Source organism: Gigantopelta aegis, chromosome 10, assembly GCF_016097555.1.
Source record: "Gigantopelta aegis isolate Gae_Host chromosome 10, Gae_host_genome, whole genome shotgun sequence".
Lineage (NCBI taxonomy): Eukaryota > Metazoa > Mollusca > Gastropoda > Neomphalida > Peltospiridae > Gigantopelta > Gigantopelta aegis.
In genome coordinates this window covers 61,918,259-62,062,437 of record NC_054708.1, presented here as the reverse complement: position 1 = coordinate 62,062,437, position 144,179 = coordinate 61,918,259, and the positions used below count along the sequence as shown (strand labels likewise).

The following is a 144,179-nucleotide window of genomic DNA, read 5'->3' as shown; positions in this document are numbered from 1 at the left end:
TTATTTTCTTAACAATGTGTTTGGTTATGTTAGGTTCCCCACCTCTTTATGCTTGGTACAATATTTATTCTAATATTTACTGCTCCTTGCTTGAAATATTATTTACTCACCTTGTGTACATTTAGACCTGCTATTATGTATGGAACATGTAGAAATTAGGGGTTTTCGGGAGCCTGTATTGGCGTATGCTACGAAACTAGCAATCCTCCTACAGACGGGGCGGGAACCATATATTGTGTTCAAGACCAGAAAAAGCACCTGGCAGCGATTCGTGGCTGCATACCATGACGACTGTCATAACTTCGTTTGTACTCTGTCTTGTGCAGAGATATGATACTGAATTTTGTAGATTCACAGCTGACATGAATGTTACGCTAGGTTCAAACAACCAACTGCCATTTGGCCAACTCGCCGATCTCACGACTTCTACGATTGTCTAGATACTAGTCTGCATTGAAAACAAGCTTTTGTAGCACACGCCTGTCATCAGCGCAGGTGTCCACTTTCGCCGGCTTCTTCGTCCATGCCCCGTTCCACGAAGCGATTTTAGCCCTAAGATTACCTTAAGCGCATAGCTACCCTATGCACTTAAGTTGATCTTAGGGTTAAAATCGCTTCGTGAAACGGGGCCCAGGACAGGAAAATGTCTAGGGTGGGTGGGAGAGGGGGGTCGCCCACGCCGGCATGTGCAAGGGAGCAAAAGCAGCCTCTTAAGTTACACACTTTCAAAAGCATATATCGCATGAGTGTGTTGCGGGTTACAAATACCTCCTTGTCCCTAAAGTCTTTAAAGGTACTGACGATAGTTCGCGAGTTACGCCCCTTTCCATAAAATTACGTTTGAATTATTAAAACAACACAAAGCACAGTAACACGTTCATTTTGTCGAAATTGATAATTTAAGCCACAAGTTGCAAATAACGTGTACTTTACCGGCGAAAAACTAATAGCTGAACATATTTTCCATTGCCAGATAACTAGGATTAGTTCCTTCAAAATGTATACTAATTATTTAAATAAAGGAAAGTAAATGATTTAGATTATTTGAAACAAGATATATTTCCACTAAGCCATGAAATCATCACAAAATCAATGTGTCGTTTGTAACCGAATACCCAAACAGATGTTATGAAGTTATAATTATGAGTACACATTTTACATGTATTTATTCATACATTTTTTTATTTCCAGGTATTAGTACGAATTTTTGCTTTCATTTCAGCTGATAAAATTGATGCACACACACAAAATCTTCTTGCGAAGAGCAAAGAGAGCGTCTCACGAGCTAATGATGTCGCGAAGATTGTCAAAGGTAATGGGTTAAATTATTATCATCAGAAATAACACCATTAAAGAGACAGACCCTAGTTTTTAAACACTAAAGCATATTTGTCACCTAGACCCTAGTTTCAACCCGTAAAAATGGTTTGGTTACTTTACAATCCTGTATCACATTTGGATACAACAGAATGAAACAAGAGTCTGTGACGCTGAAATACCCTAAAACGCGACTTCATAATCGTTACTTCTCAGACGCACGTGCCTGTTTTAAATATGAAGAATGCATTTTGTGGTGTTAGAAACACCAAGATGACCAGAAACACTTCTGTTGTACGGAAATAGAAAATCTAAACAATAAAATGTAAGTAATGTTTGATTTCAGTGATCATTAACGGCTCTAATAGTGACAAATATGCCTGAGTGTTTACAGACTAGGGTCTGTCCCTTTAAAGCAGGAACAATTATGAGATGAACGCTCATGTAATTTTGGATATTGCGACTGATTAATTATGAGATGAACGCTCATGTAATTTTGGATATTGCGACTGATTAATTATGAGATGAACGCTCATGTAATTTTGGATATTGCGACTGATTAATTATGAGATGAACGCTCATGTTATTTTGGATATTGCGACTGATTAATTATGAGATGAACGCTCATGTAATTTTGGATATTGCGACTGATTAATTATGAGATGAACGCTCATGTTATTTTGGATATCGCGACTGATTAATTATGAGATGAACGCTCATGTTATTTTGGATATTGCGACTGATTAATTATGAGATGAACGCTCATGTTATTTTGGATATCGCGACTGATTAATTATGAGATGAACGCTCATGTAATTTTGGATATCGCGACTGATTAATTATGAGATGAACGCTCATGTTATTTTGGATATCGCGACTGATTAATTATGAGATGAACGCTCATGTTATTTTGGATATCGCGACTGATTAATTATGAGATGAACGCTCATGTAATTTTGGATATTGCGACTGATTAATTATGAGATGAACGCTCATGTTATTTTGGATATTGCGACTGATTAATTATGAGATGAACGCTCATGTTATTTTGGATATCGCGACTGATTAATTATGAGATGAACGCTCATGTAATTTTGGATATCGCGACTGATTAATTATGAGATGAACGCTCATGTTATTTTGGATATTGCGACTGATTAATTATGAGATGAACGCTCATGTTATTTTGGATATTGCGACCGATTAATTATGAGATGAACGCTCGTGTAATTTTGGATATTGCGACCGATTAATGAATGCTCATGTTATTTTGGATATTGCGACTGATTAATTTTGAGAAATTCCTTTTACATTTTGCAATTATTGTCAGATTGTTTCTTGCCAAATATTGTATATTGCATTGCTACTGCTATGCTCATCGCCCGAGGTGCGTGCGTCGCAGTATCGAACCAACTCGTTCCAACCACAACTGGACAAAGGCCGTGGTATGTGTTTTCCTGTCTGTGAGAAAATGTAGCGGGTTTCTAATGGGAAAATGTAGCGGGTTTCCTTTGACTATGTGTCTGCTCTAGTGGTGTCTTTAAACAAAACAAATGTTTTTGCTATTCTCATTGCCTTGCCTAGCTTTTAAACAACTTGGGTGTACAGTTTGATATAAAAAAAAAAAACCCACACAAAACCCCAAGTATTATAACATATTGATATACAGTCTTCATTTTAAAATATAAAGGCTTTTTGTATTTTTCTGCCTTCTGCGGCTAGGTACGGTGCTGCTATTTCTTAAACTTATAATTAGAGGTTTACCATTGGCATCCGGCGCCATTCAAACGTGTTGGTCCAGCCAGTGCACCACGACTGTTATATCAAAGGCCTTGATATGTGCTGTCCTGTCTATGGTATGGTGTATATAAAAGATCCCTTGCTACTAATGAAAGCAATCTTGTGGGTTTCCTCTCTAAGACTATATGTCTGACATCTAAATGTTTGACATCCAATAGCCAATGATTAATTAATCAATGTGCTCTAATGGTTCACCAAAACAGCTTTAACCTTTAGTCGGAAACATCTTACAATAACAAGACAATCTCGTTAATGTAATGGGGTGGCGTTAAACATTCATTCATTCATTCATTCATTCATTCATTCATACATTCATTCATTCATTCTTACATTAGTTAATTCATTCATCCTTTAATGTCCTCAGACCAGACCTCCGTGGTGGCGACTATACGGAAGAACATTAACGCCGTTAACGACTACATCGTTGTTGCCAAGAACTTCACGTCGAACTACGGCCAGCCTCTTAGTGACGCCCAGACGATGGACTCCAGGGTTCGTTCTATAGCGGAGAAAATCCGGACACTGTCTAACGTAACGCGCATACGGACAGCGGAGGCTGTACTGAAGGCTCAGAAAAAGCTGGATGAGGTTAGAGGTGGAGGAGGTTCTAAGCCAGCAGGCACGGGCAATGGAAAGGGCGTTGACGAAGGAAGGGCAACAATCACACAGGCTATCGAGCTAAGTATGTCGTCACTTTGTTGACAGCGTAATTTGAGTTGTTTAATATTACAGTTGTGTCCGTAATATTCGTATCTTTATTACAGGCATGTATTGACGTTGTAATAAATGCCTCAAAATAGAATAAGTAAATTGGAATATTTTTTTGTGAATATAAAAACCGAACAGAAGAACTGTTTATTGTATAATGCACCTACAACAGAGCACATTGCGTATACAAATGTAAGTCAAAGAACAAAACGAAAAAACACGATATAGCATGGACACCCACATGGAAGGAAAAGTGAGCATCTAAACATTCAATTTACCAATCAAAATTATTACTTTCATTTTATATTTCTTGACTTTTTGTAAAGACCGATTTCATGTATACATCATTTGCCCACATACTTCCACATTCAAAAATGTTTTTGGAGGTACACATGAGTAATATATGAACTAACAGTAATAAAATTTAAACACATTATACTCTTTGGCTAGGTATTGTAATACATTATTATGAAACTTGATTCAGAAGATCGCATCTTATAAACCACACCGATTTTAAGATCTTAGTATTAATACGTTAGTGCATTCATGTTACTTGAAACCCATGTCTAGATATGAAAGTATTTTAATTGTACAAATCTAACGTTGTACAGCGACTAAAGCCAAGAAGAACATTGGTTCGATCGTGTCACTGAAGAGAGGCTCGCCCATGACGTGTGGCAGTGTGAAGCAGAGGGTGATAGAAATCCGCTCCAACATCTCGGAGTTAAGACGCAAAGTGGAAAAAGCACGACTGGTACTCTCAACTCTTCAGGTAGTCTACCTTTCCTGCTTCAAATCAATATTAAATGATGTTTTTGGTTTTGGACTTGTGGGTTTTGACAGGAAAAGGTCATTTATTAATGTATAATGCACGGCTGGTACTCTCAGCTATTCAGATAGAGTGCTATTATACTTGTTTCTAATCAATATTAGTTTATGTTGCTTTTGGTTTTGGAATTGTGGGTTTTGTCAAGAAAACGTCATTGATTAATGTGTGATATCAGGTGCATGTGCAAGATGGGGGTGGGGGGTTTAGACTATGGAGAACGAAGTTTCGAGGGGATTCGGGTCATGTTCCCCCTGGAAAACACGAAAATTAATTCGCTTAGAGCAGGGGATTATGACTCACGAACCCTCCCCCACTTTGCACACTCGTCTGAATATTTAAATGATAAAAGAAACCCACGTTTATGACTATTGCTAAGCCAACCTTTTAATTATTCAGAATCATCTGTTGATATAACTTATGAACTGGACGGTGTGTAGGCCACACACCACCATTTGTCGTGCCGTTACTTGTTGTAGTAGCTTAATATAGTCCGGTTTAGAAAACAGTTCCTCATTAAAAAATACTTCAATATTTTGATATGTGTTTTGAAATCTTTCTTTGATGATTACACATATGTTGACCTCTGTAGTAATTAAATAACCCATTGGTTTGAAGTTACTCGTTATATGTAGTACTAACTGATAACTGTGCAAATGGTATAGTGTCACTTGTAGAACTGGTGCCTGAAAAATGTTGTTAGACCTATGTTGATTTGTTTTACATGGTACTTTTCAGTTGAGAGCACTCCCTAAAATTAGTAGTCACACGACCCTCTCGACAGTGTTGTATTTTTCACAGAATATATTCTGACATAGAAATTGTATTGAACTGCATGGAGTAATTAATGGTGGTGTGTAACCTGTAGTTACTCCTATAACAAACACTTAAATATCTACAAGGTGTTTCTTTTACATTATAATAACTTAACATAAAGATCACATGATCATACATAGTGAGACAATTCTTTCGATAGCGTCATAGACAGGTGTGACCTTGATATATGCCCTCTTCAAAGGCTAAATCAATCCACTGCTTAAATATTTATTGCAATTACATTTATCGTCATATATTGATTGATATTTTTGAGAGAAATTTGATTCCACAAAAATAGTCCATATTTATTATTCTATTACCATTTCTCACCCAGAATTAACACCTTCCGTTTTATTCCAACAGAGATGTATGTTAGGCTATTCTTGTAATGTTTCTTCACAGGTTTCCATATCGAAAACAGAAGCAGGTTATATACCAGTTCCAATGAAGTCCGTCGATGACACGCCCTCTGTTGTGACGTCAATGGAAGTGTGCGTCAAACCACAGACAATGTATGGAGTTATTCTCGTTCTCGTGGGAAACAATTCGGTAACTATTTCTCAAATCAGAAATGCTAATAAGGGAGATAACACTTTTAATAGAAACACATGATTTGAACTCATATGGTTATTTCTATCAGTTTTTTCCCTTTGTTTTTTTAACACACCCCCCCCCCCCCCCCAAAAAAAAACAATAAAAAAAAACTTCTTTTGTTTAATAACACCACTGGAGCACATTGATTAATTAATCATCAGCTATTGGATGTCAAACATTTGGTAATTCTGACACGTAGTCATCAGAGGAAACCCACTACATTTTCCCTAATGCAGCAAGGGATCTTTTATACGCACCATCCCACAGACAGGATAGCACATACTACGGCCTTTGATATACCAGTCGTGGTGCAGTGGCTGGAACGAGAAATAGCCTAATGGGCCCACCAACGGGGATCGATCCCAAACCGACCTTGCATCAAGCGAGTGCTTTACCACTGGGCTACATCCTGCCTCTTTTTAAACCAACAGTGTGCATGCCTGCATATAATATAGAAAGGCACATAAATAATAATTACATTTTGTTAAACCAACAGTGTGCATGCCTGCATATAATATAGAAAGGCACATAAATAATAATTACATTTTGTTAAACCAACAGTGTGCATGCCTGCATATAATATAGAAAGGCACATAAATAATAATTACATTTTGTTAAACCAACAGTGTGCATGCCTGCATATAATATAGAAAGGCACATAAATAATAAAAAAATTTTTTTTAATAATTACGATTTTATAATGTTTTGAAAACATTTCATAAATAATAAAGCCTTATATTATGTTATATGAATGTTATATTATTTTATTGTATATATTTTTTTTTTTTGTAGATTGTATATATTGATATAAGATCAGTATTGTCAGCATTGACTAAATAAGCTAATTTATACTATGGACACAAGGCAGTAAGCAATGTTCTGAACTAAATTTGCTCTCTGTTTCAGCAATCACACGTGCTTAGTCTGTATGACGGATATGTGTATTCTTATGTATATGATGCTGGAGGATATGAACAGGGGAATATAAAAAGTACTGAGAAATTAGCCATCAATACTTGGTATTCTATCATTATGAAAAGGTAGGTAACCATTTTACTGGTGTGTGTGTGTGTGTGTGTGTGTGTGTGTGTGTGTGTGTGTCATGGGCGTCAATCCGGCTTTAAATGTGTGGGGTGGGGGGTGGGGGCGTGTTAGTGTGTGTGTTTCTTACGTCGATTTACGTCAGTAATGAGGTTCGTACAAAACTATGATAAAAGGGATGACTACTTGCCATTTTAAATAAATAATGAATACAGTAATTAAATTAGGTTTTTTTTGGTTTGTTTGTTTATTTTTTGTTTTTTGTTGTTGCTGTTGTTGTTGTTGGTGATGGTGTTGTTGCTTTTGCTAAAGGAAAAGGGGGGGGGGGTACATTTATATAGATTGTCCCCCGGCGTTGAAAAGTGGGGGGGGGGGGCGTCCCCCGTCCTCCACCGATCGACGCCCATTGTGTGTGTGTGTGTGTGTGTGTGTGTGTGTGTGTTTGAAAGTTATCTCAGACACAAATAACATATTGAAATAATTTTATTACATTTGGTAATAATTACATTTTCTTTGCGTCTATACACTTTACGGCAATATCAGGTCTCAGACCACAATTAATTACACTAAGTTTTCTCATATAGCCCCAGTGGCTGTAGCACTTTTATTAATTTCACCAGTCCATTGGCATTTCACAAGAAACCTTACTTGCCTGGGGCCAATGAACACTCAAAAGGACGACTCCTGTTGTCCAGCTCTTTTTCACGTTATATCAATGTAAACAAACACACGTGGTAAGGGCTAAGGGACCGAATCACACCCATTTCTGTGCATTTTATACAAATGTTGCATGACTTCAAGGTGCTGTGGGGGACATTATGCAGTATCCAGTGTAAACCAAGTGCACATATTCACTAACTGCATCCTCTTCCCTGTCAAACCCAGTGTAACAATTCAGCATACAAAGCAGCCCCCCAGCCATTAATCACATAACAAGAACACTATATTTTCTCGCATTCGTTTCCGTATGGGTGGATAACTCTAGTCTGATGCCTATCAGACCAAAATTGTTTTCACCATGACACTCAAACTGACATATGGCATTTAAATACATATGTCAAGTTGCATACAGGCAATAAAAAGAATATTCAATACCAAATATGGCTGTTGAAGCCTGTGAAATAGGGGACTGCAGGTGCCGCAAAAGGCGACATTCTGCCTCAAATTATTCCAAATAGTGGAATGGTAATTCTGCAATAACTTTAAAAGTTACAGACATTTTTCTGAACAACAAAAAGAAAATTGCTCCTTATTGTGTTCTCTGCCATTGAAATATAGCAGTTAGCAGGAATATGATTTTTCAAAAACAAAAATTCAACAAAGTCCATTTTAAAGAAAAGTTAAACTTTAAAACTGTAAAATTTTGGATACTGCACACAGTCAACATATGCCAATTGCAAATTAGTATTATTCGAGTGTCATTCTGGTGAGGGTAATTAGCAACTTATGTGAGAACATCTTCGCCGATTCACAAAGTTTGCGGATGATTTTTTTTGTTGTTGTTCATACCCCGATGAACGTAAAAGAAATAACAGATAATCCTTAATAAATATAACTTAGGAATGATTGACCCAGAACATATTTTAGGGAGGTGATCAAAGGCAAAATAGCACATAACCCAGTGCTGAATAGGGCACTTCAATAAAAGTAACCGGCCTCAGTGGTGTCGTGGTTAAGCCATCGGACATAAGGTTGGTAGACACACGGTTCGCAGCCCGGTACCGGCTCCCACCCAGAACGAATTTTAACGACTCAGTGGGTAGGTGTAAGATCACTACACCCTGTTCTCTCTCACTAATCACTAACCACTAACCAACTGTCCTGGACAGACAGCCCAGATAGCTGGGTGTGTGCCCAGGACAGCGTGCTTAAACACAAAAAATAAGTTGAAAAAAAGAGTTTAATATCCTATTTATTACCCCTAATCGATCTTAATTCATATCACTCATCTCGTTTCGTTGACGTTCCTGTAACGTAAGGCCTGCGTAGACGAGCGTTAAAAAACGTAGCGACGTGCGTTAAAAATCGCAGTCCGTCTAAAAACGCATGCTGCTCGTGTGCGCCTACATGCGTCGCGTTAGCGTTTACCAGTGAGAGGTTAGGGATTTCTCTGCGTATATATATATATTTTTTACCGTCATGTGACGTGTGTAATCATGTGACATGTACAGAATGGCAGCAAACATGGAAGACAATCTAATTAAAATTAGCTCCACTATTACATGTGGACCTAACAGCAGCCAGTTGGAGCTCATGTCCACCAATCAAAACATTACTTGCAGAATCATGCCAGTGATCTAAAAGTAATTTGAAAACATTCCGAATTATCCTGAGGGTATACATGTTTCGTGTGAATTACGAATGCCTTAAAACATGTTTTATTTTATAAAATAAATAATTTGTAATGTAAAACGGAAGACTGATTTAGTTGTGGGTTTTTTGGGGGTTTTTTATAAATAAATAAATAATTTTTAATTGAAGACTGATAACCCATCCCGTACGTATTGGTATGGTTCGCTGTACTACGGCTACTAAAATAGACTCGCCCGATATTTTTAGAATTTGTATGCTCCCAAATAACGTTATAAAAGGCGAAGTGTGATAGGTCAATATTTAAATTATTATTTACTGACGAAATGTTACCTGGGCATTGGAGTCTACGCAGTGTTGTTAGCAATCTGATTAAAATTAGTTCTACTGGTCTAAATAAGGCATTCGTAATTCACATGAAACATATCGTATACCCTCAGAATAATTCGGAATATTTTCAAATTATTTTCAAATCACAGGCATGACTCTGCAAGTAAGGTTTTGATTGGTAGACATGAGCTCCAACCATGGGCGTATGGGGACTCTTTGTTTTAGGGGGGTTGGAGGGGTTGATTTGCCCGAAATTTTACCCAGATAAAAACTGCTAGAATTTTCCCCACTGTTTTCCCATTGTTTTGCCCGAATTTGGGGGTGCAATTGCCCCCCCCACTCCCCCCCCCCCCCCCCCCAGGGTCGTACGCCCATGGCTCCAACTGGCTGCTGTTAGATCCACATGTAATAGCGGAGCTAATTTTAATTAGATTGCATGGAAGAGAGCTCCAGTTGTTGTTGTTGGGGGGGGGGGGTAATTTGGGGGCAAAACCGGCTTCGGAGTGGGGGGGGGGGGCTCCACAGCCGGTAGAGGCACCTTCTACTTTGATATCTCTATCCAGGAAGGCTACAGTACCTACAGAGGTGGTTCAGTGTGTGTGTGGGGGGGAGGGGGGAGGGGGTAGAGACATATCTGGCCCCTTCTGCTTTGCCGAGTCCTATCCCGGGGCGGTTCAGAGGGACCAAAGACAGAAGCTCCTCTGCCGGTGCGGTCCCTTCTGCATCGCTGCCCCTTTTAAAGGAGCTTCAGCGGTGTCAGGGCTGATCGGGGAGGGAAAACTAGCAACTCCACTACCGGTGGGAGGGGTGAGGGACCAAATCTGACAGATCCACTGCTAGGGGAGATTTGGGGAGACCAATGCCGTGTGATACTTCCTAATGTAGATGGCAAATTGAGGCTTTAGTGTAAGTTAAAATTTTATTTGCGTTTTATATTTGTTGTTTTTGGACAATTAATAATTAAATAATTGTAATTTTCAATTCATATTTCTTTTAAAAAGTCCATGAGCAAGTAAATTTTGACATTTTCTACCGGAACAAATATATCTATTTTATGACTTTAGGCCTAACGTGTTATCGATAGCATTTAATTAATAAAAAGCTAAAGATGTTGTCAAAAATTAACAAAGGTATATATAATAAATATTATATGCCATTTATATTTGTTTTTTTCACATACAATAGGGGCCTAGCCTATGTACATACTAATATATATATATATATATATATATATAATTAATTTATATTTTTCATTTACTGTTGGGTGGAGGTTGTTTCTATTTTGCTTTACAATTGTTGATAAAATATTCAGTTAAAAATTTTAAAATTGAAAGTGAAAACATGTACATTCCATGAAATGTTACATTAAAAATAAATTGCGATGCTCCAAAAAGGAGCCACATATCATGCCGTTGACTTTATTTACGTCAAAAGTAGGTTTACTGTACGAAAACTAAATATACCAGTCATTTGTAATTAACCTGGTACAGGCACGTTCTCTCCTGGTAGAGCTCTATCAACATGTCTTCGTTTTCTTGAGTCCACATGGTGTCGGTGGATGGCGCCATTTTGAACGCTTCGAAACACGATTGGTTCATCTGGCCTCAGATTACAGTTATCTTCCCATTTGGTTGTCGAAAATCCGGAAGTTTCACCGCGCAAGTAGTCTGCTGTTTGACTGTGATTATTTCATGGCAGACAGCTATGAAGTGGCAACTATTTGACTGAAGTGACAGGGGATAGCATGTAGTTTGTAAACATGTGTAACTTGTTGACATTGAAGACTTGTTTGTGGTAATTCCGGCCCATGCAAAAGTAGTGCTTTTTGTGTAAAATGGGTGTACTCCGGCCTGGTTTAGAGGGTGTGTCTGTTTAAACCAATATGCTGGGAGAAAGAGCTGGACAACAGGGGTTGTCCTTTTCAGGGTATGTGTCCCCCATGCAGGCAAAGGTACATACAAAACTTCACGGGCCTGCTGATATTAATAAAAATGTTATAGCCACTAAGGCTATATAGAAACATATAGCGAAATTAATTGTGGTCTGAGGCCATCTAACAAATCTCAACGCAACGCAGACGCAGATTGGCGCACACGGTGCGTTTTCAATCGGACCCGTCTGCGTTCATCCGTTCAATATCAAACATGTTTGATTTCTGAAAATGCATCGCAGTGTTAAAAAACGCAACGTAGCCGCAACGTAGGATAGTCGCACACGGTGCGTTTTTACTGCCTTCATCCGATTTTTGCCGGACTGCGATTTTCATCGCACGTCGCTGCGTTTTTTATCGCTCGTGTGCGCCGGCTTTAAGATTGTAGTGCGTCAATTGATGACGTCATCGTGTGACGTCAAAAGTGTTACGTCCCACTTGGCATTCTAGTCGGACGTATTACGTTGATATGTACACTCATGTCACCTTAGTTTACGCGGCACAAAAGTCTGCGCACGTTAATGACGTTACATTATGTCTTGAAACAAGTGTCGGGGTATGTTTGTAAACAAACAAACAACGTTAATTTAATTCGCAAAACAGTTGTTAAAACAACACATCTTGATTGTGAATATATGTACAAAACTGGTCGCTAGCACTTTTATTGAAAAAAAACTCTGAATTAATGCACTAAAAGTATACTTTTGCCAGCCTCGATCAACGTGTTTTTCTATCACCTGTTAACACGTGTCTGTCAACGTTGTAATGATCAACTTTGCATATCAACTTACATAAATTTACATAGAAGCTTCAATACATACCTTATTATAATTTATGAATCCATAAATGAAATAAATGTCTTATTTAATCTCTTAACGTAAACATCCAAGCATACTTTGAATTTCCCTCCGAGTGACACAATGCAAAATGGCTGCACACAGACTTTGAAGATTGCACTTACAGCATCGCCTATTTTAGCTATAGTCTGTTTCACAATTATCATTGATTGTCCTATATGTCTAACGAACACTATTTGTGCTCATTGACACAGTTAATAACAGACAATTGTTGAATAATAATCAAACATTTTTACAATGGCTCTTTTTTATATTGTCATTTTGTGTTGTCCAAACTAAGGAGCATGGAACACCATTTATATTTATCTCATTTGCACAATCTACATGGGCGTACATGGGAGGGGGGGGGGGGGGTCGATGGGTTCGACCGAACACCCCCACCCCCCGAAATCGTTTTATTTATAATTTAATATATCTGACATTGATATCTGACATTATTATATTTACTCAACATAGAAATATATGCCCAATATCTCTGCAATCTATTTTGGAACCCCCCTTTTCAAAATCCTATGTACGCCCATGATCTAAATGTTTCTGAAACAGACTATAACAGGAAGTGTTTGTTATTTAGAAAGTCGGATCCATTGTTTGTTGCTGTTTTATGTAAACATTAGGGACAGAAGTGGTTGTTTTAATGTTTGCTGCGCAGACTTATGTGCCGCCATGCAGGCCAGTAAATGCAGGGGGGTCCCACTAAAAATGCGCTCAAAAAATGTAAAAAACATTAAAATTAAAATAACTTTAGTTGTAACACGTTGATTGTTCCATTGCACTATGAAATATTTTAACTTTAAAATATAACACAAATGCTTAGGTGCGCAGACTTAGGTGCCATCAGTGTACATGTACCAAGATATTTTTAACCATATGGGTAATAAATACGTATACAGATTACGGACAAATGAAGTTTGCCCCATACTGATATTTCAGAATAGGACACGCCGTGACACTGAGTGTCATATCCGAAGACGGACAGACGACAGACACAACAGAAGCTGAATGGAACACAGTGAAATACCTTGAACCACCACCAGCCGCTATCTTTCTAGGTGGCTGGCCAGACACCGTACCTGTAAGTAAACATAATATATATTAATTAAACATTATAAAACCGAATTAGCATTTCCAACGATTTTGTTTAAAATTAAGCAAATTCAAATTAGCGAGTCTGGTACTTAACACATCCGGTTTGACATATTCTTTGTGTTAGCGTAAGCAGATATTGTTTTGTATTCCTGTTTTTATTAAGTCAATATAGTTTTCTTTTTTACTTACATTTTAGTGTAATTTATTCAGATATTATTGTAATTCTGGCCACCAGTAATAAGTAATTCAGTTTAGTATCCCTCCGGTTTCGTTGTCATAATCCATTTATCAAAACCCTTCCTGGTCAGAACCACTCCAGATTTTCTTCTTCTGTTTTTTTTTTTTTTTTGCTGAACCAAGATATTTTTATAACCTAAAAGTGAATCTAGATTAAAACCTTTCCTACTCGCCCTCCCCCCGTCAACCCTTGTTATATAAATACTTTAAAAAAAATACTTCATGTAATATGTAATGATCTAAAACAACGTTCGTCCCCTAAATATTTTGGGCTTGGTACGACCCCGATTCTAAAGTATATTATTGACACCTACAATCTCTTTCAGATGTCACAGAACATGTACGTGTGGAAAGGCTGTGTGGGTGGGGTCAGAATCAACGGTCAGTCTTTGGGACTGCTGCAGAAAGGAAGTGACGGGAAGACACCGAGACCGTGTAACTCCAGCTGGTTAGTTCAGCTTCAGTTTCGACTGAAACATTTCAATCTCAACTTCAATTAACTGATAGAAAGGTGCCAGACAGCTGTGCTAGAAAACCTGCCTAGCACCCGCCATTTTCATTGGTTAATTTGTTCTGGTCGTGTAGGAGGTAGAAAGCCTTGCTGCCAGTTGATTATGTCATTTTGTATGCAAGTGTAGTGCATGACGTCATGTAATATATATATATATATATATATATATATATATATATATATATATATATATATATACGTATATATATATATATATATATATATATATACATATACATGCATGCATGCATACATAAAATATTCAAAATAAGTAGGGGATATTCAAATATAGCACAATATAACAGAGATGTATTGATTTTTATTGCAATAATAATTAATGGTAAAACGCAAGCACTCATGTGACAATGGATTGGCATTAAATATTATAGCCACGATAGTGATGTAGATAAGAGGAGACACATAGGCAACGGGTGGTGCTTGTCAATTTGACTTGTTCAATATTTGCACTGATAACGGGTAAAAACTCCCGCGGTTCATCAATCACACACGAATCCGACGTGGCATACTCTTGATTAAACGTCCAATAACATTTGGGGGGATCCTGTCACATTCCTCTTGGAGAGCAGCGCCTAATTCAGCCAATTTGGTTGGCAGACATTGACGTTCTCGGAGACGTCGTCCGATGATGTCCCACATGTGCTCAATGGGTGAAAGGTCTTGGCTTAGGGCTGGCTACGGAAGTGTGGTGATATTCTGTTGCTGCAGATACGCAGTGATCTGTAGACTCCGGTGAGCACGGGCGTTGTCGTCCTGAAAAACAAAATCATGTCCAGCCTGACATGCGAAGGGCACAACGATCGGTGCAAGGATGTTGGCACGGTAGTACTGCGCAGTGACCATCCCATGAAAAATATGCACCTGGGTTCTGGCAGTCATGATGATGCCACACCCACACCATAACGGACCCTCCTCCACATCGGTCATGAGGACGAGCTGACGTTGGCGTAGCGTTCATTGGGACGTCGCCAGACACGCTGTCGTCGATCATGGAAGTCTGTTTTGAATCTAGACTCGTCTGAAAACATTACCCGAGCCCAACGCCTGTTAGCCCAATGTCTAAGATGTGTACACCACTGACGTCTGGCAACAATGTTCCTCGCAGTCAAATGTGGGGTAACGTAGGGTCGACATGCGTGGATGTTACTTCTATGCAGTCTGTTACGAATAGTCTGACAAGACACTGTAACGCCAGTTGTAACACGGAGTTCTTTTGCGATTTGATTGGCTGATTGACTTTGATTCCTCAACGTGTAAGTCTTAATGAAGCAATCCTGAACTGGAGTTGTGGCCCTTGACCGTCCTGAACGGGGACGATCATCCACATTTCTGGGGGTTTTTTTAAACAATATTTATTAACGTTTAACGTTTGGGACTGACCAACAGACGATGCCTATATTAAGGTCTCTCCCTACATTTCTGGTTTGTAGATATCGGGCCCACAATCGGCTAATGGTTGTGACACAATAAGTCTATGGGCCACAATACGTTGGGTGGTGCAAACCTGGAGCATGCCTACAGCCCTGAGACCTCCCTGACTTCAGACACGTCGCATTGTCGAACAGTTACACAATGTTGTAAATAATGTGACAGCAAGGTTATGATTTCGTGTGCCAGTAGCAAACAAGAAAGAATAATGCCAGTGTGCACACTACGTACACACAAACGGCGTTCAAGTTCAAAACGCACCCTTCGCACGTGCAACGTCACGTCACGTGCTTCGCGATCAAAACACTCGTTGCGTTTTTTCCTGCTCTTTGAGTGGGAACATTAACGCACATTTTGCACTTATTTTGAGTTTTATATCTCATTTCATTCTATAATTATTGATATTTGAAGTGGAACGTCCCCGACTTATTTATAACTATATATCTATGTATGTATGTATGTATGTATGTATATGTGTACACGAACATTAGAAAATAATATTCTGTTAATTTCTACATGAATGTAAAGATATTTATATGAAATAAGGCAATGGAACCACCTTTCAACATCTGTTAAAGTTACAGGACTGATTATTCACTAAATCAAAAATATAAGCACTGTAAGCACAATAACAAAAACAAAAAAAAACTAAAATCATTAAAACATAATTTGAAAGTAAGTTATAAACGTTTGAACCATGTTTTAAGACGAATTGTTTTGTTATAGTTACTTTTAATTCCAGATACCTTTTCATTCCCATTAGATTATCTCTAATGTACGCGTTATAGTCTTTGAAGTTCATGCTTATTACGTTTGGGACACATTGTTACGCTTTCATTTTTTTGTTTTCCAGTTCTCCAGCTCCTGCGACACAATCTATGGTGTTTGAAGGGAATGGGTTCCTACATTTCCCTTCAAGTGTATTAACGTTCAGACCAACACTGACGGTGTTATTCGAGTTTCAAACCCACCAGGCAAACACCTTCCTGATGAGTTTCAATGAAGAACAGCAGGTATGATTTCAGTCCATGTAGCCTACAGTATTGTCTTGTTACTGTAGACAGGGCTTCTAGAATACGGTGGACCGATGCCAGAGGCCAGTGAGTTTGTACACTCGGGCAACCAACAAATACTTTTGTTAATAGCGATGTCAAGTAATAAGATTAATTTTAGATTTAACTTACATTGGAAACAATGTTGCAGAAATTAATGAAAAATGTTTACTATGTGAACTTTTATGAAGCACAGTAGATGATGTGTCGTCTTTGATTAGTGTTTTCGTGATGGCGAACACAGGGTAATATATTTGTTTAACGATAGCTTCACACGGTTTAAGCATAGGCGTACGTGTTCCCATTTTTGTAGTGGGCTGCGATTTTTGCCCGAACTATAAACGAAAATGTCCGAATCTGGATAACAATATTTGTTCATATTAGCTGCATAACGGCTATATAGAGTTGCAAACGAATGAATGAATGAATGTTTAACGACACCCCAGCATGAAAAATAAATCGGCTATTGGGTGTCAAACTGTTGCAAACGAATAACTACACCTTTTTAAACATGGATTACAATATTGTGGGAAGAATGATGGAAAATTTAATACATGGTCAAAAGGTTTCAGGCAAGCTTATTTTTCCCTAATACCTCTAGCTTTCTTGCCCGAATTTGAGGATTTACTCCAGCCATGGCTGCAATTGCCCCTCCCCGCAAGTACATAGTTCACTGTTTCACACAACACACACTGCCACCAACTGGGTTACTCGTACTGAAAAGCTGCAAGGGATCGTTTATGTCACTTCCCCACAGACAGGACCGTACATAGCACAGCCTTTGGTGGACCACTACTTGTGGAAACAGATGCAGCGTCTTCAAAATGGTTGTTTTTGGGACAACAGTTTCTTAACTTTAACAGATTTGACAATTTTTTAATTTCAGGCGAGACATTTGTACAACTGTTTCCTTAATGTTTTTTTGTTTGTTTGTTTTGTTGTTGTTGGGGTTTTTTTGTTGGGTTTTTTTAATTATTTCATTCTAATGTGGAGGCAAATATGGAAGTTGGTTTTCGGTTGCCTCTACAGAACATTAACACATTTGACAATTTTTAAATTTCAGACCAGACATTTGTACAACAGTTTCTTTAATGTTTTTTGTTGTTGTTGTTGTTAAAATTATTTCATTCTTATTTTTCGGTTGCCTCTATAGAAGATGGTACAAATCTATTAAAAATTACTTTGTCCTGCTTGGTGTTTTATTTCAGCGGTTCTTGTCAACTATTAGACTGGAAGCAGGAACTATTGTCATAGAAATGCCATCAAGTGGAATCATTCTACGAAGCAAGAAGAACACTTATAACAATGGAATATTTCATAAATTAACAGTATGTGACTTGTTCGTTTTCGAATGTAATGTCAATGATTAATTATTTAGTACACAGGCTGAAATTAACAACACGTTTGTCACAGCTTTGTGTAAAGCATAGTGGAATTGGGGAAAATGTTTTACTGTCACAGGAATAATACAATAAAATAACATCATAAATGTTCAGAATAACATGGACAGCTGATTGTGTTTGTACAGTATACTTAATGTATACGTTTTCATACATATTATCCTTCCTTACACTATAGTTATGGTTGTCAGTAACAAAAAACGGCGGAAGTTAAAGGCATATTGTCACAGACCACTGACCTGTTTACTGGTCTAACAAAGTATTACCTGAACAAAAATAATTTTATTTGTCCCTAAATGTACTTTATTCAACCATCTTCATAACCACCATACTCCATTTATTGATGATATTTTGTACAAATAATTGAATTGTGGCAATGGTCAATAATTCAAAAACTAAAATTGCCAAGAGGGTTGACATGGATTTCACTCCATCATGGTTCAGTTACGGTGATGCAATAGCTAGATTTGGTTTCCAACAATTAAAGTAATTTTTAGTTATTATCCATTTTTAGAGAAATAAGGTCCTTAAATCCGTGATAGTATGCCTTTAGTTACAAAAAGTTAGCAAAATATTTTGTTTAATGTTTCACAGCATATTTCACTCAATGTCTTTAAACCGTTTTGCCTTTAAATTTATTTTAAATATAATTACTGATCCCTACTTTCTTTGCTATAAACAAAAGTGTCGGTTTTCGTATGATTATAAAATAAATACAAACAATAGTCATCTATATATTAGCTGTAGGGCCTCCACGAATCCAAAAAATATTGGACTCGAGTACCCGACACTTACACCAGATGATAATGAGACTAAGGAATAAAGTAAAATAGCATTATGCATCTTAATTGGAACATGGATGCCGAATCATACCATTGTATGTATTGCACTGAACACATTCAATTTGTTAACCCTCTATGTCTCACAGCCCTATAATGTAACTGGCGGCAAGCATAATGGCAAAATGACATTAAAAAAAAATTAAAATTAAATGAGAGTGCTCTTCGTTGCACGGGTACTCGAGTCCTGTGAACGAACTCTAGTCTTGTTAGACTCGACCCGGGCCCCAGTACTCGAGTACTCGTGGAGACCCTAATTAGACTAATAGTTGTCAATTTTATCAAATAAAAATACAAAGTGTATAGTGAACCTGCTGATCCGAAACGGTAACCACACGGTCAACAGGGTCATTCACACTGAGTTGATAAATTCAGCTCTGCTCAGCTGTTATGCTGTATTTGCAGATTACATACACCAACAGAGCACCACGGGCAGACGTTAATGGCGTCGAGACGTTTTCCACAGAGAGGGTGCAGCCGCGGAAAACTCAGAACGAGGCTGACGGTATATTTGTTGGCGGGAAAGCGTCTGACGCTTCATTCAAGCAGAACAAGGACCAGAGGTATACTCGGTAATATTTAATACGTTTGTTGTGAAGCTATTTAAAGGAACAATACAGTAAAATGACGGATGTAGTCAATGTTTATGTGCAATTTTTAATTCGGATTCACAATTCAAATATGTAAACTTTAAACCAGTTAACTTAACTATTATTGTTTAATCCCAATTCAACCATGTGCAGGGCCGTAGCTAGGATTTTTTGTTTGGGGGGGGGGGGGGGGGGCAACTGAGTAGTTAATAGTCTAAAACTCCTTAAACAGTTAAGAAGATAATTTTCTTTAAGTTTCTATAATGCTTTCCGGATTTGTTTGCCCCCCTGCTAGCTACGGCCCTGGGCCCATATTTTCGAAGCTCTCTTAGTGCTACGAAATAGTAAAACCATCGTAGGGTGTGACGTCACTACAGCACACGCCATAGTGACGTCATAGCTTACGATAATTTTACGATTTCGTAGGTTAAGATTGCTTCGAAAATATGGGCCCTGATGTGCAGCATTCCTGAGACATTTTGTGTCTGAAGTCCACCAGATTTCAATGGCTATACAGATATAGTTAATGGGATTCTTGTTTTTGATTACATGTAATTATCTATGTACTTATAGTTATGTCAAGAAAAATAAACATAAGTATCATTATTAATTAACCATATATAACTCCATATGCCCATACGTAACGTAACACAATCAAAATGTTTTTCTTTTCACATAATCATCAACACACATTTAATTTGGACCCAGCTTTGTTTAGTAAAGGATCTCCCCGGGAGTGGCTGTCCTCCTATAGATGAGGCACTAGATAGAGATTCATAGAATCAACCACTGTTTTTGTCAAATCCCCATTCGACTCTACATTCTGCAGAGATACGGCCCTGACCATGTATGACGGTTTTGTCGTCCAGATTTGTTGTCTTCTTTTAGTATTGACGTCATGTCAAGTCAGCCTAGTCAAATAAAGACAAGTGACATTAGTTTACTTGTTGTTTGCATTAGATTCGTAGTCACATGTTCTTACCTGTATACGTAAACAAAACATGTGTCCAGAAGTAGTATTACTATTCACGTCTATTCCAGGTGGCTCATGGGATGTGTCCAGACTCTACAACTGAACGGAAACCCGCTGTTGATGTCTGACGTCGTAACATCAACGGGCGTCTATCTGGGAAGTTGTAATTCTAATTCTGTAAGACTGCTTCTCCTTGTAAATTATAACTTCAGTAGTTTTAAGATATTCGGAACAAACGGTTCTTTGCTGTAATTCGGACTGAGGTTTCACAGCTAATTATTGAGGTGTTAGCCGTGTACACTTGTGTTCCATAACGATTAACCAGTGTCCTGAACAGGCAACCCCGACAGCTGGGATGAGTGAGTCCAGGATGGTATGGTATAAACCTTACTTGGATATTAACACACATAAAAATAAATGTATGAATATTTAGCAGGTTCCTGTATTCAGGTCTGTTTTACTAGATTGTTGTGACTCAGTAAGATTGATTTCTTATTTCTTTGGATTTTTTTATAAAAAATTTTTTAATTATTATTTGAAGTTTTTTATTTTCATTTTTGGTCATATTTTCACACAGTATATATATATTTTTATACATACATACATACACAGATCAAAATTAGTTAATATAAAATAAAACAACAAACCTCTTGCCAACACGTCATTGAACCTCACTCAGTACTAAACACTCAAAATTTCTTATACATGTATATGTGGTAATAAATACTTAGATACTGTCAGTGGTGGATGACGTAGAGTTATTTATTCAAACAACTTATGGTATACACTCCATCTTTTAATAAATTCATTATATTTGATTTTATTGGAATACATTTTTTTTCTAATATATAATAAGAATGTATATGGATTTTTAATATTTTAATATCTAGTGATTTCTTCAGAAATTTTGAACTATATATAAATTGCTTTGTCAAAAGAGCAATAATGTCAATTATGATATTGTTCGTTGAGTGGCCAAGAAGAAAACTGGTACGAGAGAAGATAACTATAATGTCTGCAGTTTCTTTTATCCATTGCTCGACGTGTTTAATTAAATTTCTATATCCTGCATTAGCGAATTCCGAGAAATTTTATCTATGGAACTCTTCCAAATATATGAATAAAAGATCTTGTTGATTGTTTTTATTATGCCATTATCTGGATTGGGGATACTGAGAATAAGGTGAACAAGTTGTTTGGTATATCACACTAAAATAATTATTTCTTTTGTGTGTATATATATATATATGGACATATAATTTGTCATTGGATATTAAAGGGGCTGTAATAAGTTTGTTGCCATTGCTAAGATGTTGCTCACTAACATATTATGTTGTTTGAATAAAATTACAAATGAAATAGTTTTCGGCATAAAATATCTGTGGCTGTATTTTAAATGTCAAGTGTCATGGGAGACCCAATTCAGGTTGAGCTCTTTACAAACATTAGGACGACTAGAAACATATTTAAAATACAGACACTGATATTATAAACAAAACACTATATTTGTTTTGTAATTTTAGTCATTAAACGATGTTATTAGTCGGAAATATCTTATTCAGGACATTCTTTTTAAGATACTGTATAGAGTTTGATTTCATATTTCTTGGTTTCTTTTCATTTCACAATACTAACTGTCCATGTATGTTCACCTTTAATTGATCGCCAGATCTGGAGAGATTGTGTGGAGTTCATGGACGGAAGTGAAGCGTTGTCATTTGAAGACGAGGCTGACGGAAGTACCATTCTGCTTTCTGTATCCAGGACTGGGCGTGGTTTACTTGTCAATTATCAAAAAGAAGAGGTCAGTACCCGCCCACTCGAGACCATGCTATAGAATCAATAAAATGGATTTTTACTTCCAAGGAAAAATTAAATACAGCATTAAAACCTATTTTAATTTGTTGTTAATGTTTATATACTAATTCTGCTTTATGTCAAACGGTTTTTGTTTGGTATTTGTTATAAAAAAGTATCCGTTTTTTTACGTGTTGGTTGTATTATAATAACCAACTGTAGCGGTAAAACGTTAGCTAAGTGAACAGTTTTCAAAACCCTTAAAGAAACTGTATACTTTATAAATACCTGTTAAGTGTCTAATTCTATTATACAGACAAAACGGGTTACTACCTTAAGGTATCAGCTTTATCTTGCAAAAGCTAGAATAGCCAGTGCTTTGAGTCGTTGTCGAGACAATAGGGTTTTATCCCGTTCCAATTAGTGCCCCACGACTGGTATATGAAATCTGCTGTTGTAGAATGTTGATAGTAATTTATGTTTTTGTTTCAGAAATTTAACATTGAAATAGAAGCAACAAATGGAAGCATAGAAATTTCTGAGAGCATTAAAAACAAGAAAGGATCCTTAAAAATTCCAGGCGACTTTTCTGGTCATTTTATTTTTTTAACGATCAAAGATAGTAGCAGGTAAGACATAAAGTTAATTTAATGTCAAGAATTCTAGACTTTTAACTACATTATATTTGTATGGAAAAGATGCTATTAAAGCTTTGGACTTTAAAGTTGTATAACAATGTGGTCCGAAGTCAAATACTAAATGATTAAAATCATGTTCGGATCGAAAAAAACAATTATATGTCCATATTTATCCAAGTGCGTCCATGGTAAATAAAATGTGTTGAGTGCATCGTTAAATAAAACATTTCCTTCATTTATTCCATGGTAGGTTTATACTGCGGTTTTATGCCAAACCGTTTATGCAAGATATAACTATATGTTTTGTTATTTTTGTTAATACCTGAGCCTAATGAAAGTAGTTGACTCAGACTGGTCACATGCGTATAGAAAACATCGTTATCTTACTGGGCGTAGCCAGAGAGGAAAAACGCAGAGGCAAACCCAGACCTGTAAAATAAATATCAGTGTCCTGGGGGAAAAAAATCTGGGAAAATTTCAGACGAGGCAAGTGCCTCATGCTCGCTACGCCATTGTCTTGTTACGCCTGGCAGTCATGTTAGTCACGTTTTTAATTTCATTTATGCCAGATTTTTCGGGGTCGTGTTAGCTCGGGTGTCCTCTAGCCCTTTTTTTTTAATATATTGTACCTGGTACAACATTTAAACATGCCAAGGATAGAGGACACTTGAGGTGGGGTGGTGTCAGTGGGGTTCTGAGAGGTGCATGTACTCTGCCAGAATATTTTTAATGATTCAGTTCAATTCAATTCAATTTATTGCATATTACTAAATAAGCTGGTGTCAGCAAACAGATAAAAAAAAACAAAAAAAACATACAACACCAACAACAATTAATAATAATAACAATATGCTCAGTGGTTATCTAATAAACTACACGCGTGTGTGTGTGTGTGTGTGTGTGTGTGTGTGTGTGTGTGTGTGTGTGTGTGTGTGTGTTGTTTTCCTTCCCTTGAGTGGCCATGTGTTAGTTTGACAATAGGGTGCATTTCAATTCTTTGTCACTGTTTAATAGTGCAGTCTCGGTGTCAGCGATGGGCAACATGGTGGATTTATCCTATGGTGGAGGAGGAGGTTGGTTGTTTGTTGACACCACCAAGGACAATTTACCGCATTCCATCACAGTAGGTGGCGGCGGTGATGACGAGGGGTCGAGGCAGTTTTATGGAGGCATTAGTCAGCTTATGATCGGAAAAAAGTAAGATCTGCTAATATTTCTATCACAAATATTTGTGTTTAAATACCACACCGATATAAAAATGCAAACAAAAACAACACAGTTATGGAAATGACTCATGCTTTAAAAAAAATTTAATAATAATAATAAATAAAAAATTAGGTATAATAAGAAATTATCCTGGAAAGATATGGTCACTGATTACGGAATACTTCATAATTTAAGACAAAAAACGAATTCATACAAATGTAACTGTATGTATTTCATCCCACCTAAAACAATAAAACCATTTTGAAAGTGCCACAACAAAGGCCAACTTGTACATGATTTATAAGGGCCTTTCAATCAAAATAACCCCACGTGTACAAAGAGGATATAACGTGTATTATATCTATAGATACTCACACACCAAATGTTCAGGTCAAACGTATGCATCATATAGTAACAACTGACATCTATTACAGCAAATGTGCAATGCTAGCTATATATATATATATATATATATATATATATATATATGTGTGTGTGTGTGTGTGTGTGTGTGTGTGTGTGTGTGTGTGTGTGTGTGTGTGTGTGTGTGTGTGTGTGTGTTTAGCATGCAGTTTCTATGAAAATGAGCTCAATACTTATAAATTTATTTAAATTTATTACACCTTTTGTTTACCTTTAACTAACATATTGCTCAACATTGTTTGCATAAATTATCAACCTTGGCAAATCCAGCTAGTTTCTAGTTGTCCTGGGCCCCGTTCCACGAAGCGATCTTAGCCCTAAGATCAGCTTAAGTGCATAGGGTAGCTATGCGCCTAAGGTAATCTTAGGGCTAAGATCGCTTCGTGGAACGGGGCCCAGGTGTACACACCTCGAAAACTAGGTGCCACATCTTTAAGTAACATCAGTCAATAATATGTGATGAATGTGTCAAATGTATAAATATGTGTACATATTGCATTAATATTTACAAATACAAATAATTCAATTATGATCTATACCAGCCAAATAAAAGTTTCTTTATTTTTCTTTAAATTATTTATTTTTGAATCTTATTTGTTCTGAAATTATTAACGTCTTGTTAATATTTTGGGATCCATTTTGACACGATTATTTTTATCATGAAAAATATATATTACTCTTCAAAAAAAGAAACGCAAAAGGGTACAAATGGGTTATAACTCCGATTTTATGTTTCTTACCGGTTCATGCTTTGTGAATATAAGGTCATTGCATGTCCCAAACACATTCCCACGGTTACATTCGATAAAACGCAGCTACTGTACAATAAAGTTCCAAAATGTGAATATTCGCAAAAACGCAGCCACGTGCAAACCATGTCACCACTGCACGTGCGTTGTCTGCACGTGCAACATGAACACCGACAGTATAAAAGTGCAGGGTGTTCGCTTGCCTGGCCTCTGTATCTGGCCGACAGTTGACAATCCAGGACATGCCACGTCTCAGTGAACCGCAGAGAAACAATGCCATCGGCCGACTAGACGCAGGCGAATCCAGAACGGCCGTTGCCAGGGCATTCCATGTGTCCCCAAGCACCATCTCCAGACTGTGGGACCGTTACCAGCAACATGGATCAACACGTGACCTCCCTAGATCCGGTCGACCACGGGTCACTACCCCCGGGCAGGACCGCTACATCCGGGTACGCCACCTTCGGGAACGATTGACTACTGCCACCTCCACAGCCGCAGCAATACCAGGTTTGCGCAGGATATCCGACCAGACCGTACGGAACCGCCTACGTGAGGTAGGAATTCGTGCCAGACGTCCAGTTCGAGGTGTCATCTTAACACCACAACACCGTCGACTCCGACTGCAGTGGTGCCAGATTCATCGACAATGGCCTCAACTGCGATGGAGACAGATGTGGTTCAGTGACGAGTCCCGATTTCTGCTCCGACGTCATGATGGAAGATGTCGCGTGTATAGGCGTCGTGGTGAACGTTATGCGGCAAACTGCGTGCAGGAAGTGGACAGATTCGGCGGGGGTAGTGTCATGGTGTGGGCAGCCATCTCACACACTGGCAGAACTGACCTGGTCCACGTGCAGGGCAACCTGAATGCACAGGGCTACATTGACCAGATCCTCCGGCCACACATCGTTCCAGTTATGGCCAACGCCAACGCAGTGTTCCAACATGACAACGCCAGGCCTCACACAGCACGTCTCACAACGGCTTTCCTACAGAACAACAACATTAATGTCCTTCCTTGGCCATCGATATCACCGGATTTGAACCCAATTGAGCATCTATGGGACGAGTTGGACCGACGCCTCCGACAGCGACAACCACAGCCCCAGACCCTGCCCGAGCTGGCAGCAGCCTTGCAGGCCGAGTGGGCCACCATCCCCCGGGACGTCATCCGTACTCTGGTTGCTTCAATGGGCAGGCGGTGCCAGGCAGTTGTCAACACACGCGGAGGCCACACCCGGTATTGACTCCAGATGACCTTGACCTTGGTGGTGTGTCCTATCACTAAGTCACAATGGACTAGAGTGAATTGTGAACAATCCTGCAACATTTGGTAATTATCGGACTCACCATTCAATAATTAAATCAATTCTCCAAATGTTACGACAATGTGGTTTTGCGTTTCTTCTTTTGAAGAGTATATTAAAATATTAACGTTTCTTTTCTTCTGGTTTTTTTTAGTATATATTCAATGTTTTACTTTATTTTTCAGGTATATAGATTTACAGGAACACATTTCATCCAACAAGTTATCCTCGTGTTCGAGACAAATTCAGTCCATGAAGAAACCTGCTACGGATGAACTTATTGTGCCATGCTAGTGTGAATGTCGATAATAACTGAGTACACTGAAAGCATTTGAAGACCGTTTACACATCTCGACAGGAACACAAAACTGAGTGGAATGATTAATTGCTCCCTAACTTAGATTATGGGGAGCCTTTTAAAATATTACCATATTGATATCAATATAAATTCACATGATAAGGGGAGCTAAAAAGGCTCTCCGTGAACTAGTTTAAGGGGGTGCTGGGTAGCGATGGTGATAGCGAGGTCAGAGGTTATAGCTCATACCAATGGTAAATTTATGTTGGATGTAGTCATATCTTTGAAGATACGAATTCGAAACAAGTGCTCTACCAACTGATCTAAACGGAACATCAGCACCATCTATTGTACGTAGGATCACTGTGTTCCAACACTACTGCTTGACACATTATCCCCATTCTATTTCAGACATGGTATACGTCTGGTTTGGTTGTGAATATTTTATTTCAGCCCATCCCACAAATATCTAACGAACCGTCGCAACATCAGCATGTAACTAGAACGTTTAATTGCTTTAACTTGTACAGGAATTGATATCATATGCTCGTTTACTTAAAATAAATTAACAGAAGTAGAATTATGTGTTTATTGATCCCATTAAGACAATTGACCTTTGTTGACGCTAATAAACAGTAACATCTGGAGCCCCAAGTTTGGACTGTGTTGTTTTAATCTGTAGTATAGCTAGCAGGAAATTAAAGAGGCAATTCCCACAGCCATCTCCCCTCCCGAGTATGATTGACGGACTTTAGACCGAATACTTCTATCTCTGTAAAGCTACATTTCTTATGTTATATTTATGTTTTAATAAACATATAATTTATAAATATATATATATTTTTTTTTTTTTAATATAAAATAGACAAATAAATAAAAAATAAATATAAAATATGAAATATGAAATATGAAATATGAAATATTTTATATATTTACTTTTTAATAAATATAAAGTAGACCAAACAAATTAAATATGAAATATTCGGTCTAGAGGGACTTGAACTGGAGCGTGTGTAAACATAATGATTAATATTGACAACGAAAGCCCCTATCTACTTAGTGAGATAGAAAATACTTCCGTTATGATTTTAATTTTAATTTTTATAAATTGTTGTTGCTTTTTGATTGTTGTTGTCTTCTGATACATTTTAATCAGCTTTTTAAAAATCTCTTCTTTACCTCTGAAGGTCAAACCGAGGTCATGCATTTTTAATTTGTTTTTGATGTGCCATTGTGAATTTCATTGTCTGTTGATTTAAATGTTTTGAAGTACATGTCCGTATTTTAATTTTGGAAGAACGGGACCTGGCTAATATCTAATATGTGAAAGTTAAATTATGTTAAAAAAAAAAGAAAAAAAAAAAAGGGACAGGTGCCAACTGCCAGTCATGCAGTGTCATAGCTGTCAGTATAATGTGTTATATATGTTCATATTTATTATTAATATTTTTTTTTTTTTTTTTTTATTTCGTTAACACGTCAGTTTTGCTTGCTTGTCATAATGAAATTAACATCAAACTATGTCTGTAATCCACTTTTGGTTTATAAAATCTTAACATTGTTATTTATGTGTTTTTTTCTGTGTGAATTTGTGAAAGCATATATTATCTTACATATAATAAATATGCCTAAAGTATAATTTATTTTGTTTTGTATTTAATGTCCTTATTATCAAGCTGTGAAACAAAATGCTACATCGAACGTAAATCTCACGCAAGGTGATCTAATGACCTATACACAGTAATTCGTCCTTCGTGGAAGAGACAGGTTAACAATATTCATCAGACCGTCCATTTCCATACATTGGCATGTTCAGCATGCCGAACGCTCGCCAACATTTTGACTGGTACCATCTTCTATCACATCACGTTCATATAACGCTAGGCCCCAAAAATAGCCTCTGGAGTGACCGCGATGATTCGCTGTTATAAACTCGCCTAGCCATATTTTTGCACAAGGTGTTGTGAAATATTTGTTATTTAGGCACGGCGGAGCAGGGATTGGGGCTGGGGGTTCTAGATCCATAATAATTCTGAATACAAAATATTATTGGTAGTAAATCTTAAGGCAACGATGAATTTTACTTGCATTTCAGGACATCTAGTTTTCCAAATTTTACGGGGGCGCATATACCCCCCCCCCCCCCCCCACCCCGAAAGTTTGCTTTGTGCACCCTCCATTTCAGTCGGCCAACTAATGTTTATTTCCTTCCGTCGTGTCTGTTAATGCCTTAAAAGGTAAATGAGATCTATATATTTACTCACCAGTATAAGATTTGTTTAACAACACCACTAGAGCACACTGATTTAATAATCATTGGCTATTGGATGTCAAATATTTGGTAATTTTGACATATAGTCTTAGATAAGAAACCCGCTACATTTTTCAATTAGTAGCAAGGGAACTTTTATATGCACATTCCACAGACAGGATAACACATACCACGGCCTTTGCTATACCAGTCGTGGTGCACTGACTGGAACGAGAAATAACCTAATGGGCCCACCGACAGGAATCGAATCTAGACCGGCTGCACATCAGGCAAGCGCTTTACCACTAGAAAAGTTTGTTTTATTTAACGACGCCACTAGAGCACATTGATTCTTTATCTTATCATCGGCTATTGGACGTCAAACATATGGTCATTCTGACACTGTTTTTAGAGGAAACCCGCTGTCGCCACATAGGCTACTCTTTTACGACAGGCAGCAAGGGATCTTTTATTTGCGCTTCCCACGGGCAGTATAGCACAAACCATGGCATATGTTGAACCAGTTATGGATCACTGGTCGGTGCAAGTGGTTTACACCAACTCATTGAGCCTTGCGGAGCACTCACTCAGGGTTTGGAGTCGGTATCTGGATTAAAAATCCCATGCCTCGACTGGGATCCGAACCAGTACCTACCAGCCTGTGGACCGATGGCCTAACCACGACGCCACCGTGGCCGGTTACCACTGGGCTACGTCCAGTCCCGTACTCACCAGTAATGATTGTAGACAATATAAAAGAAAAATTTAATGTGTAACAGAATTTGTAACATTCGTGACTATTGCATCAGTCGGTTTAATGCTCGCTTGAGGTTGGATCCATTCAACTGATTGGGGGGTTTTCTCGTTCCAAATAGTGCACCACAACTGGTCAAAGGCCGTGGTATGTGCTTTCCTGCCAGTGGGAAAGTGCATATAAAAGATCCCTTGCTGTATTTGGAAAAAATTTAGCGGGTTTCCTCTGATGACTACGTCAGAATTACCAAATGTTTAACATCCAACAGCTGTTGATTAATTAATCAATGTGCTCTAGTTAAACAAAACAAACTTTAACGTTTCGTGATTGTTCCATCAGTATATTCAGTATCGTATATCTATACAAGACAATCTAAAATACGTTATGATTTGTCTATAGGGGATATGGGGTCTGTCTTTATTTATTTATGCCATACTTAGACAAAAATGTTTAGCAATTTGGTATATGTGCCTAAATAAAAGAAAACTCGTGAAAATCAGACACTGGATTTAATTGATGATGCACCATTTGTCAGTATAAGTTACAGCTAGGAGATTTTCAATACAAAATGAAGTGTGTATCTGTGACGTCACTCAGGCACTGAATGCTGGGGGTGGTGGAATTAAAGTACAATGCAGTAGTGCCTAATTGTTAAACTCTTTTTGTCTTAGTATATTAATTAATTAATTTATTTATTTATTGGTGGGATGTTGGTAAGGGAATTTCAGCTTGTTAAGACTAAAAACAAATTGTTATGTTTTACGATACCACTAGAGCACATTGTTAAGACTTTGCCTACAGCTCCATTCTGTGACATAGGAAACATTACCTAGACTGGGTTTTTTGTTTGGTGGTTTTATTTTGGGTTTTTTTGCGTCTTACATTAAATGAATGTACAGTAGCGGATCTAGGAGGGTCCAGGGGAAACGTGATTATATTAACTGTTCTGTATAACATGAGAGATGATTCCTCACATTTGGACACCCCCCCCCCCCCCCACCCCCTCCTTTCAGAAATCCTACATCCGCGCCTGATGTATATAATGCAGAACAAATCATTGCTGCCCAGGCTCCCAGAATCTCGTGTTGTGGGGGGCGGAACGTAGCCCAATGCTACACTGGTCGCCTGATCGATCCCCATCGGTGCAACTTTTGGGCTATTTCTCGTTCCAGCCAGTCCACCACGACTGGTATATCAAAGGCCGTGATATATGTTGTTATGTCTACAGGATGGTGCATTCAAAAGATCCCTTGCTACCAATGGAAAAATGTAACGGGTTTCCTCTCTAAGACTATATGTCAGAATTACAAAACGTTTGACATCCGATAGCTGATGATTAATAAATCAATGTTCTCTAGTGTTGTCTGTTAACAAAACAAACTTTAACTTTTAACTGTATCTCGAATTGAAGAGAACCGGCCTCGGTGGCGTCGTGGTTAGCCATCGGTCTACAGGCTGGTAGGTACTGGGTTCGGATCCCAGTCGAGGCATGGGTTTTTTAATCCAGATATCGACTCCAAATCCTGAGTGAGTGCTCCGCAAGGCTTAATGGGTAGGTGTAAACCACTTGCACCGACCAGTGATCCATAACTGGTTCAACAAAGGCCATGGTTTGTGCTATCCTGCCTGTGGGAAGCGCAAATAAAAGATCCCTTGCTGCCTGTCGTAAAAGAGTAGCCTATGTGGCGACAGCGGGTTTCCTCTCAAAATCTGTGTGGTCCTTAACCATATGTCTGACGCCATATAACCGTAAATAAAATGTGTTGAGTGCGTCGTTAAATAAAACATTTCTTTCTCGTATTGAAGAGAATACACGTGATCGGGACACCACGTGTACGGGTCAAATTTCTTTTTAGGCCTACTGATTTGGCTGGCACTGACGGCTCCAGATGATTTACACTCCACCAGCATGTGGCGCACTGGCAATATACACTGGCAATGTACACTGGCAATATACACTGGTAATGTACACTGGAAATATACACTGGTAATGTACACTGGCAATGTACACTGGTAATGTACAGTGGTAATATACAGTGACAATGTACACTGGCAATGTACACTGGCAATATACACTGACAATGTACACTGGCAATGTACACTGGTAATATACACTGGTAATATACACTGGCAATGTTCACATTGAGGAGGAGGATCCTTTTTAAAAATAAATGATTGTGTTAAATGTGTTTGACCGATGAAAGCACGACACAAGACCATCTTGTCCTTCCTGCACCGCTTATAGGAGGACTGCCACTCTCCCAGAGCTGACTTTACAGAATGAAGGTTGTTCGCAATTGCACGGTTCCAATGATCTTCCCAAGTCAAAAGATATATTGGTTAATACGATGTTTAAAATGGAACATTAACATTGGTATGTGGCAAATAAAAGTACACTTGGCAGCTAAATCTGCCTTTTTATTATGCTTTATGCCAACATGGCTGGGTACCCAACAAATAAATGACATCTTTATTTGCAGTAGATAATAAGACACACTTTCGTATCACCATCCCAATCAAGGAATATTCAAGCTCCAAAATTACCAAACATTATTAACAGTACATTGATAATTTTAATAGACACAAAATGTACTGAGATTCAAATTGAATACTTTGAAATAAATGAAAGAAAACCTAAGAAACATTCGCGTTGTTGTTCAGTGTGTAGTACTTATTTTGTGGTTATCTCAATATAAGGCACCGATTAAGACTGCATTGTACAGCCAAAACCGGCTTCGGTGGCGCAGTGGTTAAGCCATCGGACATACGCGTGGTAGGTACAGGGTTCGCAGCCCAGTACCGGTGTCACATATAAGTTGCACTACCCTGGATTTGCACTCCCCAATCAAGATTATACGTAGAAAAAGCACTCCCAAGTGCGTATTATACATGTAATATGCACTACCCCAGTCTATATTATATGTATAATATGCACTCCCTCTGAATAATATGCACTCCCCCAGTTTATATTACACGTAGATTATAATAATATTTTAAACATTCACATAATTATATTTTTTAGCGTTTGTTTATGTTTGTATGGTCAGTGCATTTTGTAAAAGTTGATATAAATGTCAGTGGCGAATCTAGATGGCTATGTGAATCAGAGGCCAAAACATTCCTGGATCCCAGAATCTCTTCATCCATCCCTTGCTTCCCTTACTTCCCATTAATATGACAGGAATTATGTGGAGATAGCATTGCAAAGCTCTACATCCATTATTTATATTCTATAGCACCCATAAATTACTATAAATTATTATAATGGACACTACCCGTTCATTATTATACGTATAATCCACACTCCCCATTTAATTTTATACGTATAATCTACACTCCACATTCATAATTATGCGTATAGTATACACATAATCTACTCTACGTTCATTATTAGACATATATTCTATACAACCCATAAATTATTATACATATAATGTGCACTACCCATTTACTATTATACTTATAATCTACACCTTACATTCATTGATATACACACAAACTGTACTCCCCATTCATTATAATATGTAATATGCACCCCACATCAATTATTATTCATATAATCTACACTCCCCATTCATTATAATATGTAATATGCACTCCATATGCATTATTATACATATAATCTGCACAACACATTTATTATTATACGTATAATATACACTCCCCATTCAATATTATATGTATGATCTACATTCCCCATTCATTATAGTATGTATAATATACCCTCTCCATTCATTATTATAAGTATAATGTACACTCCCATTCATTATTATACGTATAATCTATACTCCCCTTTCATTATTAGACATATAATCTACACTGCCCATTAATTAGTATACGTGTATGTATAATCTGCATTCCCCATGTATTACTATACATGTAACATGTAATCCTTATTCATTATTAGACATATAATCTACACTCCCCATGCATTATTATACATGTAACATGTAATCCTTATTCATTATTACACATATAATCTGCACTCCCCATGGATTATTATACATGTAACATGTAATCCTTCTTCATTATTACACATATAATCTGCACTCCCCATGCATTATTATACATGTAACATGTAATCCTTCTTCATTATTACACATATAATCTGCACTCCCCATGCATTATTATACATGTAACATGTAATCCTTCTTCATTATTATACATATAATCTGCACTCCCCATGCATTATTATACATGTAACATGTAATCCTTCTTCATTATTACACATATAATCTGCACTCCCCATGCATTATTATACATGTAACATGTAATCCTTCTTCATTATTATACATATAATCTGCACTCCCCATGCATTATTATACATGTAACATGTAATCCTTCTTCATTATTATACATATAATCTGCACTCCCCATGCATTACTATACATGTAACATGTAATCCTTCTTCATTATTATACATATAATCTGCACTCCCCATGCATTACTATACATGTAACATGTAATCCTTATTCATTATTATACATATAATCTGCACTCTCCATGCATTACTATACATGTAACATGTAATCCTTATTCATTATTACACATATAATCTGCACTCCCCATGGATTACTATACATGTAACATGTAATCCTTCTTCATTATTACACATATAATCTGCACTCCCCATGCATTATTATACATGTAACATGTAATCCTTCTTCATTATTATACATATAATCTGCACTCCCCATGCATTATTATACATGTAACATGTAATCCTTATTCATTATTATACATATAATCTGCACTCCCCATGCATTACTATACATGTAACATGTAATCCTTATTCATTATTATACAATTAATCTGCACTCCCAATTAATTAGTATAGGTGTATGTATAATCTGCATTCCCCATGCATTACGATACATGTAACATGTAATCCTTATTCATTATTATACATATAATCTGCACTCCCAATTAATTAGTATAGGTGTATGTATAATCTGCATTCCCCATGCATTACGATACATGTAACATGTAATCCTTATTCATTATTATACATATAATCTGCACTCCCAATTAATTAGTATAGGTGTATGTATAATCTACACTCCCCATGCATTACGATACATGTAACATGTAATCCTTATTCATTATTAGACATATAATCTGCACTCCCCATTAAAAATTATACGGGGCCCAGTGGTAAAACGTTCGCTTGATGCGCGGTCGGTTTAGGATCGATCCCCGTCGGTGGCCCCATTGGGCTATTTCTTGTTCTTGCCAGTGGTCACCAACTGGTGTAACAAAGGCCGTGGTATATACTAGTACTATCCTGTCTGTCGGATGGTGCGTATAAAATATCCCTTGCTGCTAATCGAAAGAGTAGCCCATGAAGTTGCGACAGCGGGTTTCCTCTCTATATATCTTTGTGGTCCTTAACCATATGTCTGACGCCATACAACCGTAAATAAAATGTGTTGAGTGCGTCGTTAAGTAAGGCATTTCCTTCCTTCATTATTATACATATAATATTACTCCCCAGTGATTACTATCAATTGACAATCCTGCGAAATGAAACTTTGTGTGTTTAAATATATATAATCTGCACTCCCCATTCATTATTATACATGCAATATACATGTACACTCCCCATTCATTATTATCGATTGACAATCCTGCCAAATGACACGTTGTTCTGTTACATATACATATAAGCTGCACTCCCTATGCATTATTATATACACATAATCGACTCTACGTTCAATATTAGACAAGTATTCTATACTACCCATACATTAGTGTACATATAATGTACACTCCCCATTCACTATTATACACCTTACATGTATTGATACACACATAATCTGCACTTCCTGTTCATTATTATTCATATAATCTACACTCTCCGTTTATTATTATATGTAATATGCACTCCACATTCATTATTATACGTATAATCTACACTCCCCATTCATTATATATACACATAATCTAGACAACACTTTCCGTTTTATATGCATAGTAATGAATATGCAGTGTAGATCACATATATAGTCATATTTGTGGAATGCAGAATACATTTATATTGATGACTGCAGAGTGTAGGTTGTATGTATAATAAAAGAAAAGTGTGTAAAACATGTGTATAATAAAGAATGTGGAGTGTAGATTATATGTATAACAAACATTCTGGGAGTACTGCTAAAGCAATACACAATCTAATTAAAATTAGCTCCACTATTACATGTGGATCTAACAGCAGCCAGTTGGAGCTCATGTCCACCAATCAAAACCTTACTTGCAGAATTCTGCCAGTGATTTAAAAATAATTTGAAAACATTCCGAATTATCCTGAGGGTATACGACATGTTTCGTGTGAATTACGAATGCCTTAAAACATGTTTTATTTTATAAAATAAATAATTTGTAATGTAAAACTGAAGACTGATTTAGTTGGGGGGTTTTATAAATAAATAAATAGTTTTTAATGTAAAACTGAAGACTGATAACCCACACCGTACGCATTGGTATGGTTCGCTGTACTGCGGCCACTAAAATAGACTCGTCCGATATTTTTAGAATTTGTATGCTCCCAAATAACGTTATAAAAGGCGAAGTGTGATTGGTCAATATTTAAATTATTGTTTACAGACGAAATGTTACCTGGACATTGGGGACTACGCAGTGTTGTTAGCAATCCGATTAAAATTAGTTCTACTGGTCTAAATAAGGCATTCGTAATTCACACGAAACATGTCGTATACCCTCAGGATAATTCGGAATGTTTTCAAATTATTTTTAAATCACTGGCAGGATTCTGCAAGTAAGGTTTTGATTGGTGGGCATGAGCTACAACTGGCTGGTGTTAGATCCACATGTAATAGTGGAAATAATTTTAATTAGATTGAGCAATACATGTCTCCTACAGGGCCCAACAATATTTTGTATTTTCTACGTTCCAAGGCCATAACTCTGTTTAAAATGGGTAAATTGACATGGAAGTTAAACTTGGTCTGTAACACTACATGACAAAGCTATATACAAAATTTAATCTCAGTATCTTCAGGCATTGAAAAAAAAAGGTCCGAAAAACATATTTTCATATCTCCTAATTTCAAGGGCTATAACTCTGTAAAAACAAATGGGCAAATTGCCATAAAAGTCAAACTTGATATGTAATATTACATCATAAAGCTATACACAACACTACAATCTAATTAAAATTAGCTCCACTATTACATGTGGATCTAACACCAGCCAGTTGGAGCTCATGTCCACCAATCAAAACCTTACTTACAGAATCCTGCCAGTGATTTAAAAATAATTTGAAAACATTCCGAATTATCCTGAGGGTATACGATATGTTTCATGTGAATTACGAATGCCTTATTTAGACCAGTAGAACTAATTTTAATCGGATTGCTAACAACACTGCGTAGTCCCCAATGTCCAGGTAACATTTCGTCTATAAAAAATAATTTAAATATTGACCAATCACACTTCGCCTTTTATAACGTTATTTGGGAGCATACACATTCTAAAAATATCGGGCGAGTCTATTTTAGTGGCCGCAGTACAGCGAACCATACCAATACGTACGGGGTGGGTTATCAGTCTTCAATTTTACATGAAAAATTATTTATTTATTTATAAAAAAATAAAAAATAAATCAGTCTTCAGTTTTACATTACAAATTATTTATTTTATAAAATAAAACATGTTTTAAGGCATTCGTAATTCACACGAAACATGTCGTATACCCTCAGGATAATTCGGAATGTTTTCAAATTATTTTTAAATCACTGGCAGGATTCTGCAAGTAAGGTTTTGATTGGTGGACATGAGCTCCAACTGGCTGCTGTTAGGTCCACATGTAATAGTGGAGCTAATTTTAATTAGATTGTCTTCCATGTTTGCTGCCATTCTGTACATGTCACATGATTACACACGTCACATGACGGTAAAAAATAAATTTTACAGTTTTAAAGTTTAACTTTTCTTTAAAATGGACTTTGTGGAATTTTTGTTTTTGAAAATGTATCAATTTAAATTAAACTGGCTGGTGTTAGATCCACATGTAATAGTGGAGCTAATTTTAATTAGATTGCACAACACTACAGCTCAATATACTGAGGCATTGCAAAAAGAAAGTCTGGAAAACTAATTTTTGTTTCACCAGAATTCAAAGGCTATATGTTTGTCAAAGATAGGTAAATCGTCATGAAAGTCAAACTTAATCTGTAAAGCTAAACACAAAATTTCAACTGAATATGTTGAGGAACTGGGGGGAAAAAAGAGTCTGAAAAACACATTTTCGCCTCTCTTAAGTTCAAGGGCAATAACTCTATCAAAATGTGTAAATAGTTATGAAAGTCAAACTTGATATGTAATAGTATATGATAAAGCTACATGTAAAGTAAATCGTTAAGAATGTCAGTATGTGTGGGTGTGTGTGTGTGGGGGGGGGGGGGGGGGGGCAGTACGGGTCAAACAAATTTCCGTATCCCCTATGTTCAAGGACCATAATTCTGTCAAAATGTGTAAATCGTCATGAAAGTCAAACTTGATCTCTAATGGTATATGATAAAATTATATACCAAATTTCAGCTCATTAGCTCGAGGCTTTGTGGAAAAAAAAACTATCCACAAAACTTTATGTGGGACAGACGGACGGACAGACTCCAGACGGACAGACAGAAGAACGGAGATGAAACCTATAGATTACCGGTTGGATCGATAGGGGACTAATAATGAATGTGGATTGTATTCATTGAATTATTCAAACATAGTAGTGAAGAGTTCACATTATATGTATAATAATTAGGGGAGTGCAAATAATTCAAGGGGAGTGCGTATTATACGTATAATAATGACTGAGGAGTGCATATTCTTCGGGAGTGCAAATTAAATGCTACACCAGCTCCCACCCAGAGCGAGTTTTAACGACTCAATGGGTAGGTGTAAGACCACTAAAACCTCTCCTCTCTCACTAACCACTAACAACTAAACCACTGTCCTAGACAGATAGTCCAGATAGCTGAGGTATGTGCCCAGTGCAGCGTGCTTGAACCTCATTTGGATATAAGTACGAAAATAAGTTGAATTGAAATGTACAGCCAATACGTTAAGACATTTTATGTGTTTGTTCTTGATTGTTGTTTGTTTCATCTGGATCTTTGTAACAATATTTTATTATTTTATTAAAATAAAGCAACAGATTATAAAATGTTTAAAGGGACATTCCTGAGTTTTCTGCATTGTAAGATGTTTCCGACTAATAAAATATTTCTACGATTAAACTTACATATTAAATATATTTTCTTGTTTAGAATATCAGTGTCTGTATATTCAATGTGTTTCTGGTTGTCTTAATATGTGTAAGAAACCCGAACGCGATTTTGTCTTCAAATAATTTCGTACGTACGAAAAAAAAATAAAAAATTAGGAAATAAACTTAAATTTAACCTAGTACACATATTAGAACGATCAGAAACACGTTTAATATACAGCCACTAATATTGTACACAGAAAAACATATTTGATATGTAATTACAATCGTTTAAAAGTTTCTGTCAGTCGATAACATCTTAAAAATTGCAGCAAACTCAGGAATGTCCCTTTAACATATATCTTCCTCAATTTTAAATACAATGTATTTAAAAACACACATTCAGATGAAACGCAACTATATGAATGCATAAATGTGTATATTTAGAATAAAGGAATACTTGGTAAGTTAAGTGCTTACCGGTCAGTATATACGTATGGCGCCGTACATTATGCTAATGCTATTATGTCAAACCACTAAAGGAGCACTTCGGTTAAATTTAGACGCGGAAGTGACCCATACATAATTACTAAGATGAGATGGGCGTCTCGAGAACTTCGTCGTTGATCATCATATCTGTTTGACTGTTATTATATAGCTCTGCAGACGTACGGGCTCCCATTTTTCGTAGTGGTTTTTGCCCGAATTAAACGAAAATACCCGAATCTCGATAACAACATTTGTTTCAAAATTATCATTACTGCCAAACATCTATAAAAGACCTAAGGTTTACAAACGAATCGTTACATGGATTACAACTAATTTTGCGGGTAGAATGATGAAAATACATGATAAAAAGGTATCGGATTAGCACATCTTGCCTGAATATCTCTATCGTTTCTTTTCCTAATTTGAGGATTTACCCCCCCCCCCCCCCCACCATACGCTTATGGCTCTGCATTAGCTATTATATTATGTTGTCTTGGGGATGAACTACCAGTATACTCAGTAAGACGCTATAGGGTGCATACCACCAAATCAAATCACGCAGACGACAATAGTAACATACATGTATATGGCTAAAACTGCAACACGCAGCGTTCCAATCACCATGGATATAAATACTACCACCCTTCGCTCTTAAAGTAAAAAAAAAAACACCTAGGGATTAAGCTTCTCCTTTCAAACGTAACGAGAAGTGTCTTCGACTACATAGTACCGCACAAAAATGGCCATACTATTTTAATAAAGACGCTGTTCATGTTTTAAGCAAAATATTGGCATGTACAATGACACTAGTTCCAATTAAATTACATGAATTTAATGGCTAGATTAAACAATATTATATGACAACAAATACTGTCCTATTTAGCACCAATGGCAGGACTGCTAACATTCACTTTATCATGAAAAGTATGGAAATACAAAAATGGATCCTTTAACATGTTTGACTGGAAAAGCAATAATATTTATTTGTTCCAATTACTTTATGTGTTGATGAGTCATCACATGATGTACATTGTATGAAAAAATAGTGTAATTCCACTCATGCATTACAAAATAATTTAAAATTATGTTGCTAAAAATGCTACGTACGGGATGGTACGGGCTGTGAGGGTTGCTGGCTGGAACCGGTTTCGCAGATGTGTGGTTCGGATCCATGTGTCTTGGCCAGGGGTTGTTACGGGTGGTCGACCGCTACGGAGACGATCCCTGACCTGGTTGTTTTGTTAATCTCGTTGCCATAAGTGGCATATGGTGTTTCTGTGGACGTTGAATTGACGTGCGACGTCACGCTGCGAGATCCCAAATTCAAGCATCCCTGTGACTTGTCATCAGACGTGGCATGACGACATTGCATCAAACAGTTCACTAATGGTGTTTTTCTGACTTCTGGACTTCTCCCGAATATTCCATGTTTCTTGCACAAAGCACGCAATCGCTGTAACAACTGCCTGGTTGTATTTCTTTGAGCTGTTTCATGCACATTTTCTCTGGTTAACATCCATAAATCCATTCACAAATTTTTTACTCCAAAAAATCCATGTCACCATTACATTTGCCTTTGAGTATATAAAAAAAAAACGGCTTAAAAAAATCAGTCTTCAGAGTTAATGTCATTTCTGTTAAAGGAAGTGAGGTGGGTTTTTTTTAAAGCAAACTGATTGTTTTAAAACTACTTACATATTGTGATGGGGTATTATTGCCTGTTGTATTGTGTGATATTTTATGTGTTTCCTTATTTCAATACAGCATGGTAGCCTGAGGTGAAAGGTCTTCATAAAAACCACATTCCTTCTTCATGATTTCTCAGGTTCCACATATTTTCATATCAGGATTGTAACATTGTCAGCATCATTATAGTCAACATTCAGAAAAATATTAGACAAGTTTTCAAAAGTGTTTTATGATAACCATAAATATAACTAATATTAGCATTTTTGACATTTAATCATTTAATGTTTTTGTTAACTGAAGTTATTTTGTCACACATTTTTTGTCACCAGATAAAAGCCTCACTTTTGTTTACAAAGGAAATTGCATATCAGAATATAATTACAACAAAATACATGAAGTCTTTAACATTACTAACGTACAAAGTCCCAAAATCATATCTGAAGCGCTCTCTCTTTAATTATGTTCGTTTATATCCAATTACGGTTCAAGCACGCTGTCATGGACACACACCTCAGCTATCTGAGCTGTCTATCCAGGACAGTGGGTTAGTTGTTAGTGGTTAGTGAGAGAAACGATGGTATAGTGGTTTTACACCTACCCATCGAGTCGTTAAAATTCACTCTGGGTGGGAGCCGGTACCGGGCTGCGAACGCTGTACGCTTATGGCTTAACCACGACACGACCGAGGCCGGTATCTGGAACTGTATGTTACACCGCTAACATGAACTATTCACACTTACCTGTAGTTAACAAAGTTATATATTTTTTTTTTTTTCAGATTACTAACAGTGCATTTTGTACCGACAATCGCCCAGAAGATATATCGGTTCTGTTTTCATTGTTTGTTAACATGTGCAAATCTCACTTGTTCATCAAGATGTCACTTCTTTTTGTTTCATCAAAGCTACGGGAGTGTTAATAAATGTACCAAATATTTAAGATATACACGTTTTTATGATAAATGATACTGTAACATTAAAGGCATACTGTCACGGTTTTAAGGACCTTATTTCTCTAAAACTGGATAATAAATAAAAATTACATTAATTGTTGGAAACCAAATCTAGCTATCGCATCATCTTAACTGAACCATGATGGAGTGAAATCCATATCAACCATCTCGGCAAATTTAGTTTTTGAATTATGGACCATTCCCATAATTCAATTATTTGTACAAAATATCATTAATAAATGGAGTATGGTGGTTATCAAGATGGTTGAATAAAGTACATTTAGGAACAAATCAAATTATTTTTGTTCCCGTAATACTGTGTTAGACCATTAAATAGGTCAGTGGTCTGTGACAATATGCCTTTAATGGTGAATAATATTTCATAGAGTTTCATGTGTTGTGGCTTAGATACGAGTTCGTTCCTGGAAGGTCGAGAGCGTATCGCTACATATTATACCTGACAGAAATTCTTTTAATCATGTTTTGTTGATGTGTGATTGAAATATCTGTATTGATGTAATTACGTATAACTGCACTGATGTTGCATTGCTTTTAAGGCGAGGGGTCTTATTATTACATGTAGTTTAAGATTACAAGTGAATATATATATTTATTACCCCAGCAGGCACTCATAACGGGCAAAATAAAAATCATAATTTCTCACTGAGAAATTATCATGCATTGGTCTAACGAACAATACTATTGGAAAATTTGACGCTTACAAACCAATGACCTTGTCGGTACTAAATATGACGCCATCACGATTTGGCAAACGCACACAATGACGTCATGTAGTTTAAAGAGTTTGCATTTACGACTGTCTGATTTTGGTGTTAAATTTATAACAAAATGTCATTTTAATGCAATTCATTATAGATTTTGTACCAGAATAAAGAGAACTTTTGTTTTTGAAAATTATCTATGAACGTAATTAAATTACAAAGTTATAGAAATACTCAGAACAGTGCTTAAAGTGGCGTATATCGTTTCTATACATGTATGTGCATGTGTGTGTCGAAAATAAAGGCTTTTAGAGAAAAAATAGCTCCGGTAATAAATAGAATAACAAACTCGGCACCAGTTATTATCAAATTTATGTCCCTCATGAAATAATTTTAATTTGTCACTCGCTAAAGCTCGTGACAACTGAAAATTATTTCACTCGGGACATAAATTTGATAATAACTAGTAACTCGTTTATTATCCTCTATTTATATATATATATATATATATATATATATATATATATATATATATATATATATATATATATATATATATATATATTGTGTGTATGTGTATGTGTGTATATATATTTGTGTGTGTGCGCGCGCGTTTGTTTGTTTTTTAAAATTGGGAAAATTGAGATTATTTCTTCAACAATAGCAATTTTGACACTGTTCAATGATGTTGAATTTTATCTGTATGTTGTTTACTTGATTATATTGGCTTTAAAAGCATACACATAGCTTCCGTTGTGAAAAAATCCTTGTAATTGTTTTTGTTTGTTTGTTATTCGGGGGGGGGGGGGGGGGGTTGTTATATTTAGTTTTTTGTTCGGTTTATGTTTTGTTTGTTTGTTTTTGTTTGTTTTTGCTTTTTGGGGGTACGGGGATTAATATATCTCCATGATGACTGCGGTATTATGATGTCACATATGAAATGTTATGCCTGGTGTTATGTTTGAACCACGTTGTGTCACCCAAAAGATACGTTTTATATCATTTTTATCGTAAAGTAGGTTGGTCTCCGAAATGACCCCGTGAGATATTATTTAGTGTACTGCTACCTTTAGTGTACTACTCCTACAATGGTTTTCAACAACTAGGATAGCGCTTTAACAGATGCTTTAAGTTTTGTTTATAATAACCATTTTTAATGTTAATTCAGTGCTGGATATTGTAATATTAAATCGGGAATATGTATATAAATATGAATTAATTTTAACCATTTATATACGTACATATGGTTGTATTTTATTTTATATTATAACATTAGTATGCACATACGATGAAATTTGGTCTACAATACAAACACTGTTTGCGTTTTTAATCTCTGTATCTGTCTAGATAACCAAATAGCGCGAGTACTGTGACGGTAAGAGAGAAAGAAGTACAGTTGGACAGTTATCAATGCTCTCTAACGGTCAGTGACCAGTCTAAGACAACAACAAACTCTACAGGAAGATACCCGACAACATCCCCTTTCTATAATATTCCGGTTAAATACGTAGTTGCTGATAGGTTTCTTCATGCAGTGTGTGTATTAATGATTATTTTGTAAAATGTATTGTTAGGGAACTAGAAAATGATCGATGTTACGGTATTTAACGTCAAGCATAGGATTGTTGTTGTATTGGAGCGGGAATCTTTGACTACCTTGCGCAGAATTATATAAAGTGGTATCTGACAGTTAGCGGTTAGAGAGCGGTGATAACTGACCACTTGTCCGTCTAGCTCTCTTCACGTCACAGTACACGGGCTAGATAACCAAACTACGTGCTAACCGAACAGCCTGTTTACACGTAGCTGTGGAATTGTTCATTCAAATTTGTCATTTCAGATTTCGGCCTTATCCAACCACCAATTAGTTTGTTGGATACTTAATTTATTCAATGTTACCTCACGTGACTATGCAAAGTAATGTCACCCCATTAACTTCAAAATGATTGTCGACGTACGTGCATTGTATACTGGTGAAAACAAATATAGGACCACACAAATAATAACAGCAAACAATGATTGCAAACAAAACCCCATCTATTGTGTCAGCAAGTCAACCTATTTTATTGGCATTCAATTCCACATTAGTGACATTCAATCCACATGACTGATATTCAATTCCACATTACTGACATTCAATCAACATTACTGACATTCCATCCCACATTATTGCCATTCAATCCCACATTACTGCCATTCAATCGCACATTACTGGCATTCAATTCCACATTACTGACATTCAATTCCACATTACTGACATTTCATCCCACATTACTGCCATTCAATCCCACATTACTGACATTCAATTCCACATTACTGCCATTCAATCCCACATTACTGCCATTCAATCACACATTACTGGCATTCAATTTCACGAATTTTATATATGTATATATATATATATATATATATATATATATATATATATATATATATACATATGTAGCTCAGTTACTATTAGTCAATTCACCATTAGCGTCATAATGTCTGTATATATATATATGTATATATGTATATATATATATATATACAGACATTATGACGCTAATGGTGAATTGACTAATAGTAACTGAGCTACAATACCAACTGACATTCGATTCAACATTAATGACATTCAATCCACATTACTGACATTCAATCCCACATTACTGCTATGTTTTGTATACTGACATTATGACGTTAATAGTGAATTGGCTAACAATAACCGAGCTACAATACCAAGTGTTCTCTTCTTGGTTTTTTTCTCAGTCTATATCAGTTAAATTTGGTCTACAATACCAAGTGTTCTCTATTTCCTTATCTCAGTCTATATCAGTTAAATTTGGTCTACAATACCAAGTGTTCCCTTGTTTCTTTATCCCAGTCTATATCAGTTAAACTTGGTCTACAATACCACGTGTTCCCTTATTTCTTTATCTCAGTCAGAGGCAGGTCTAGGGGGGCCCCAGGGCGATAGTTATAATTTTATTATATATTAATTTTCATTTTTTACGATATCCCTCCAAACCTCCCCCAAAGTTCCCTTGGCATTCCACCTCATTTCACTGCCCCCCCCCCCCACCCCAATGGATTTTCAGGATCCGCCACTGTCAGTCTATATCAGTTAAATGTGGTCTACAATACCAAGTGTTCCTTTATTTCTTTATCTCTGTCTATATCAGTTAAATGTGGTCTACAATACCAAGTGTTCCTTTATTTCTTTATCTCTGTCTATATCAGTTAAATTTGGTCTACAATACCACGTGTTCTCTATTTCTTTATCTCTGTCTATATCAGTTAAATTTGGTCTACAATACCAAGTGTTCTCTATTTCTTTATCTCAGTCTATATCAGTTACATTTGGTCTACAATACCAAGTGTTCCCTATTTCTTTATCTCTGTCTATATCAGTTAAATTTGGTCTACAATACCACGTATTCTCTATTTCTTTGTTTCAGTCTATATCAGTTAAATTTGGTCTACAATACCAAGTGTTCTCTATTTCTTTATCTCTGTCTATATCAGTTAAATGTGATCTACAATACCACGTGTTCTCTATTTCTTTATCTCAATCTATATCAGTTACATTTGGTCTACAATACCAAGTGTTCTCTATTTCTTTATCTCTGTCTATATCAGTTACATTTGGTCTACAATACCAAGTGTTCCCTTATTTCTTTATCTCAGTCTATATCAGTTAAATTTGGTCTACAATACCACGTGTTTCCATATTTCTTTATCTCAGTCTATATCAGTTACATTTGGTCTACAATGCCAAGTGTTCTCTATTTCTTTATCTCAGTCTATATCAGTTACATTTGCTCTACAATACCACGTGTTCTCTATTTCTTTATCAGTCTATATCAGTTACATTTGGTCTACAATACCAAGTATTCCCTTATTTCTTTATCTCAGTCTATATCAGTTACATTTGGTCTACAATACCAAGTGTTCTCTATTTCTTTATCTCAGTCTATATCAGTTACATTTGGTCTACAACACCAAGTGTTCTCTATTTCTTTATCTCAGTCTATATTAGTTGAATTTGGTCTACAATACCAAGTATTCCCTTATTTCTTTATCTCAGTCTATATCAGTTACATTTGGTCTACAATACCAAGTGTTCTCTATTTCTTTATCTCAGTCTATATTAGTTGAATTTGGTCTACAATACCACGTGTTCCATTATTTCTTTATCCCAGTCTATATCAGTTAAATTTGGTCTACAATACCACGTGTTTCCTTATTTCTTTATCTCAGTCTATATCAGTTAAATTTGGTCTACAATACCAAATGTTCTCTATTTCTTTATCTCAGTCTATATCAGTTACATTTGGTCTACAATACCAAGTGTTCTCTATTTCTTTATCTCAGTCTATATTAGTTGAATTTGGTCTACAATACCAAGTATTCCCTTATTTCTTTATCTCAGTCTATATCAGTTACATTTGGTCTACAATACCAAGTGTTCTCTATTTCTTTATCCCAGTCTATATCAGTTGAATTTGGTCTACAATACCAAGTGTTCCATTATTTCTTTATCTCAGTCTATATCAGTTGCATTTGGTCTACAATACCACGTGTTCCATTATTTCTTTGTCTCAGTCTATATCAGTTACATTTGGTCTACAATACCAAGTGTTCCCTATTTCTTTATCTCTGTCTATATCAGTTAAATTTGGTCTACAATACCACGTATTCTCTATTTCTTTATTTCAGTCTATATCAGTTGAATTTGGTCTACAATACCAAGTGTTCCTTTATTTATATCTCTCAGTATGCCATATCTTCGTCAAATGCTAGTTTTAAAAATATATATATATTACACTCATCCAGTAACAATAGTTGATTGTTCCAGTATGATGATGTTTTTTACCCCGAAATAACACTTAATGCACCTGTATAAATCAGGCACAATGTCAGAATGATGTATCACAATGACAGGGTAATAGATTCGTGGCAGCGAGTGATATCGAGATTAAGTGCCTGTGTCATGTCATTTGACAATACATCAAAGAACAATACAACTTGCACTGTTTTAGACCAAATCACGGGGCCAGTAATAAATCACGCAGAAGCACGTTCTGGCAGTCATATATAAGTGAAATGATGACAGTGTTAGGTAACAAACTTCAAGGAAGAGTGAGGTAAGTTCTTTTGTTCTTTATTTCTTCTAAATTTACATTCTAAACTACAGAAGTCAAACTGTATATATTTTATATCAATAACTTTTCGTTTTTGTTTTTGAGCAACTAAACGATAAAAGGGTTTGAAAAAGAAACAAAACGCAAAAGGTCTGTATGTATTTCAAAAATGTCTTTTTTTAAAGATATTAAATATTTTAAATTATAATACATTCATATTATCATTATTAAACAGTAGCGTACTGGGTATTTAAAACAAAACTTGCACAGGATTTACTTATTAATAGGACTAACGCATATGTGATTTAAATGGTATATAAGTAACTTAATTAAAGGAATTAAGTTTGCTTGCTTTGTTGTCATTGTTGTATTTGTGTTGTTGTTGAGGTGTTTTTTTTCTTTTTGTTGTTTTTCGTCTTTGTGATGTTTGTGTGGGGTGGGGGTGGGGTGGGGGGTGTTTTTGTTTGGTGTTTTAGTGGGGGGAGGTGTTGGGGGGATATTTTTGTTTTGTTTTTGTTTTATTGTTCTAATGCTGTTACCGATTTCTATAATTACCACTGAATGTAGGACTAATGGTTCTTTATCTTTTTTATCATTCAAGGTTAATAATAAATTGCATATCGAATCCAATTACTTTTTAATATTTGTTTTGTGAAAGTATAAAAAGCTCTTTATAACAATGTTGAATCGACAGTCAGAAATTGATGATGAACCTCTTGTTTGAAGAATTCATTCCGTAGAAGTTTTCAAAATATGAACATTATGATATAATCTACAGAAAAGAATGATTCCATTTTAAAATATTAAAAGTGAAATAGTATTTTTGTTGGGGTTTTAATACTCATATTAAGAGGGCCTACACAAAGAAATAATTGAATGAAAATTACGGAAAACGGCTTTAGAAGGAAAATGTTCAAATATCGACAGATAACAATGAAACAAACAAGTTGATTGCTATTAAATATGTAGAGAATACTTCATGGGCGGCTGTTAAATACGAGTTGTTTTAAAACGTATCTAACAAGCACAAACGAGTTGGATACGTTTTAAACAAGGAGTTGTAAAATAAATAGTATCTAACGGACACTAATGTAGTATTCTATTTCTTACATATCCACACAAAAAAAACCAGATTTATTTAATTAAACGTCTTTTCCAACTGAAACGTATTGACAGCTCTTGAGCTTGTAGCTAGCTTACGCGTCACAGATGAATCAGGCCTGGTGCTTATCAAAGGTTAAGAGTCTAGACTCGAGACTCTAATAGAGTCTGAGACAGTCACGTCATGGCAACGCCATACAAATTGCATGCGTGTGACGTCATTTGAGATTGAGTCTGGACTCTGTTTTATAAGCACGGGCCCAGTTTCAGTTTTACCCAATCGTCACAGATCATTCAATTTTAATCGTGCTTTCTTTCATTTGATAGTATGGCTGTCGTTACCGCCACCGCCACCGCTAACGCCACTACTACTACTACTACTACTATCACTACTATCACTACTACTACTACTACTACTACTACTACTACTACTACTACTACTACTACTACTACTACTACTACTACTACTACTACTACTACTACTATCACTACTATCACTACTACTACTACTACTACTACTACTACTACTACTACCCCCACCACCACCACCACCACCACTGCTACTACTTATGTTGTGTGTTTTTTTTGTTAGCGGTTTTTGCAGTTCGGAACATTCTTGTATATTATGTTGTAACATGTATTATTATTTTTCTTTCCAGATCAAAATGCTGGCGGTCAAGATAGTCGTTTGCTGTTTGCTTGTCCTGGGTCTGTCCCAGGTTTTGGTTGCACACTATATCCCGTTTCGAATTCCTCATCCGGTTCCATTTGTTAAACCGTATCCAGTACCTCATCCGGTTCCATTCCCCCAACCCTTTCCAGTACCATTTCCACAACCGGTAGGAGTTCCACATCCGGTACCAGTTCCACATCCGGTACCAGTTCCGCATCCGGTGCCAGTTCCAGAACCGGTAGGAGTTCCGCATCCGGTACCAGTGATGTATCCGGTCCCACATATGGTCCCTGTTCCGTATGTATTAAACGACTGATTGTGTTTTTAGTGTTGGTACTGGTTGCGGTGGTGGTGGTGGGGTTATGATGTTGTTGTTTGTTTATTTGTTTTTGTTGGTTTTGTTTTTATTTTGGGGAGGGGGTTTGTGCATGTGTGCGTGTGTGCGTGTGTATGTTTGGTTTTTTATTTGTTGGTTTGGGGGTTATATTTTGGCTTGTTTGTTTTTGTTTAGAGGGGGATGAAGGGTATTAACTAATTTTACTATCAATTTTTCCAAAATAATATTATGTTACGTGGAATGTCAGTATAGTAATAATTGTTTAAAATGTATACATTATTCATACTAAACAAATGATTTGCTAAGTAAGCATGAATTTTGTTTTGTTTTTAATAAGCTATTATTTTTACTTATGAACATTTTAAAATTTGTTTTTGTTAATGACATCACTAGAGCACATTGATTTATTAATAATCGGCTATTAGATATCAAACATTTGGTAATTTTGACATATTTCCCCCGTTTCAACTATAGTTACTTCTTTGACAAAGTGCTATACGTTCAATCTCCACATTAGTTACGGTACTGAAATTGAAGAAAATCCTTCATTTTCCCGCTAGTTACGGAACTGACAGTGTTTGAAAAAAAAGCATGTTAACCCGTCTGTCATGGTTATGATATAGTAACAATCTCCCCTCTTGTTGTGGTCAACAGTGCAGTGATTACATGTTTTCTATTTTCTTCTCATTTACAGTTATTACTAAAGTGTACTGATGACAAGATACTATGTGCAATTATGGAAGTTCCGAGGTGAAAGGCGATGTGAAACATGTTCTACACGTTGATTTTCAATAAACAGTTATCAAGTGTTTCGTTTGTTTTCACCATGTTAAATTTAACTAAACACACACACACACACACACACACACACACACACACACACACACGGGAAATAATGGGGTGACTGCAAGGTCGGTGGGTGTAGAAGTCAGGGCGACGAATGCTGTGACTGAAAAGAGACTAATTTTAACATGGGGTAGATTTAGAGCCGCAGAGGCAGAAAACACCTCTGATGGGCGTAAGAGTTGATATTATGGACAGCTTAGTGGTGGGTGGTGTCCCTGATATTGCGATAGCTGCAGACGGTGGATGCAAGGACAGAGGAGGGAGCGTTCGATAAATGTTTGAGAAAGTCACTAGCCTTCACAGAAGCTTTGGCTAGTGCCTTATGCATTATAGTATTACAGCTGATAATTTCCACCATTTCTGGATTTGTTAAACCATGAAGAGGTTGCTCATCCCAGACAACGGAATGTGGGGCGCCGGAAGTTTGTCCTGGAGAGGAGAGTAAAACTGGAGGGTTCAGAGGTGGTCATTCTACTGACTGTGTGCACCAAACACCATGCCTTAACCAGTGTGTTTTGGTCACATATCCTCTGTGCCTTTACAGGTAGTATAGTGCTGGGTGGAGTCCAGGGTACATACCTGGGAAGAACTTATTATCCTAAAAGATAAAATGTGGGGTTGAAAGTAAAAGCAAAGATCATTCAGTCAATGTGGCGAGTCGTTTGTTGCGAATGGGTGGTCAGTGGTACGTGACAACCATCAAGGACGATATATTGTTAGGCCTTAATATTTCGAGGGCTTGCAGGGTGACGTTAGACTTGCATAAGGGTATGTTTACCATAGGAGAGAGGATTATTCCAATAGTTTGAGTGGGAAAAGTGAAGATTGGCAGGATAGGTTCGGTTACCGCCGTACTCGGTTGTTCGGTTTAGGTGCATTGTGAGTTGGTCCGTGATTGAGTTCATGGTGGAGTCTGTCACGGAGAACATGTCGTTGTTAGTGATCAAGCCATGTCACACATACTTCAACGCTGCAGGAGATCGAGGGAAGGTCGATGGTAAAGAGTGGAGCTGAAGTTCGGCCAGTTAGTTGCTCAGACACTTGAACTGGTCAATTCAACACGGAGCGATGTGTCAAAAAAGGTTATATGCAATCTGAGGTTGGATGGTATGCATGTGATCAGTGGGGGAAAGTGGTCGAATTCGTAACAGATCGAGACACTGCGGAGCTGAGCCACAGGAATACATTTATTTCAGTGAGTTCACCACAGTGGAACATCGGACACACACGAGGATGAAAAAGGCCGTCAAACATGTTGATGGATCGGAGACCTAGGTATATTTTAGGTTCGATATGGGCTTATGTTTAAACCACAAACATATGAGCGGGTTTAGAAGAAGGTAGTAGAGTTCCTTCATAGAGTAATTTGTGTATGGAAATGGAACCGGGTATATATATAGCTCGTGGGAAAAGGAGGGCATTTTTCTTATTTTTTACAAAGAAAATAACCCATTATTTGTTTTTTTGTTTTTTTTTAAAAACATCTAGGTACAATTTTAAACAAATCATCTTAGGTATATTATTTCCCAAAATATAGGGTTTGTTAAACAAAACTATTCCTAGTTATTAGAGTTAGGAATATTTAATTCTGGAACATACGCCATGTTGAAAAACATTTTGCATGCATTTTTGAGGCCGTCAATAGGTGGTTTCATGCTGACAAAACCCCAGTGATAATGTTTAGCCATGAGGAGAAATGTTACCCTTCATTGACCACCTACTCAAAAAGTAAGTCTCTTTTATGGCCCTGTTTACAGGACTATCGCTGGTCTGCTTTGTGACATCCAGTAGCCGATGATTAATAAATCAATACGCGCTGCATGGTATAGTAGTCGAGGGCCGTGAAATGTGTTCTCGTTAAGGAAAACAAACTTCAACATTCGTATTAAAGGTACTTCGCCCTAAATTAAAATATATATATATACCTTTCTGAAGATAACATTGAAACATGTAAAAGGATCATTATTTCTTTAAATTGTTTTTTAAAATACATATATACTGTACACTTGTTTTCTTTTATCATTTTTATTTACATATATATATATATATATATATATATATATATATATATATATATATATATATATAAAAGACGAGGTGGTATATGATCCTGTGGTAAAGAGCTCGCCTGATGCGCCGTCGGTCTAGGATCGATCCCTGTTGGTTGGTATATCGTGTTATTTCTCGTCCCAGCCGGTATACCACGACTGGTATATCAAATACCGTGGTTAGTGCTGTCCTATCTGTGGGATAGCGCATATAAAAGATCACTTGCTACTAATAAAAACATGTAGCGGGTTTTCTCTCTGAGACCATATATTAGAATTACTAAATGTTTGACATCCAATGGCCGATTATAAATACATCAGTGTGCTCTAGTGGTGTCGTTAAACAGAACAAACTTTTGAGCAATATTTCTGTAAAATATTTACAGTTCTTTACGTGAAATATTATTGTTTGCGGAAGCTGTAGTTTTTTGGCGCCTGTACTGGCATGTGCTGTAAAGTGGCAGTTTTCCTACAGACGGAGTTGGAACCATACAGTGTGGTTAAGATCATCTCTCCTTTGTAAACAAAGCACTTGACAGTGAGTCATGACTTCATACCGACACAACTCTTAAAAGCTATGTGAGAATATAAGAATATAGTACACCCTCGGTGGTGAACATTTCGACCATGGGTCTCGGCAAGCCAGGTCAAAATTTTCACCACCTCAGGTGTACTTTTTCTATCCCACATGACCGCATATGATGGAGTCTTATAATAAATTATTGCACACTTTTTATATTTCGTTTTGTTTTTGGTATGGTACTGGTAAAAACAAATAAACAAACAAACAAATACAAAAAAAATCCCTAGGAAAAAAAGAAAGCAAAAATAATTTTAGGGGCGAAAGTTTGTTTAAAGTTTGTTTTGTTTAACGATATCACTACAGCATATTGATTAATTAGTCAGCGGCTATCGGATAGATAGAATAGATGTTTAACGACACCCCAACACGAAACATACATCGGCTATTAAGTGTCAAACTATGGTAAATGCAAGAATAAAGAGACGAACTCGACTATGTCAAACATTTGGTAATTCTGACTCGTAGTCATCAGAGGAAACCCGCTACATTTTTCTTAATGCAGCAAGGGATCTTTTATATGCACTTTCACCACAGACAGGGAAGCACATACCACGACCTTTGACCAGTTGTAGTGCACTGGTTAGAACGAGACCCCCCCCCCCCCCCCCCATCAGTTGAATGTTTTGAGGACGATGTACTTTTAAGCCCGAAAATACGACCACGGCTCCATCGAGTCTAACAGTTATATCGTATTCGTTGATTTCGTAAGTTTTTCTCTTTTTTTTCTAACTTTGGTAAATAAAGTTTGCTTTGTTTGACACCACTTGAACACAGCGGATGTCAAACGTTATCATTCTAACATATAGTGTTATCATTCTAACATATAGTGTTATCATTCTAACATATAGTGTTATCATTCTAACATATAGTCTTCAGAGGAAAGTCGTAATATTGCTTTCATTAGCTGCAATGGATCTGTTGTATGCACTTCCCCATAGACAGGATAGCACATACCACAGCTGTTAATACATCTGTCCTTTGGAAAAAAGTCTGTTAATACACAATCTGAGCAGAGATTTCAATCACTGCCAGGCGTAAACAAAAAAAACCACGAATACACACGCTACTCAACATATAACATGGCAATTGATTAACAAACTAACTATATTTTATAAACAATAATTCTTTTTCTTTTATTTATTTATAAATGCACACAAAAATAAATAAATCAAGACATTGCAGATATTACTTCTTTGTTATACGCCATATCAGCATAGGCCGTGATCCGTTCCCACTGCATATTGCATTTACCAGTGATGAGGTATAGCACAGTTCGAGATCAGAGTTTCTTGTTTCACACTATCGTTACGACGCCATAGCTGTTGGGATGGTACATAGTATGATACGTCGGGAACCTTTGTTGCAGTTGTTCTGCTGCAGGAGCAGTTGCTTCAGAAGCTGTGGGCATACTGGAAACTGGCGCCTGAGAAGCAGGGACGGCAGCATGAAAACGACCACCAATACCACGTCCGCCAATACCGCCAAAGCCACGTCCGCCAATACCGCCAAAGCCACCACCACCAAAACCACGGCCGCCAACAACACCACCGACACCACCACCCACGCCAACACCGACACCGACACCAACACCACCACCGACGCCAACACCGAAACCAACACCACGACCAACACCAACACCGCCAACACCTCGAATAGCTGGTACCGGCTTTATCACAGTCCGTTTTGGTACCATGGCAGGCATATACGGTCCCGGAGCGACCATTTGAAATTGTGTATATTTAGGATGTGCCTTTAGCCCCTTCATTGGCTGAAACTGGGAAAGCTGAAACATCGTTTTAGCACCTCCATGACCTCGGAACATCTGGGCTTGGATCATCTGAGGCATTGGTCCTAGCTGTGTTATCAATCCCACTGGTGGTAGTAGTTTCTTCTGGGGGAAACCTATTGGTGCAGATAGCGTCTGAGCTGCCTGAGGCGTCCTGGATGTTTGGGGCGCAGGTACCATCTGAAACGACTGGGGCACTGGCTGCATCTGGTATCCCTGTGACATTGGTATCATCTGCATTGCTTGTGGAGCAGTATGCATTTGAGGTGCTTGTGGCACTGGTTGCATTTGAGGTACCTGAGGGGCAGGCTGCATTTGAAACGATTGTGGAACCATCTGTGGCATTGGCACCATCTGAACTGTTTGTGGAACTGGCACCATCTGAACTGCGTGTGGGGCAGGCTGCATTTGAGTAGCTTGTGGTGCTAGCTGCATTTGCGGTGCTTGCTGAAGTTGCGGTACTAACTGCTGAAATGCGTGTGGGGGGGCAGGCTGCATTTGAGCAGCTTGTGGGGCTGGTACCATCTGCATTGCCTGTGGGGCAGGCTGTAATTGAAGTGTCTGAGGTGCTGGCTGCATCTGGACTGGTTGAAGACCGGGCTGCATCTGGACTGGTTGAAAACCGGGCTGCATCTGGACTGGTTGAAAACCGGGCTGCATCTGGACTGGCTGAAAACCGGACTGCATCTGAAGAGGCACTGCTGGAGGCTGCGTTTGATAAACCTCGGGTGTTGGCTGCATTGGAAGTGGTTGTAGACCTGGCTGCATCTGAAATGCGTCTGGCGGTGGTTCCATTTGTTCCTGTGGACCAGGCTGCATAGGAAAGCCTTGTGGTGGAGGCATCATTTGAAGATCGGGCGGCCCAGCCTGAGGTCCAGGTCCCATTTGTTCCGTCGGTTGTAACATAAATTGTGGTGCACTAGCCCCATAGCTACCTGTAATGTAATCAAAATCGTTACCATATTATCAAACTAACATTTATGGGTACAGCAGTGTCGTGGCATGACACTACAAACTGTTTACGGGTAAATGTTCGTAAACAGTATCTACAAACTGCCTACAGATAGCTTTTCGTAAATATCTACAAACTGCCTACAGATAGGTTTTCGTAAATATCTACAAACTGCCTACAGGTAGCTTTTCGTAAATATCTACAAACTGCCTACAGGTAGCTTTTTGTAAATATCTACTAACTGCCTACAGGTAGCTATTCGTAAATATCTACAAACTGCCTACAGGTAGCTTTTCGTAAATATCTACAAACTGCCTACAGATAGCTTTTCGTAAATATCGTCAAACTGCCTACAGATAGCTTTCCGTAAATATCTACAACCTGCCTACAGGTAGCTTTTCGTAAATATCTACAAACTGCCTACAGATATTTTTTCGTAAATATCTACACACTGCTTACAGGTTGCTGTTCATAAACAGTATTTACAAACTTCATACAGGTAGCTGTTCATAAACAGTATTTACAAACTGCCTACAGGTAGCTGTTCATAAACAGTATTTACAAACTGCCTACAGATAGCTGTTCATAAACAGTATTTACAAAATTCATACAGGTAGCTGTTCATAAACAGTATTTACAAATTTCATACAGGTAGCTGTTCATCAAACCGTATCTACAAGCTAGCTGTTCATAAACAACAGTTCTAGATACCTTTTCTATACCAACACTACCAGTTTCTATACAAACACTACCAACGCTACCAGTTTCTATACAAACACTACCAACACTACCACTTAATATACACACTACCAGTTTCTATGCAAACACTACCAGTGCTTATACAAACACTACCAACACTACCAGTTAATATACAAACACTACCAGTTTCTATACAAATACTACCAGTTTCTATACAAACACTACCAATTAATATACAAACATTACCAGTTTCTATACAAACACTACCAACACTACCAGTTAATATACAAACACTACCAGTTTCTATACAAACACTACCAGTTTATATACAAACACTAACAGTTTCTATACAAACACTAACAGTTTCTATACAAACACTAACAGTTTCTACAGAAACAACAATAAACGTTTGTGTCAACTAAAAAGAAGAAGAAAAAAAGTTAGCCGTGCCGATAGATGAACGCCAATGTGTTTATTGTAGTACAAAATATTATCTAAATATACTTCAAAATTGTAATCACATTTATATTTACAGTAGAGTTCTAAACGTGAGAAGGTAGACAACTTTGTTATAGTATTTTGTACGTACTGATCTCTAAGACGTTGTTTAAGAACTTGAGAAGGTAAATGTAAAACGTCCTCATTATCCCATGCATCAATAAAACCAATAAAACCAAGTTCATATAAAATAGATTTTACGTATGATACTCAGTTTTTACAGTTTCTGCTAGAGTTCATATCATGTTGTAAAGATCTATACATTTTGTATAACATAGAAGTTTGATTACAGATAATTTTCCGCCAATATAATAAAAGACTTTGTTTACATAACACAGAAATAGGTATTCTTCCTAATTCAGCAAAAACAGCTACATTGGGTGTTCTCGTTTTCACTTTTAAAACATTTTTACAGTATTTGACTTCATTTTTTTCTAAGTCAGCAATATTATTAATGCTAGCTACCTCGCAGCCATACAGGCATAATCATTCTATCAAACAGATACATCTTTGTGCTAATATCCACTGGAACATGTAAAAATAAATTATACAACGAAAATGCACTTTTCATAGCTTGTTCTGACAGCACTTTACAAGACGTTTTAAAATTGCCAGTATAACTAAATGTAATACCCAGATAATTAAACGTATCCAAAATATCAATACTAGAGTCTTTGTATTTAAAACTAAATTCAGCTACAGATCTTCGTTTTTCAAACACACATATTTTAGTTTTATCTAATACGTTATACAACACGCATTCGTTTCCTTTCAATTACTCACCCATATCGTATATTTCGTCCCTACGATAGGGAGTCATACCGCCCATCGCCTTTCCGCCATAGTAGGGGCGGTACGTACCACGGAACTGACGTCCCATGCCGGGGTATCCGTTGTACCCTCTTCCTCCTCCACCCCATCGGATGGAACTAACACTTGCCGTCAAGGCCAACAATAGCACGCATGTAGTGGACTTCAGCATCTAAAAGACAGTTGTAAAGTATCATTAGTTGGGGTTTTTCCGTTGTTTTGGGTTTTCATTATCATGCTATGCCGGCCTCAGTGGTGTCGTGGTTAAGCCATCGGACATGAGGCTGGTAGGTACATGGTTCGCAGCCCGGTACCGATTCCCACGCAGTACGAGTTTTAAAGACTCAATGGGTAGGCGTAAGACCACTACACTTATCTCTCACTAACAACTGACAACTAACCCACTGTCCTGGACAGACAGCCCAGATAGCTGAGGTATGTGCCCAGGACAACGTGCTTGAACCTTAATTGGATATAAGCACGAAGATATGTTAAAATGAAATGAAAATCATGCTATGTTTGAAGCTTTGCCAAACATATGGGCCCAGGTTTACAAAACATTGTAAGCCAAGTTTGAACGTAAACGTAAGTGTGTGACTAAACTACAATTCTTAATATTATTAACAGTACAACAAATATCATTTGAAGAACACATATTTCATTTCAGTTTGTCTTAAAAGGCGCAGACCCTTGTTTCAACCTGTAACAATGGACACTAAGTTTGGTTAAGTTACAAACATGTAACACATTTGGATAACGTTACAAGAGAGTGAAACAAGAGTCTGTGAAGTTGAAACGGTGAAATACCGTTAAAAATAGACTAAACCTCGACTCCATAACTGTTACTTTTCAGACGCACGTGCGTTTTTAAAAATATTTTTAAAAATGCATTTTGTGGTATTAGAAACAACAGGATGACCAGAAAAACTTCAGTTGTACGGAAATGGAAAATCTAAACAATAAAATATTAGTAATGTTTGATTTCAGTGATCATAAACGGCTCTAACAGTGAACAATATGTCTTAGTGTTTAAAAACTAGGGTCTGTCCCTTTACAATGCTCCATCTTCCATAATGACGTAATTTTCTGCGTGAAATAGTTAAAAAGTTTGTTTTGTTTAACGACACCATTAGAGCACATTGATTTATTAATTATCGACTATGGGATGTCAAACATTTGGTAATTTTGACATATAGTCTTATAGAGGAAACCCGCTACATTTTCAATTAGTAGCAAGTGATCTGTTATATGCACCATCCCACAGACAGGATAGCACATACCATGGCCTTGCGTGAAATAGATGCCAAGCATATGTAAACTAAACGAAACTAACCTGTATTCAAAACATACAGATATTTTTGTAAAATGGAACAAAGTCAACTTCGTGCATTTTAGATGATGAATTGTATATAAAACCTGTCGGGGTTTGGGTTTGTTTTCATGCAAATATAAAGAAAACAAGAACTGAATAGGAATTAAACGTAACATTTGCAAAAAAAACTTAGGGTCTAAACAATTGAACAGGACCTCGTTTTACGAAGTGATCTTAGCGCTATGATCATCTTAAGTGTATAACGTGGCTATGCACTTAAGGTGATCTTAGCGCTAACATCGTTTCGTAAAACGGGGCCCAGGACTATAGTACTTGAAATAATTTACATAAGATACATTGTTTAATATTTATGTCCATGGTTATCAAGTACATGAAGTCGGTGACTCTAGGTGCCTAACACTGTGACTACAACATTGAGGAGCTTTTTTTCAATCTATATTGACCTAGAGATTATTTTAGTTGAGGAGCCTTTTAAGCCCACAACACTATATCAATTAACCACTTAAATTTATATCCATGCTTGGCAGTTTCATATAGCCCACAACACTATATCAATTAACCACTTAAATTTATATCCATGCTTGGCAGTTTCATATAGCCCACAACACTACATCAATTAACCACTTAAATGTATATCCATGCTTGGCACTTTCATATAGCCCACAACACTACATCAATTAACCACTTAAATGTATATCCATGCTTGGCACTTTCATATAGCATAATGGTATGAATGTTTCGGATATTTTAGAAGCTTTTCCAGTAATAAAAGAGGTCCAAAAGCTAAGCATCCTGGTTTTGATCTTAATATCCAAAGGGAACACACCCAGTTCGCCATAAAACATAGGTAGTCGGGTACTTTTTCTAAGTCTTTAAAAAAATATTAACTATATTTGTTCAATATTTTGATTATTGCTAAATCCCTATATTTCTGAAGAATGTAATAGAATTGGAACAATAGTACTATCAAAAATGCCTAACTGACAGTTTATAGGTAAATTTAAATTTCTAGTATTAATCTTTAACAAAGTCATTCTTTTTTTAGATTGCGATATAAGCGTCTTTTTTGCTTGAATAAATTATCCACTTCTACACAATATGATACCTAGATATTTATAACTATCTACAATATCTAATGTTATGTCTTTGGTGTAAAATGTCTTATTTTTAGGTATTTTTAACCAAAGATAAGTATTTTAGACTTATCAGCATTTATTAGTCATTTCTATTTTTCACAATATTCTGAAAAAAAAGACCCATTAAACATTAAATGATTTTTGTAAGTCTTCTGGAGATTCAGCCAAAATTACTGTGTCATCAGCATAAAGTAATTAAGTGATGTCTATAGATAATTCAGTATTGTTATTTCCATACTCTAGTTTGATCCCATTACATTGTTTGTCTGTTAATGAATCTTCTAAATCATTTAGATACATAGCAAATAGAATAGGTCAAAGACGGGTCACATGATATTGGTCAAAATGGCGATGCCCGGTAATAATAATATTATGTGGAACAGAGAGAACATTGAATAGAATAGAACAGAACAGAACAGAACACAATAGAACACAATACAATACAATACAACAGATGTTTAGCGACACCCCAGCACGAAAGAGAGAGAACGCTAAAGTATTAGCCGCAATTTGGCAGGAAAAACCTTGCTTGTAGAAAACCAAAAGTAATATATACTACAACGTGAACATAAGAAGAGATGCAATAAAAGAAATAGCGATTCCTGAGTTTTCTTCTCCTGTTTTATAAAATTATCATTGAACTAATGATAATGGCAGCAACAGTAGCCATGGCTGCATGCTTGTCTGCCATAGTGCAAAGAAATAACAGACGAGTTTCCAAAACAAAGTTTCTCAAAATAAAGTAAGTGTATCGTCAAAAGCTAGGTTTGAAGTAGACATGTTACAAAGACTTACTGTGATCACCGGTTTCTGCGAATAATCCAAATGAACGAAGTGCGAGTTGTGTCCAAACTAAATACTGCTCTGTCCGGCCCGTATTGACAGATTGATTGACGGACGGACGCGGCACAAGAGAGATGTTTACGCCTTCTGTCACGCCGGACAAGACGACCGGTGTGTAAATGACACATAGCTACGACAATCATGTGACAAATTACAAGCAAATATTGCATAACATTACATCTTAGCATTGTCGTAAATTATGTCGGGTAACGTTTCGTATACATCCAAAATGAAGGGATTTATTCATTTTGATTTTTTTTTATGTTTGTTTGACAAATTTTATCTATCTATTACGAAATAGACGAAGGGTGGGGGGAATATATATATATATATATATATATATATAGAGAGAGAGAGAGAGAGAGAGAGAGAGAGAGAGAGAGAGAGAGAGAGAGAGAGAGAGAGAGAGAGAGAGAGAGAGATTTAGGGCGGGAGAAGTGGAGGGAGGGAGGGAGAGAGAGAGTGGGGAGGAATGGATGGAGAAAGGGGGAGGAGACATAGTTAGAAAATGTTATTGCTTTCAATTATTAGGAAGGAAGGAAATGTTTTATTTAACGACGCACTCATTCAGTTATTAAGACTGCACAAAAGTATAATATATATATATATAATATATATCGACATTTTCGAAATTTGTTTCTCAAAATATAAATATTTTGTAATTAGACCCAAAATATTGTGTTTTTAGGAACCCAACACTACCTAGAAAAAAGGCTTACCTAATTTTGTATTCGATGTATTATTAGTTTTAGTTAATTGTATGAAAGGGTTGTATAATATAATAATCAGTAAGAACAGTTGCAATTATGTTGGCGTTTTTGGTTTTCATTTTCATCTACTTGAATTACATATATAGTAGTTCTAAATATATTCACCTATTTTTAAAAATATATGACCACGTTAATACGTGACATGTTACAACAGGGATATACTAGTAACAAAACGTGTTTGCGGAATTAAACATTCTAGATTCTAAAATAAAGTTTGGCCGGAATTGGTGGCAGATTTTCAAACGCCATGCTCGGACTTCACTCTCAAACACTGAGAGGGCGAAGTTTCTAACAGGAGTGAGTGTTGATTTTTTTAAAATAATAAAATATGCAAAAGAAGTTATATGAACCCAGTATTATTTTATAATTTTGACATCTTTATTTGCATGTTGAATTTATTCATTATGAGAAAGTCTGGGTGAAGCTAGTCTCTAACAAATAACGAGTAATTCAGTATGAGAAAGTCTGGGTGAAGCTAGTCTCTAACAAATAACGAGTAATTCATTATGAGAAAGCCTGGGTGAAGCTAGTCTCTAACAGAGAAAGCCTGGGTGAAGCTAGTCTCTAACAAATAACGAGTTATTCATTATGAGAAAGTCTGGGTGAAGCTAGTCTCTAACAGAGAAAGCCTGGGTGAAGCTAGTCTCTAACAAATAACGAGTGATTCATTATGAGAAAGCCTGGGTGAAGCTAGTCTCTAACAAATAACGAGTTATTCATTATGAGAAAGTCTGGGTGAAGCTAGTCTCTAACAAATAACGAGTAATTCATTATGAGAAAGCCTGGGTGAAGCTAGTCTCTAACAAATAACGAGTAATTCATTATGAGAAAGCCTGGGTGAAGCTAGTCTCTAACAAATAACGAGTTATTCATTATGAGAAAGTCTGGGTGAAGCTAGTCTCTAACAAATAACGAGTGATTCAGGAAAATCTAATACACATTAAAAATTAAAACAATTAAAGGGGCATTCCTGAGTTTGCTGTATTGTAAGATGTTTACGACTAAAAACATATTTCTAAGATTAAACTTACACATTAAATATATTTTCTTGTCTAGAATATCAGTGCTTGTATATTCAATGTGTTTCTGGTCGTCTGAATATTTGTAAGAAGCCCAAACTGGATTTTATCTTCAAATAATTTCGTACGTACGAACAAAAATATTTTAGGAAATAAAATGAAATTTAACCTAGTACAAATATTAGAACGATCAGAAACACGTTTAATATACAGCCACTAATATTTTTGTTCGTACGTACGTCTCTGTTAGTGAATAACATCTTAAAAATTGCAGCAAACTCAGGAATGTCCCTTTAATACCCAAACTAATACATGGAAATATTTTCGTCTGCCGTTTGAATGACTGAGTTGTGGCATACACTTATATTGTGCTGAACCGGTCCTTGTACAAATAACTTAAATTTGTCAATTATAACTTAAAGCCTATTTTAACATTGTTCAACATTAATGTATTTCTGAAGACGATCCCCTAATGTGGGATAATAATGCTCCGTTCTTTTGTTTTTCTTTGCCTTCCTCGTGTGGAAATTACCATTGTTTGACACCCAATGGCCGATATGTATTTTAAGGAATTGGTCTTTAAAATATATCAAAGGCCGGGGTATGTATTACCCTGCCTGTGGGATGGTGCATATAAAATATCACTTGCTGCTAATCGAAAAGAGTAGCTCATGAAGTGGCGGCAGCGGGTTTCCTCTCTCAATATCTGTATGGTCCTTAGCCATATGTCCGACGCCATATAACCGTAAATAAAATGTGTTGAGTGCGTCATTAAATAAACTATTTCCTACTTCTTGTGCGATATTCTTATAAAATGTGTTGAGTGCGTCATTAAATAAACTATTTCCTACTTCTTGTGCGATATTCTTATAAAATGTGTTCAGTGCGTCATTAAATAAACTATTTCCTACTTCCTGTGCGATATTCTTATAAAATGTGTTCAGTGCGTCATTAAATAAACTATTTCCTACTTCTTGTGCGATATTCTTATAAAATGTGTTCAGTGCGTCATTAAATAAACTATTTCCTACTTCTTGTGCGATATTCTTATAAAATGGAAGTGAGGAAATTGATTTATGTTAGACCCTCAAAAATGTATTAGCAATTTCTGACAGAAAATCTGTAGCCACATTCGAGGTTCAGTTTGCCAAACAAATTATAACGAAATTATAGCTCTATAATAAACTTGTATTGAAGGGATATTCCAATTAGCATTTTGGCAATTTCATAGTTTAAATATTCGTCACAGAAGTGGATCCAAGGGGTGTGTCACAGGAGTCCCGTGCCCCCTCCTTTGGAGAAACTTAAGGGTCACAAGCCTGATGTGAACCCTAAATATTTTCCATTCACGTTGCACAGTAACTACATAATATTGCATTAAAACAAATTGTGTACATAATTCAAAGCTCAACAAATTGAATAAACTCCTAAATTAGGAATTGCCTTAAAAATATGCTAAATTTACATCTTTTTTCCCCTTGTATATTCCATTACAAATCATAGCTTCTCGTAGAGGTAGACAAAAAGCGTGGTCTGTCCTAAACGGTTAACTAAACCCCGAGTTTGCAGCTCTAAAATACATTCACTTAGATATGCATAATGATCAAAATACATGCATACATTTTTCTTGTGAAATGTAACGATTTTACATTGAATTAAATACCCCTATCCCACTCCAAAATAAAAATATATCCCAATTTACTATTTTTATTATTTTTATTAATTATTATTATTATTATTATTATTATTAAAACATCCAATAAATATGACCAACATGATGCTACATTTTGAAATTGACAAATAACTGGCTCATATTTTAAAGTAAAGTTTGTTTTGTTTAACAGCACCACTAAAGCACATTGATTAATTAATCATCGGCTATTGGATGTCTGACTCATAGTCAATGAAGGAAACCCGCTGCATTTTCTTAATGCAGTAAGGGATCTTTTATATGCATTTTCCCACAGGCAGGAAAGCACACACCACGGTCTTTGACCAGTTGTGGTGCACTGGATGGAACGAGAAAAAAAAACAATCAGCTGAACGGATTTTCTGAGGTGGTTTGATCCTGCGACGCAAGGACCTCAAACAAGCGCTTAACCGACTGAGCTAAATCCCGATCCGGCTCATATTTTAGTGCACGAATATATCTTATGTATGTACTTAATATATCTTATGTATGTACTTAATATATCTTATGTATGTACTTAATATATCTTATGTATGTACTTAATATATCTTATGTATGTACTTAATATATTTTGCATCATGAATACTTCCTGTGACGGACAATGGATTATTACTGTACATATTTCTGCGCTACTTTTATTCTCTATCAGGCGCGGATCCAACGAGTGGGTGGTGGAGGTGCGCATTTCAGTAGTATTTCGAAATGTCATCTTAAGTTACGAAAATTGTCGAAGACGTTACCATAAAAACGTTTTTTATTTGACGTGACGTCAACAATGCTTTGGAGTTTTAATTAATATGCTTATTGATGTCAAAGCGATACTACCATATTCGTGCGAATATAGTTTAACTTGAGAAATGTGCGAAAAGATCGCTGTTTGACATTTATATTCATATTTATTTTAAATGTGTATAAGTATAAAATGTGCATGAATGTAATACTACCTAATGATGACATCTAACTTCTGTGCTGTTCTCTTCCAATATGCCCTGCGATTGTTGAAGTGGATATATCAATAGAGGTAAGCGATTGTTTGTTTATCTGTTTGTTTGTTTGTTTGTTTAATTGTTTTTTATCAGGACCGATGAAGTAGGACGTGGGGTGCATAGACCCTATGCATTGGCGTAGCCAGTATTTTATATTGGAGGGGGGGGGGGGTGGGCATCCACATTGGGAGGAGGAACCCACATTCAATGGGCCGACATGCACATATAAACGATGTTGGGAGGGAAAAGAGCGGTAATTGGCGGCCATTGCGCCGATACCACCACACCCCATCCCACGGCTACTTGTATACATATGAATATAGGTTAATTAATTTCAGTTCAGTTCAGATTAGGTTAATTCAGTTCAGTTCAATTCAGTCTGTTGCACCAATTTAAGTATAAGAACTTCTCTCAATAACTGCAAGAGTGGATCCAAGAGGGGGTGTTGGAGGGGAGAGGGCACCCCACCCCTCCGAAATTCGAGTGCTCCGAAACATGCAGCGTTTAGCAGATGGAAATAATGCATTTATTGGTTTCTAGCGGGGAACATGTTTACAATGTTCAGCTTAGTATTTCTGTGGATGATTACTATACAGATAATAGATGTTAGTTTACTTTTGAATTCTGTAGATGCCCCCTTTAAGAGTTGCACCAATACCTTAAAAATACTGTATCCGTCCCTGTCAGTTATGACAATAATAAAAAAAAGTAAAATACCCCGCCACCCTCAGCTTAGAGCTTAACATCCCCGTTGTGACCCCTGCTCGATACCACACTGGATCCGCCACTGTGCACTGGCGTAGGAAGAATGGGGGGGGGGGGCAGGGTGATATGTGTCTCCCCCCCCCCCCCCACACACACACTTTTTGGCACCTTCCTACGCCCGTGCTGCGTCAGATACAGCTTAAACTCCGCATCACGATGCACCCCATGATTCTTTTTAGATCTATTGAAGCCACATAGATAAAGGTCATGACCAATCATACCTTCATTAATGGGATCATGCATGCTCTTTTTATTAGTCCTCTACCGGTCCATCTCCGTCCTTCTGTCTGTCTGTCTATTTGTCCCACATATGTTTTCCGGATGGTTTTGTATAAATTTTGTGTATAGCTTCATCATGTACTGTTATAGATCAGGTTTTACTTCCATGACGATTTAACCATTTTTGACGGAGTTATGTCTCGTGAACTTAGGAGATGTGACAATTTGTTTTCCGGACTTTTTTTTAAGACTACATTTAAATAATGAGCTGACATTTTGTGCATAGGTTTATCACACACAGTTACAAATCAAGTTTGACTTTCATGGCGATTTACCCATTTGTAACGGAGTATTGGCCCTTGAACGGATGCCTGGAGATATCAAAATGAAAGTTTGTATACAGTTTTACAGATCAAATTGAAGTTCCATGGTGAATAAACCACTTTTCAGAGTTATGGCTCTTAAATTTAGGATATAAAGACATTGTTGGGCCCAGTAGTGAACAATTTTAAATAGTTTTCAAGTATTTTAATTACTTACCCTTATTGGAATGTTGATCTCAGATGGATTTTTATCCTTACTGGGAGTCCAGAGGGTTTTTAAACATTAAATAATGTCCACTGTATTGAACAGATCAAACTTGCATGTGCTTACCTATTTAAACAAAAACAAACCAAAAAGAATAATTAAGGTTGTTGTTTGGGCTTTTTTTTTAAAGGAATAATTTAACATAATAATTGACGGCATTTTTTTAACCTTGAGTTGCTCATGTGTGGGACTCTACATTATAATGTAAATAATTAGAAATTAAATCTTGGTCCATGGTGGGATGCGTGGCCGGGCTGATTTCATATTTAAGGTTGATAGGTTGAATATTGGCCTGGTTTCTCGTCCTTTACATGTACCTTAGATACTAGTATGTATTTAACCGTTAATATTTATTTTGTATTTTTATAATTATCTTGGAGCTGTGTTGGGGTGCGTGGCTGGACCTGGTATTGGGATAACAGAATATTAGCTAAATTCCGCCGTTTCTCGCCCTTTACATATATCCTCGATATTATTAGTTTTATTGTGGTATATGAAATTTTAGTAAATAATTTAAATGTTTTGTGGTTCTATGTTGGGGTGCGGAGTGGGGCTGGTCCATACATTAATGAGAATGAAAACCTAAGTGGACCTTGCCTTACTTCCCGCTCCTTCCATATACCTTAATAAACCTTGATGATTAATTATTATTAATTATAAATTTTAATATATAGTTGGATTTATGGTAAGCCAAACTTTCATTTTGTATAAACCCGGCATTGGGCAATTAAAAGGTTCTAAAACTCGGACTAATTTTAGATCTGGTTCAAAATTTGTCTTCATATTCCGATTAAAATATTTTTAAATTAGTGAGCCGTCTAAATTGCGTACAAATTTAAACAAATAAAAATAAAACATTTGGATACAAACAAACAAATTTAGTTTTTGGCTATTAATTTTATAAAATATGTATCCATTAATAAAAAAAAAATCAAATTTCAGTTGCTTTCTTTTACCCCTACCCCCTTTTCTCATTTGGGACACATTTTCTGGCGGAAGTGCCCCCAGTGAGCATATTTGAACATTAATTTGATATAAGCACGTTAAATTCCGACATTTTATCTGACAGTCTTATGTGGGCATACATACATACGGTAGTGAACAGGGCCCTATGGGCAACCTAGGGAGACACCCTAGCATCAACGAGGTCTAATTAACGAGCTACTCACTAATTCCAAACCTATACGTAGCTCCCTTATTTTATTTTTTAGAACGACCGTTCAAAAATGCGCCAAATTTCCTTCACCTAAAATGCGCACTCATTCCTTTTGCATTGCTTTTGGCCATCATCCAAATTCCATAGCACCGCCATACCCTCCGCCTGCTACCGATCATCCGGGCGGCTGGCGCTCCCTTACGCCAGTCAGCGCAGGCGGTCCTTCCTCCTACCCCCCCCCCCCCTCCCCACCCCCCACCACACAAACACACCTTTCCTGCCATGCGTGCGCTACAACAGCTTGCTCTGAATATGCACGTTAAATCTATGATCTGATCTGACCTGACCTGACCTGGTAGTGAACATGTATTGCTTTAGCAGTACTCTCAAAATGCCCGTTTATAATAGTCACAAGTTGAAGGCCAGTATTAATTTTTCGCCCAACTAAAAAAAAAAAAACCCACCCCAAAACTCAACATCAGGGGAGTCACAGATCATGAAAAGTAGGTTACAGACTTGGTAGACACATTGCAGATTGCTCATGCTCCAGCCTTTTACTCAAGCTTGTTTGGTCGCTAGTAGAAAGTTTTTAAAAAAAACTGTTTTTGCTGCCCGAGACCTGCATGGTGCACATAAAACTCCTTTTTCATGTTAACAGTTTTTATGTTTGAATCGGGTAGGCTGGATATAAACTTCGTTAGAATCTGGCTTTGGATTGGATAACTATGTCACCAAGACGTACAAAGAGCATCATGGATCATGGCTGAGCTCTTGACAAGGTTGAACGATGGCGTATCCATGCGGTAAGTGGCGAGACGTCTGCAAGTGAGCCATTCTGCCATCCAACGGCTACAAGAGCGTTTCCGTATCACTGGCAGAACGGCAGAGTAAGCGGGTCTACGACTTTTGACAAGCTAATATCAACACCGAATACAGAAAAAACAAACACATGCATGTTGTACTTTACTTTATAAAAGAAACAAAAAGCAGTCATCAATATACAGAGGATGCCAACTCGTGAGGAGGTTCTCACGACACATGCCTGTACACGTGTATATGATTAACAGAATGGGACAATTTATGAAAACAATAAAATAAATAGTATAACAGGTATGGTATAAACATGACAAACTGGTGCATTTCGGCAAGATGACTTAGTCTCGTGTCTCACAAAGAGACGATGGACGTCTACAGGAACCGGTCAGAGGGGTGCATGTGGCACTCACCTCTCCTCTAAGTTTCATTTCTAAAAAATAAAAGTTTTATTTGTAATAATGTAAATGTTTTGTCTTTTCTCATCCCAGTCTTTACCGTTTTAAACTAAATTATTCTGTAGGCGCCCGTGGAAGAGATTTATTACGAGAGACAGTCAGAAAGTTCGTACATCTGAACGACAAAACCGTTATCTGTGATCAAAACCGTATCTCAGCACATTGAATGCATAGTCGAAAAAAATAGTCACTGATTCCATGAATCCCTATCTAGTGCCTGGTCTATCTGAGGACAACCACTCCCAATGAGATCATTTACTGGACATTACATCCTTTTGACCACCACAAAAAGGATTGCCACTTCCATTTACGAAATCGAAACTAGCCCAGGACAGAACTAGATACCAAAGTTTGGTACACCATCAAATGTTTGAATTTTTTTCTGAAAGCTTATTTAATACACCTGTCATATTAAAACACAAGTCTTCTTGTTTGTTTATTGTACACATAACTGTGTTATCAAAACCATGACTCTTGTTTGTTTGTTTTAAAACATAACTGTGTTATCAAAACCATGACTCTTGTTTGTTTTTTAAAAAACAACTGTCTTATCAAAACCATGACTCTTGGGGGTTTTTTGGGGTTTTTTAAACTGTCTTATCAAAACCATGACTCTTGTTTGTTTTTAAAAACATAACTGTCTTGATTATTATCTGTCCCAGAATTTGAATCCCTTTCTTCGTGATACCCGGGTTGAGATGATTAAAGTTTCAAAGCTACAAACAATGGTGGTTGATAGGCCAGACAGAAGACTTACACTTTGCTGGAATCAGTATTTTTAAGGATAATTGGGCCAAATGTATTGAGGTCAAACGTGATTATATTGAAAAATAATGTAAAAACACTTGTTCTGTTATCGCGTTTAGTACCTTGTTCTACAAACGTTTGACTGTCCCTCAGTAGAATATAACTTTCAGATCCTACACAACAAAGACTCTCACGGAAGTGGTAAAACATGAGTTAATCATTAGATTGGTAATGGTTTATAGAGCTAAACAAAATATTTTAAAGAATTACTGGTGCATACTTGCTAGGTTATTACTGAAAGCAAATTACATTTGAAAAAGGTTATTGCGGATAATGATTGTCAATTTTTGGGTGTCAGTTCAAAGTCGCAAATGGCAGTGTTAAAAGGTATTCACAAATCTGTCTCTAACGTGGGGTCGTGAATACTGACAGGACCGGTCACTGGTTTTCAGCTCCAATATTTCACCCTGTTACATATTTTTAATAAAGAAATTGGTAACATTTTAATAATGATTTATTCATAATACGCATACGCAGTTTCATGTGATCTAAAATAATTAATTTCTATTAATTTAAAAATATAAACAAATGGGTACGTACAATAGGAGTGTTTTTGGCCCCCAGTAAATGAGAGTTTATTCATAAATCAGAATTCAAATCCATGCGTTAAAGATAAATAAAGGTTCCACGGATTTTGAAACATTTTCCATTTTAGGGTGCTTATTATGTTATTGTCATAATGAATATATATGTAACAGACTTTATATTTTATGCCAAAATCTAATGGCAGGTTCTTGTTAAGTTCATTCACTGTATTCCACCAGATGCTAATTTTAAAAGCGACTGAAAGAATACTGCAGTTCCAGTCTTCATACTCCTTACAAATACAGTGTAGAGACTATGGGACTATATAGTCTAGATGTATGAGCATATTCCTATGCATTGCTATTATACAATACTAGGTGAGACAAATTAACATATATTGACAAAATACAATAAAATAAATAAATATTTGACTAGTAAACACAGAAAAAAACATGATAATTGTATTAGTAATGCAATAAAGTCATAACTAATTCAAAATAATATACAGCTTGGAAGTGTACATACAGCTGTAACATGCAACAAAACACAATAAAATAATTAAAGCCACTAGTTGTAAATAATATGTTCTGGAATGTAAACAGGTACTTTACAGAGAATATGTACTACTAAGCTCCACATCAGAATTAAACTTAGAATCAGATAATATTCATAAACAGCCAAGCAATACTTATGATTCTGAAGAAAGACATGTACTAATTAAAACAAATCGCTAAGATATTTTTTATTAAGGTAAACTACTGAATTTTTGTTTATATATTTAATTTCTTGGGATGGGGATGGAATGGAAAATGAATATAGTTACAAAAAGACTAATTTCTAATCCGCTTTCCTTAACCACCCTCACCCCCACCCAAAAAAAACTTTTCATACACTGATAAAGCCATACATTATTAAGTAGATGAAGTATAAATTTAGGAGAAGGCCAAGTAAGTTGGCAGACTTGTGCCCAATCCTTTTGTTGTTATTGCAATAAAATATGTTTTCAATCAAGTAGATGAAGAATTTGAGTTATGTCCCTTGTTCTGTATGTTTTTGAACAATTCAGAGTGAAAATCAAAATCAAAACAAAACATTAATTTTTGGAAAACAGAACTACTTTAAACATTATTTACATTACGAAGCCTATATGTAACTTGTAAAGCAGAGTAGAATGTACACATCACTAACGGGAATGCCTGTTTCTCTAAACAAAATAAGAATGACATAGCACACAGTAATGTAGGCTAGGGAATGTTTAAATTCAGTGTATTGTATCCTTGTCAGTTAAAGATATTCCTAACATTGTAGCCACTGTCAAATATGACCAGCTAATAGAGACATTTTAATTATTAAAATGACATACTAATTACATTTTCTTGCTTAAAATATGGCAGTGTATATTTTCAATATGGAACATCAGGATAAACAGTATAAATGTACATGTATATATACAGTGAAATCTCTTAACACCGGACCCTCTGTAAACCGGAATTCCCTCAAAACAGGACGTTTTACAAAGTCCCTTTTAAAACACCATTACAGAACTTAACTACTTCAAAGTGGATGCCAAATTATACCACACATTTTTACTGGTCCCAAGGGTGTCTGATTTAGTGGGCTTTCAGTCATATATGTGTGTAATATTCCCATAAAAAAAATTGAGGGGAGTTATTACTTGCTCCCCTAATTATAATTATGGAGAGCCATTTAAGATATTATTATATTGATACCATATAAATTTACATGCTAATTATAATTAATGGGGAGCTAAAATGTACTCTTCTTTAACTAGTCTCAGGGGATTGATGGTAACAGCTCCCCTTAAATGGCATAGACTGATATAATTATTACTGGTATTCTAAGCAAGAAAATGTCATTACAAGTAAATGGCATAGACTGATATAATTATTACTGGTATTCTAAGCAAGAAAATGTCATTACAAGTAAATGGCATAGACTGATATAATTATTACTGGTATTCTAAGCAAGAAAATGTCATTACAAGTAAATGTAATTTTAATCATCAAAAAAATTGTTTGTCAGAAATATGTCAAATGGCTAGTTAGGAATGTTCCAAAATTCACAAATGGCAGGGTATTCCATCTCTGGGCTTAAACTGACCAGAATATTACTTTTCACTGTCACAATAATAAAAACTATTATCTAAAAATAGATATTTAAACTAAAAAGCACCATGTTCAATGTCAAGGCTAAACAACACAACACATGCAACAAATAAATAAATGGTTCAGTGTAACTAAATGTTATTCAGTTTGCTTAAGTCAATGAGAAATAAACCAGTGCCATAGCTAGTGTTGGTGGGTAAGCAACAACTATGCCAGTATAATTTCTAATTTACAGTTTTTCATTATTATTCATAAAAGCACTAAATTAGCACACAGATATACACCTGGAAATTAATCGAGCACCACTCGTAATTGTACTGGAGCCAAAAAACTGCCTAGAAGTAGATGTCTGTTGCGACAAGGTTTAAATCATATACTGAGAGTTTTTACATATTGTGTATCTGCTGGGTATTTACTCTGAAGGCATGAGCAGTGTGATTGCAGCTCCATAGTTAATTACCATACATGTTCCTGCATATTTACACTTTCTGTCTTTTCCTATAGAATACATTAAATATTGATGTAATGACAGTCTTCTTTGCTGTCAATTTTTTTCAATATCCTTTGTATACAGAGAACATCAATTTTAGTGTCTTGTACATTCAAAGCTATTCAAATAACCAACATAATTTGTATTGATTTAATGCTAAACAGTTCTGTGCAGCTGAATAATATGCAAATAACCGATTTATGCTATAAATCGATATGCAATAAAGTGGATTCGATTGTAGTAATGAAACATTCACAATTACTTGAAAAGTACAAGTCACATGGTCAAAACTAGGTGGTGTATATTAATTTCCAGGTGTATAGTTTTAGCACCATTAACGATACTGTCTGTGAGCTGTTGATGTGTACTAAGACATGTCCAGGAGGCTGAGTGATCACAAACTATTTAACTGGTACCAGCATCTTCTATCATATCACACTGATCTAACAGTAGGTGTTAAAAACCAGTCTAGCGAGAAAGTGCAATCACTTGGCCTCATGAAGAAGCTAATAACACAGCAAAATATGTATTATTTTACACAAGGAATTTACCCGTGGCCCTCTTAAAATTGTTTTAACAAGACAAAAGTACAGACATGAAGTTTATTTTGTTTAACGACACCCCTAGAGCATATTGATTTATTAATCATCGTGCTATTAGATGTGACATATTATTGATTTCCAAATGATGAAGTCAATTTAAATGAATTGGAACTGTGCATGGACATGGCGCGAATCATTCAGAATGATAAGACAATTACACACATTCCAAACAGACACACAGAGACAGAGAACACTTGTTATACACTTATATAAAATAATCAAACACAACTTTGTCATGTACATAATGGGGTAGTAAAAACAAAAAGAGGCATGGGGAATAACACACCACTCGAGAAAGTTGCTAAAAGGTCCCTGTGCTTATAAAACATTTTAAGTCTGGACTTGAGACTAACAGAGTCTGAGACTTTAACGTTATGGCAACGCCATACAAATTGCATGCATGTCACACCTTTAAAGACTGAGTCTAGACTCTGAAAGCTTTATAAGCATGGGCCCCAAGTCCCCATTCTCCACCTTCTCTCACTGGAGTCTGTAAACCAACTCATTTACAAAAATACCTATGCTCATGGATGCTACTGCTGTTTTGTTCTTTTGGGGAGGGGGCGGAGGAGGTTAAAACTAGAATATATTAATTACCTGGAATGTAAATGATAATATAGTACAAGTATACACCAGTCAGTACCTGTACAATGTGTGTGTGTCTATATATATATATATATATATATATATATATTTATCATATAATATCTTACATTTTCAGTGCAATCAAAGTATGTGATATTTTTCAGATCACATACTTTAAGAATTTGATAACTTTGCAAATTAGATGTAAATTAGTCGAGGTCTCAGCACTAGGTTTATTGACATTTAAGCAAACGTACTTGGGTGACACTCCATGATTGACGTATGCATTCATAGTCATCAAATAAAAACATTTCAATGGCAATTTGACACTGAAAGCTGTCCAGCATTCAGAAAACAAAAACGTTAGGCATAACTTTATTTTGATGTAAGGACATCCAAAATGACGTTTTGACATCATTTCCATTCAAAAACACACCGCGCCACATATTCTTACGTCATTTGAATATCTAGTAATGGTGGACTGGAATTAAAGTTGCATGTACAGTTCACAAAAACATGTATTAAGCGTAACCTTATATGATAAAGAGATTATTACCCTCGTGTATTTCGGTATCGTCAATATCATATATTAGGAATAAAAATAATGTATTATGCTCGCCACAGGCTCACATAATACAATTTTTATTCCTAATATATGATATTGACGATACAGAAAAACACACTGGTAATAACATATATATATATATATATATATATATATATATATATATATGTATAAAGTTTTTATTGATCTCATAAACTATGAAAAGCTTTAAGATGTTACAAGACAATCACACCCCTTAAAGATAAGGCCTACTGAGAAATCAGTAACAATAAACTATTGGATGTAAACAGTTGACTGTTTTCAATAGTAATCATCAGGTACACTGGTTAAGTGAGAGGGGTGGGGGGAGGGGGTGGCTCTGAAGGTAATGCTCCCAATCAAATAGGTTTTCCACACACACACAAACACCTTTTATATTTGTTTGTCGCCCTCAAAAAACAAAATACGACTCATAGACAGTGTGGGTCCCCTCACTCGAAATACGACTCGTAGACAGTGTGGGTCCCCTCACTCGAAATACGACTCGTAGACAGTGTGGGTCCCCTCACTCGAAATACGACTCGTAGACAGTGTGGGTCCCCTCACTCGAAATACGACTCATAGACAGTGTGGGTCCCCTCACTCGAAATACGACTCATAGACAGTGTGGGTCCCCTCACTCGAAATACGACTCATAGACAGTGTGGGTCCCCTCACTCGAAATACGACTCATAGACAGTGTGGGTCCCCTCACTCAAAATACGACTCATAGACAGTGTGGGTCCCCTCACTCAAAATATAAATTTCTTGGGTGATATTTTTGAAGTGATGTAAGCATATCAATATCCTAAAACTGTTGTAAGCGGTCGTTTGTTGTAGAGACATCACATCTCGTAGTGCTAAGATAGCTTCACAAATCTGTAGCCTAGCTTGCAAATGATCATGTACGGCCCCATTCCAATCTAACATTTGTTGAGATGCACCTGTGTGGTTCAACAATATGTGGATGAAGGTTTTGTGTTATTGCATGACTGTGAGATACACACATGTAAATTTGTAATACCACAACTTGTCTGCTTTTTAAAAAAAATGTGTTAAATGCATGATGGTGTATTTGTAATTACAATCCCATTCATAACAATAGACTATCCATACTGGTTGATAACATTTTAACACATTTATCATAACAATGACACAGTTTGCTTACACACACTAATTTGTAAAACAATGTGGTGATTTCCTCATACATATGAATATATGTAACAACACTGATTGACATTTGTAACTATTGAGCTTTATGAACTAAACGAAATGAACATGAAATGGACCACACCTGGACCAGAATGAACATGAAATGGACCACACCTGGGCCAGAATGAACATGAAATGGACCACACCTGGGCCAGAATGAAGATGAAATGGACCACACCTGGACCAGAATGAACATGAAAGGAACACACCTGGACCAGAATGAACATGAAATGGCCACACCTGGACCAGAATGAGCATGTAAGGAACACACCTGGCCCATTAGTTGGACCACCTGGTGCAGATGGTGTGGAACATTTCACAGCTATTATTGCAGTATCCCGATCTTATGAAGTCAATAGCAGAACATCCACACATTCAAATGAAACGAAACCTGTCGCTTTTCAGGAATAACAGTTTACAGCTAAGAATGCTTTAATACACACATGAACTCTTACATACTGACATACATACAGACACACATATTCATTGTCACATGCAAGCATACACAGGTGAATGATGAACTGCATATGCATGCTAAAAGTGTCATATAAATAACACACATACATTGTCATATATATGTACACATGTATGTATGTACACACACGTACCTAATACATGCATATACAGAAACACACATACATACACACACATGCACACACTCACACACACAATGACACACATACAGTGACACACACACAAATGCATGCATGCATGCAATGCACACACACACACATTCCAGAGGCAGATCTAGGGGGGCCCCAGGGACACGCCCACCCCCTAAATTTTGCGAGTTATAATTTTATTATATATTAATTTAAATTTTTTACGATCCCCTCCAAACCTCCCCCAAAGTTCCATTGGCATTCCACCTCAAATGGATTTTCTGGATCTGCCACTGCATTCACACACACACACACACACACACACACACACACACACACACACACACACACACACACACACACACACAGTGACTTAAGTTCTTTTATAACTACACAGAAAGCACTAAACGAACACATAAACAGGACCAAGTTAAATAAATATGGAATTCACTGGAACATAATAACATTTTGCTGGAATTACAATGAAGATAAATTATTCATATAACAAAAACACAAATTTTCTACTCTCAACACAAAAACACAAACTTACTATTCTCAATACTAACACATTGTTACAATCCATAAAAGCCTTGAAAGTATCTCCAATTAGTAGAAAGATTATGTATGAAGACACACACACAGGATTTCTGGTTGGTTGGGTGGGGGGGTTACACTTTTTGGAAAATATGAATACTTAAGCAAAAATTAATCCTTTTTTAAATCTAAAATGAAGCCTACTAAGATGTGTTTGTTTGTTTGTCCTTTTACAATTCTTTCAGTTTGATGGATGCATAATTTTAAGCATAATAATTTTTTGAAAATGTTGTTTATGTCAACATTTGTAGACTAAGTTTGTGAAAAGAAAAGAAAACAAAGAAAGAAAAAAAAAGAAAAAAAAAGATAGAAAGTAAAAAAAAAAACATCCTTCAGTTATTTATTATTAACAAACTGATATTATACTTGTATACATGTTCAAAAAAGATCTTACTTAAAAATCTAAATTAACAGTTACATCATTTTCAATCTAAATTAACACTGCATTAATCAGTATTTTTAAAATGGAATATATCCTCAGTAATTAACATTCATAGATTAACATTCATTCCAGCATCCACCTTTTCTAGAATATTTCATACACCTGAACACATGTAATAAATATGATATACACACACTATGAGCAATGAGTAATGTACAATGTTACCATGGACCTGACAGTCATTCCGATATAAGTTAGTCATATAATACACACAATGTACAAACAATGAAGCTATCGGTCAGGTGGCCGCTCAGACACAAATAAATGTCTCCGTTCCCTGCAGCTTCGCTTGTGGACTGGCCAGTCTCTCTGCTGACAATACGTGCCACAATATCTGTAAAATAAAATATCAAACACCATTACAATATGTGTCAAAATATCTGTAAAATAAAATATCAAACACCATTACAATATGTGTCAAAATATCTGTAAAATAAAATATCAAACACCATTACAATATGTGTCAAAATATCTGTAAAATAAAATATCAAACACCATTAAAATATGTGTCAAAATATCTGTAAAATAAAATATCAAACACCATTAAAATATGTGTCAAAATATCTGTAAAATAAAATATCAAACACCATTAAAATATGTGTCAAAATATCTGTAAAATAAAATATCAAACACCATTAAAATATGTGCCACAATATCTGTAAAATAAAATATCAAACACCATTAAAATATGTGTCAAAATATCTGTAAAATAAAATATCAAACACCATTAAAATATGTGTCAAAATATCTGTAAAATAAAACATCAAACACCATCAAAATATGTGCCACAATATCTGTAAAATAAAACATCAAACACCATCAAAATATGTGCCACAATATCTGTAAAATAAAATATCCAACACTAACAAATATGTGCCACAATATCCTTCAAGCAATATACCTCAAGAATTGTAGTTAATGACATGTCTATAATTACGAAGGCAGCCCTCTACATTAACGTTTCTGTCCAGGAGCCAGATGGTCCCTACTTGTATATTTTAGGCACCAAATAGGTATGTATGTATGTATGTATGTATGTACGTATGTATGTAGTGATTTCCCTAGAAATTTGGCAAGGCATGGTAGACCAAACACTTTTGGGACATTTTCATCATTTTCGGGGCACTTGTTTTTCATTAAAAATACACAAAAATTAATTGAAATAAACATCAATGTAATTTATGTGCTTTTTTTAATAAAAGATATAAAAGGCATCTTTTATTAATTAATAATACCTTTTTCGGTGTTTTATAAAGGCAATTTTAGAATTAATTAGTGAAAAAGGCTTGTTTTAATCTCAGGGCAGCATGGTGCTGATTAAGGCAAGACGGTGCTAGACTATTGAGGCATGGTGCTGCACCATGCTAAAACAAGCTAGGGAAAACACTAGTATGTGTGTGTGTGTATGTGTGTGTGTGTGTGTGTGTGTGTGTGTGTGTGTGTGTATGTATGTATGTATGTATTAAAAGAAGTATATCAGAGAAACAACTGTACAATTTATATATGTACTGGCTGACTTTAGTGTCTGTAATTGTCTGTTGAGTGTTGAGTATTACATATCAGAAAGTAAATGCTAAATCTCTACCATAACACCTTGATTGTAATAATTTGGTTAAAATAACTTTACTAGAATGCAACGCTGGTGAGTGGCAGTCCTCCTATATAGGAAACCCAAAACAGTATTTAAATTCACTGATGAGTAGGCTTGTATTTCCGAACCAACTTTTTTGTACTAAAAACTGAGGGGGAAAATAATGAGTACATGTATGTCTTTCCACAAAGTTGATCAACACACAATGATATATGGTAACCAAGTTTTCCTTTTTTCTTCTTTTTTTATCTTTCTTTTTTTTTGAAGGGTAGGGTGTCGCGTGGCCACCCTCCTTTAATTTTTACTCAGTGAGAACACTGATTTGTGATAAGCAGAAAAACAAGTTTGAAAATTATTTTCCTCTGCTTTTTAATACATGCATTAATGACACATTTTATTCGTAACAAATAAGATTTTAACAAAAAATTGTACTAAGTATTTTCCACGGAAAATGGGGGAAAAGTGCCTCATAGTCATATCATCAAAAGTAATACATTTGGGAATCTTTGTATATATTCTGGATTCGCTGATAGTTAACTGGTTTTCTACTTTATGCTAACAATGTGTTTGCGTGTTGCAAAAAAAAAGTTGACAGATATCCCTGACTCGTTAAAATGTTATTCGCAACAAATGGGCAGCTCATGATAAATAATTTACAAAGGTCAAATAAACTATACAGACTATATTACTACATTACCTACACATGTATTACTTTATCAGGAGCTAAAAACAACTTGAGATGTGTTGTTGTTTTTTCTTGTCAAGCTACATGCAAGACTAAAACGAAATTTTTTAAAAATATTAATATTATAGTTCTGAATTTTTTTTTTTAATATATAATTTTGCTTAAGAAAAACACACCTTCCACCACCACCATGTCCTCCCTCCCTCTCTCCCTCCCCCTCCCCTCCCTCCCTCCCTCTCTCCCCCTCTCTCTCTCTCTCTCTCTCTCTCTTTCTCTCTCCTCCAATTGTATAAAATGCAACAAAACCAAAATGTTTAGTACACATGAGGCACTGACAGCTAAGAATGACCCATGGTTGAACATCTGCAGCATAAAGCTGTCAGTTGAATAAAGTCCCATAACTCTTTAAGCACAAGAGTGAACATATCAATAGATAACGTGGTATAAATAATGGGGATTTCCCAAAGGGAATTTTTGTATGGAAGCCATTTAAATGGCTTAACAGGAAAAAATGTGAGCATAATATCAGGATCACGAAACAGGTATCTGGACACTTTTCATTTGTTTAACTAACAATTATACAAACTGGATGTGGACTGGTAGCTTACACTACAACAGACCAAGACATTTTATACACATCGATAATTTTAAGAGTGGAACAAACAATACATCTCACAGAAACCATACATTTGTATTCGAAATTTCTTTTAATCATTCCAAATGGCTGAAGCAAGTAATATAGTTAACTGCACCGGTGTGCAAACTGGGGCGAACAGCACACTGAATGTAACTATAAACAAGAATATCACTATGATAAAAGCTCAATGTGGCAGCACTGTGATAATTCTGAACAATGAACAGGTTCAGCTGAGTGATCAAAACCAAACAGAGAGTGATACTGAGTTGCAAGAAGATGCAGAACGTCTGTCACAAAATGATATTGATGAGCCACAAGATGATTTTGTTAATGAGTCGCATGATGATTTTGATAACGAGTCACAAGATGAATTTAATTTGACACAAGATGATTTTGATAATGAGTTCCAAGATGCAGAAAATTGGTCACAAGAAGCAGAGGTAACTGTGCCGGTTGTCCATGAACATCCAAGCATGACTGAAAGATCACCTTCAACACTGACCCCTGTAAACCAAACACACAATGAAACAGAGGTAACTGAAGGGACAGACAGGGGACAGGAAGCACATCCAAGTGTAATCGGTGCACAAAGACATACTTTGCAGGGAGCAGGGGATGAAAATCAATACCACTCTCAAGCAGGTATTGGCATGTTGCCAGAGGACATGAGGCACCAAGCACCATCTACTTCTGGTGAAGAGCTGGCTCAAGACCAAGCTATCTTTGATGAGTGCAAGAAGATGTTGAAGCCTGGAGACTGGGTTGACATTTGTCAGCGAGACACAGATGGGTGGTTGGATTTTGAGGCAACTGGAATCTACATGGGCAACAACAATATGGTTAGCGTAAGCAACAAAGGTGGAAGAGTTACTAAGACAAAACTAGACAACAAATATTTGTACTACAAAAATCAGCTTCCAGATCAGCGCCTCCATAAAATTGAAAATGTGATTAATCGGGCATGGGATAAAATAGGAATCGACTATAAATATGGCCTTGCCTTCATCCAAGAAGTCATCCAAGATGCCATCAAAGACTATGATGTGTACAAGAAGTCTGTGAATGTGGGCGACTGGGTTGAGATCTGTCAGCGTCAGACAGACGGATGGCTGGAAGTTGTCAGCTATGGAGTTTACACTGGTAACAATAACTTTGTCTGTTTAAGCATTCACGGTGGAAAAGTTACCCAGGAACAAGTTGACAACCAAAAATACTTGTACTACAAAAATCAGATCTACTCAGACAAGTGCCAGCGTAAGAAAGACAACGTGGTTGAGAGAGCAATGGACAAGATAGGTTCAAACTATAGCTACAGCCAGGATTTCATTGAGGATATCATCAAAGACTGAGTGACATTTAAATGGTTGAAATGTTCTCCAAAGACGGAGTCAGTTTTAATCCTCATTAAAAATGTCCAACAAATATCAAGATATTTTAATGGATTAAACATCCAAATAATTTTTATGGTACATATTTCAACAAAGACTAAGTCATTTTCATGGCAGAAATATTCGTGAAAGACAGTTACTTTTATATGGCTGTACCAATGGGATGATGTTAAAGGCAATTTAATGATTAAATAATGGATCAAAAGACTAATTCCTAGCTTTTGTAGTGAACCTATTGGATTATTTACCATTTTAACCAGTGCCTGTCAGGTGATGTGTCATTATGCTATGTTAATACTGTAATTGTACATGAACTTGTTATCATGTCTTTGCTAGAAATAAACATATTTGTACTACCCACATCCTGGCTCAACTACACAAAAATAAAACCAAAGTTATGTATAATTTGTTTGATTTTAGTAGACCAGTTAATATAACCAGCATTAGTGATGTTGCGGTGATCGAATATAATCGAAAACTGACCAGCTGAGCTCTCCTGATGTGATGATCAATTATAAACGTTCATAATCGATTGTGACAGAAAATGTTAACTAATTGTTTATACTGCTAGGAAGGAAGGAAGGAAGGAAGGAAATGTTTTATTTAATGACACACTCAACACATTTTATTTACGGTTATATGGTGTCAGACATGGTTAAGGACCACACAAATATTGAGAGACGAAACCCACTGTCGCCACTTCATGGACTACTCTTTTTCGATTAGCAGCAAGGGATCTTTTATATGCACCATCCCAAAGACAAGATAGTACATACCATGGCCTTTGTTACACCAATGGGCCCACCGATGGGGATCGATCCTAGACTGACTGCGCATCAAGCGAATGCTTTACCACCAGACTACGTCCTGCCCTCATTCAGCTAGGGGGCCATTCAAATATTACACAACGCTCAAAGGGGTGGGTGTAGGTCCAAATGTTATGTAGCGTTACAGCGGGTGGGTGGGTGTAATTAACAGTGTTACGTAAAACACTTTTAATTTTTTTTATTGCAAAAATCTTTTATTTTGTTTGTGGGGTTTTTATAAACGCTCTATCACAGTGACAATGCTTAATGTAGGTACACGTAGTTATAGCTAGGCATATACATACAATATATCAGGATTATAAATATCTGTGCTTTCCCAAGTGGCAAAACAGTACATTAAAATTATATTACACCCATCGCATGACATGTTTGTGAATGGGGGGAAGGGGGATCTCCAAGCATTACGTAATATTTTGGGGAGGTGTATGGTTTAGTGTTACAGGGGGGGAGGGAGGGGTCTAATTTTGACAAAAATAGCATTATGAAATATTTGAACACCTCCTACATCTGTCTGACTGTATGCACAGGGTTCTAAATTTACCACCGTCAATGACAGCCGTGCCATGGTTGCCTTTGTGCCTCAAACATTAAATGTTGACAGCAAGAAAAATCTTGTGGTGCCCTAGCTGGTTTGCCACCTTGCACTTCCCATAGGGTGAATTCATATTTATTTGAGAAAATCTGATACACTTGCCTTGCTCCACAATTTTTAATATTAACCCAAGGCAACACTTGCCATGCTCCCTCAAACGATGCTATTGCATGTCACACGATAGCTTCATTTTGACAAGATGATCATTAAGTGAAGGTCACCAACAAGGATCGATCCCACACCAACCACACATCAAACAAGTGCTTTACCACTAGGCTACGTTCTGCTCTTGTCTGAATGTATGCACAGGGTTTGAATTTTACCATGGCAATGATGGCATGTGGTTAAAAAAAATGGAAGTTGTTGACAGAAAAAAAAATGCTGTGGTGCCATAGCTGGTTTGCCATTTTGCACTTCCCATAGGGTGAATTCATATTTATCTGAGAAAATCTGATACAAAGTAAGTTGCCATCATGCCCCTCTTTTGAAGGAAAGGTTTGTCTTTTTATCCTTCCAACTTGCCTTGCTGCCATAATTGTTGTTATTATCCATATGGTTCAACACAACTGAGTTAATAATAATCATATGAAGCACACCTGTAATAACAAGTGCATTGACATAATTTTGGGAAGTGACGTCATAACATGACATTGCTCCCCTAAGCCTAGTCCAGACTGTGTATGTGAAATATGACGTCATTTCGTCATCTCCTAGTTGTGATGGAAACATTTTGAGATGGTCTTTGTTATTCATAAAAAATTAACAAAAAATATTATGGATAATAAAGCAATTATTACCCTTGCATGTTAGTCATGCTGAAATTACAAAACTCGTGTCAGGATTCATCTATTACCCTTACTCTCGCTCGGGCAATACAAAAATCCTGACACTCGTTTCATAAAACCAGTATGACGCACAAGCTCGTGTAATAATTTCTATGGATTACTCTCGCTCTCGCTCAGGCAATACAAAATTCCTGACACTCGTTTCATAAAACCAGTATGACGCACAAGCTCGTGTAATAATTTCTATGGATTACTCTCGCTCTCGCTCAGGCAACAGAAAATTCCTGACACTCGTTTCATAAAACCAGTATGACGCACAAGCTCGTGTAATAATTTCTATGGATTACTCTCGCTCTCGCTCAGGCAATACAAAATTCCTGACACTCGTTTCATAAAACCAGTATGACGCACAAGCTCGTGTAATAATTTCTATGGATTACTCTCGCTCTCGCTCAGGCAATACAAAATTCCTGACACTCGTTTCATAAAACCAGTATGATGCACAAGCTCGTGTAATAATTTCTATGGATTACTCTCGCTCTCGCTCAGGCAACAGAAAATTCCTGACACTCATTTCATAAAACCAGTATGACGCACAAGCTCGTGTAATAATTTCTATGGATTACTCTCGCTCTCGCTCAGGCAACAGAAAATTCCTGACACTCATTTCATAAAACCAGTATGACGCACAAGCTCGTGTAATAATTTCTATGGATTACTCTCGCTCTCGCTCAGGCAATACAAAATTCCTGACACTCGTTTCATAAAACCAGTATGACGCACAAGCTCGTGTAATAATTTCTATGGATTACTCTCGCTCTCGATCAGGCAACACAAAATTCCTGACACTCGTTTCATAAAACCAGTATGACGCACAAGCTCGTGTAATAATTTCTATGGATTACTCTCGCTCTCGCTCAGGCAACAGAAAATTCCTGACACTCGTTTCATAAAACCAGTATGACGCACAAGCTCGTGTAATAATTTCTATGGATTACTCTCGCTCTCGCTCAGGCAATACAAAATTCCTGACACTCGTTTCATAAAACCAGTATGACGCACAAGCTCGTGTAATAATTTCTATGGATTACTCTCGCTCTCGCTCAGGCAATACAAAAATCCTGACACTCGTTTCATAAAACCAGTATGACGCACAAGCTCGTGTAATAATTTCTATGGATTACTCTCGCTCTCGCTCAGGCAATACAAAATTCCTGACACTCGTTTCATAAAACCAGTATGACGCACAAGCTCGTGTAATAATTTCTATGGATTACTCTCGCTCTCGCTCAGGCAACAGAAAATTCCTGACACTCATTTCATAAAACCAGTATGACGCACAAGCTCGTGTAATAATTTCTATGGATTACTCTCGCTCTCGCTCAGGCAATACAAAAATCCTGACACTCGTTTCATAAAACCAGTATGACGCACAAGCTCGTGTAATAATTTCTATGGATTACTCTCGCTCTCGCTCAGGCAATACAAAATTCCTGATACTCGTTTCATAAAACCAGTATGACGCACAAGCTCGTGTAATAATTTCTATGGATTACTCTCGCTCTCGCTCAGGCAACAGAAAATTCCTGACACTCGTTTCATAAAACCAGTATGACGCACAAGCTCGTGTAATAATTTCTATGGATTACTCTCGCTCTCGCTCAGGCAATACAAAATTCCTGACACTCGTTTCATAAAACCAGTATGACGCACAAGCTCGTGTAATAATTTCTATGGATTACTCTCGCTCTCGCTCCGGCAATACAAAAATCCTGACACTCGTTTCATAAAACCAGTATGACGCACAAGCTCGTGTAATAATTTCTATGGATTACTCTCGCTCTCGCTCAGGCAATACAAAATTCCTGACACTCGTTTCATAAAACCAGTATGACGCACAAGCTCGTGTAATAATTTCTATGGATTACTCTCGCTCTCGCTCAGGCAATACAAAATTCCTGACACTCGTTTCATAAAACCAGTATGATGCACAAGCTCGTGTAATAATTTCTATGGATTACTCTCGCTCTCGCTCAGGCAACAGAAAATTCCTGACACTCGTTTCATAAAACCAGTATGATGCACAAGCTCGTGTAATAATTTCTATGGATTACTCTCGCTCTCGCTCAGGCAACAGAAAATTCCTGACACTCGTTTCATAAAACCAGTATGACGCACAAGCTCGTGTAATAATTTCTATGGATTACTCTCGCTCTCGCTCAGGCAATACAAAATTCCTGACACTCGTTTCATAAAACCAGTATGACGCACAAGCTCGTGTAATAATTTCTATGGATTACTCTCGCTCTCGCTCAGGCAATACAAAATTCCTGACACTCGTTTCATAAAACCAGTATGACGCACAAGCTCGTGTAATAATTTCTATGGATTACTCTCGCTCTCGCTCAGGCAATACAAAAATCCTGACACTCGTTTCATAAAACCAGTATGACGCACAAGCTCGTGTAATAATTTCTATGGATTACTCTCGCTCTCGCTCAGGCAATACAAAATTCCTGACACTCGTTTCATAAAACCAGTATGACGCACAAGCTCGTGTAATAATTTCTATGGATTACTCTCGCTCTCGCTCAGGCAACAGAAAATTCCTGACACTCATTTCATAAAACCAGTATGACGCACAAGCTCATGTAATAATTTCTATGGATTACTCTCGCTCTCGCTCAGGCAATACAAAATTCCTGACACTCGTTTCATAAAACCAGTATGACGCACAAGCTCGTGTAATAATTTCTATGGATTACTCTCGCTCTCGCTCAGGCAATACAAAATTCCTGACACTCGTTTCATAAAACCAGTATGACGCACAAGCTCGTGTAATAATTTCTATGGATTACTCTCGCTCTCGCTCAGGCAACAGAAAATTCCTGACACTCATTTCATAAAACCAGTATGACGCACAAGCTCGTGTAATAATTTCTATGGATTACTCTCGCTCTCGCTCAGGCAATACAAAATTCCTGACACTCGTTTCATAAAACCAGTATGACGCACAAGCTCGTGTAATAATTTCTATGGATTACTCTCGCTCTCGCTCAGGCAATACAAAATTCCTGACACTCGTTTCATAAAACCAGTATGACGCACAAGCTCGTGTAATAATTTCTATGGATTACTCTCGCTCTCGCTCAGGCAATACAAAATTCCTGACACTCGTTTCATAAAACCAGTATGATGCACAAGCTCGTGTAATAATTTCTATGGATTACTCTCGCTCTCGCTCAGGCAACAGAAAATTCCTGACACTTGTTTCATAAAACCAGTATGACGCACAAGCTCGTGTAATAATTTCTATGGATTACTCTCGCTCTCGCTCAGGCAATACAAAATTCCTGACACTCGTTTCATAAAACCAGTATGACGCACAAGCTCGTGTAATAATTTCTATGGATTACTCTCGCTCTCGCTCAGGCAATACAAAATTCCTGACACTCGTTTCATAAAACCAGTATGACGCACAAGCTCGTGTAATAATTTCTATGGATTACTCTCGCTCTCGCTCAGGCAATACAAAAATCCTGACACTCGTTTCATAAAACCAGTATGACGCACAAGCTCGTGTAATAATTTCTATGGATTACTCTCGCTCTCGCTCAGGCAATACAAAATTCCTGACACTCGTTTCATAAAACCAGTATGACGCACAAGCTCGTGTAATAATTTCTATGGATTACTCTCGCTCTCGCTCAGGCAACAGAAAATTCCTGACACTCATTTCATAAAACCAGTATGACGCACAAGCTCGTGTAATAATTTCTATGGATTACTCTCGCTCTCGCTCAGGCAATACAAAATTCCTGACACTCGTTTCATAAAACCAGTATGACGCACAAGCTCGTGTAATAATTTCTATGGATTACTCTCGCTCTCGCTCAGGCAATACAAAATTCCTGACACTCGTTTCATAAAACCAGTATGACGCACAAGCTCGTGTAATAATTTCTATGGATTACTCTCGCTCTCGCTCAGGCAACAGAAAATTCCTGACACTCGTTTCATAAAACCAGTATGACGCACAAGCTCGTGTAATAATTTCTATGGATTACTCTCGCTCTCGCTCAGGCAATACAAAATTCCTGACACTCGTTTCATAAAACCAGTATGACGCACAAGCTCGTGCAATAATTTCTATGGATTACTTTCGCTCTCGCTCAGGCAATACAAAAATCCTGACACTCGTTTCATAAAACCAGTATGACGCACAAGCTCGTGTAATAATTTCTATGGATTACTCTCGCTCTCGCTCAGGCAATACAAAATTCCTGACACTCGTTTCATAAAACCAGTATGACGCACAAGCTCGTGTAATAATTTCTATGGATTACTCTCGCTCTCGCTCAGGCAACAGAAAATTCCTGACACTCATTTCATAAAACCAGTATGACGCACAAGCTCGCGTAATAATTTCTATGGATTACTCTCGCTCTCGCTCAGGCAATACAAAATTCCTGACACTCGTTTCATAAAACCAGTATGACGCACAAGCTCGCGTAATAATTTCTATGGATTACTCTCGCTCTCGCTCAGGCAATACAAAATTCCTGACACTCGTTTCATAAAACCAGTATGACGCACAAGCTCGTGTAATAATTTCTATGGATTACTCTCGCTCTCGCTCAGGCAATACAAAATTCCTGACACTCGTTTCATAAAACCAGTATGACGCACAAGCTCGTGTAATAATTTCTATGGATTACTCTCGCTCTCGCTCAGGCAATACAAAATTCCTGACACTCGTTTCATAAAACCAGTATGACGCACAAGCTCGTGTAATAATTTCTATGGATTACTCTCGCTCTCGCTCAGGCAACAGAAAATTCCTGACACTTGTTTCATAAAACCAGTATGACGCACAAGCTCGTGTAATAATTTCTATGGATTACTCTCGCTCTCGCTCAGGCAATACAAAATTCCTGACACTCGTTTCATAAAACCAGTATGACGCACAAGCTCGTGTAATAATTTCTATGGATTACTCTTGCTCTCGCTCAGGCAACAGAAAATTCCTGACACTCGTTTCATAAAACCAGTATGACGCACAAGCTCGTGTAATAATTTCTATGGATTACTCTCGCTCTCGCTCAGGCAATACAAAATTCCTGACACTCGTTTCATAAAACCAGTATGACGCACAAGCTCGTGTAATAATTTCTATGGATTACTCTCGCTCTCGCTCAGGCAATACAAAAATCCTGACACTCGTTTCATAAAACCAGTATGACGCACAAGCTCGTGTAATAATTTCTATGGATTACTCTCGCTCTCGCTCAGGCAACAGAAAATTCCTGACACTCGTTTCATAAAACCAGTATGACGCACAAGCTCGTGTAATAATTTCTATGGATTACTCTCGCTCTCGCTCAGGCAATACAAAATTCCTGACACTCGTTTCATAAAACCAGTATGACGCACAAGCTCGTGTAATAATTTCTATGGATTACTCTCGCTCTCGCTCAGGCAATACAAAATTCCTGACACTCGTTTCATAAAACCAGTATGACGCACAAGCTCGTGTAATAATTTCTATGGATTACTCTCGCTCTCGCTCAGGCAACAGAAAATTCCTGACACTCGTTTTGTAAAATCAGTATGACACAAAAGTTCGTATAATAATATCTATTTATTACACTTGTCATGGTGGCAAAAAGTTAATATTCTTTCTCTGTGTGTGAATAACTAACCTGACTTCTTGACATCTTCCACATATACTGAACTCTCTCATCTCTTTCTCCATGTTGGTACATGGCGGGTAGTGACACTCGTAAAACACACAGCTGTCCTCTGAAATCACAACAATAACATCAACGCATCATCTACAATGTCTGAAGGTGATGCTAAGGGCATTCTAAAAAAGCACCTTTCATGAACCCTTTAGATCAGCCAGATTGGTGGAATTTAAGCTATCTATCTGGTAATCTACAGCATCCCAGTGTTTTTCACAATATACAGGGATTCTACATTAAATGTAAAAAATATCAGTGTTTTAATGAAAATAGAATACCTAGAACAAATGGAACAGCCGTGTGGATTCCCACGCTACGTCATACCTCCCTTAGATACACTGTGATAAAATTCTCATTAAATCTGTAACATTTAAAACAATTAGTTGACTTTATGAAATGAAAGTGAGAACTCAAATACAGTTAGATTTGTATGTTTTTAAGGACACTTCAAATGTCCTCGGAGAACAACTCAAAACCCTCGTAACTCAGAGATAAAAATTATCTTGAACAAAAAATCTGGTAAATATTTTGTCGTCTTGAAAAGTATGAAAAATCCTAAGATTTTCTATCACTTGCATGGGTGAACATACGCCTCTTTCCCTTCACCATACTTGAGCAGACGTATGCAGGGTGAATTTTAAGAACATTTGGTGCATCTTTTAGATAACATGGCGATACTTTCTGATCCCCCAGAGCTAGCCCTGACTGCACAATGTATGTCTTTGAATTAATGTTTTATTCCCTGAACTAAGGCAAATAATACAGTTCTCAAACATATTTCATACACTCAAACAGGACATCTGTGTACCATGTTTACCGTTAAATGGTAATGGTTTACTATAGATACACCAACATTGACAATTTCACCTATCAGAAAGACATATAGACACATGATGTCACAAAGCTGTATATGAAATGGAAATGTTTATAGCATGGTGATATGCAATATACATGACATTGTTTAAATTATATAATATATACTATATCTCTTACATCTAACCATAAAGATAATAATGACTACATATAGAAAGGATTGTTCCAAATTCAATAATATGAAAGCAGTGCTGTACAATTCTGGAACTGCTATAATATATATTTTTAAACAAAGTTGAGTATATATGTAGAAATAAGTTAAAAGTGTATGTTTTGTTTGCTTAATGACACCATTAGTGCACATTGATTAATTAATCATCGGCTATTGGATGTCAAACATTTTGTAATTCTGGCAGTCTTCAGAGGAAACCTGCTACATTTGTCCTAATGCAAAAAGGGATCTTTTATATGCACTTTCCTACAGACAGAATAGCACATAAAGTAAAGTAAAGTTTGTTTTATTTAACGACACCACTAGAGCACATTGATTTTTTATCTTATCATTGGCTATTGGACGTCAAACATATGGTCATTCTGACACTGTTTTTAGAGGAAACCCGCTGTCGCCACATAGGCTACTCTTTTATGACAGGCAGCAAGGGATCTTTTATTTGTGCTTCCCACAGGCAGGATAGCACAAACCATGGCCTTTGTTGAACCAGTTGAGGTTATTTTTATAAATTGTTGTTGCTCTTGGATGTTTTCTGATACAGTTTAATCAGCTTTTTAAAAATCTCTTCTTTACCTCTGAAGGTCAAATTGAGGTCATGCATTTTTTTATTTTATTTAATAACTATTATTACCATGAGGTTCCACTGATGTGCCATTGTGAATTTCATTGTCTGTTGATTTAAATGTTTTGAAATACATGTCCGTATTTTAATTTTGGAAGAATGGGACCTGGCTAATGGCTAATATGTGAAAGTTAAATTGTGTGTTAAAAAAAAAAGAGAAAAAAAGAGAAAAAAAAGAGAAAAAGAAGCTGTCATAGCTGTCAGTATAATGTGTTATATATGTTCATATTTGTTATTAATATTTTGATTTTGATTTTTTATTCGTTAACGCGTCAGTTTTGCTTGCTTGTCATAATGAATTTAACATCAAACTATGTCTGTAATTCACTTTTGGTTTATAAAATCTTAACATTGTTATTTATGTGTTTTTTTCTGTGTGAATTTGTGAAGGCATATATTATCTTACATATAATAAATATGCCTAAAGTATAATTTATTTTGTTTTGTGTTTAATGTCCTTATTATCAAGTTGGCTACTCTTTTACGACAGGCAGCAAGGGATCTTTTATTTGCGCTTCCCACAGGCAGGATAGCACAAACCATGGCCTATGTTGAACCAGTTATGGATCACTGGTCGGTGCAAGTGGTTTACACCTACCCATTGAGTCTTGCGGAGCACTCACTCAGGGTTTGGAGTCGGTATCTGGATTAAAAATCCTATGCCTCGACTGGGATCCAAACTACCACATCTTTTGATAAACCATTTGTGGGGCACTGGATGGGACAAAATGTTTTAATGATATTTTTCTGCCTTTTTTTAATATTGTAAAGCATATTTTTAATAAAAATTAGTTCCTCAAAGACAAGTTTTCAAATCACTGTGCCCTTTCCAATGGATCTGCCCTGCAGTTCTCAGATATATATATTGTATAATTATGTAGTTTTGTGATGAGTCAGAACATTTTAAACAGTTCTGTAACAAGGAAGTCAAAATTAGGATCTCATAGGGTAAAAAGCAAAAGGTCAACACATACCGTAGCATAGACAAGTTAATATCATACAGTTAACAATGAATGAATGATTGAATGAACAAATAAATGAGTGAATGAATGAATGAGTGAATGAATGAATGGATGAATGAATAAATGAGTGAATGAATGAATGAATGAATGAATGAATGAATGAATGAATGAATGAATGAGTGAATAAATGAATGAATGAATGAATGAATGGATGCATGGATGAATGAATAAATGAGTGAATGATTGGATGAATGAATGAATGAGTGGATGAATAAATGAGTGAATGAATAAATGAGTGAATGATTGAATTAACAAATGAATGAGTGAATGAATGAATGAACGAACGAATGAATGAATGAATGGATGAATGAATAAATGAATGAATGAGTGAATGAATGAAATGAATGAATGAATGAATGAATGAATGAATGAATGAATGAATGAATGAATAAACAAAACAATAAATTTAAATAAATATTACCTTCTGTTTCCACTATTTCACCATTGGAATTGTAGTACCGGTTACATATTGGTTCTGGAAAATGCTAGAAATAAAAATATACTAAATAAAATATGTACATACATAACTGAAGTCTGCTTACTAACTCAGTGAAGGGAAAACTTGAATGCAGGAACACAGATGCATATCATTAATTATCTTTTGATCAAGACCGGTCTCGGTGGCGTTGTGGCAGGCCATCGGTCTACAGGCTGGTAGGTACTGGGTTCGGATCCCAGTCGAGGCATGGGATTTTTAATCCAGATACCGACTCCAAACCCTGAGTGAGTGCTCCGCAAGGCTCAATGGGTAGGTGTAAACCACTTGCACCAACCAGTGATCCATAACTGATTCAACTAAGACCATGGTTTGTGCTATCCTGCCTGTGGGAAGTGCAAATAAAAGATCCCTTGCTGCCTGTTGTAAAAAGAGTAGCCTATGTGGCGACAGCGGGTTTCCTCTAAAAACAGTGTCAGAATGACCATATGTTTGACGTCCAATAGCCGATGATAAGATAAAAAAAATCAATGTGCTCTAGTGGCGTCGTTAAATAAAACAAAGTTTACTTTTAATATTATAATAAAGTTCAATATAAATTTAAATTACTGCATTATATGACTCCAAGTGACATACTGATCTGCTACAAATAATTTTCAGCATTCAGTTAATCTTATTTATGTGAAATAATAAGCTGAGATAACTGAACGGATGGTTTGACCACAAATTCATAACTACATGTACATTACCAAATCAAACATAGAAATCTTGTTTTTTAAATTTTTAATGTGATCACCCTGATTTATTTAGCATATCTTAAAATGTTGCAAGAAAATCATTATCTTTTCCCGTTGCACTATAGAAAGCTTATTTCCAAACTATAACAAATATTTGGGGTTTTTTTTGTTTTTGTTTTTTTAATCCACAGCCCCCTTTCCTTTTTCTCCTTTGAATTCCATCTCATTTCTTCCCGATCTGGCAACTCCTCCTATCTTTCAACTTCTTTTGCTATCCATATCTACATCCCGGTCCTCGTCTCTCTAACCGCGACAGGTACTTGTCTCTTATGACTAGTGCCACACACCTGCCATTCTCTATTAGCTTTTACCTGTGGGCTTAATCTGACCACTTCGGGGAGTGTTCAGTAGTTACTTCTGGCATTGTTAAGAGGCACTTGTAACCACCTACTATGCACCCCTACTACCGGCGGTCGTTAGTTAGTGCCGTGGGTCAGACCAGCTTTATTAGCGGCAGAGGACGAGGATGCCAGGTGGGTGCAGGGATATACACAGAGACTGCACCCGTGAAGGAAGTTGAGACAGGTAGGCGATGGTGTGGACAGCTCAGAAGACAGAGACTGAGGAAATTGACAGAAAGGGTCGAAACAGATTGAAATCGTGGGAGAAATTGGAAAGTTTTTTATATTAAAATAATGAAAATGATAGGCAGAGGGTGATAGATGAGAAAGATGAATGAATGTGTGAGCCAGCTTTGACGGGACTTGAACCACTGTCGTCACCTTGATTGTCCAGCAGCTTATCCACTAGACCACGGAGCTCACTGTAACAAATATTTCTCATAAAAAACCATTGAGGGGAGTGATTAATTGGGGAACCATTTAAGATGTTACATGTACCATATTTAATCATTTAGCACTTGTAGAACTGAAAATTATTCTGTGACACCTCCCTTTAAACAATAAAGGAAGGAAGGAAATGTTTTATTTAACAATACACTCAACACATTTTATTTACGGTTATATGGCGTCGGACATATGGTTAAACCCACACAAATATGGGCTACTCTTTTCGATTAGCAGCAAAGGATCTTTTATATGCACCATCCCACAGACAGGATAGTACACACCACGGCCTTTGTTACACCAGTTGTGGAGCACTGGCTGGAATGAGAAATAGCCCAATGGGTCCACTGACGGGGATCAATCCTAGACCGACCGTGCATCAAGCGAACGCTTTACCAGTGAACTACATCCCGCCCTCCTTAAACAGTGAGGTCTGGTGTCTACTTACTAGTCTCAGGAGAGTGACGGGGAGTGGGAGCGACACCTCGCCTTAAACATTGAAGTCTGGTGTCTGCTTACTAGTCTCAGGAGAGTGACGGGGAGTGGGAGCGACACCTCGCCTTAAACATTGAAGTCTGGTGTCTGCTTACTAGTCTCAGGAGAGTGACGGGGAGTGGGAGCGACACCTCGCCTTAAACATTGAAGTCTGGTGTCTACTTACTAGTCTCAGGAGAGTGACGGGGAGTGGGAGCGACACCTCGCCTTAAACACTGAAGTCTGGTGTCTACTTACTAGTCTCAGGAGAGTGACGGGGAGTGGGAGCGACACCTCGCCTTAAACACTGAAGTCTGGTGTCTACTTACTAGTCTCAGGAGAGTGACGGGGAGTGGGAGCGACACCTCGCCTTAAACACTGAAGTCTGGTGTCTACTTACTAGTCTCAGGAGAGTGACGGGGAGTGGGAGCGACACCTCGCCTTAAACACTGAAGTCTGGTGTCTACTTACTAGTCTCAGGAGAGTGACGGGGAGTGGGAGCGACACCTCGCCTTAAACATTGAAGTCTGGTGTCTACTTACTAGTCTCAGGAGAGTGACGGGGAGTGGGAGCGACACCTCGCCTTAAACATTGAAGTCTGGTGTCTACTTACTAGTCTCAGGAGAGTGACGGGGAGTGGGAGCGACACCTCGCCTTAAACATTGAAGTCTGGTGTCTACTTACTAGTCTCAGGAGAGTGACGGGGAGTGGGAGCGACACCTCGCCTTAAACATTGAAGTCTGGTGTCTACTTACTAGTCTCAGGAGAGTGATGGGGAGTGGGAGTGACACCTCCCTTTAAACACTGAAGTCTGGTGTCTACTTACTAGTCTCAGGGGAGTGATGGGGAGTGGGAGTGACACCTCCCCTTAAACATTGAAGTCTGATGTCTACTTACTAGTCTCAGGGGAGTGATGGGGAGTGGGAGTGACACCTCCATTTAAACTGTGAGTTCTGGTGTCTGCTTACTAGTCTCTGGGGAGTGATGGGGAGTGGGAGTGACACCTCCCTTTAAACTGTGAGGTCTGGTGTCTGCTTACTTGTCTCTGGGGAGTGATGGGGAGTGGGAGTGACACCTCCCCTTGAAGTCTGGTGTCTACTTACTAGTCTCAGGGAGTTGATGGGGAGTGGGAGTAACACCTCCCCTTAAACATTGAAGTCTGGTGTCTACTTACTAGTCTCAGGAGAGTGACGGGGAGTGGGAGCAACACCTCCCTTTAAACTGTGATGTCTGGTGTCAATCTAATTAGAATTAGCTCCACTATTACATGTGGATCTAAAGACAGCCAGTTGGAGCTCATGTCCACCAATCAAAATCTTACTTGCAGAATCCTGCCAGTGATTTAAAACTAACAACACTGCGTAGTCCCCAATGTCCAGGTAACATTTCATCTGTAAATAATAATTTAAATATTGACCAATCACACTTCGCCTTTTATAACGTTATTTGGGAGCATACAAATTCTAAAAATATCGGGCGAGTCTATTTTAGTGGCCGCAGTACAGCGATGGGTTATCAGTCTTCAATTTTACATTAAAATTTATTTATTTATTTATAAAAAAAAAAAACAAAATAAAAATCAGTCTTCAGTTTTACATTACAAATTATTTATTTTATAAAATAAAACATGTTTTAAGGCATTCGTAATTCACACGAAACATGTCGTATACTCTCAGGATAATTCCGAATGTTTTCAAATTATTTTGCGGGGGAGGGGGGGGTGACAGGGAGTGACACCCTCCTTTATACAGTGATGTCTGGTGTCTACTTACTTTTCTCACGGGGGGGGGGGGTGTGTGTGTGGTGGGGGTGACGGGGAGTGACACCTCCCTTTATATAGTGATGCCTGGTGTCTACTTACTAGTCTCAGGGTAGTGATGAGGAGTGACACCTCCCTTTATACAGTGAGGTCTGGTGTCTACTTACCTCTTCTAGTGGATCTCCTTGTAACTGCTGCACTGTTATCCAGTATAGACTCTGCTCGCGGTTTTTTCGTGATGGTTCATCAAGGTAGGCCACTGAGCATTTGTGCGGCACCAAGTTTAGATTTTCCATTCTGTTATCGACCGTTACTCCGTTCCGGTGAACAACTTTCCACCCCGGTGCAATACCTCCAGAATGTCTTTCCCTGGAAAACAGCAAATATATGCATAATTAATTCATTTATCACTTTTATTTCTCTGATTGTATTTACCAACTTATTCATTAATTGCTTTAAAATAAATTCTTTGATAAATGCAGTACATGCAACTTTAATGATTAATATATATCAGGCCCATGGGAACAACTTAGAAAATTTGTTTCTAATTTTCATTATTATTCATACTTACCTAGTACTAGCACAACAACAATGCTATACGACCCTGAGTTATAACTTCCACTGCAGAATTATCTCCCCTTGCCGGGTGTATAACCTAGACCCGCGCATGGGTAGACCGTATATCCTCGTTATCGATTCAAAGTCCGGAATGACTGAATAAAAAAAGACCTCTCTCGGGGCGGGTGGGAGGTAACAGTTGTTGTTGTGCTAGTACTAGGTAAGTATGAATAATAATGAAAATTAGAAACAAATTTTCTAATAGTCTTATTCAACTTACCGTACTAGCACAACAACAATGCTATAACAGATGTGATATAACACCGTTAAAGCATGAGAATTTAACATTAAAGGGAGGAGGTAAGAAAACAAGGAGGACTTACCCATGCAACCAGTAGTGTTCGTCTCAAGTAATGATACAGTGAAAAAGCAACCCACATCATACGAGGTATAAAATGTCAAAGTGACTTTTAAATTGAAGAACTACAACCCCAATTAAAAGTAAACCAAGTTAACAGGTGAAAAAACCCACACACCAAGTAATGGTAAAAGACACTCGACTGTCCCAGATAGTCAACCATCCACCCCCCACTCTCCAAACAGGAGGTGGAGAACTATCTCCCAGAAAGACTGCCACTAGCGACCGGACGAAATAAGGGTCGCCCCCTACTCGTGGCCTTGCGCACCGAAATGAGTTGCTGCCCCGCAATGACTGACTGAATCTGCCGAGTTCCGTCCGGACCAACAGCCATATCACGGAAATAAAACCAGTCAAACGTGTGTCGACCTTTCCAAAATCCCGCACTCATGACCTTGAAAATGTCCAAAGAATCATGGAAATTAAGGGAAGCAGAAATCGCCCGAATCTCATGAGGTCGAATGGAGAAATTCTGCAGAACATGATCACCCGCCTTCTCATATGCCAGTTTGATGGTTGCAGCAATCCATCTCGACACAGCATTCTTTGTAATGTCTCCTGGTTGGCGTGTGAAAGAGATAAACAGTCTCTTAATGTTTTGCCGGAGATTTCTAGTATGCTCCAAATAGAATTTCAAAGCCCGCACCGGACAAAGAAGTCTATCAGAATTATCCGCAGAAAGCATACGAGATAAACACTGAATAATGGCCAGAGGAAACTCTTCCCCTGGCACCTGGTTCTTAGCCACGAAAACAGGATCAGTACGTAATGTAACTGACCCGTCCGTATCGTAATCCACCAAATCATGCAAAAAAGCATGAATCTCACTAATACAACGGCAAGCCGCTAGTGAGACCAGAAACAAAGTTTTCCACGTCAAATGACGAAGACTGGCGAATTTCAAAGGCTCGTAGGGCTTGCCTTTGAGTGCATGCAGAACCAGAAAAACATTCCATTTAGGCAAAATGGAAGACTTCTCAACCGTGTTTTGCAACGACTTAAGCAAGTCATGCAACATGAGATTCGTTGAGAAATCTTGACGTCCACACTGCCTCAGAGTAGTGAAAATGGATGACCGGTGACTTCTCACTGTTTGAACCTTCAGCTGTCTTTCTTGGACAAGAGCCAGAAAGTACTCAGCTAAATCATTAACAGTAGGCGACAAGGGATCCACGTCCCTCTCAGTCGCCCAACAAACCCAAGAGCGCCAGTGACACTGGTAGACCCTCTCCGTAGACTGGCACTTCGACGAGAGACGAGCTCAGCAACCCGTTTAGAAAAGCCTCGGTTTCGGAGGGAAACCCCGACAATCACCATGCGTGAAGTCGGAAAACCTCCGGTTTCGGATGCCACTCTATCCAACGCAGTCTCTGACTGAGCAGATCGGGTATCAACAGCAACCGCACCGGCTCCTGCACTAAAAGTGACAGGAGTGGAGGAAACCAGGCTTGAGCTGCCCAACTCAGGGCTACGAGCATGACACGACAAGGTTGCTATCTGATATTTGCCAGAACCTTGTTATTCAGAACCGGAGGGGGAAAGGCGTAAAAATCCAGTCCCGTCCAGTCCATGCTCAACGCATCGTACTCCAGTGCCAGTGGGTCTGGTACCGGCGATACAAACACTGGCAACTGACTGTTCAGGTGAGTGGCAAACATATTGAGTTGAGGACTCCCCCACAACTGAAGAACTCGATAAGCCACCGTCCGGTGCAACATCCACTCCATCTGAATCGGGGAACGACGACTCAAAGCGTCCGCCAAGACGTTCATGGACGAAGGAATGTGTTTGGCCGATAACACCACTCCCCAATTGTCGCACCATTCCAGAATCTCCAAAGCCGCAAGACTCAATGACAGGGATTTGGTGCCTCCCCACCGATTGAGGTACGAAACAACCGACGTGTTGTCCGACCTCAACAAAATCCGACGATGTCGAATAACAGTCCTGAAATGGAGACAAGCGCGACGCACTGCTTCCATCTCCAACAGGTTGATGTGACGACTCATCTATGAAGGAGTCCACACCCCTGACAGATGTTGATCCAAAAGGTACACGTACGAATCCTGCGCCAAATTCTGAACCCAACGTACCACGTGTGGATTAGCCAACCCAGTTGACGTAGCCACATGCGAATGATCTAAAAGTTGATGACGCTGTACAGGCGCCCCAACAACAGAAGGGACGCCTACTGGCGTCGCACCCGAAACAACGCCACCCGGCTCCGTGACCGAGACAACGTTGTAAGACTTTGCGATTTCGCCAAGTGGCTCGATCACCGAAGTAGCGCCGAAAGACGCGTTGGCCGAAACGGCGCCCTCGGACGCCACAACCAACCCTGCACCAGAAATCTGGTGAGCCAAACAGCGCCGCGAAGCGGACTTCATTCTAGAGCTAATCGACCCCTCCACAGAAGGACCGATAACCCTGCCGCCATCAGCAAGATGGGATTCGGAACTGAGAGACACAGTCGTTCCTGCCACGACTGCACTCCCTCCGACTGACGCCCCCGTTACAACCGTAACCGGCGCCGCCTCCACCAACGGAGGCAAAAGCAAATCCCCAGGTCGAACGGAGCCCGACCTGGAAGAAACCTTCCCTGCTTCAGCCGAAACAGGGAGCAACAGCGCCCCCTCCGCGCCAAGCGGCGCTTCGGGTTTACTGGTATCACCATGAAGATGGCGAACAGAAGAGGAGGCGCCCTTGCGCCTACCACTTGTCCGCGGGCTCTTTGAACTGGACACCGACTTGCCGACCGCCGGCAAATCGGTATGGAGCACGACCCCGGAGGTTGCCACTGTGCTCCGCCCGTCCCGTTCACGTCTAATCATCCTCTTTCGCTCGGCTCGGCGTCTCGGCGTCTTCTTAGCCTTCCCCCACGTGGAGGGGGACCAATTTACACAGATATGACACTGGCATTCAAAACAACAAGAACGACATGCCCGACATAACAAATGCTAATCAAACTGGGGCAATCGTTTAAGACAACCCCTCTCGGCACACACAACCTACCGGTTGGAGCCCGAGGAAGCCGTGTCAGACATTAACCCCCTGTGTAAATTACCCAAAAGACTTCGTATGACAGAGTAAAACAAAATTGCAAATTAATAAACAATCTGACAAAAATTTTACTACACAACTCGAACATGACTGCAATGGAGGATTGCTGAATCAAAAACGAGGATATATGGTCTACCCATGCGCCGGTGTAGATTATACATCCGGCAAGGGGAGATAATTCTGCAGTGGAGGTTATAACTCAGGGTCATATAACATTGTTGGTGTGCTAGTATGGTAAGTTGAATAATACTAATTTGGAGTGGGGGTCATACATTTAGTGGGGGTGAGGGGACACAGTCTGTAATGGAGGACAAAACCAATACATTTTATCCTTATTTGGGGTGACAGACCCTTCCTACCACTCCAACCCCAGTTCCTACAGGACTGTATATATAGAAAACCACTAACCTGTTTTTCTTGTATATTCAGGAAATATATATTATCTATAAATGTATGTGGACAATAAAGTATAATGAGATTGTCTGTTTGTTTTGTTTAACGATACCACTAGAGCACATCAGGCCCATAGCATGGTGGACAATTGAACGAGTGCCGAAGGTGCGAGGTATTTGGGGAAGGGTCCGGGGGTATGATTCAAAGGTTATTTGCCCGTTACTGTAACTCTCGCCAGTAATCTCGATCCGTTAGTCTTGCTATAATTTTTACATTTAGTCGAGATGTAAAAGTTATCAAAAAAAAAAAAGCCAAAATTTTATTTGGGGGGGGGGGGGGGGCTCGGGCCACCCTGGCCAACCCCCATGCTACGGGCCTGAACATTGATTAATATCATGGCCTTTGACCAGTTGTGGTGCACTGGTTGGAATGAAAATAAACACAATCAGTTGAATGAATCCACCAAGGTGGTTCGATCCTGCAATGCAAGCACCTCAAGCGAGCACTCAAACCGACTGAATGAAATCGCTCCCCTCAGGTATGGCACCAATTTCAAAAATAAGCTGGTAGCAGGCATATCACTTGGGTATATTGGGATTGGTGCATGTGCCTTTTTGGTGTGGTGTGGTGTGGAATGGAAAATTTAAAATATTAAATAATATTGGCCACAAAATGTAACAGTTCATTATACAAATAAACCCTGTTATAAAAAAAAAAAATCATTAAATGTGGTACCATTTGTTTGCAGGACACATACAGGTATCTAGTGCCCTTTATGGACAAGTGGTTGAGATATGGAATGACCTTTATAGCAGATTTGTCTAACCATATGATATTGGACTACTCACGCTGTCAGGCAACACAAATATCTTAAAAGGGACTGACCTCAATATACATGTACTAGTATGTACAATGTTATCAGTGTGTTATACAATGTAGTACCTACAGGACTGAACTTCAGCTGGCTATAGGGTGTGGTAAAACACAAACAGGTGAATGGGTGTATGGTTACACACATGTTTTCTCTAACCCGCTGCCTGCCCTGTGTTACAGAATTACCTCAGTGGGCTACGTGAACAGGTGCAGTACAACTGCTGAAAATCATTGACTACAAATATTTATCAAAATATACCTTATTCCACATTCCAAAAGAGTCACTCAGACTGCATTATAGCTATAGTTTTTATTACTGATATTACATATATATATATATGTGTGATATAAATATTACATTAACCAAAAACTCAATAAAAACAATAATAAAGTTAACTTAATATTTCTCAGCAACAAAATATATTTATACAGTTACTTATAAAAATGATAACTGAAATCTCTGGTGGTATAGAACTGTCATCGACATAATGACATAATTAGGATTATGGTTAGGGTTAGAGTTAATTTTTACAATATGTTGTGATAAATTTTCTAATTATATTGACTTAATTATGCTGTCATATTGACAAAATGCCTAGAAAATGTTTATAAATCATGTTATTATGTCGCTGGCATAGACCTCCATAGAAATGTGATATTTTTGGCAAACCATTTTCAGTATATAGATGGTTGGTTTTGTTTGACACCACGAAAGCATATTGATTTATTAATCATCGGCTATTGGATGTCAAACATTCGGTAACTTTGACACAGTCTTAGAGAGGAAACCCGCTACATTTTTCTATTAGTAGCAAGGGATCTTTTATATGCACCATCCCACAGACAGGATAGCACATACCACGGCTTTTGATATACCAGTCATGGTGCACTGGCTGGAACAAGAAATAGCCCAATGGTCCCACTGACGGGGATCGATCCCAAACCGACCGCACATCAAGCGAGCGGTTTACCACTGGGCTACGTCTCGCCCCAGTATATACCTGTAGATGGATGATGCTTCATGTTTTTTATCAAATTATATACCCTAACAGTAGTTACAGGTATTGCCAAAATGTTCATATTGCAATATATTGCGATATAGGAACCTAGATTGCGATATATGTTCCACAATATATTGCGAAGACCAATTCTCAATTATTAGAATTTATAAAGTGTTCTAATTTCATGTAGGCCTACACTTAGTATAAGTTAATAAATTTACGCTTGTCTTCACACTTTCATAAGCTTCTATAGATGCCATATTTACAGTGTTTACACACATGTATGAATTGCTTACCACAACAGCTCATGAAGGTACTGGCCAGTGTTTCGACCTCGGTTAATATCATATGCAAATGCATATATTTTAGCACCATTGCCATCTCTGTCTACCTCCACTCGTGCCTGAAATACCAAACATATTTAATATACATGTCATGTATCTATATCAGTATTATTACCTTTATAAACACTGAGGTTAAATAATCTTACATGTACTAACTAGATTTAAGAGATGAACCATATTGAGCCCATTATTTTCGAAACTATCTCAGCGCTGTGATATTGTAAAGCTCTCGTAAGCTATGACATCACTATATGGTATGTGCTGTAGTGACGAACTGGCATAAAAAGTGGGGGAGCAGCAATGATGGTTTTTATATATTTATACATTTTATATATATATATATATATATATATATATATATATATATATATATATATATATATATATACCTGTGTGTGTGCCCGCCCCCACTTTTTGGCACCTTCTTATGCCCATGTGATGTCATAACCTACTATGGTTTTACGCTTCGTAGTGCTGAGACAGCTTCGAAAATCCCTGACCTGGGTTATATTGCCTAAAATTGTTGACGGATTAAAGTAAAAAATGAAACCAGCTATAATTACCTATATGTAGGCTATTCACATGATGTTAAGTATATGACTGGTGCCCAATTAGCAACAATAGCTGTCTCCAAATTATTTATACAAGGATTTCATATATATTTCTGTCAAAACCAATGCTGCTGTGTTAAATACACATGTATACATATAAGTTTGAATTCTGTTTTGTTTAACAACACCACTAGAGCACATTGATTAATTAATCCCTGGTTATTGGATGTCAAACATTTGGTAATTTTAACTCATTATCTTTGGAGGAGACCTGTTACATTTCTCCATTAGCAGTAAGGCATTGTTTATATGCACTAGTGATTTCCCTAGAAATTTGGCAAGGCATGGTAGACCAAACACTTCTGGGGTATTTTCACCATTTTCGGGGGCACTTGTATTTCATTAAAAAAGACAAAAATTAATTGAAATGAACATTAATGTAATTTATGTGTTTGCTTTAATAAATGAATGGCAAAAGATAAAAGGCATATTTTATTAATTAATAATACCTTTTTGGGTGTTTTATAAAGGCAATTTTAGAATTAATTACTGAAAAAGGCTTGTTTAATCTCAGGGCAGTATGGTGCTGATTAAGGCAAGATGGTGCTAGACTAATGAGACATGGTGCTGTTCCATGCTAAAACAAGCTAGGAAAAACACTATGCACTTTCCCACAGACAGGACATCAATGTCGAACAGCTCTTTCGTAGAAGAACATGCCTACATAGACCCCTCTTGGATCTCTCCTTGCTACATCACACACTCACTACCAACTATCCACCTATGGATAATACATGGACTTTGATATACCATCAGCAAAGCACAGGTTACACTAGGGGGCAGATTGACCCTTATATAAATAGGCTTACAACCTGCATGACAGCTGAGGTAGGCACTGATCTAAGCAGTGAAATACACTGCAGTCTGAGTTATAGTGGAACATAACATCTACCAGTGATGTACATGTTTATATTAGGCCTTTGAAAAACATATGTGTTTCCAGTTTCCCGACCTACTTTAATTTTATCTACTGACAACAGAAATTGTTTGAAGCAAATTTTTTTTAAATAAAACTAAAATGATTTTTGAAAAATTAAGATGCCTGATTTTTTGTAATCAGCAAACTGAATTCGGAACACCTCGACTGATTATGGTTTCTTGGTTTGATTCAATTTTTAAAAAAAGAAAGAAAAAAAAGTTCCTACCTACATTGTACCTACCCTGAAACCTGAAACACATATATACTGCCAAAAAAGTAACGCATAGGCGAAATATTCATGGAATTATCTCTTTAATACAAAGTGGCATAATTTTGTTATTTATGATCGTATCACAGTCAAATTTGACATGAGTTGTGACAATGTTCTTGCTATGGACTGATGGCATCTGGGCACGTTGAATCCTAGCCCATTCTTACTGCAGTGCATGTGACAGTTGTGGAAGCATCTGAGGCTCCAGGTCACGCTGGCATACACGTCTGTCTAGTTCGTCCCATAGATGTTCAATGGGGTTGAGATCTGGCGATCTTAATGGCCATGGCAGCACATTAATGTTATAATTTCGTAGGAAATCCATTGTTGCACATGCCGTATGCAGCCTTGCATTGACCTGCTGAAAGAGTTCTCTCTGTCGATCCAAAATGGGAAGCATGTGACGGTGAAGAATTTTATCCCAGTAGTGTACAGCTGTCGGGTTGCCTTGTATGAACACAAGTTGGGTGACGCAGTTGTTGGCAAAACGTTCATTGTGGCTTCTGTAAACACCTTGTCGTCCATCACGTCGCTGTAGAAGGAAACGTGACTCGTCGCTGAACCATACTTGCTGCCAGTTTCCCAAGTTCCACCTCTGTACATTCATGCACCAGCGAACCACGTAAATGTCGATGTTGACGTCGCAGGATGGGCCAAACATACAGTCGCTTAGCCCGTAAACCAGCTTATCGAAGTCGGTTCCGAATGGTTTGTGCAGACACCCTTCTCAAACCAGGTATGCATCCAGCAGTGTTCGTTGCTGTGACAGTTTGGTGACGCAAGTGCAGAATCCGCATGTAGCGATCTTGTGCTGCAGTTGTTATGCGAGGTCTTCCACGTCTGGGCCTGTCTTCAGCTGACTGAAACTGCTGGTACTTGTCCCAGAGACATGAAATGGTGCTCTGATGGACGTTCATGTGGCGTGTGACTACTGCTGACTGCGATTCACCTAACTGGAGGCGGCCTATTGCAATGTTTCGATTCGGCAGGCTTAGTCTTGGCATCTTGTAACTCGCCTACATGGAAATGAGGCATCATTGTGAGCATTGCAGCTTTAAATACCCATCACTACCCCGATCTTTTCCCCCGAGTTTCACATGCATTCGCTAAATTCTGACCATTTCACGCCGATTTCCTGCAATTATCGCACAACGTGCGTTAAATTTGTTTTAGGGTGCATTCGGGCATGCTGTCCCATTCTAGGAACATTAACAAACATGGTCATTTAGCAACATTGTACAAAAAAAACTATATTTTGTAAAATCAAACACGTTTCTTCTTTCCCTATCACCTATGCGTTTCTTTTTTGACATAGTATATATTTTTATTCCTTACTATACATCACTCAGGAGTCATGGAATTGCAGTCACATACAAAACATAAAATCTTCCAATCTAAGGTCCTAACCTCATTGTTAACAATTACGATAAATTACTCTCCTACATTGTGTACCTTTAATTATTGTTAGATTTTCCCAATAGTCTGTTCAGACAAGACCAGCCTCGGTGGCGTCATGGTTAAAGAAGAAGAAGTTTGTTTTGTTTAACGACACCACTAGAGCACACTGATTTATTAATTATCACCTACTGGATGTCAAACATATGGTCATTTTGACACAGTCATACAGAGGAAACCCACTACATTTTTTGATAGCAAGGGATCTTTTATATGCACCATCCCACAGACAGGATAGCACATACCACAGCCATTGATATTCCATTCGTGGTGCACTGGCCGGAGCGACAAACAGCCCAATGGGCTCACCAATGGGGATCGATCCTAGACCGACCTCGCATCAGGCATGCACTTTACCACTGGGCTACGTCCCACCCCATGTCATGGTTAAGGCATCAGAAAAGGCTGGTAGGTACTGGGTTCACAGCCCAGTACCGGCTCCCACCCAGAGTGGGTTTTAATGACTCAGTGGGTAGGTGTAAGACCACTACACCCTCTTCTCTCTCACTAACAACTAACCAACTAAAACCTAACCCACTGGACTGGACAGACAGCTTAGATAGCTGAGGTGTGTGCCCAGGACACCGTGCTTGAACCGTAATTGGATGTAAGCATGAAAAAAAGTTGAAATGAAATGAATGTTCAAAAGAAATTGTGAAAAATGCATTACAATAACACCGATTCCATGTTATCATGATGTTATATTACATCACATTCATCCACCCCTCTTGAAGAGCATACCATTAAAAAAAAAAGAGACACGTTTTATTTAACGACGCACTCAACACATTTTATTTACAGTTATATGGCGTCAGACATGGTTAAGGACCACACAGATATTAAGAGAGGAAACCCGCTGTCGCCACTTCATGGGCTACTCTTTTCGATTAGCAGCAAGGGATCTTTTATATGTACCATCCCAAATACAGGGTAGTACATACCACAGCCTTTGATATACCAGTCGTGGTGCACTGGCTGGAATGAGAAATAACCCAATGGGCCCACCGACGGGGATTGATCCCACACCGACCTCGGATCGAGCGAATGCTGTACCACTGGGCTATTTCCCACCCCATACCATAAAAAAAGCCAAATGTTACGACAGTAAAAATTAGATGCTTTTTGTCCTAGGAGATCTCTGTAAAGTCGATATAGGTGACATGGTTACCATCTGGTATGTGGAATCTTTGTCACTGTAATGAGGTTTTTTTTTCACAATTTCTGTTCATACAAAATGTTAGGGAAATGTAAAGGTAATTAAAGGTATGAAAGTAATTTATCATGTACAGCTGTTTTAACAATGTGGTTTGGACTTTAGACCTACCGGTACATGTATCTTCTTAACAGTCTCTGTTAGTTCAGTGTTAATATACACCTGGGTTACAATCCTACTAGTACCTGGTATAACAAAGGCAATGGTATGTGCTGTCCTGTCTGTTAGAAAGTGCATATAAAATATCCCTTGCAGCTAATGGAGAAATGTAGCAGGTTTCCTCTGAAGATGTGTCAAAATTACCAAATTCTTGACATCCAGTAGCCATGATTAATTAATCAATGTGTTCTAGTGGTGTTGTTAAACAAAAAACCCACTTTAAGTTTAACCTGTACATATGTACATGTATAAACGAATGCAATAAATAGCACGGCAAAACATCTGGTATGTGGTTCTATATTTATTACATACCACCTTTCTACATGAAGTTAGTTGAATTTGATGGAATTGATGGAATGCTGAGCATCCTGGCTAGGAATATGACGTCATTACTGGCTAGGAACATGACGTCATTACTGGACTAGGAACATGACATCGTTACTGGCTAGGGATATGACATCATTACTGGCTAGGAACATGACGTCATTACTGGCTAGGAACATGATGTCATTACTGGCTAGGGATATGATGTCATTACTGGCTAGGAACATGACATCATTACTGGCTAGGAACATGATGTCATTACTGGCTAGGGATATGATGTCATTACTGGCTAGGAACATGACATCATTACTGGCTAGGAACATGATGTCATTACTGGCTAGGGATATGATGTCATTATTGGCTAGGGATATGATGTCATTACTGGCTAGGAACATGACGTCATTACTGGCTAGGAACATGATGTCATTACTGGCTAGGGATATGATGTCATTACTGGCTAGGAACATGACATCATTACTGGCTAGGAACATGACATCGTTACTGGCTAGGGATATGACATCATTACTGGCTAGGAACATGGCATCATTACTGGCTAGGAACATGATGTCATTACTGGCTAGGGATATGATGTCATTACTGGCTAGGAACATGACATCATTACTGGCTAGGAACATGACATCATTACTGGCTAGGGATATGACATCATTACTGGCTAGGAACATGACATCATTACTGGCTAGGAACATGTCATTACTGGCTAGGGATATGATGTCATTACTGGCTAGGAACATGGCGTCATTACTGGCTAGGGACATGACGTCATTACTGGCTAGGGACATGACGTCATTACTGGCTAGGGACATGACGTCAATACTGGCTAGGGATATATCATTCAGGTGAACACGTATTACGCATGCAAGATTTTGTATCACACATATGTTCAATAAAATATTTTTTATTGCACAGTCAGAATTGTCTTTATTACTATTATAGTAAGATTAAATGAGTATGTAATAAAATATGTTTTTAATTTAAAACACCTGCAATGTCAGGTTATTCCCTGGTATTCAGTACTGAAAATTAATAATAATACTGTAGCAGCATACTTCAAGAGTGTTATTACAGTTATTTTAATTAATATTTCGTTGGTCTCAATGTAATAACGAAATATGGATAGCTGATCTCCCAGCCCCATGTGGTCATGCATCTGTCTGTTCAGCATACATAATGAAAAGTCAACTTTCAGTTCTTGTCCGACATGCATGTAAGTGTTTTAATCTTGCCTGGTAACTCACACCACCTGTGAAGCTGGTTACAAGAAGTCAACGCCAGCTTGTTTTATATACCTGTAATATCACCACATCTGCACAAAGTGAGGGGCTACTTATTAGGAGAAAAGCTTTGAAAAGCTTTTTTTTCCATTGAGTTTGAGACAAAAAATTCTGATCAACGGATACACACTGGTCACAAAAAAGATAGGCAGCATAGGTCGGATTTTTTACTTTTTATACTACATTCAACTCTACATTTCAAAAATCAAGACATTTTTTTTTAGAATTAGCCCTTTTTTCTAGGTACAGTCGCATTCCCGGAAATGCACAATGTTTTAGGCATTATTTTAATGTTTCAACTAAAACTACATGTAAATGTAGCCCGGGTGGATCTAAGGAGGGTGTGTGTGATCAGCCACATTTGAATGGGTGGGAAGTACATGTAGTCCAGTGGTAAATCGCTCGCCTGATACACGATCAGTCTGGGATCGATCCCTGTCGGTGGGCCCATTAAGCTATTTCTTGTTCCAGCTACTAGCTGGTGCACCACAACTGGTATACCAAAGGCTGTGGTATGTTCTATCCATTCTGTGGGATGGTGCATACAAAAGATTCCTTACTACTAATGTAAATATTTAACGGGTTTCCTCTCTAAGACTGTATGCCGACATTACCAGATGTTTGACATCCAATAGCCAGGGTGGGACGTAGCCCAGTGGTAAAGCATTCACTTAATGCACGGTCCGTCTAGGATCGATCCCCATCAGTGGCCCCAATGGGCTATTTCTCATTCCAGCCAGTGCTCCAAAACTGGTATAACAAAGGATGTGGTATGTACTATCCTACCTGTGGGATGGTGCATATAAAAGATCCCTTGCTGCTAATCGAAAAGAGTAGCCCATGAAGTGGCGATAACGTGTTTCTTCTCTCAATATCTGTGTGGTCCTTAACCATATGTCTGACGCCATTTAACCGTAAATAAAATGTGTTGAGTGCATTGTTAAATAAAACATTTTCCTTTCCAATAGCCGATGATTAACAAATCAATGTGCTCTATAGTCTGGAAGGAAGGTAATGTTTTTATTTAACGACTTACTCAACACATTTTATTTACAGTTATATGGCATCAGACATGGTTAAGGACCACACAGATATTGAAAGAGAAAACTGCTGTCACCACTTCATGGGCTACTCTTTTTGATTAGCCGCAAGGAATCTTTCATATGCACCATCTCACAGACAGGATAGTACATCCCACAGCCTTTGTTACACCAGATGTGGAGCACTGGATGGAACGAGAAATAGCCCAATGGGGCCACCAACAGGGATCGATCCTAAACCGACCACGCATCAAACAAGCGCTTTACCACTGGACTACGTTCCACCCATCTATACTAGTGCTGTCATTAAACAAAACAAACTTTTAACTTTTTTTAACAGTCACATTTGAACCTTACATGTCAAACATTGATTATACAGAGTACTCGTTGTTGTTTAAACAAACATAATTTATCCTACAAATATCTGACACATATGAATAATACTCCATCTTAAATATAAGACCAGTTGATCTTACCTCGAATGCAAACTGTTCAACCAGAGATATGTCACGTTCATCGAGCAGAGCATACTTTGTCTGAAAAGGAAAAAACGTTTGTCACAAAACGAAGAAAGATAAACAAGTTATACATGTATACATATACATATATACATATACACATACACATACACATACATACATACACGTACACACATACACATACACATACACACAATGAAACCTGTCTAAACCAGATCACCTCAGAGATCTAATATTTATCCAATTTACACAGGATCCAGTGTTTAGAGGGTTGTGTTTTACAATTTATAAAACTTGGGACCATGAAACATGGTCGGTTTTGACAGGATTCTGTCAAATCAGGGTCCAGTTTAGACAGATCACTATAAACCAGGACATATATTCATTATTTTTAAACATAAGATACTGAATCCTAAGCCAGTTCTATATTAAACTAATTCAATTACGTTTCGTTAATCATTACAACAGAACTTTTCTTTATTATTTATTTTCTATTAAGATTCAACATCACCATACACTGGGAACCTACATGTATATCTGCCACATTCATCTGTTCACGACTGCTTGATGTCTACGCTCAGTGTATAGCCACATAGACTTAACAGCCCTATACACTAGGAACCTACATGTATATCTGCCACATTCATCTGTTCATGACTGCTTGATGTCTATGCCCAGTGTATAGCCACATAGACTTAACAGCCCTATACACTAGGAACCTACATGTATAGCTCCCACATTCATCTGTTCATGACTGTTTGATGTCTCTGTTTAGTGTATAGTCACATAGACTTAACAGCCCTATACACTAGGAACCTGTATGTATATCTCCCACATCCATCTGTTCACGACTGCTTGATGTCTATGTTTAGTGTATAGCAAAATAGACTTAACAGCCCTATACACTAGGAACCTGTATGTATATCTGCCACATCCATCTGTTCACGACTGCTTGATGTCTATGTTTAGTGTATAGCCACATAGACTTAACAGCCCTATACACTAGGAACCTGTATGTATCTCTCTCACATTCATCTGTTCACGACTGCTTGATGTCTATGTTTAGTGTATAGCCACATAGACTTAACAGCCCTATACACTAGGAACCTGTATGTATATCTGCCACATTCATCTGTTCATGACTGCTTGATGTCTATGTTTAGTGTATAGCCACATAGACTTAACAGCCCTATACACTAGGAACCTGTATGTATATCTGCTACATTCATCTGTTCACGACTGCTTGATGTCTATGTTTAGTGTATAGCCACATAGACTTAACAGCCCTATACACTAGGAACCTGTATGTATATCTGCCACATTCATCTGTTCACGACTGCTTGATGTCTACGCTCAGTGTATAGCCACATAGACTTAACAGCCCTATACACTAGGAACCTACATGTATATCTGCCACATTCATCTGTTCACGACTGCTTGATGTATATGCCCAGTGTATAGCCACATAGACTTAACAGCCCTATACACTAGGAACCTACATGTATATCTGCCACATTCATCTGTTCATGACTGCTTGATGTCTATGCCCAGTGTATAGCCACATAGACTTAACAGCCCTATACACTAGGAACCTGTATGTATATCTCTCACATTCATCTGTTCACGACTGCTTGATGTCTATGTTTAGTGTATAGCCACATAGACTTAACAGCCCTATACACTAGGAACCTGTATGTATATCTGCCACATTCATCTGTTCACGACTGCTTGATGTCTATGTTTAGTGTATAGCCACATAGACTTAACAGCCCTATACACTAGGAACCTGTATGTATATCTGCCACATTCATCTGTTCACGACTGCTTGATGTCTATGTTTAGTGTATAGCCACATAGACTTAACAGCCCTATACACTAGGAACCTGTATGTATATCTGCCACATTCATCTGTTCACGACTGCTTGATGTCTATGTTTAGTGTATAGCCACATAGACTTAACAGCCCTATACACTAGGAACCTGTATGTATATCTGCCACATTCATCTGTTCACGACTGCTTGATGTCTATGTTTAGTGTATAGCCACATAGACTTAACAGCCCTATACACTAGGAACCTGTATGTATATCTGCCACATTCATCTGTTCACGACTGCTTGATGTCTATGTTTAGTGTATAGCCACATAGACTTAACAGCCCTATACACTAGGAACCTGTATGTATATCTGCCACATTCATCTGTTCACGACTGCTTGATGTCTATGTTTAGTGTATAGCCACATAGACTTAACAGCCCTATACACTAGGAACCTGTATGTATATCTGCCACATTCATCTGTTCATGACTGCTTGATGTCTATGTTTAGTGTATAGCCACATAGACTTAACAGCCCTATACACTAGGAACCTGTATGTATATCTGCCACATTCATCTGTTCACGACTGCTTGATGTCTATGTTTAGTGTATAGCCACATAGACTTAACAGCCCTATACACTAGGAACCTGTATGTATATCTGCCACATTCATCTGTTCACGACTGCTTGATGTCTATGTTTAGTGTATAGCCACATAGACTTAACAGCCCTATACACTAGGAACCTGTATGTATATCTGCCACATTCATCTGTTCACGACTGCTTGATGTCTATGTTTAGTGTATAGCCACATAGACTTAACAGCCCTATACACTAGGAACCTGTATGTATATCTCCCACATTCATCTGTTCACGACTGCTTGATGTCTATGTTTAGTGTATAGCCACATAGACTTAACAGCCCTATACACTAGGAACCTGTATGTATATCTGCCACATTCATCTGTTCACGACTGCTTGATGTCTATGTTTAGTGTATAGCCACATAGACTTAACAGCCCTATACACTAGGAACCTGTATGTATATCTGCCACATTCATCTGTTCACGACTGCTTGATGTCTATGTTTAGTGTATAGCCACATAGACTTAACAGCCCTATACACTAGGAACCTGTATGTATATCTGCCACATTCATCTGTTCACGACTGCTTGATGTCTATGTTTAGTGTATAGCCACATAGACTTAACAGCCCTATACACTAGGAACCTGTATGTATATCTGCCACATTCATCTGTTCACGACTGCTTGATGTCTATGTTTAGTGTATAGCCACATAGACTTAACAGCCCTATACACTAGGAACCTGTATGTATATCTGCCACATTCATCTGTTCACGACTGCTTGATGTCTATGTTTAGTGTATAGCCACATAGACTTAACAGCCCTATACACTAGGAACCTGTATGTATATCTGCCACATTCATCTGTTCACGACTGCTTGATGTCTATGTTTAGTGTATAGCCACATAGACTTAACAGCCCTATACACTAGGAACCTGTATGTATATCTGCCACATTCATCTGTTCACGACTGCTTGATGTCTATGTTTAGTGTATAGCCACATAGACTTAACAGCCCTATACACTAGGAACCTGTATGTATATCTGCCACATTCATCTGTTCACGACTGCTTGATGTCTATGTTTAGTGTATAGCCACATAGACTTAACAGCCCTATACACTAGGAACCTGTATGTATATCTGCCACATTCATCTGTTCACGACTGCTTGATGTCTATGTTTAGTGTATAGCCACATAGACTTAACAGCCCTATACACTAGGAACCTGTATGTATATCTGCCACATTCATCTGTTCACGACTGCTTGATGTCTATGTTTAGTGTATAGCCACATAGACTTAACAGCCCTATACACTAGGAACCTGTATGTATATCTGCCACATTCATCTGTTCACGACTGCTTGATGTCTATGTTTAGTGTATAGCCACATAGACTTAACAGCCCTATACACTAGGAACCTGTATGTATATCTGCCACATTCATCTGTTCACGACTGCTTGATGTCTATGTTTAGTGTATAGCCACATAGACTTAACAGCCCTATACACTAGGAACCTGTATGTATATCTGCCACATTCATCTGTTCACGACTGCTTGATGTCTATGTTTAGTGTATAGCCACATAGACTTAACAGCCCTATACACTAGGAACCTGTATGTATATCTGCCACATTCATCTGTTCACGACTGCTTGATGTCTATGTTTAGTGTATAGCCACATAGACTTAACAGCCCTATACACTAGGAACCTGTATGTATATCTGCCACATTCATCTGTTCACGACTGCTTGATGTCTATGTTTAGTGTATAGCCACATAGACTTAACAGCCCTATACACTAGGAACCTGTATGTATATCTGCCACATTCATCTGTTCACGACTGCTTGATGTCTATGTTTAGTGTATAGCCACATAGACTTAACAGCCCTATACACTAGGAACCTGTATGTATATCTGCCACATTCATCTGTTCACGACTGCTTGATGTCTATGTTTAGTGTATAGCCACATAGACTTAACAGCCCTATACACTAGGAACCTGTATGTATATCTGCCACATTCATCTGTTCACGACTGCTTGATGTCTATGTTTAGTGTATAGCCACATAGACTTAACAGCCCTATACACTAGGAACCTGTATGTATATCTGCCACATTCATCTGTTCACGACTGCTTGATGTCTATGTTTAGTGTATAGCCACATAGACTTAACAGCCCTATACACTAGGAACCTGTATGTATGCTTGATGTCTATGTTTAGTGTATAGCTAGACTTAACACATTAGGAACATCTGTTCACGACTGCTTGATGTCTATGTTTAGTGTATAGCCACATAGACTTAACAGCCCTATACACTAGGAACCTGTATGTATATCTGCCACATTCATCTGTTCACGACTGCTTGATGTCTATGTTTAGTGTATAGCCACATAGACTTAACAGCCCTATACACTAGGAACCTGTATGTAAATCTGCCACATTCATCTGTTCACGACTGCTTGATGTCTATGTTTAGTGTATAGCCACATAGACTTAACAGCCCTATACACTAGGAACCTGTATGTATATCTGCTACATTCATCTGTTCACGACTGCTTGATGTCTATGTTTAGTGTATAGCCACATAGACTTAACAGCCCTATACACTAGGAACCTGTATGTATATCTGCCACATTCATCTGTTCACGACTGCTTGATGTCTATGTTTAGTGTATAGCCACATAGACTTAACAGCCCTATACACTAGGAACCTGTATGTATATCTGCCACATTCATCTGTTCATGACTGCTTGATGTCTATGTTTAGTGTATAGCCACATAGACTTAACAGCCCTATACACTAGGAACCTGTATGTATATCTGCCACATTCATCTGTTCACGACTGCTTGATGTCTATGTTTAGTGTATAGCCACATAGACTTAACAGCCCTATACACTAGGAACCTGTATGTATATCTGCCACATTCATCTGTTAATGACTGCTTGATGTCTATGTTTAGTGTATAGCCACATAGACTTAACAGCCCTATACACTAGGAACCTGTATGTATATCTGCCACATCCATCTGTTCACGACTGCTTGATGTCTATGTTTAGTGTATAGCCACATAGACTTAACAGCCCTATACACTAGGAACCTGTATGTATATCTGCTACATTCATCTGTTCACGACTGCTTGATGTCTATGTTTAGTGTATAGCCACATAGACTTAACAGCCCTATACACTAGGAACCTGTATGTATATCTGCCACATCCATCTGTTCACGACTGCTTGATGTCTATGTTTAGTGTATAGCCACATAGACTTAACAGCCCTATACACTAGGAACCTGTATGTATATCTGCCACATCCATCTGTTCACGACTGCTTGATGTCTATGTTTAGTGTATAGCCACATAGACTTAACAGCCCTATACACTAGGAACCTCTGTATGTATATCTGCCACATTCATCTGTTCACGACTGCTTGATGTCTATGTTTAGTGTATAGCCACATAGACTTAACAGCCCTATACACTAGGAACCTGTTTGTATATCTCCCACATTCATCTGTTCACAACTGCTTGATGTCTATGTTTAGTGTATAGCCACATAGACTTAACAGCCCTATACACTAGGAACCTGTTTGTATATCTCCCACATTCATCTGTTCACGACTGCTTGATGTCTATGTTTAGTGTATAGCCACATAGACTTAACAGCCCTATACACTAGGAACCTGTATGTATATCTGCCACATTCATCTGTTCACGACTGCTTGATGTCTATGTTTAGTGTATAGCCACATAGACTTAACAGCCCTATACACTAGGAACCTGTATGTATATCTGCCACATTCATCTGTTCACGACTGCTTGATGTCTATGTTTAGTGTATAGCCACATAGACTTAACAGCCCTATACACTAGGAACCTGTATGTATATCTGCCACATTCATCTGTTCATGACTGCTTGATGTCTATGTTTAGTGTATAGCCACATAGACTTAACAGCCCTATACACTAGGAACCTGTATGTATATCTGCTACATTCATCTGTTCACGACTGCTTGATGTCTATGTTTAGTGTATAGCCACATAGACTTAACAGCCCTATACACTAGGAACCTGTATGTATATCTGCCACATTCATCTGTTCACGACTGCTTGATGTCTATGTTTAGTGTATAGCCACATAGACTTAACAGCCCTATACACTAGGAACCTGTATGTAAATCTGCCACATTCATCTGTTCATGACTGCTTGATGTCTATGTTTAGTGTATAGCCACATAGACTTAACAGCCCTATACACTAGGAACCTGTATGTATATCTGCTACATTCATCTGTTCAAGACTGCTTGATGTCTATGTTTAGTGTATAGCCACATAGACTTAACAGCCCTATACACTAGGAACCTGTATGTATATCTGCCACATTCATCTGTTCACGACTGCTTGATGTCTATGTTTAGTGTATAGCCACATAGACTTAACAGCCCTATACACTAGGAACCTGTATGTATATCTGCCACATTCATCTGTTCATGACTGCTTGATGTCTATGTTTAGTGTATAGCCACATAGACTTAACAGCCCTATACACTAGGAACCTGTATGTATATCTGCTACATTCATCTGTTCACGACTGCTTGATGTCTATGTTTAGTGTATAGCCACATAGACTTAACAGCCCTATACACTAGGAACCTGTATGTATATCTGCCACATTCATCTGTTCACGACTGCTTGATGTCTATGTTTAGTGTATAGCCACATAGACTTAACAGCCCTATACACTAGGAACCTGTATGTATATCTGCTACATTCATCTGTTCACGACTGCTTGATGTCTATGTTTAGTGTATAGCCACATAGACTTAACAGCCCTATACACTAGGAACCTGTATGTATATCTCCCACATTCATCTGTTCATGACTGCTTGATGTCTATGTTTAGTGTATAGCCACATAGACTTAACAGCCCTATACACTAGGAACCTGTTTGTATATCTCCCACATTCATCTGTTCACAACTGCTTGATGTCTATGTTTAGTGTATAGCCACATAGACTTAACAGCCCTATACACTAGGAACCTGTTTGTATATCTCCCACATTCATCTGTTCACGACTGCTTGATGTCTATGTTTAGTGTATAGCCACATAGACTTAACAGCCCTATACACTAGGAACCTGTATGTATATCTGCCACATTCATCTGTTCACGACTGCTTGATGTCTATGTTTAGTGTATAGCCACATAGACTTAACAGCCCTATACACTAGGAACCTGTATGTATATCTGCCACATTCATCTGTTCACGACTGCTTGATGTCTATGTTTAGTGTATAGCCACATAGACTTAACAGCCCTATACACTAGGAACCTGTATGTATATCTGCCACATTCATCTGTTCATGACTGCTTGATGTCTATGTTTAGTGTATAGCCACATAGACTTAACAGCCCTATACACTAGGAACCTGTATGTATATCTGCTACATTCATCTGTTCACGACTGCTTGATGTCTATGTTTAGTGTATAGCCACATAGACTTAACAGCCCTATACACTAGGAACCTGTATGTATATCTGCCACATTCATCTGTTCACGACTGCTTGATGTCTATGTTTAGTGTATAGCCACATAGACTTAACAGCCCTATACACTAGGAACCTGTATGTAAATCTGCCACATTCATCTGTTCATGACTGCTTGATGTCTATGTTTAGTGTACAGCCACATAGACTTAACAGCCCTATACACTAGGAACCTGTATGTATATCTGCTACATTCATCTGTTCAAGACTGCTTGATGTCTATGTTTAGTGTATAGCCACATAGACTTAACAGCCCTATACACTAGGAACCTGTATGTATATCTGCCACATTCATCTGTTCACGACTGCTTGATGTCTATGTTTAGTGTATAGCCACATAGACTTAACAGCCCTATACACTAGGAACCTGTATGTATATCTGCCACATTCATCTGTTCATGACTGCTTGATGTCTATGTTTAGTGTATAGCCACATAGACTTAACAGCCCTATACACTAGGAACCTGTATGTATATCTGCTACATTCATCTGTTCACGACTGCTTGATGTCTATGTTTAGTGTATAGCCACATAGACTTAACAGCCCTATACACTAGGAACCTGTATGTATATCTGCCACATTCATCTGTTCACGACTGCTTGATGTCTATGTTTAGTGTATAGCCACATAGACTTAACAGCCCTATACACTAGGAACCTGTATGTATATCTGCTACATTCATCTGTTCACGACTGCTTGATGTCTATGTTTAGTGTATAGCCACATAGACTTAACAGCCCTATACACTAGGAACCTGTATGTATATCTCCCACATTCATCTGTTCATGACTGCTTGATGTCTATGTTTAGTGTATAGCCACATAGACTTAACAGCCCTATACACTAGGAACCTGTATGTAAATCTGCCACATTCATCTGTTCACGACTGCTTGATGTCTATGTTTAGTGTATAGCCACATAGACTTAACAGCCCTATACACTAGGAACCTGTATGTATATCTGCTACATTCATCTGTTCACGACTGCTTGATGTCTATGTTTAGTGTATAGCCACATAGACTTAACAGCCCTATACACTAGGAACCTGTATGTATATCTGCCACATTCATCTGTTCACGACTGCTTGATGTCTATGTTTAGTGTATAGCCACATAGACTTAACAGCCCTATACACTAGGAACCTGTATGTATATCTGCCACATTCATCTGTTCATGACTGCTTGATGTCTATGTTTAGTGTATAGCCACATAGACTTAACAGCCCTATACACTAGGAACCTGTATGTATATCTGCCACATTCATCTGTTCACGACTGCTTGATGTCTATGTTTAGTGTATAGCCACATAGACTTAACAGCCCTATACACTAGGAACCTGTATGTATATCTGCCACATTCATCTGTTAATGACTGCTTGATGTCTATGTTTAGTGTATAGCCACATAGACTTAACAGCCCTATACACTAGGAACCTGTATGTATATCTGCCACATCCATCTGTTCACGACTGCTTGATGTCTATGTTTAGTGTATAGCCACATAGACTTAACAGCCCTATACACTAGGAACCTGTATGTATATCTGCTACATTCATCTGTTCACGACTGCTTGATGTCTATGTTTAGTGTATAGCCACATAGACTTAACAGCCCTATACACTAGGAACCTGTATGTATATCTCTCACATTCATCTGTTAATGACTGCTTGATGTCTATGTTTAGTGTATAGCCACATAGACTTAACAGCCCTATACACTAGGAACCTGTATGTCTGCTTATGGGGCAGGACGTAGCCCAGTGGTCACTCTGGAATCGATCCGTTGGTGGGCCATTTGGACGATTGCTCATTTCAGCCAGTGCACCACAACTGGCATATCAAAGGTTGTGGTATGTGCTGTCCTGTATGTGGGGTAGTGCATTTAAAAGATCCCTTGTTACTAATGGAAAAATGTTGTGAGTTTCCTCTCTAAGACTATATGTCAAGATTACCAAATGTTTGACATTCCATAGCTGATGATTAATAAATCAATGTGCTCTAGTGGTGTTGTTAAACAAAACAAACTTTTATATAGTCACAGAGAATAGGAAAGGAATGTTTCTTTAATAACACTTTAAAATATTTCTAATTAGCTTGTTTATTTGGGTTGGGGCGGGACGTAGCCCAGTGGTAAAGCAATCACTCGATGCGCGGTCGGTCTGCAATCAATCCCCATCGGTGGGCCTATTTGGCTATTTCTCGTTCCAGCCAGTGCACCAGGACTGGTATATCAAAGGCCGTGGTATGTACTACCTTGTCTGCAGGATGGTGCATATAAAAGATCCCTTGCTGCTAATCGAAAAGAGTAGCCAATGAAGTGGTGACAGTGGGTTTCCTCTTTCAATATCTGTGTGGTTCATAACCATATGTCTGACGCCATATAAACGTAAATAAAATGTGTTGAGCACGTCATTAAATAAAACATTTCTTTCTTTTCTTTCTTTGTTTATTTGGGGAGCAACTGGCTCGATCAGCACATATTTTTTTCAGCTAAGTTTACTAACATGTATAATTTTCATCCGTGTAATTTTATCATAAAAACATTTTAAAATCTCAATCCATATAAAGTGCAGACTAAGTGCTATACTTTACTTTACTTCAACTTTATTATGATAACTGGCGTTCTTATATCCAGTTAAGGTTCAAGCATGCTCTCCTGGAGACGAAGTCCAGCAGGCCAGACATTCTTTAATTAATTGAAGAGCAGAAAATATAATCTTATCATATTTTTGTGTTTATAAAATTAAACACAATGTCTCAACCACTGTAAGTTCCATACCAGGCAGCATTTTATGAAAACCAGGTTGGACCTGTTTTCTGTGTAATTAAGAAAACACCTGTAAGGGGTCAATCCAATTTGCAGGTGTTCACTGACACCAAGACTGACCATGTGTGATATCCCTCTGTTCAGGCCCAGCTGTCCTGGGACAATAGGGCCTGTTGACACAGAACACAGGCTAGGCAGTCCCTATCAACACAGCACAGCTTGTGGAACTTTGTTCTTATCAATCTAAATTTACATTCCAAGGACAAGATAAATATTTTGCTACATGTATACATGTATAAGACAGAACTATATATATTTTATTTTTTTGTTAAGTTATTAAATTTGATTTGAAAATACATGTGAATGTACAATTATAAAATCAGTTTTCAGTCTCTGAGACTCTCAGTGTAAAGTCAATCCAATGATTATTAGGTCAGTAATATATCATATGTATGGACCATACAATGGATAGTTTATTTGTTTATCAATTAGGTGCAATATACATGTAAGTGTCAGTGTCACCATGACTACAAAACATAGCCATTCCTAACCTACATGTTTATTTAGGCCAGAACATACAATTATAGGTTATTTTGTTTAACAACACTACTAGAGCACATTGATTAATTAAACATTGGCTATTGGATGTCAAACATTTGGTAATTCTGACCTACAGTCTTAGAGAGGAACCTGCTACATTTTGTCATTAGTATAGCAAGGGATCTTTTATATGCACCATCCTACAGACTGGATAGCACATACCATGGCCTTTGAACAGTTGTGGTGCCACCAGTTGAATGGACCCACTGAGGTGGTTCGATCCTGCAATGCAAGCACCTCAGATGAGCACTCGAACAACTGAGCTAAATTCCACCCACAGAACACACAGAGGGGGTATATTGGGTGCACATGAACCCTCTGGTAAGAACATTTATTTCAACTATAAATTTATAAGACAAAAAAATTAAATTTCCAAAATAGTTTAAATTAGTAAATATATATATATATATATATTGAAAGGGGCAAGATCTCAAAAGCTCTTCATAAAATATTATCATGATTGATTTCAGGGACAAACTACATATTTACCTGATATTCCACAGAACCTTACTTTGACAGCCAATAGCCAATGTATTTGTTGTGCTCGGGTGTCGTTAAACAGTTATTCATTCATTCATTTATGAATCCTTAATTGCTGATCTTAGTTTGGTTTGATGTAACAAGAAAGTAAAAAGTGTTTTGGAAATAAATAAAAAAGCTATTTTTGTTTGCAATTTAGAAAACAATCAGCTCAGAAATAAATAACTTGTAGTAAACTCCCTGAGGGAAGCACTATAGTTGTATGTAGCTACAGGTATATTGGTAGCTACAGGTATATTGGTAGCTACAGGTATATTGGTAGCTACAGGTATATTGGTAGCCACAGACTACTAATTGTGGTCTGTCAGTTATTGCCAATGTGCAGGCACTAGAGCACATTGATTTTGTAATCACCCGCTATTGGATGTCAAACATTTGGTAATTTTGACATATAGTCTTAGAGAGGAAACCCACTCAGTTTCCATGAGTAGCAAGGGATCTTTTATATGCACCATCCCACAGACAGGACAGCACATACCACAGGCTTTGCTATACATGTACCAGTTGTGGTGCATTGGCTGGAATGAGAAATAGCCCAATGGCTCTAGGCAGGACAGTACAAACAACTTTGAACATACCATGCTGACTCTAAACCTGAGTTGCAGGCTGAATGGAGAAAGGTACAGTCGTGGACTTTGATACATCTGTTACCAGTGGTGGAACACTAAGCTGAGACAGGATTAAAACCTGATGAATCCGCCATGGCAGATTAAACCTAGAACCCATGAAACAGGTGTTCACTCTACAACTGAGCTATACCCCTCTCCAACAGGTTGGGTTTTGAAATCAATTTTAATACATGTACAGTACATGTAGCTTATGGTTAAATTAAATCACTGCTGTGCATTAATATTGTTTTCAAGGATCAGGCAGGGCTGAAGAGAAGGTTTCAGAATTGATGTTCAATAAGAATAATTTAGGACTCTGGGAATGAAACCACTTTCATTGTACATCAGGATGAATGAAAAAGAGTGGATGTGGCTATTCTGCTATTCTGTGGAATGAGAAAGAGTGGATGTGGCTATTCTGCTATTCTGTGGAATGAGAAAGAGTGGATGTGGCTATTCTGCTATTCTGTGCAAGCGCTTTACCACTGGGCTATGGCCCGCCTCTTTTGAACTATAGTTACATGTATTTGGTATCTTAACACATTTAGTCAAACTATATGACAGGAACATTGTGTTATAACATATAAAAAGATACACTGTACTTGTTGGGACTGACTTTGCAGTGACTGAGTACATTTGAAAACTCATTTAGAGTACTTACCAAAAATCCTCACATGGAACCAGAAGGGCTAACTCTGGGCGAGCAGACACATTTTGCCAAATTATCTATTATTAAACTTCAAAACTTGCAAAAACACACTTTAATTTGCAACAAAATATCAATAATTACATTAAATTGGTTCACCAAAATTAAAAGAAATTTGCCAATTGTTTTTAAAAGTTGCAAAATCTGGCAAATAGCATAGTTAGCCTAGTATTCCACACTATTCCTTAATTATCCCAGTATTGTCAGTCCTATTTTTGTTCCCCCCCCCCCCCAAGTAGGACAGCTCAGGCACATGTGCAGGTGTGGGGACATCTAAACTGTGGGAAAGAAGTTTGTAGGGGGATTGAGGTCATGCTTCACCGGAAAATATATTTTTTAAAACTAAAAGACCCACTCACATCCACCTCCCTGTCACCTTTCATTTCAACTTATTTAAGGTTCAAGCACGCTGTCCTGGGCACACACATCAGCTATCTGGGCTGTCTGTCCAGGACAGTGGGTTAGTTGTTTAGTGAAAGGGAAGAGGGTGTAGTGGCCTTACACCTACCGCCCTTAAGAACTCGCTCTGGGTTGGAGATGGTAGCGGGCTGTGAAGCCTGTACCTACCAGCATGCATGTAGTCCAATGGCTTAACCACTGCACCACCGAGGCCAAATATATGCTACCACTCAGGCCCTTAGGAAGGATATCTGGAGTAGTACCTATTAATAGGATACAACCTCTATAGTGGGAGGGATGGGGCACAAGCCATATTTTTACCTTTATTTACATAGACCAGGACAAAAGAGTACATTTTTGTCCTTGAGTGGAGGGCAAAGACACAGTCCCCCTTCTCTTCCCCACCCCACCACCACCACAGTTCCCCCACCCCAGTTGCCATGGTCTTGCTACTAGATGTACATACATGCAATCTGGCCTTTTGTTACTGTAAATGTCATATGTTTGGAATGTCAGACGCACTTGTTTAGTAGATCCAGATTTGCCCAGTGTGTGAAAGCAAGTACATGTATGTTTTGCATGTGGTCAAAATAATAATGCAGGGCTAACTGTGGAGAACATTAAGGAAACAAGGAACTTTACGGGCTGAACTGCTCACCTACTATTGTTCAGGCCAACCTTTTAAAGAAGTGTTTCTTGTACCACAAATCACTGTAACCCTAAATCTCTCTTGACTGTAATTTATAGGGGTGGGTCTTCTTGTTCTTGGTTGTTTGTTATTTATCTATTTCTGTTTGAATGGTGCATATATAAAACATCGTTTTCTACTAATAGAAAAATGTAGTAGGTTTCCTCTCTAAGAGTATAATTGCTAGTATATGTGTCAGAATTACCAAATGTTTGACATCCAATAGCCTATGATTAATAAATCAATGTGCTCTAGTGGTTTCGTTAAACAAAATAAACCTCTTTTTTGTGTTTGTTTGAGGTGGGAGGTTTGAAGGAGGAGTAAACATTTTAGGGGTTCATCCTTTTCTGTAATATTTACTTTAATATATTCTTTGTTTTTCTTTCTTTTCTTGGGGTTGGGTTTTTGGAGGGGTTTTTTCCTATTGTATATTTGGGAGAGGCATACTTTTTTTTTCTTGTGTGTTTTTTTGTTTTCAGGGTATTTTTACTTTTGTATATTTGAGGGGTTGTGGTTGTGGTGGTGGTGATGGTGGGTGATGATGGTGGGTAATGATGGTGGTATGTGTTCTCTTTGTTTTTCACTTTTTGTAAACTCAAAAGTATTTATTGTTATACTGCATACATTATTTTATAAACAGGTACATGTACATGGGTAACTTGATTGTAATACTGCATACATTATTTTATAAACAGGTACATGTACATGGGTAACTTGACTGTTATACTGCATACATTATTTTATAAACAGGTACATGTACATGGGTAACTTGATTGTAATACTGCATACATTATTTTATAAACAGGTACATGTACATGGGTAACTTGACTGTTATACTGCATACATTATTTTATAAACAGGTACATGTACATGGGTAACTTGACTGTTATACTGCATACATTATTTTATAAACAGGTACATGTACATGGGTAACTTGACTGTTATACTGCATACATTATTTTATAAACAGGTACATGTACATGGGTAACTTGATTGTGAAGGGCCCCAACTAAACACTTCAAGATAAAAGTGTATGGGTTCAAATAAACATCATTGTTTTGTGTTGAAAACCAGGGACCATATTTCAACCTCCAGACTTCCTGGTCTATCAAGGTAACACATGTGAAAACAACGATGTTTCATTCTATTTAGTAATACCCTGCACATTTTATAATATTGAGGTAAATAAGTATCATATTATACCAAAGTATTTAATTTTAAAACAATGCATTATAATTTAATTATTTGATATATAACTTTTTTTTATAAATTTCTTTATTAAAATGAACATGTAAAAATAAGGTTTATATGTAACGTTCATGTGTAACAATGTATACTATCATGATAAAATGTTACATTGTCACATTATCATTACAATGTAACATGTTTGCTTCAAGGGTTAATTAGTAGGCCTACCTTTGTCTAAGTTAACCCATGTATTGTATCATATCTATATATGCAATCTCTGGACAATTGAATACTAAACAAATAAACCAAACCAATAAATTACACTGTATCAACTAAAAGTAAAATAGAGCAAATAGTTCTTTTTCAAATGTAGGCCTATACTATTTATTTCCTTAATAAATCAGGAGAATTTATTTTTTAGAAATGTATACAAATAAAATAGCCAAATTATTGAATTTCATTCTATCATGTGATGTGTCGTAGTACATGAAAACCATCGACTCCCACCCCCTCCCATTTCGTGGAACAGCCCTGAATGCAATATCAGCGAGTACATCACGAAAATGACAGCTGAATTTCCAACACAATTATTTTCATCGCGTTCTGACGTTCATCTGGAAAACCTGGCTGCAGCTAAATATGGGTCACCTTTACTTGGAACACAAGACTGTTACCCGGCTGTGTCAAATAAACCCGTATCAACCCACCAGGCATAAGATAACCGTTTATTTCTCCCCAGTAAAACGTGCAAGCAAAGAGATAATCCCCAAATCGAGTTACTCTTTGTTTCCTTTCTCCGCCGACCGACGCAAGTTATTTTGATTCTGGTCAGATGGTGGCTGAATATTTATTAACAACCACTGCGTTAATCGATAATACGCCGACTTTTATTTTAACCGAATTTACGCGATTCTCACACACTTCTTACCTTTCCAGCGGCTCGTCCTAGTCGCACGATGCCTAATTTAAATCCAGACATCGATTCTCGGTTCAAAATAAATAAATATCCACGCCAAAATAACAACAACGAAAACCCGTCAGCTGAAGTACTAGCTTTTGTTATCTCTCTCTCCTATACACGTGGGAATGAGGCGAAGGGTTGACCAATCAGAATGGAGAAGAAACTCATTTCCGCAAAAGGTCGAAGGTTATATTTACATTTTTACTATAAAGCAGACCGTTGTACCAAGCTAAAGAAATTGTTATGTCACAATACCGGTGATAAAGCGCCAGCTGTATGGCTACTGTTACATTTATAATTACATGTTTGACATATCTGATGAACTACGCTACATATCGATTTTTACAGAGTTTGCTATTGGAGGGATGGACAATTTATAGGCCTATATAATGAATTAATTAAAGAAAGATAATACAAGGAAGGAATATATTTTTAGTATAAAGTAACGATATCTATGTGTTGGTCATATATACCAGTATATGATATAACACGATTATTTTGACACTTAGTTTAAATAACAAGGAAACTCGCAGCCGTCACAGGTAGTCTCAATCGGACGTACAAAATGGTGGTAATTTGGGTCCTCCTTGCAGGCCCGGGGGAAAGCTTGAGCCAAGGGTCTATGACCCCTCCTCCCCTCCCCTCTACTCAACCCTATACTCGAGGAGTAAATTGTACGTGTTTTTTTTGTGTTTTTTTATGTCAGACTATATATAAATAAAGGTAAAACTATGGTTTGCCCCCTCCCCATTCACACACACTAGAGGTTGTGACCTCCATCTCTAGAAATTGTGCCCCTCACTTGAGATATATTATTCTTACAATCCTGCCTTGGACTTCCACCACAGGCTATTTCTAAAAATTAATGTAGTTGAATTTTGTGGGACGTACACTAGCTAAAACGAGTCGCTCGTTAGACGAGCGGTCTACTACTGATCGAGTTGTATTTCACCTCTCCATCCCAAACGAAAGCTAATTTTTAGTTTGAATGTACATGTATAATGCGTATTATAGAACCACTTAACATAACACAATTAAAAGTTCTTAAAATAAAATCTGTAAATTTTGCTAAGGCTCATTTTGGAAAACGAAAAAGAAAAAAAATGAAAAAAAGTCAAAAAATAAGTGTAAAAAAATCAGCGTATCACAATTTTTGTCAAACTAATTTCTTATTTTCCCATTGCAGCGACTTTAAACTGTATTGCACACAGCTAACGACATGTTTAGTAATTATCACCTCATCAACAGGGCAGGTATTTGTCAACATGTGAGACACACTAATAAACAGTAAGTAACAAAGTCTCGGGGTGTGAAGAACACCTGTCACCCATCTGTTTATACCTGTAAATTTACAAAAGAATACAAAGGTCACGTGATAACGCCAGCAGATGATTTGCTTTGTAGTACCGGCCTTGGTGGGGTTGTGGTTAAGCCATCGGGCATTAGGCTGGTAGGTACAGGGTTCGCATCCCGCTACAGGCTCCCAACCAGAGCGAGTTTTAACGACTCAGTGGGTAGGTATAAGACCACTATACCCTCTTCTCTCTCTCTCTCTCTCTCTCTCTCTCTCTCTCTCTCTCTCTCTCTCTCTCTCTCTCTCTCTCTCTCTCTCTCTCTCTCTCTCTCTAAGCACTAACAATTAACAACTAACCCACTGTCCTGGACAGACAGCCCAGATAGCTGAGGTGTGTGCCCAGGACAGCACGCTTGAACCTTAATTAGATATAAGCACGAAAATAAGTTAAAATGAAATAAAATGCTTTTGTAGTGGGGGGTTTTAAAACCATAACGAAACTTGCACAGAGCTATTTCATAAATTATTATGTAATATAGTGTGTTTGCTGTAGGTATTGGCGTGGGGTAAACAAATTTAAAATTAAAGTTTGTTTTGTTTAACGACACCACTGGAGCACATCGATTAATTAATCATCGGCTATTGGATGTCAAACATTTGATAATTCTAACTCGTAGTCATCAGAGGAAACCCGCTAAATTTTTTCTAATGCAGCAAGGGATTTAACGTGATCCTATCCACTCAAGTTTTAGGCACGTGCGCGTCTATCCCAGGCACAGCCATGCCAGGGTCAGACAGTCATATATGGGTGGGGGTGTTAGGTTTAAAGTGATCGGAATTTCGAATATAATTTAGTAAGTACTTCCGTATAAAAGTGTCATGACCAGGCAAAACTTTTGAGGCCCCCAAAAAAAGTACACACAAAAAAGAAGAAATGATAGTAATCTTGAGTGCAAAAATCTCATTGTTTGATCAGTTGACTGATGCTACCCCCCCCCCCCCCCCGTAAGCCTCATAACCCCTAAAAGTTGTGACCATTGTTTGAAAATCATCGAATAAGGTGTTATGGTTGTTGATAATGAAAATACACACCTAACTATTAATGTATTTCAATTAAGTACCACCAATGCATGCCATGGGCTGAAATAGAGAATATGTTAGGTGGAGACAATATGTACTCAGATATGCTGGCCAGTGAAACAGCAACGGTAGTACACATTACTTGAATGTATGACTTACCTCGTCCACCGTGGCGCCGACCACAAGCCTTGGAGTCCAGCAAATTAACTTTACCTCTGCATAACACCCAGAACCAAACAGGTCTACTCTTCTTGATGATGGGAGTTTCAAACACGTAAGCCCACGGCAGACATGTTTGAACATTCAGTAGATGTAAGCACATGTCAAATGCTGGATTGAGCAATTCAGTCATGAACTGATGCCGCCTTGAGTGATTAAATTAACCTCTACCACGTTGATATTGGAGCAGATCACAAAAAACTATCAGTCTGCATAGTCAAATATCACCTATCACCACTGTTTTAAAGGGACATACCCTAGTTTCAGCCCATGAAAATTAACACTAAGTTTAGTTAATCTACAAACCTGTAACACATTTGGATAAAGTTACAACTGAGTGAAACATGAGTCTGTGACTTTGAAATGGTGAAATACCCTTGAAAAATAGACTAAAACTCGACTCAAGCTCATTACGTCAGTGGTGTTACCGGATACTTTAGAATTAAAAACTATCCAAGGGTTTAATTGTGCATTTCCACACGGATATTCTATATGTGACTGAAATTATACACTGTGGCAGTTTTAATTATTTAAATATTTAAATATTAATCAAATAAATTCCATCAAAGTCATAAAGGTAGAAGGTATGCTTTCCTAAATAAACAACTGAAATTTTCAAAAAAACTTTTTTTTGAGAAATGACGGCTAAAATATTCTTGCGTAATACCAATGACAAAAAAGTTTGTCCAGCGTTCCGGTCCGGTCCGCGTTTTACCAACACCCATCGCTAAAACTTGATGTCAATACAGGCAGGCATTACGTTCATACCAGTGAATAGATTGTAAAATATCAATTTTGTAATGAGTTGATTCTTATAATCCATTATAAGTCAATTTCTACGAGTCAAGTAGGCCCGATATCGGTAATTTAAAGGAATAAACAAAAACGACTCTTGGTCGGTTCCACAGGTAACGCCTTTTTTCATACTATGAGATTTACTACGTTATTTATTTCTCAGCCGATTGTTTCGTAAACTGGACACAGAAATAGTATTTACTTTTTATTTCAAAATCACTTTTATTTGTCTTCTTACGTCAAACCAAACTGAAATTATTAACAAAAAACACTTTTGTAGAAGGATGGGACGGACTAGGCCCTATAGTAAACTTAATGATTTTAGGGTTTTTTAAAGTTTTGTGTTTAGATACTTGTCTGAACTTTATTGTTAATGGAAATCTTCACTAACTGTGAAGAAAAACCAAACAAATGAACGACAAGCAGACGACAACAAATCGGATAGTAACTGCGCGAACCCAGCATAACGCAGTTAGGGACGTTGAAGATACACTCTTACATTCCAACAAAACATTTATTTTAACCAAAGTGCCATTATGCAACTATGATGCTGCAGAAGTCTCTTTAATTTTCAAATCATCTTCAAAAATATGCAAAGCGAGGAAAACGGCGTCGTATTAAAACGTATTGTCATTGGTGTTACTAATGGTCATTGGTGTTACTCAGTACCTGGTAACACCAATCACAGGTAACACCAATGACAAATAAGTGCATAATTAATTCATGCTCTCTAAAGAAACAATTGAGAAAACTGAAAAAGTGCATATTGTAGCAGACATACGATGTCTATAATAACACAAAAAGTTTCTTAAAATTAGAACACAAAAAGTTTCTTAAAATTATTAACCATTACATAAATACGATTGTAACACCAATGACAGTGAATAAACATACTTTTATATTCTGACAACACATTCATGGCATTTAAAGAAAACTATTCACAACTGTTCATATGTCTGATGTTTTTGAGAAATAAGTTCGATGGCCGATATCTATCGGTGGAATGTTTCATCCAGGGAGCATTTAGGTTTTTTTGTTTTCTCATAAGTATATACCTACGGAGCCCCGGAGATGACAGACGTGGTATAAGTGGTGTTTCGATTAATCGAGTTTGTCGTGCATTACTCATTACTCTACAAGTTCAGCATTCTAGTCAAATATAGTCCATTCTGCTACTTTATAATATATGTGTACATTTATTTTCATTCAGGTTGATGAAAATGTACTGGCAATTATTTCTGATGAAGATAAATATGGTGACAGACTAGCATCAGGCAATTTCGCCAGAATACATTTTACAAAGGACATGTCCCAAAGGAATGGAAGGATAAAAAACTGGTCAAAACGTCTACCAGATGCGCTAGATGGTACACAAACAAAAAACGCATCCCCAGTCAACATTATACGTAGAATAAGCACTTCCCAGTGCATATTATACGTGTAATATACACTCCCTTCTGTCTATATTATATGTATAATATTATGCACTCCCTCTGAATAATATGCCCTCGCCTATTACACGTAGGTTATAATATATTTTTAAGCACTCACATAATTATATATTTTGTGTGTTTTTGACGTTTGTATAGCCAGTGCACGTTGAAAAAGTTGGTATAAATCTCAGTGGCGAATCTAAACGAGGGTATTGGGTATATGAATCAGGGGCGGACCCCAAAAAGGCTAAAACTCTTCTGGATCCGCCTTGCAAATTTGCAATCTAATTAAAATTAGCTTTGTTTTTTTTATAAATAAATAAATAATTTTTAATGTAAAATGGAAGACTGATAACCCACCCCGTACGTATTGGTATGGTTCGCTGTACTGCGGCCACTAAAATAGACTCGCCTGATATTTTTAGAATCTGTATGCTCCCAAATAACGTTATAAAAGGCGAAGTGTGATTGGTCAATATATAAATTATTATTTACAGACGAAATGTTACCTGGACATTGGGGACTACGCAGTGTTGTTAGCAATCCGATTAAAATTAGTTCTACTGGTCTAAATAAGGCATTCGTAATTCACATGAAACATATCGTATACCCTCAGAATAATTCGGAATGTTTTCAAATTATTTTTAAATCACTGGCAGGATTCTGCAAGTAAAGTTTTGATTGGTGGACATGAGCTCCAACTGGATGGTGTTAGATCCACATGTAATAGTGGAGCTAATTTTAATTAGATTGGCAAATTTGCAGAATAAAAGTAATAACTCATCATATGTGGTGATCGGATGGATCCCAGAATCTCTTCACCCATCACTGGCTTCTCTTACTTCCGATTAATATGACAGAAATTATATGGAGATAACATTGCAAAGCTTGGTCTTAAAAAGGTTCATATTGTATAATCACAAAATAATTACATCAGACCCACCCCACCTCAGGTAAGTATGCTTAAAGATCTGACATGAACAACCATTGTTTGTTTAACGGCATTTATGATGTTTTAACTAAAGGAAGTTAGATGGACGATCTGAAAGACAATGGAAGAAAAGCGAATTTTACACGACCTTGCAACGATTTTTATTTAAAAATGGAAAATGATTGTACTTAGCAAAACAGAAGAATGAAGATCAAATAAAGGTAACTTTATTTTGGTGCATGTTAGTAACATATTATGTGAATATCAGCGGATTAAACAATAATATACACATGGATTATTATACATATAACCTACCCTGAACATTCATTATTATACACATAATCTACACCCCCCCCCCCCTCCATCCCCACACCCCATTCCTTACTATACATATAAGCTGTACTTTCCATTCATTATTATACACAAAATCTGCACTCCTCATTCATTATTATACACATAATATACACTCTCCGTTTATTACCATACATATAATCTGCACTCCCCATTCATTACTATATAAATATAATCTGCACTCCCCATTCATTACTATATAAATATAATCTGCACTCCCCCCATTCCTTACTATACATATAATCTGTAATCCCAATTCATTACTATACATATAATCTGCACTCCCCATTCATTATTATACATATAATATACACTCCCCATTCATTACTATCTATTGACAATCATGCCAAATGATATTTTGTGTTTTTAAATATACATATATGGGCACTCCCCATTCATTATTATACTTATAATCTACACCCCACATTCATTATTATACACATAATCTGCACTCCCCGTTCATTAATATTCATATAATCTAGACAACACATTCCTTTTTGTATGTATAGTAATGAATGTGAAGTGTAGATCATATATATAATCATAATTGTGGAATGCAGAATACATTTATATTGATGAATGCAGAGTGTAGGTTATATGTATAATAAAGAAAAGTGTGTAAATCATGTGTATAATAAAGCAGGTGGAGTGTAGATTATATGTATTGTAATGAATATGAAGTGTATAAATATGATGTGTACATTATTATTATGTACATGTATACTAATGGTTGTGGAGTACATATTATAATAATGAATTGTAATGGATGTGGAGTAGCCAGGGATATTTATATTCATCACCCCATAGACAGGATAGTATATACCATGGCCTTTTATGTACCAGTCATGGAGCGTGCACTGACTGGAGCGAAAAAAATAGCCCAATGGGCCCACCGACGGGGGTCGATCCCAGACCGACCGCGCATCAAGCGAGCACTTTACCACTGGGATACTTCCCTTCCCAAATCATCATGAAAGTCAAACTTGATCTGTAATAATATATGATAAAGCTCTATACAAAATTTTAGCTCAATATCTTGAGGCATTGCAAAAATAAAGTCCGGAAAAATTATTTTCGTACCTCCTAAATTCATTAATTCAAGGGACATATATCTGACAAAATTAGGTAAATCGTCATGAAAGTCAAACTTGATCTGTAATGATACACTATAAACTATATGCAAAATTTCAGCTCAATAGCTCGAGACATTGGGGAAAAACATATTTCTGTATTCCATAAGTTCAAGGGCCATAATTCGGTAAAAATGGGTAAACCGTCATGAAAGTCAAGCTTGATCTGTAATGGTATATACCAAATTTCAGCTCAATATCTAAAAAAATCCAGAAAACTATATGTGGGACAGACACACAGACGGAGATGAAACATAGTCCATTCCGGTTGGACCGATAGGGGACTAATAATGAATGTGGATTGTATTCATTGAATAACACATAAATTATTATAACCCAAAGTTTTTGTAAGAGACAATGTCTTCAGTATTCGACATAGTAGTGAAGAGTGCATACCGGTCTAGGGTTGATCCCCGTCGGTGGGCCCATTGGGCTATTTCTCGTTCCAGCCAGTGCACCACGACTGGTATATCAAAGCCGTGGTATATGCTGTCCTGTCTGTGGGATGATACAAATAAAAGATCCCATGCTACTAATGAAAAAATGTAGCGGGTTTCCTCTCTAAGACTTTATGTCAAAATGACCAAATGTTAGACATCCAATGGTTAATAAATTAGTGAATTCTAGTGGTGTCGTTAAACAAAAGAAAAAATGAAGAAATTGATAATGTTCATTTCAGTGACAGGTTATTTGTTATAGAACGTTTAAATGTTCTTCAGCCAAATGACACGGGTCACAAGTGCTTACATTTACTCCATACTATTAAACAAAGATTAACGTTGGGACAATATCCTGTGATGTTGACAATACCATGTGTCTTCATTTTAAAATGTGTATATAGCTATTTTAAATTATGTTTGTATATATTCTACGACGAGTTCCTGTTATCTTGTCACTGTAAATACCCATTGTACAATCATTCCTCAGATGATGTCATTCGACGGCCTGAGTGTACGGAAATAAAGTTTCAAGTTTTTGTGTCTATATGGCGGCGACGCAATTGCCGATTTAACTAGTAATATTTTTTCAATGAAATCTATTCAAATTGGAGAATAAATTGCATTAAAAAGGTCATTCGGGAGGTGGGTGGGTGGTTAAGTTTTGAAATTTTGGAGTGGTGATGAATTAGAAATCGATATATCATGGGTAGGTCAAAATTATTTTAGGCATTATTATCTCTTTGTTTATTCATTCATTCATTCATTCATTCATTCATTCATATCAACTTATTTTCGTCCTTATATCTAATTAACGTTCAAGCACGCTGTCCTGGGCACACACATCAGCTATCTAGGCTGTCTGTTCAGGATAGTGGGTTAGTGGTTAGTGAGAATGAAGTTGGTGTAGTGGTCTTACACTTACCCATTGAGTCGAACACAATACCTACCAAGTCTGATGGCTTAACCACTACACCACTCCGCCAATGTCGGTATATCACTGTCGATAATGGATCATATAAGACGCACATATTGTCTATGGTAAAATGCACTGAACAATCTTAATGGCCTATCTGGATCCAGTATCAACATTGCGCAGACACATGCTCATAAAATATGGCCTGGCAACATCTATAGTATCCAATTTCAGAGGATTAGTGGGAAATCTGCATATTTACAAACTCGAGAATTGTTGCACATTGTTCATTTGTACAGAAAATTAAAACACTTATGCTAATGTAATGATTGTTAACAACGGTAAAACGGCACATACATTTCTAGCAATAGCATGTTCCTTTGGAACTAATGTTTCAAAAAGGCAGATGACTCCCTAAGGCCTACCAAATGTATATTCTTCTACCAACGTCGGGGAAATTATGTTTAATATTAGATTCTGTATGAATAAAACCACATAAGAAGTTAAATGTTATGTATTGTAAACATTGTACATACTATTTCGTCGTTGAACTAAGTAAAACTCGTATCTGAATTTTTTATGTTTTACAGGAGACGAAAAAACCTGTTTTGGTACAAGCTGATTCAGTGTAACAAATGATTCTTAAGATCTATAACTTTATGAATAAAGTAATTTTAAACTGATGAATAGTATTTATCAATAACTGAACCTGAATTACAGAAATGTCATTTACGAGTATTTCACTGTGAAAATCTGAATTAAACTTTACTTACTAGTTTTTCATATTAATAATTTCTTCATTTAGTATGACCAGTAGACCTACATTGTTTTTCAAGTTACCCTGATACTTAAATCTAGTCATGTAAAGTGTATCATATTATAAACACTGCCAGTCTCAGTTGTGTCCTGGGCCCAAACTAACACAATCTTAGTACTAAGATCACCTTAGGTGAATAACTATATTATATACTTGAGGTGATCTTAACGCTAAGATCGCTTCATGGAATGAGACCCTGAATCAGTCAGCGTACTTGCCATGTGTACTTGTACTCATTTTTAATTGTTAAGCCGCGCACATGGCCAGGTGCCCTTTGCTAGACCAGAAATTCCTTATTAAAATTAATAAAATAAACATGTCTTGTACAATCAGTCAGGGACCAACAACATAAAGGTTGTTCAGTTTATTTGACTGTTAATCTGCTGTTGGTAAAACAAATTGAAAGTGACCTGCAGGTACGTATGCTGGACATTGTGCAGGGGCGGGGGCCTAGACTGTGGTAAGCGATGTTTAGAGAACACTTCTCCAGACAATATTTTGTTTTTAAATCGCTTAAATCAGGAGCAGTTCAACAAAACCTCCTCTCCAGACCCACCCCACACACTTTCTTGACAAGGCCGCAACATGTAAGGGTCAAATTTTAAAAATGTATTTTCTAGAAATGACGATTTGCAATGTTCATTAGTATTGTCTGCTACATTCAAGAATGTGGCACAATAATGAATTTATTTTAAAAAATGACAAAAGAAAAGATTTGCACTAGCGATTGCTTAACAGATGGTTACAGTAAATGTCTTTGTGAAACTGACCCCGGGTTACCAATAGATTAGGTGTGTCACTCCGATTAAAATTAGTTCTACTGGTCTAAATAAGTCATTCGTAATTCACATGAAACATATCGGATACCCTCAGGATAATTCGGAATGTTTTCAAATTATTTTTAAATCACTGGCAGGATTCTGCAAGTAAGGTTTTGATTGGTGGACATGAGCTCCAACTGGCTGGTGTTAGATCCACATGTAATAGTGGAGCTAATTTTAATTAGATTGGCAAATTTGCAGAATAAAAGTAATAACTCATCATATGTGGTGATCGGATGGATCCCAAAATCTCTTCACCCATCACTGGCTTCTCTTACTTCCGATTAATATGACAGAAATTATATGGAGATAACATTGCAAAGCTTGGTCTTAAAAAGGTTCATATTGTATAATCACAAAATAATTACATCAGACCCACCCCACCTCAGGTAAGTATGCTTAAAGATCTGACATGAACAACCATTGTTTGTTTAACGGCATTTATGATGTTTTAACTAAAGGAAGTTAGATGGACGACCTGAAAGACAATGGAAGAAAAGCGAATTTTACACGACCTTGCAACGATTTTGATTTTAAAATGGAAAATGATTGTACTTAACAAAACAGAAGAATGAAGATCAAATAAAGGTAACTTTATTTTGGTGCATGTTAGTAACATATTATGTGAATATCAGCGTATTAGACAACAATATACACATGGATTATTATACATATAACCTACCCTCAACATTCATTATTATACACATAAACACATTTCATGGGAAATCTGCATATTTACAAACTCGAGAATTGTTGCACATTGTTCATTTGTACAGAAAATTAAAACACTTATGCTAATGTAATGATTGTTAACAACGGTAAAACGGCACATACATTTCTAGGAATAGCATGTTCCTTTGGAACTAATGTTTCAAAAAGGCAGATGACTCCCTAAGGCCTTCCAAATGTATATTCTTCTACCAACGTCGGGGAAATTATGTTTAATATTAGATTCTGTATGAATAAAACCACATAAGAAGTTAAATGTTATGTATTGTAAACATTGTACATACTATTTCGTCGTTGAACTAAGTAAAACTCGTATCTGAAATTTTTATGTTTTACAGGAGACGAAAAAAACTGTTTTGGTACAAGCTGATTCAGTGTAACAAATGATTCTTAAGATCTATAACTTTATGAATAAAGTAATTTTAAACTGATGAATAGTATTTATCAATAACTGAACCTGAATTACAGAAATGTCATTTACGAGTATTTCACTGTGAAAATCTGAATTAAACTTTACTTACTAGTTTTTCATATTAATAATTTCTTCATTTAGTATGACCAGTAGACCTACATTGTTTTTCAAGTTACCCTGATACTTAAATCTAGTCATGTAAAGTGTATCATATTATAAACACTGCCAGTCTCAGTTGTGTCCTGGGCCCAAACTAACACAATCTTAGTACTAAGATCACCTTAGGTGAATAACTATATTATATACTTGAGGTGATCTTAACGCTAAGATCGCTTCATGGAATGAGACCCTGAATCAGTCAGCGTACTTGCCATGTGTACTTGTACTCATTTTTAACTGTTAAGCCGCGCACATGGCCAGATGCCCTTTGCTGGACCAGAAATTCCTTATTAAAATTAATAAAATAAACATGTCTTGTACAATCAGTCAGGGACCAACAACATAAAGGTTGTTCAGTTTATTTGACTGTTAATCTGCTGTTGGTAAAACAAATTGAAAGTGACCTGCAGGTACGTATGCTGGACATTGTGCAGGGGCGGGGGCCTAGACTGTGGTAAGCGATGTTTAGAGAACATTTCTCCAGACAATATTTTGTTTTTAAATCGCTTTTATATCGCTATTATTTTAAATCGCTATTATATATAACGGGCGCTGCCATTTTGTACCATCCCAGTGAGTACGCCCTCTGGCGAGCTGGTGGTTACGTAATACCTAACGTGTCATGGCAGGAATTAGTCTTCGAACTGAAGAAACAAAACATACCTGATTTTTGCGGATGCATTGCAATGTTCTGTAATAACATCCATCCCAGTAAGCCAGCTTTAAGTATATATTATTTTTCAATACAAAATAAACCACCAATGTCAAAGTGTTGAAATAACTATTATGTTTTGTACATAAATTAACCAACGTACTGAAATAATAATCGTAGTGTTTTCTTTCTGTGGCCAGTACCCGTGCTTCCTGATTGGCAGGTGTATATTTAGACGGTCCCGAGACACTGTGTATAGACACACTAAAAAGACGTGTCTCTTTTATTAAGATCACAGGGTATTGTGTGATTCCGCGCGGACACCCCTCAAATCGTAATGAACATTATCAGCCGTCCTGCTTTACTGTAAGTAATTCTGTAACACCCTTGATTAAGTAGACTTTCCCATCTAAAATGATCTACAGGTGTCATGAGCGTCTTGAGTAGCTTCGTAGGAGCTGTGAATCTCTAGCGACTAACGTACATATTACGTATTAGATGGTATAATGGCAGCGAAAAACGGTCTACTAAAGTTTACATTGGAATGGTTTTAGACCAAACGCAGAGAAACATTAACTTAGACGAAGACTCTGGAGCCGCCCGTCAAGGGTTTTAACAAAGCAAAATTAAAATATTTATACAATAAAATGAACTTAATTGGAATGTATTTGCTACTTTTAACAATTAGAATTATAGTTATATTCACGCGGATTCCTAGTGATGTTTAATTCTCCACATATATTAGTATTTAATAAAAATATGCCTCCCCTTCCGAACTAAACCCCCAACAAAATTCCTACCTCACATAGACCTTTATCACAGCTATATTTTCACCTTATCGTTTCATAAAAATTTATTTACCTTATTTTTATTTATTTATTTTATTTATTTATTTAATTTTATTTAATTTTATTATTTTATTTACTCTTCACTATAATTTATATCGGACACATACAACTTTATTTGAAATATTTGGTATTTACGAAGTTTTAAATATATAAATATTATTTTATTTATTATTAATTTAATTTAATTTTATTTTATTTTATTTTATTTTATTTTTACTTTTTATGTTTTTCTTGTATTTACTTTTCACTATCATGTGTATGAGACACATACAACTTCAAGTCTGCCGAGCATAATACATTATGTTTATTCCTAATCTATATATATATATTGACGATACCGAAACACACGGGGGTAATAATCTCTATCATATAATCTCAAACTTAATACAACGTATTTTTGTAAACTGTATATATCAGTTAACTATCGATCGATATATCAAAATAAACTAGCGCATGACGTTGTGGGGTTTTTTTTTTTTTTTTGGGGGGGGGGGGGGGTTTTCTGAACGCTGGACAACTTTCAAAGTAAAGTTGCTATTGACATGTTTTTGTTTGACGACTGTTGATGCATACGTCAATTCTGGAGTGTCACCGTAGCACGTTTGCTTAAATGTCAATAAACGTAGCGCCGATACCAAATTCTGAAAGTATGTGATCTGTATTTGTTTTGTTTTTGTTGTTTTTGTAGTTTTTATTATTGGCCTAACTCTTCTTTTTCTTTCACCATTTTAATTATTTCGGTTTAAATTCAGGCTTGTCCGTCGTCCGAGTCATACTTCATATGTTTGCTTCTAACATTCAAACGAAGTACCTTTTGACTGTGCATAATAAGCCCTCTTGAGTTTATAATAAAGGAACCATCCTGAGTTTGTAGCCATATTATCAAGTTGTCGGCTAGTTTAATCTCTTATAAATAAACCTTACATGTTTCTTAGGCTACATATTCTTGCTTCAAATATAAATACTGTATATGTAATTCTGTTACATTTCTGGCCAATCTCGGGTCGGAAGCAACCGAGAGGCCGGGGCGGGGGACTGTACCCCAACTTTTAACTACTTTATATAAATCTGGTTTAAAACACACACACACACACACACACACACACACACACGACTGTGTCCCTCCACTACAGATTGTGCCCCCTACCCCCAATATAGTTCCTACGGGCCTGATTCTAATATTTTATAGTAGCTCAAATTCCATACGTATTATTTCATTTTTCTTCAAAATACTGAATAAAAATTTTAATAATTGGCTTAAACGAAATCCCAACAAAAATCCAGAATGTAGTTATCCTTATGATGCTAAATATAAATATTTAAATCACGTTAAATACGATAAATATCTGCATATACATACATACACGCGCGCGCGCGCACACACACACACACACACACACACACACACACACACACATACACACACATTATAATTTCAGCCCATATCCCATATTTATTGTATACGAATCAGAACCGATGGCGTTAACAACAAACATTTTTTTAAATCGTGATAAGCAATTATACGCAAACGTCTCCAATAAGTATTTGTTTGATGTTTACAGAAGTTTTGGGTTCCTGTTGATACAATAATTAATAATAGAGCTAATTTACCTTCCTATTGTGTGGCTATTTTTACGAGATCTCGCGTCAGTTCATGACTAGCGTCCACCAGTTACCCCGTTACGCGCACATGCGCAGTGGAATGTGAAAGAGGTCTATTACGTAGTCCCAAAGAAAAGAAAATTATCACTTGGGTATCGTGAGTGGTTGTTTTTGCTCGAACGTACCCTATCAATAGGCCTAATAATATGCAGTTTGTGACACAATTAATATGAAATCAATGATCTCTAGTGGTATCATTAAAATAATAATAATAATAAAATAAAAAAAAGTATAATAATATGACGTCATCGCTTTTGCTTTTATATCATAACATGTTATGATGTTGTTAGATTAAGTCCTATCCTTTTACCCCTCTTGAAGAATATTCCATAAAAAGTCAAAATGGCAGCTGGCACAAAATTACATGCTTTTTGCCCTATGCGCTCTCAGCGAAGTCGATATAGGTGACATAGTTATAATCTGGTATGTGGAATCTGTGTCATTGTAATGGGTTTTTCAAGATTTCTGTCTGGACAGACTTTGGAGGAAATCTAACGGCAATTAAAGGTAGGGGAGTAA

The 144,179-nt window shown here is 37.4% G+C and overlaps 4 protein-coding genes across 7 annotated transcripts in view; 2 read left to right on the top strand and 2 right to left on the bottom strand.

Moving 5' to 3' along the window:
* The window catches only part of LOC121383137 (laminin subunit alpha-2-like), a 75,801-nt gene extending 47,078 nt beyond the window's left edge, over window positions 1–28,723 (top strand). For all 4 annotated transcript variants that reach the window (XM_041512952.1, XM_041512951.1, XM_041512954.1 and 1 more), the window contains 15 exons: window positions 1,223–1,312; window positions 3,482–3,799; window positions 4,437–4,597; window positions 5,870–6,016; window positions 6,968–7,101; window positions 13,463–13,604; window positions 14,182–14,303; window positions 16,666–16,825; window positions 18,073–18,192; window positions 19,509–19,666; window positions 20,735–20,843; window positions 22,336–22,470; window positions 22,956–23,092; window positions 24,116–24,298; window positions 26,975–28,723. In XM_041512952.1, the coding sequence (XP_041368886.1) occupies window positions 1,223–1,312; window positions 3,482–3,799; window positions 4,437–4,597; window positions 5,870–6,016; window positions 6,968–7,101; window positions 13,463–13,604; window positions 14,182–14,303; window positions 16,666–16,825; window positions 18,073–18,192; window positions 19,509–19,666; window positions 20,735–20,843; window positions 22,336–22,470; window positions 22,956–23,092; window positions 24,116–24,298; window positions 26,975–27,083 (2,225 nt within the window). In that variant the 3' untranslated portion in view covers window positions 27,084–28,723. The remainder of the gene's footprint in view (window positions 1–1,222; window positions 1,313–3,481; window positions 3,800–4,436; window positions 4,598–5,869; window positions 6,017–6,967; window positions 7,102–13,462; window positions 13,605–14,181; window positions 14,304–16,665; window positions 16,826–18,072; window positions 18,193–19,508; window positions 19,667–20,734; window positions 20,844–22,335; window positions 22,471–22,955; window positions 23,093–24,115; window positions 24,299–26,974) is intronic.
* A 19,695-nt stretch (window positions 28,724–48,418) lies between these two features.
* LOC121384513 (keratinocyte proline-rich protein-like) lies at window positions 48,419–51,210 on the top strand. The gene is made up of 3 exons (XM_041514926.1): window positions 48,419–48,437; window positions 50,048–50,358; window positions 51,093–51,210. The coding sequence occupies exons 2-3, from the start codon at window positions 50,054–50,056 to the stop codon at window positions 51,100–51,102; spliced, it is 315 nt and encodes a 104-aa protein (XP_041370860.1). The 5' UTR covers window positions 48,419–48,437; window positions 50,048–50,053; the 3' UTR covers window positions 51,103–51,210.
* A 3,848-nt stretch (window positions 51,211–55,058) lies between these two features.
* LOC121384826 (histone-lysine N-methyltransferase 2D-like) lies at window positions 55,059–58,784 on the bottom strand. Its single transcript, XM_041515415.1, has 2 exons — window positions 58,594–58,784; window positions 55,059–56,596 (listed from the first exon to the last, which is right to left on the bottom strand). Exons 1-2 carry the CDS (start codon window positions 58,688–58,690, stop codon window positions 55,170–55,172), a joined length of 1,524 nt encoding a protein of 507 aa, XP_041371349.1. The 5' UTR covers window positions 58,691–58,784; the 3' UTR covers window positions 55,059–55,169.
* Window positions 58,785–78,253: 19,469 nt separating this feature from the next.
* LOC121384401 (zinc finger MYND domain-containing protein 19-like) lies at window positions 78,254–129,065 on the bottom strand. The gene is made up of 7 exons (XM_041514785.1): window positions 128,942–129,065; window positions 112,561–112,620; window positions 104,753–104,859; window positions 98,321–98,522; window positions 94,324–94,387; window positions 91,172–91,271; window positions 78,254–79,298 (listed from the first exon to the last, which is right to left on the bottom strand). Exons 1-7 carry the CDS (start codon window positions 128,990–128,992, stop codon window positions 79,196–79,198), a joined length of 687 nt encoding a protein of 228 aa, XP_041370719.1. The 5' UTR covers window positions 128,993–129,065; the 3' UTR covers window positions 78,254–79,195.
* Window positions 129,066–144,179: the final 15,114 nt, after the last annotated feature.

What these genes read in the sequence shown, in the direction of transcription:
- LOC121384513 (XM_041514926.1), top strand. Translation starts at nt 50,054, where the DNA reads ATGCTGGCGGTCAAGATAGTCGTTTGCTGTTTGCTTGTCCTGGGTCTG.
- LOC121384826 (XM_041515415.1), bottom strand. Translation starts at nt 58,690, where the DNA reads ATGGGACGTCAGTTCCGTGGTACGTACCGCCCCTACTATGGCGGAAAG. An exon ending in GGACGAAATATACGATATGG is followed by an intron (nt 56,597 to 58,593) that starts GTGAGTAATTGA and finishes ATTACATTACAG; the next exon opens with GTAGCTATGGGGCTAGTGCA.
- LOC121384401 (XM_041514785.1), bottom strand. Translation starts at nt 128,992, where the DNA reads ATGTCTGGATTTAAATTAGGCATCGTGCGACTAGGACGAGCCGCTGGA. An exon ending in TAGGACGAGCCGCTGGAAAG is followed by an intron (nt 112,621 to 128,941) that starts GTAAGAAGTGTG and finishes TTTCCTTTTCAG; the next exon opens with ACAAAGTATGCTCTGCTCGA. An exon ending in TTGAACAGTTTGCATTCGAG is followed by an intron (nt 104,860 to 112,560) that starts GTAAGATCAACT and finishes TTGGTATTTCAG; the next exon opens with GCACGAGTGGAGGTAGACAG.